Below are 144,179 nucleotides of genomic sequence, written 5' to 3' on the forward strand. Positions count from 1 at the left end.
ATAGGCAAAAAAGTTATCTAATCTCCTTGTCTTCATTTCTTCTCCTTTCACACACTTCACAGCCTCTTGTAATATAGCATTTGACTTCATCTCTCAGATGAAACTTCTGCTTCAAAATCAGTATTTTTCATTGCCAGAATCAAGGGCTTTTTCTTTTCAATGTTCTGCAAGGATATCACTGTAGCATTTGAAACTGTTGGCCCCATAACCAATTGCCTTTGTAAGCATCTCAGTATAAACATGTCCTAAACAGAGGTCATTCTATTCCCACCAACCATAATCCCCTTTGACCTTCCTTCTATCTGTTGAGAGTTTTCCTCTCCTTCTAGTGGCCTAGGTTTGTAAACTTGGTGTCATCATTGACCATTTATTCTTACTTACATCACACAACCAATTTTTGTCTTTTCTCCCTCCATAGTATATGCCACATCTATGTTCTTTCTTTTCTCATGGCTACCATTATAGTCCTGGTCCCAATCATGTCCTGTTGGGTCTATTAAAACAACTTCTTATTTCATCTCCCCACTTCCAGACTTTCTTCTCTCCAATGAGTCTTCCATGCAGGCTGCCAAAAGTGATATTCCTAGATTGCATATTTGGCCAAGTCACTGGCTGCTCAATAATTGCCAGTAGTTCCCTAATGCTACTAGGATCTAGCACAGACTCATCTGGCTTTCAAAGCCCTTCATCACCAATCTACCTTTCTAGGTTTTTAAATAGATTGGGTTTTTGGGTACCATTTTCCATCCAGTCAAACTAGTCTCTTTGGTGTTCATTATATAAGAGATTCCACTGGTACCAACTGTCCTCTGTGCCAGAAATTCAGTCTCTCTTCATTTCATTTTGGAATGAATGAATTCACAAAAAAGTATTTGTTAAGCTCTTACCACGGGAAAGTACCATGGATACAAACACAAAAGAGAGATAATCACTGCTCTATGTGACAAAGCCTAAAGGAGTAGGGACTAGCAAGAGTGCATTGGCCTGGAAAGCCACAGAAATAGTGACTGTAACTAAATAAGAGTTGATTGACCCATCCTTTCCAAAATCAATGGCCATATTGATTTGATTACTTAGTTTCTAGAGAATGAGGAGGAGAGTGATAGGTGGGAATGAAAAGAGAACATGGAAGTGGTCCCACACATACAGTGACATAGCAGAAAGATGACTAGATTGAAGCACATTCGGGGATCTGCAGCTAGTGATATAATGGACTCTTATCAATAAGTATAACACAGTCCTAGGGTGGGAATCCCTAGGAATCCCTATCAAAACTCTCGTGCCAACTACCACTTGAAGCTTTTCCTGACTCCCCACCCCCTTCACAGTGGCTAGTGTCTCTCCCATAATTATCTTATTTTTATTTTGTCTACACTTATTCTATACACTCTCTATCCTTTCCCTACAGAATATAGTATAAACTCCTTGAAGGCAGGGATTTTTCATCTTTGCTTTTTTTCTCCACAGAACCTAGCTCAGTGTCTGGCAATCAAAGGTGCTTAATAAATAAATGTTTGGGGACTGATCAGAACACTGATACCTTCTTTAGGAAGGTATTTGGAAGCTCAATAGCTAAAAAATAGATGAAGTAATGAGGAATAGTGAGAGAAAATGGGAAGCTCCCATTCCCATAATTGTAGGCCTTCCTGTTAGAAATGGCCCACATTAGTAATTGGTTTATGGTGCCACATTCATTTCTTGTTTAGTCATGTCTGACTCTTCATGACTATATGGTTCATGGGATTTTCTTGACAAAGATATTGGGATAGTTTGCCATTTTCTTCTCTAGCAAATTAAGACAAACAAAAGTTAAGTGACTTGTACAAGATCACACAGCTAGAAAGTATCTGAGACCAGATTTCAACTCAGGTTTTCCTGACTCCAGTCTAAGACCCATCAAGCTGCCTCCATGAGCTTCATAGACATAGGTAAAATAACCTGATTTTTTTTTTTTAAATTTGTAGGTCAACCCCCCTACAAAGTGGTGTTAGAAAGGAATAGAGCAATAGGTCATCTTCAATGCTATGACATGAGACAAACAAACAGGTTGCAAATAATAGAATGAGGAAATAGATATTTTTTATCTGACTCTAGAAAGAGCCTGTTTTCTGAATTCAACAAAGAGAGGTAGGTAAACCAGAGATAAATCGGCAAGAAGTTTTCAAATCAAAGATCATCAGAATGGAGGAAATATCATGTTAGAAGCAGCAGAGTAGAAATCCAGGATTGGGGAAAGATGGTTGGAGGCTTTGTCTCAGTTTCCATGACCACAGCTGTCAGATATTCCAGACTACCCAGTATATACCACTGACTAATCCATCATTAAGCTGACAGGGCCTGAAGGAAAACTTTGGCAAGCATAAACCAGAGTCTAGGATAGCTGAGGAAGAAAATTTTCCAAAGAATATAAGAGACAAAACTGAAGAGATATTAGGGTCATTTTGGGGAAGTCTGCACCTAAGCTTATCTTTCTGTGGGTATTAGCAAAATGATGACTTGGTGCAAACTTCCTTTTTGAAGGTCTGCTTTTTTTTATATCAGGGTTACGTGTGTGTCGACTCTGACTTGCTCTGATGTCCTGGTCCATGATCACAACTAACTCCATATTGGGCACCCTCACTTCACTTACACAGTCATATATTAATGGGACATTGGAGTTCTTGTAGAGGCAGCTGCTACAATTTGGTTAGGAGAGGAGATAAAATGTGCGTGTGTGTGTGTGTATTTGTGTGTGTGTGTGTGTGTGTGTGTGTGTGTGCAGTGTTTGTTTCAGGATAGAGATACCCATTACAAGGCCCTAAGTTTTCACACTTGAACCTTTCAAACTTGGGCAATTTTCTAGAATTCTAGGTCAATCAGGGCAGAGTGCTAGACTTGGAATTGGAAAGTCGAGTATTCAAATTTTTCCTCAAACGTTTACTAGCTATGCCTTACTAGTGTTTCGGAAAGTCACTTAACTTCCCAGTGACTCAAGTTTTCTCATCTGTAAAATGAGAGACATTGAATTCAGTGGACTACCGTGTCTCTTACATTTCTAAATCTATGATCTTATGAAAATATTCTGGAAGGCTGAGATGTTTGCAAACTTTTTATACTTCAGTAAATCCCTCAATGTAAGATTAGAAACCAAAGAAGGATTTGAGGACAATACATAGAAGGAGAGACTTGTGGAAAAAAGGATCTTAGAGGAGTTAGGCCTGATTCTCCTTTGACAGTCCACAGAAGTAGAAATTTTTACTGTTTATGAGATTATATACTATGAATTTACAGCATCCTTTTATTTTGTTATTGTGTTTCTACTCCCAATATTCTCATATCCCACTAATGAAGATACCGATAGTGTGTAGTACCAGATATTTAAAAAAATAAAAGAAGCAATTAAAATAAAACTTCACTCCTTACTTAACCCAAGTAGTATTATAGGGTTTTTCTCTACAAATTCAGGCTAAGAGAGTGTTTGTATCATTTTCTACAACTGTTAAGTGTTTGGAAAATTCCTCAAAGTAGCAGAAAGGTTGGTTGGTTCTTGGCCTTCATTATCGAAGGAGACCAAAATGACATGACTATGTTTGAGACAAAATTCAGTTTCTCTAACTGTGGTTGATCAGCCCAAAATGAGCTCAGAATGCTCTACCACAGGTCAGGCACAAATAATCCATGTGAACACCTGGGGAGGGTATTCTAAACTTACATATGTCACATTTCCTTGAGCTGCTTCAATCCCCCAATCAAGCCCCCTTCACTCTATGAAGGCACACTCTGCTGTGTGGTCCTGTGCCAGGGTCTCCCATGCAGTACAATCAATTATAAAGTTCTTAAGAGAGACTTTCAGGGTATCCATTATCGCTTCTTCTGATCCCTTTGTGAGCAATTGCCCTGTGAGATCTCCATAGTTTTTGGGCAAGTGTACATCTGGCATTCTAACAACATGTCCAGTTCATTGTAGTTGCATTTTCTGTAGTAATGTTGAAATGCTTGACAGTTTAGCTTGAGAAAGGACCTCAGTGTCTGCTATTTTCTCCTGGCAGGTGACCTTCAGAATCTTCCTAAGACAATTTAAATGGAAGTGATTCAGTTTCCTGACATGTCACTTGGTAGACTGTCCAGATTTCACAGGCATTCAGCAATAAGGTCAGCATAATGGTTCTGTAGACCTTCAGTTTGTAGTCAGTCTAATACCTCTTCTCTCTCTCTCTCATTTTCTTTCAGTTTTCCAAATACAGAGCTAGCTCTGGCAATGTGAGTATCAACCTCGTTATCAATGTGTACCTCTTTGGAAAGGACACTGCCAAGGTAAGTGAACTTGTCCACAGTACTTAAAACTTCTTCATTTGCTGTAATGGATTGTTCCACATATGGATCATGTAAGTGCTGGCTGATAGAGCACCTGTGTTTTGTTGGTATTAATTGTTAGGCAAAATGAGCACAAGCAGCAGAGAATCCATCTATACCTTGTTGCATCTCAGCTTCAGAGGCTTCATTGAGCACAATCATCTGCAAATACCAACACTCTCTCCACTTCGATCTTGTTTTGTAGCTTTTTCCAGTTGACAAATTTGCCATCAGTGGTAGCTGACCTTGAGGCTATGTTCATCATCAGTGAAGGTGTTTGATAGCATGGCTGAAAACATCATGCTAAAAAGCATGGTAACAAGGACACATCCTTGCAGACAGGTATCGGTACCAAGAAAAACCATTGCAGGTGGAGAAGAGAGTCGTATCTTAGGCCTTGTTGGCAGAAAAATAGCAGTGGCTTTTCATGAATCCCGTGGAGTCACACCACCTAATAGAATAGGCTACATTTACTACAGACCAGTTGGGTGGGTCCCCTATTATTTAAAAACCTATAAAAAGGGTGCAGATATATATTCCTTGAAGTTCTGAGAGACTGGCCCTTAGTAATACTCAAAAAAGTTATTATTTATTAATTAGTACATTTGTCCCCTTTTTTCCCAGGTAAAGGTAAGTTTTTTTCCCTAAAAAAATGAATGGGAGTGGCAGTGGAGAATAAAGAGGAATGGAGTATAAGACCCTAGAGCTGAGGTTGTTGACCTGACATCCATGGTATCCAAAGGGGGTTATTGGATAGAGTTCAGGTAAACTGTGAATTTTAATAGCAAAAAATTATATTTTTCATTTTAATTAATTTTTAGCTGAAGCTAGCAGTTCTTTAAATTTGGAATGAAAGAAAAACCATTATGAGAAAAAAGCCATTAGACTTCACCAAACATCAAAAGGGGGTCCATGACACAAAAGAGGTTAAGAGTCTCTGCTTAGGAGGTATCTAGGGAGTGTAGTGAATAGCATGCTGAATGTGGAGCTATGAAGACTGGAGAAGAACCAAGTTTGACTCTTGCCTTAATCATTTACTAGTTGTATGATGCTAGGCAAGTTACTTAATAAAAATAGCTGACCTTTATGTGATGCTTTAAAGTTTGCAAAGCATTTTACAGCTCTCTCATTTTATCTTCAAAACAGCCATGGGAAGTAGGGACTATTATTTTTCCCATTTTACAGACAAGGGAAGTGAAGCAAACAGAGGTGAAGTGACTTACCCTCTATTACACAGTTAGCAAGGATCTAAGATAGGTTTTGAAAACCTAGGTCATATTGATTTCTGTGCCTGGGCTCCTTTACCTAATTGCTTTATCTTTACTTGTCTTAGTTTCCTCATTTGTAACTATTTAAAAGGTTGCTCTGAGAATCAAATTAGATTATGTATGTGAAATGTTTCACTATGACTAAGAAATGTTTGTTGACTGACTGATTGTATGTGAGGACTTCTGTAACTATACATCCACTTCACTGAGAGACCCAGGAAATCTCTAAAATTGTATCATGACAGGATTCTCCTTGCCAAACATTGACTGGGGCCCCAAGAGTTCCAGAAGCATGCCAAGGATTTTCTCCAAGGGTTCTGTGTCAATCACAGAGGGAGTTTTACAACAAAATTTCTTAATAGTCTCATTTTCCAGTTTAAATTCCCAGTCCCGATTGGAGGAAAGCACAATCTGTAGGCTGCTGCATTGGAGTCTGCTCCTGTTTGCAAATTCCTCTTCTGTGAGGTTAGCAAGCAAGCTGGCTAAACTATGCCAAAGGCTGCTCTATAAAATGCAGAGCAGCCTTCTGGGGCTGGGGGATGGGGCTGGGACTGTGGATGGGGCTGGGGAAAGGATCACCCAGCTCCATCTGAACTTCATCCTAGGGACCTTAAAGAATGGTGTCAGGTCTTTGTTTATCATTAAGGGCTTGAGCTTGGTCCCGCACAGTTGGGTGACATTTGACCTTGAAACCTTGCTCTAAAAAAGTCATTTCTTCCCCTTGCCTGCTTTGCAGTTATCTGTGCCTCAATGAACACTTTATCATGGTAACTCTCAAGGAATGTGCAGAATGATTCTAGGAGCTTGAATGCCACAGCAGTTTCAAGTATCCTGGGCTGCTGTCAATTGGTCACTATTACTCCCTTCTAGAGTAATGTTACAGTCCATATACTGCAGGAGCACTACTCATAAGTTGACAGTGATTACCAGTTTGCTTCCAGGGGCAATTCAAGGTGCATGAGTTCATCAAGGAAGCACTTCATATCCCAGGTCTCTGCTACCTGAACTTTATTTTTTTCCTGAGATTTTTTTTTCCAAAACACCACAAAGAAATGCCAGGAAACTGAATGCATTCACATTTTAGATTCAGGGAACCTACTGTAGCTTTTCAATCCAATTATCTGAATGTTATTTAAATACATGCAATATTTTAGAATCCTAATTTATGAATGTTCTCTCTCTAGAAAAAACATTTCCACCCCTCTCCCCACACCCCCTCCTGGAGAACTTTGGAAGAGAGATTCTTTAAATTCTTCTGACTTTCTCTAATAGGTACTCAATACATGCTCAGTGATTAGTGAGTTATTTTATTTTTTAAATTCTTGGATTCTTATTCTAGTTAACATGTATTTCTACCTCCCCATATATTTATTGCTGGAGGATATCACATTGAGCAAGTAGGATAGTAGGAACGTTAAATGATGACCTATGGCCATTTTATTCCAAACCAACTTCATTTACCTACTTGTATAATCTGAATTTTCAGGGTAAAGAAGATGGGCTGGGGAGACAGTCAAAAGAATGTGTGTTGAGGAAGGGAGGAGGAGGACGTCTTCAGGCGGATAGGGAGTATATTCTACTGTCATCAATAGGTGTAGTTCTCTTGGTATTCATCTGTTCTCTTAGTGTGACTGGGTTAGTGAAAATTCTACACAATAAAAGAAAGTGCCAAACCAGCTAGCCCAGATTTCTCCTTTCTCTTCCTTATCAGGTTCTTTCCAAAAATCAAGTTGGAAAAGTAGAATGGCCAATAATTGAGCTAAATTAGTGAACTAGAGGTTTGATTATAAGGGTTTGATGGTGGAGTGGTTAAAGTTGTAGCAGGAGGAAAGCACAGAGTGAAGTTAGAAAGATATAGGGTTTGAAATCTATCTTTGACAGCTATGTGACCCTGGGCAAGTCTCATTAACTTTTAGTTTCCTCATCTGTAAAATGGAGACAATAAAACAAATAAAACAATTCACAGGGTTGTAAGAATCAAAAGAATGAATGTGAAAGATGAAAGAATTCTGGTTATTTCAATGACAAATTGTGACTCCAAAATACTGATGATGAAGCAGATTACATAAATCCTAATGACCTATCAGAAGCTATTAATTGGTCAAAAATATTTGATGTAGCTATACTCTCATAGTATATATGACTATAGGTGGAGATACTCATATCTCTATTCTAAATAGAAAGACCTAGCATTTATTATCTTGTATCCTGATTGGGGATGAAATATTAGATTACAAATTTAGAATTAGAAAGGAAGTTCTAGGTAATTTAGTCCTACCACCTAATATTATAAGTGACAAAAATCCAGAGTGACTAGATGAATTACTTAAATTCATATTGGTTAAGTGGCAAAATCAGGATTAGAAGCCAGGTCCTCTGATTAAAATCTGGCACTGTAACCTTAGAATCATGTTGCTTTTGAATTGCAGAAGAAATTGTCATATTCTAGGATTGGGATCCTAGAATATTTTAGGGACTAACCCTCAGGGAAACCCTTTGAATTGGCTTTCAGCAGAAAATCCTTCAACTTCTTAAATCATCAGCATATGCAAATGAGCCTTATGAGGATCTGATTTTTGTGTCCCTCAGTATTTGGAGTATTTTCCCCCTTCTCTGAGAAATTGATCCAATTTGTGACAGAAAGATACTTTTTTTTATTACTATCGGTGGGCATTATCTATATTATTTCTGCATATTAAAGCCTTACCTTGTCCTTTGAAAAATTCGCAGTGCTAGGATTCTTAGACACTACTCTCTAGGAGAATCAATGGTAATCTGAGAATTAGGTAGAATTGGTAACTTGAGCCAGGAAAGGTTTGATCACTCATTGGCTTTCTTGTGACAATCAGCTCATCCTTGCAAATTAATTGAGATCCAGAGGAGTCCTCCAGAGAAAAGGAAATCAGTGGGAAACCCAGCAGGTGCTAGATTTGAAGAAGATAGTCTTATTTGGGCCATGGGGAGGAGCAGCTAAAATGTAGAAAAACCACCAGTCATCTAGGCCACAGAGGTCTCTAGGGGGACCAGGCCCAACTGTTAGCCAGGGGGACTAGATGAAAGGACAGAAATTAATCACAAGGTCAGAATTAGTCTTTAACAAATGGCTTTTTAATTTGCTTTAGGCAAACTAACTAGATTATAGAGAATAGGTCAAGGGCAACCTAGGACTTCCATACATAGAGACCTTTCCAGAGAGTAAAGGAAGTGTCTATGAGATTAGTGTAATACACTGAAGCCCAAGGGAGGAATCCTGGAGGTGAGAAAGATTCATTCAGAATGACAAGAGTAGATTTCTGAAATCCTGAAGGTACAGAAATCTCAAGAAACATAAAAGTAGAGTAGTTTAATGTTAGGACAGAATGATCTGGATTCCAGGTGAGGAACTTGGGAGAAAGGATGAAAAAAATATCTTCTTAAACTAGGGTTTTATCTAAGAGTTAAATCTAGGGGGAAAAATATTCTAGAACAGAATGGAGAATTCCTGCAGTCTTATGAACTTGAATTTGAATCCTTGATTCAGACTTGGCCTAGCATCCAACTCCTGAAAAGACTGAAGTGGTTGACTTCAGAGGCAAGAATTCAAATGAAAAACCAGTGAAAAGAGGATTTAAACAATCCAGGCCTGCCTGCTTAAGTTTTTATTTAAGATTAAGTCAACCAAGACTTTATACACTTGTTTTAACTTGGTCACATTTTCTCTCTTTTATTTATGGTTTTAAAGTGATATGTTTACCTGTGATTATATTCACAAGAAAAGTAGAGTGTTATGGTGACATAGTGGAGAGAATTTATTGGACTTAGAGTTGGAAAGACCGGAAGATGAATGTTGTCTTGGATACTTACTAGCTATATGATCCCAAACAAGTCACTAAACCTCTCTCAGCTTGTTTCATCATCTATAAAATGGGAGCAACAATAATAGCAGCTATCTCATAGGATTGTTGTGAAGATCAAATGAGGTAGTATGTTCTGTAAACTTGAAACGACTGAATATGTGTTAGTTGCTGTTAAGTCCCATCTCCATGTGAATTGGGTCATTAATTTCTCAATGTTCTAAGTTATTCCATATTCTACTTATTGTATATATAAGCTACCTCCCCTTTGGTAAAAGTGTATTTTATACACTAATTCTTAGACACTGCTCCCTAGGAGACTCATGAGTCTTTAAAGGCAATCTGAGTATTAGGTAGAATTAGCAAGCTGAGCCAGGAAAGGTCTGATTAGTCATTGAACTCCTTGGAAATAATCAGCTGAGTTCTGTATGAGATGTCCTTCATAGATAAAGAAATTAATGGGAAGCCCGGCAGGTGATGATGCTAGTTTTGAAGAGGTCATCTTATTTGGGCCATAAGGAAAAACTATGGGACCTGTGACTCCAAGATGCAGAGAAGTTACTTGGCTGGGTAGTGGTTATTTCAATAAATCAATGAAATTACAAGTTTGTTGCCTATCCTTTTCCTGCACAAATGTATCAACAATCTGATTTTCCACTATTGCAGAGATATTGATAGCAAGCTTGGGTTAAAATACCATTTCAGGTATTAGCTATTGACTCTGGGGAAGTCATTGAACCTTTCTACACTTTTGTTTCCTCACCTATAAACTAGGGGGTTAGCCTCTATGGTTGATTTTAGATTTAAATCTATGATCCTATTAAACATCTGTTTTAGAGTTTTAGAGAAGTACAAAAGGTTCCTTAAATGAATTATCCAGGCACACAGCTAGGCAATAACACAGATTGGATTTCAATTGAGATATTCCCAACTCTTGGTGCTATCTCCTACTCAATAGCTACATTTATAGTTACTAGTAGTAAAAATCCTTAGTAAACTCAGAGTTGCATGCTCATTTCAAAACTATAAGGGAAAAGGAAAAGTTGGTCTACTCTTTACATTTTACAGTAGATCTAGGTGAGAAAAAAACAAGAAGGGGGAACAGCTGAACAAACAATTTCAACAAATGGACATTTGTTAGGAGTCATACGAGGGAGACCTCGTATTCTCTTCAAGAATACACATAAAACATCACTAATGAACTTGAAGGCAATTTGGATTTTAATGGTTTAGAGCAAAATGGAGAATGGGATCACTTTCAACATGATTTGCTCCTGCACACCGAAATTCAGTTTTCATTGCAATTTCATTCACATCCTCAATTGGAAATAATATGAAGAACACACTTTTCCCCTCTCTATACCTAAGTATATGGAATTGTTTGGTTAGGATAACTCACTGACTTAAGAAAAAAAAAAACAAACCAAAGTGACTTCCTTGAGTCATAAGAATCTAAGTGCTATTGGAGTGTGATTGGCTTTTGAATGATGGAAGTGTATTTCTTTAATATGTTTAATGAAGCCTGGTTTCCTCATTGAAGGTTCTGTGTCCTGGAAGATGAATTTCAGCTTCTAGTTTACCCAGAAGTGGTAGGAAAGAATGTGAGAAAGGTTTGGTGTTGAGTCATAGTAATGAGATGTTTCCTGTCTATGTTTTCTTTTTTCCTCATCTGGAAGGTTGGTCAGCAAACAATTCATAACAAAAACAAAACCCACGACCATTATAAAATAAATTCAGGCTATTATCCAGTATAGAGAAAACATTTTTTAATCTATAACACTTATCTGGTTACATTCCATCATTCCATTCCAATTCTATTATAGAATCCCTATGCTGCATTTCAAGCTCTTTCCTCGATATACAGTGTTAAAGATCATGTAGTTGACAAGAAAATTGGACCTTTAAAAATCTTTAAACTGGATGAAAAGTTGGAAAGATGTTAAAGTGGAGAAATACATGATTAATCATTTTTTGGAGTATTTTTCCCCTCTTCTACATTACCTATGAGAATAAAAAAAAAAAGAATTTGAAAAGATCTTCAAGAAAAACAAAGGTTTCAACCACATATTAGTGCTATAAGAATTTCTTTCAGTTAATAATAGTTCTACAGTATTTAAATATAAAAGTGTGATTATTATGAACAGATTACTTCCCCCTTCTACCCCAAATGAGGAAGTATATAAAAAAGATAGAAAAACCCCCACAGACGGTTCTTGGTAAGTAGATTTTAATTTGTATCTACACTGTGTTCTTCTCACTTCATTAGGCTTAGAATTTGTGACTGAACAGCAGTGTTTGGGCAGCCTGCTGCCTAGTTGGAGATGTCAGAAGCAATTACGCTCTCAGATTTAAGATTTTATTATCACACATATCCTGTCTTTAGCTATCTGAGTGGACAGCCCAATCAAGGATGAGAAGTATTTCATCATATCTTTCCAGTTGTTGTGCAACTTTATTAGCATCTCATTTTTAATATCTCTTTGTACAATGTGTACATATTTGAAACTGTAGCTAAATGGAATCAGTCAAGTGTTTGAATTTTACATCTTTCTTTAATTTCCTTACTCTTTCATTGGAATAAAGGAGACATGTTAAACAACACGATAAAGAATCTTCAAAAACCAACATGTGGGATTTCCTTGATGCATCTCAAAAGAGAAGTCAATGAAATGTCCAAGAGGTAGGTTATGTAGGATAGCTATGAACTTCATTACACCAGATGTTATTATCTTTTTCCATGACTTCTTAGAAAGAAGTATATTTTTTTTGGGGGGGGGTTGGTATGTGGAATAGTCTCACCAGAGTATGGAAAATTTTTTCTTGACTTCCTCCTAGATTTTCATTTTTAAAATTGCTACTGGAAGAGAACCTGAGAAATGAAGTTATTTGATATTTTTGAGGACGAGATCCTGACCCCGCCCCCAACACATGGAGAAGACATTGAAGAACTCCAGTGACAGGAACATTTCCATTTTAGGACAGTTTTAATTGTTGGGAAATTTGTTCTTATATTAAGCCAACTTCTCCTACTAGTTTTCCCCTTGGGATCATGACAGTTTTTGCTGGAGAGAATTTTTTTCTTCCTATGATCTTATTTTCTTAACTAAATATCCTTTAACTGACACTCATATAGCATAATTTCTAAGTTTTGATTACTATATTTTTAAGCAAGGCAAATGGGGTTAAGTGGCTTACCCAAGGCCACACAGCTAGGTAATTATTAAGTGTCTGAGACCAGATTTGAACGCCGGTACTCCTGACTCCAAGGCCGGTGCTTTATCCACTATGCCACCTAGCCGCCCCTTGATTGCTATTTCTTAAACACACTTCAATTTCTTGATGTTATTGCTAACATGTGGTGGCTAGAAGTGAAGGTGATATTCTAAATGGAGTTTTAACAAGATGGAGTTCAGTGATATAATTTTCTCCATTATTCTTCATTTTTCTTATTAAGATCACCAAAATGTAAAAAAAAAAACAAGTAGGCCCTCATTCTAATTAGGCTACCCCTATGACCCTAGATAATGATAGAGTTCTGAGGGGGTTACACATATCATCTCGCCAATTAGGATATATTCCTTAGACTATAAGTAGTTTAATTGTATATGGTTGCTCTGTAATGTTTACCATTTTAGGTTCCTTTTGACTCCCATGTTTGGGCTTAAAATTTTCTATGCAGATCTGGTCTTTTCAGCAGGATTGCTTTAAAGTCTTCTGGTTCATTTTTCCCCTTGTAGGATTGTACTCAGTTTTGTTGCATAAGCTATTTTTAGTTGTAAGTCTATATACTTTGCCTTCTGGAATATTATATTCCAAGTTCTCTGCTCCTTTATAGTGATGGCTGCTAAATTGTCTGTAATCCTGATTGTGACTCCTTGGTCCTTTCTGACTGCTTACATTCATTTCTTTGAATGAATGACGTATTTATTAAGTAACTCATATATAAAGTACTGTCCTAAGAACTAGAGATACAAATAGAACATGAACACTTTCCTTGCTGTCTCAAGGGGCTAATTTTCTAATAGGGAAAGACAAAACAAATATGAGTAGCAGCTGCAAGTCAAATGGAAAGTTCAAATGGAAAGTTCTCATGTTCCTTAAGGTTCAGCAACAAAGTAGATGGGAACGACTCTTTAATGTCATTTCTACTTATCAAATCATATTAATTTCTAATGTTGGACTATCTGATATGATATGGTCAAAGACTTTAGCAACAAGAACTACCCCGCCCCCAAGTAGTTGTGTTGGTGGCACTTGAAGGATCAATTATCAGACTTTATCAGCACAGAGGCTTCCTCCCAGGATAATAACATGGACTCTGGAATGGAAGAATTACTATTCCCAAAGGTCTTGGGTTAGGTCTTGGGTTATCTTCATCAGAATCTGAGGGAAATGGAGGTTGAGTTGTAATTTGCTATCTAGAAAACCTGGATTTTGGATAAAATATTCTTAAGGGTTTTATTTTGAGCATTTTAAAAAAAAACTGACCCTATGAATTCCTTCTATTCCCATTTAACTCTGTGGTTCCAAAAATCTTTGAACATTTTCCTTTAATTTTTTGTAATATGATATCTGAGGTCTTTTTTTAATCATTGTTTTTCAGAGAGTCCAGTTATTCTTACATTATCTCTTTTCACTATCTTTTCCATTATCTCCTTCCCAAGTCAGTTGTCTTTGCTATGTTTTATTATATTTTCTTATTTAAAAAAATTAACATTTTATTTTTTTCTTATAGAGTCAATATTTCTTCTTTTGTCTATTCTAATTTTCAGGGAGTTTTTAAGTTTTGTGTCAAATTTTAATTCTCTTTATAATATTTCTTCCATAGCTCTTATTTCTTTTTCAAATTTTTCCTCTGTATCTTTATAATTATTATACTACTACTAATATTTATTAAAATATATTTATATTATATACATATTTAAATGTGTACATACATATAAATATATGTATCATACAAAGGCAAGAGTTTAAAAGAATGTGACATACATACATTTCCAGTGATCTATTTTAACTTGTTCCCGAGCCATGTTTTTCTTTGAGGGTTTGCTTGTAGATGTTTTGGAGTCACTCTTTTCTAGATTTAAGACTTGAACATCACTATCATCAAAATAGCTTCTTTTAAAAAAGTGGGAGGTTTGTTTTTTTGTTTCTTTGGTCATTCTTCCAGTCTGCTTCCTAACTTTGGACTTCATGTTAGTGCTGAACTCTGTATACTTCTGGAAGCTATGTCTGGACTGACCCTATATCTTTCACGTTCCTGTAACTAGGTGCCACAGTATATAGAGTATTAGACTTAGAATCAGAAAGAACTGAGTTCAAATCCAGCCTGAAACACCTGCCACCTATAAAACTCTGGACAAGTTACTTAGCATATAAATACTTCAGTTTCATCATGGGGAGGGGAGAAATAATATATAGCATCTACCTCCCAGGATTATTGGGAAAATAAAATGAGATATTTGTGAAATGTTTTGCAAAGTACAAAATGCTAGATAAATGCCAGCTATTGAGGGCTGGCTCATTCCTGAATCTCTGGAACAACTAACTCAGTCTGGTGACCTGAGAGTTTTCTTATGCTCCCAATATGGTCTGATCTCGGTCTGATTGCAACCCTTTTGGCCTGATCTCTGCAAGTTCTTGACCTTTGGGCTTATTCCAGTTATAGTTTGCAAAGAACGCTTCTGGAATCAGTTTCTATTAGACAATTATAATGCTTGGTTAGTTCACAGTGATAATATTTCATGTTATTTTTGAACTGGGATTCTGGCCTTTGTTATTCTGCAAAAGGCTTCATATTGGCTTGGTGCTTGAACTCAGACCCCTGATCTGCTCCTGGAGTCAGTCATGTAGCTTTGGCTAGTTTCTGAACTTACTCTTTGCTCAGTACACAACCTAGAACTTATGGCCACTCTTTACCTTGAACACATCTTTCTTCAGTCAGCCCTGAAGATTTTTGGAACAGAACTACAGAATTACTAATTAGTATCTATTCCTGCATCTTGCACAAGTTTAGATCCTTTTATGCTGGATTTAGAACTTCTTCTTGCTCTGTGTTTCATCTTTCTTTGTGTTGGAATGTTCCAGATAGCCATTTCCTAACTAGACCCCCTTGCCCAGGATCCATAACCTCTTTTATTATCTCTCTTTGCCAATCTGTTCTGTAAAAATGATTCACTCTGAGTTTTATTTTATTTACTTTCAATTAATGAATTAATGAATTTTGATTTTCAAATTCAGACTATGCCTGATGGATTTTTTTTTTAGATTTGGTTGGAAAAGTAGTGGGGTAGAACTTAATTTTTTATCATTCTGCTGCTCTTCCATCTTGCTTTACCTCCTTTGAAAAAAAAATCAGGGATAATTACTGTCAGGACATCCCATCATATTTATGAGTTCTTTCAAGATCTGCTATGCAATTTTTCCATGTCCAGTGACTTTAATTAATTAAGATATTTAGGTACTATCTTATTATTTTCCTATCTTTGCTTTCAATTTCTTGGTAACTATATTTTGTTGTGGTTTTCTCAGACTGATGTTTATTTGTGGTAGGACTTTCTCTGAAGGATCTGAGATCTTATAGATTGTAGGTATTTCTTTCAATATTACAGATCACAGTGTATCTTTCACTGTCTATTCTCTAAGACTCATCTTTATCTTTCCACAAATTTGCAATTGCTGTTTGGGTGCCCCTTCTTATTGCTTCTTTGGATAATGTAGAATTCTATGACTCAAAGTCTATTTCTTGGAAAAATATTGGTGTTGGAAAAATACTAGCCTTTGTTTCTAAACCAGTTTATAGTCATTAAAACAACTTTGCAATTTCCCAATTATATTTGCCAAATACATTTGCCTTTTTGCTTCTGTTCAATATTGGGTACATTTTCCATTTGTTGTGTTTGCTCCAGATATATATATATATATATATATATATATATATATATATATATATATACACACAAAAGTGGGTGAAATTTATAAGTTGTTTTTCCAATTTTTTAATCATAGTATGGGATTAAGAATTTTTCATCCACTTTTTTCCCATGTGGATAGTAAAAAGAAATTGCTTTGAGCAATTATATATCTCATTTAGAAGTTTCTGCAATGTTCTGGAGCTTGATTCAATTAATACAATGTATTTGTCTAAAAGGAATAAATGGAGGACTTCATCATTTTTAGAAAATTCCTCTTTGATAACAAATTGGCAGGGAAAAGAAGGAACAATTAGAGTTAAATAGATTTGCCTTTTTCTATCATCTATTATTTTGATATGTCCACCTAAAAACATCCTCTACATTCTTCAATCTTCCTTTTACCTAGAGCATACCTTTAAAAAGTCCCTTTAGAGCTTTTGTGATAAAATGTGGCATGATAGTAAGGATCATTGATAATCTGGGTGATCAGTAGGAATGGTGGCTAAGCCAAGATCAGACATTTGTCTACCTGACTCTTACTCAATATGTACTCAATCACTGAGTGAATATTGACCACAATATTATTTTACGGGATGACTAATTTTGACCAACTAATTTTTGTCTATGAAAAGAGTACTATAAAAATGGATAATTTAGTTCTGGAAATGGATGCTAGGTGGACAGCCCACAAAGCTTTTTCTTGGGTATGTGATGAAGCCAACAAATATTTACCTAAAGGTCAAAGATAATAACATTTCTGTTGTACAGGGTAGGAGAATGGGTTTTGATGTTAACTACTATTTTCTGATTATGTTAATTAAAGATGGATTCCTTATGTAGCAAAACTACTCAAGCTTCTGTACCAAGGATCTACTTTCTCTAGCATGAAACCCAAGGAGTTAATTGATTAAATCCTAGCCAAGAAGGAATTTTAGACTTGTTAGATATTCAAGGGCCAGTAGAGGGCATTAATATCCCCATTGGGTTGAAATTTCAGTATCCTGAATGGAAAAGAGGATTGATGTAATGGTTTTTTTCAGTCTTGAATGGAAAAGAACACCGACCTTGAGCAAAATCAAGAGCCTAATCCTCAGCATTATAAACAAAGATGTTGCAAAGAGGCAAATTTTGTCTCTGTTTAGGGAAAATTCCAAACAATTAAAGTTTTCTTCAAATGGGATGAACAGCTTTGGGTGGTAGTAAGTTTTTTTTCTTTTTTTTGAGGTCTTGCAGCCTATTTGTCCAGGAATGTTGAAGTGGGGATTCTTTCTCAGGTATGGTTGGACTAGTCAGCCTTTGAAGTGCCTTCCAGCTTTGAGATTCTGTAATTCTGTGATGTAGTTAAGGTGGAGGAGACAGGAAACGTGGGAGAGTGAGTCACCTGCATTAAGGGAAGGCAGGGATAGAGTACTTGGTCTGTGAGTTGTGATGTTAGGAAGGAGTGGGTTGAAGGGTGGTAAATAAAACCAAGTAGGGTGACTCAAGCCTGGGGTAGGAATTTTGCCTCACTTAAAAACAAATGGGAAAATAGAGTGGTCAGATTTCAAAGGCTTAGGTGAATTAATTGCTTAGTTTTCTTCAAAGCACAGTTTAGGTGCCAATCTCATTCATTTGGCCTTTCCTGATCAACTATTGTTAGTATTCTCTCCTTTCTGAAATAAAATCATACTATTTTATATGTAAGTTGCATTTACTTGCATACTCATCACTCCAAAGTAGAATGTAAACTTCTTGAGAGGAGGGTCTCTTTCATCTGTATTTTTATATTTCTAGTACCTTGTATAGAGTGGATACTTAGTGAACATTTATAAAACTGTTCCTAATTGCCAACTGAGCAGAGGTGCCTGAGTTCACCAAATATCTTGGCAGCCACACCTCTCTATCCAGCATGTGACTCAGGACAATTTGCTGTCTGATCTTTTCATTTCTATAACAAAAAATAAAGTAACATGGTCTCATAAAAACATAGTTAAGTTTGTCTCTGAAGACTAAGCAAAATAAAACAGGGGAAAAGAGTGCCGTCTTTCCCAGAAATTTCACATTGTTTGAAATCAAAAAAAGCCTCAAATTCATTAAAATAACGTATATGTCAAAAATAAAATTTTATTTATTTTGATTATATTAATCAAAATACGATTTGATTTTTTAATGGATGGGGTTCTGGAAAAAAGGAGTGGAAGCAAATAGAAAGTGAGAAAATTGTTACTTAAATAATTCATGATTAAAATAATTTCAGTTGGCCTTTAGTTCTCTTAACTGAATAAATCTGGACTGAATTTAAACTGAGTGAGAAAGTAAAACCTTTTAGAAACTCTTGGGACCCGAGATGAGTATAAGTCTTATTTAATTTAAGAATTGGGCAATGGCATGAAAAATAGTACTTAAAGTTAGAAGATCAGGATTTGAAACCTGCTGTCCCTTATTAACCAGGGAAATCATTATACTTCTCTTGATATTCCTTTTGCATTTGTATGAGAAATGAAGGGATTTTTTTCAAATTACTTCTAGACTATAATATTTTAAAATATTCTTTAATCTGGATCCTTCCATTCAAAGGTTTGCTGTGGGTCTTAGATGAATTTACCACCCATGCTAGGTCAACCTTACAACTCAGAGCTATGTTTTATAAAAGTTTTCTAGGTAACAACTGAAAAAATATATATACATATATGTATATACACATATGTGTGTGTGTATGTATGCATGTATACTCTTTGGGCAGGTAACTTTTGAGACTTAGGGTCTCTAGGACTGCTAGCTTCTATTTCTCAGGTTATTGTGATACCTTTGGTTTGAAGCTAACAGAATGTTTGGGTTCTTTTTAATTTCAGGGATCATGGAGAGATAATTCCAATCAATGAACTAAGCATGATTCTACTTTTCTCTACCACTAAAGTAATTTTCAAGATATAGAGGTGATCTAGATCTTCAAAGGTTATGTTAGTAGGGTGAGAAAAAAAAGTTTGCCTGGAAATAAAGATTAATAAGTTATTTCTAGAAAGGTGGTAATTAAAACTTTAGACAATTTCTATCTAGGAGGTAACTGAGGACTTTGTTGTAGTCACATATTTTATTTCCCAAATATATAGGAAGCAAAGGGGAATGGATAGAGTATATGGTATGAAGCTAGGAAGATTCATCTTCATGAGTTCAAATATGTCTTTAGACACTTAATAGCTGTTTGACTTGTCACTTGCCTCTGTTTGCCTTAGTTTCTTCATTTGCAAAATGAGTTAGAGAATGAAATGGCAAAGTACTCAAATATTCTCAAATCCAAATGGGATCACAAAAAGTAGAAAATGACTAATCAACAATAACAAAATGGGAAGAAAATGAGAGGTGGCTTGTTTTAGTGAGATGAATGCTAGATTTAGGAAGATTTGGATTTAAATCCTATTTCTAACCCTGAATGATTTTGTGTGCCCTGGGCAAATTACTCAACCCCCTCAATCTTTCAGGTTGAACTCTAAGACTGTTATATGAAAGTTTTCCAGTCTGCATTGGTGCTTTCCACAATGAGAACTTAATATACCATTTATTGGCACCAAAAAAGGAAAAAAAACCTAGCATAATTCAAAGTTTATTTCATTATACTGATGAATCAGGAGCACCATTTTTTGAAATACATAAGATGCTGTTTGAACCCTTCTTCAAAGCTAATTTAACCTTATGGACCTAAAATGAAAGAGAAAGATCCCCTGGCACCTTTAAAAAGAAAAAAAAGAACAAGAGACCTCGATGAACAAAATGACCTTGATGTTCCAACCCACATTAACTGCACAGTATTTTGTAAAACTCATCCTGAGATCTAAGGTGTTCTGTGAACTCTTGCTGAGCAGTTAATGACTTAGTATTTGCCTACCAAATCCATCCCCTTCTAGTGCGTGACTCATTGCTTTGGGGGGCATAAAGCTGAACTACCAAAAACCAATTTTAGTTCTAAATATAATTTTGACTCTTTGGGAAATAATATATAGTGTGCATCATTCAAATCTCAGTGTTACTGGGTGGATAAAAATAGTTGGAATTAGGTTATTGTTTCTGCATCAGGCCATGTGATTTCAGCTGTATTTTAGATTCTGGCATATGATGATCTTATAAATGAAGGTCATTCAAATATTCTATATATGAGGGCATATATATACAGATACACAGTGATGTCTCAGAAAATCATCGAGCTAAAGTAAGAATGACTACTTATTGTATATTGTGTTGTGTATGGTTTTGAGTTGTGTAGTTTTCTGGTATTTAGATCTCACTTAAGACTAAACTAAAAGAAAAAAGAAAGGTAATAAAGAATAATCTCTGATAGTCTTAGATTTGTCATTGCCCTAAACTAGAAAGCCAAATTCACAGTGTTATTTTGCCAGTTGTTTGTGTAGATTGCAAGGTTTGGTTTGGGAATTTTTCTTTCCACTGGACATGAAGCAGTTTTTTATGTACCCTATGTCCATTTTCTTTTCCCCAGTTCACATAAATATTGGTGTCATCTTCAATTGGAAGTAGGAGAAAAGAAAGCTGAATAAGAAAGCTGGCTCCAATAGCCATCAGCTGTAATACCAATTCCACTGATATCTATCAAGATTAGCTACTTTTTCAGTACATAAAATCCATTTATGCAAAAGGAAAATCAAATAAACTCTCATTTTAAAAAATCTCTAGTGCTTTTCCCATTTCCATCATGGAAAAATGACTTCCCACCACTGCCAGTCAACTTATAGTATTTTTCTAATAACTCATATGAGTAATCCATCAGTTTGCAAAATAAATAATCTTTTCATAAAATTGTTTAGCCGCTTGCTTTCTCCTTTGGTTTTGGAAACCTATTGACTTTGAGAATTTCATTTAAAATAGAGATATATAATATTCAAACCATGATAATTTGTGCATTTTTGGGGGGTCATTTTAAAGCTGTTTTTGACACTTATGCAATCATAGTGATAGTAAATAGATTCTTCTCAGTTAAGATAGGTGGATCAGTCTGAGTTATTTAAATTGACATACATTGGTAAGGCATCAACTTAGAGAGGTGATGGTATTTCTCTTCTGGGTAGGGAGGACTTTTAGCTACCTGGAATTCTCTGTCCCCCTCCCCTCCACCCCTCACTATTTGCTCCTGGCCCTTCCCTCCCCCGTCCTAAGCACCAGAACTCCAGATCTATATATGTAGTCTATTATAAAGCTATTGTAGTTAAGAAACTCCACCCCTATCCAAAGTTTGTTTCTGCCCTAACAATGTTCCCTTTGCTTTGGCACCTTTCCTTCTCTTTTGACCTTTCAATAGTAACTCAACCCCCCTTTTTACTTCCCCCAGTTGGATATTATATTCCAGTTTTCTGGATAATTGACTTTACTGCTCTGTGACTTCTAAGGCAGGAAACCAATGGAGCTTAGCCTGAGCCCACTTCCCTCTATATAAAACACCTTGTTGCCCTTATCCTTTAGAGTTGTCTTTATCCCTGTGCTACCCTGATGATGCAGGAGTCTCAGGAAACTTGGTATAATAATAAGTTTTATCATTGGAATAGCCTGTATTAAGCACATCATGACCTATTGTCTAGGACTGAAGATCACAGTGCAGAAAATTTCCTGGTAACACACTAGGTTCTCTCCTTTCCTGGTCTTTTCCCATTCTACTCTGGAATTGTTGTCTTGGTCCTAGTGTGGAGAGTTGGTGCTTCCAGATTAGTTTTGGAGGATTTAGTTTGGGGGAGAGTATGATGTTGCCCTAGTAACCCTCTTTGTGGCCAGTTATTAGTAGTAGCCAGTTGCTCCTGCCTCTGCCTCAGTTCTGGGCATGACCAGTTTAGTAGGACCTATATTTTCTGAATTGCCTCAATTGACTAATTCTTCTGCTCTTTTAAGTTCTAGCAAAGGTCCTAACATTTGCTACCAGAAGTGGAAGTATACACACACATGCATACACACACATACACACACACACATACATATACACTATAATATATTATATTATGTAATATGTTATACAATATTATATATATATATACTTATACACACATACACACTCATATATATATATACTAACACATAAAAATGCCTACACACACACACACACACACACACACGCATACCCCACACACATAAACAATTGTTCAAGATAGCTGTGTTTAGCCAAGGACAGACACTGTCTTCTCTACTTTTTGTCTGCCCAAATTGAAACTCTACTCCCTGTTTTGTTTTAGGAATTCTTCATTGCCTTAAAGCCCAAAGTGCATGTTTCTGGGGACCTTTCACCTTCATTTCTGGAGGTAGATCAATAAACACTTTGGCATACAATTTGAAGTTCCACAGACCCATTTTCCCCTCAGCTTCTTTTTTACTATTTGAATGGAGTTTCTTGGTTTTCAGATGATTATATATTCTAAATTAGCATTTCCCATCATTACCGTGTATCTCAGCTCCACAAAGAAAACAAAGGTTTACTGGTCTCACCAATTTCTGACATCTGTTGGTTTCCCTGTCAACTGTTTTGCTCTGATTAAGTAAAGAACTCGAAAAGATAGAACAACATTGCTTGTAAAGAAAGATATAGTGGGACTACCTAACCACATATATAAAGTTCAAGTTCAAGCCAGATATCTAAGGATACTTAAAGAATTGGCAAATGTGATTGCTAAACTGTCAATAAGCTTTGAAATACAAGAGAAAAGAAGAACCACATTGGAAAAGGGAAAATGATCTTTCAGTTTTCCACATGGGCAGAAATGGAAGCTGTGAACTAGAAACTAGTGAATTTGATTTTGTGGTTGGAAAGCTATTGAATATATGATTAAAAGATTAATCTATGAACTTTTAGAAAAGAAAGAGATCACAAGAAACCAATAGAACTTCTCCAAGAGCAGTTCATATAGAACTAACCTAATATCATTATCTCATGAAACTGTTAAACTTAAAGATGATTTAGAATACTATAGATATTTTCCAAGTTTCTAGCAAAATATTTCAAAATGGTATACAGTGGAAAAATAAATACTCAAGTCAGAGGACCCAGGTTCAAATTTCCTCTTTGATTTTGATAAGTCACTATTTCTGCAAGTCTCTATTTCCTCATCTCTAAAATGAGTAGGTGGAATAGATGAACTATGACATCCTTCCAGATTTATATCTATTATCTTAAGGCTTGTATGCTGCTTAGAGAATAGATGAAAGAATGTGGACTGGATAACAGCGTAATTAGGTGAATTAAGAATGAGTTGAATATCCTAGGCCAGAATAGTCATTAATAGTTCAATGTTTCCCATGCCCAGAAGTTGTTTGTAGTAACTTGAGAGACACAAGTGGCAAAGGTAAAACAGATGCTCACCCATGTGGAATAAGATGGGAATTTTGGGACAATACCAGCTTTTGGGGGTTACCTTAAAAGAAACCCAACATTTGAGAGTCCTAGAGACTGATTTTTAGAAAGGAAAGGAAATTTCATAGGAAACACATAGTTTCTTGAGTGGCATAGTTCTCTGACATTGCCTTATAACTAACCTCAAACTTATAAGTTTGTGGACTAGATCTGTTAGTCAGAGAAAAGAAATGGCATGAATAGTGTGCCTCCTAGAGAGAAAAGAACATTGCTTACATAGTCCCCACAGTGGGATGAAGAGTAAGAGATTAAAAACCTTGATGTAAGGGAGCAAAAGCCAAGATGCTTTCTCCCTGCTATTAATATGAGTTCTTTAATAGTGCTGGTCTGATGTTGGAGTCAAGAGACACTGTATCCCACTGATTAGACCAATATGAGCTTGGAAGGCTCACTGTAGGTTGGACACAAATAGTACATATAAATATTTGGAGTAGAGATGTTTCTAAATTTACATATCTCTTAAAACCATTCTCCATTTGATTCATAAATATGAATCAAATGGAGAATGGTTTTTTGAGGTATCCCTCAAATGCCTCCCTTATGAGGAATCAATGCATTTATCTTGCCAAACAGTCAAAAGTGAATTTCCCTTAGGGGAAATTCAAAGCCTTCAGAGGATATATGTATGGAGGTAAAGAATATATTTATTAGTCTTTGTGTTTCCTCCATTTGTTTGTAGATGGTTATGAATTCTTTGCATTTTTATGGGGCGAAAAAAGTATCCAATACCCATATTTTAAATTTTCCTTGGTATGTGAAAGTGACTCTTCTCATATCTGTTGAGATCTAGCCATGAATTATATTCTAATATTTCCTTAAATAAACTCCTGGTAAAACCAATACATGAAAAAGAGTGATTTTTTTAATATCAGTACTAAAAATCGAACCTAGTCTCCTTAAGCTCAGAGTTATAAAGATCCTAGCCTAGAACATAATTTACACCTTGGACATATGCCTGAGTATGAAAGAGTTGCTACCATAACATGAGTCTATCTTTCCAAAAGTCTGAATCAATCAATTCATTTGGAAGTCAACCTTCATCATTGAAACTCATTCTTAAGGAGAGGTACCAAAGGGTGGGTCCTAACTGACCAATTAATCTTGGACATAACACTAGGTTTTTAAGACTTAATCAGATGGCATTAGCTTTATTGACAAGTTACCAATGAAAAAGTTCCTCATTTTATAAGGAGATGTAATTAAAAGATCTATTTTCTCCTCTAAGTAAGATCACCAAGTTCCAAAAAGAAGCTCATCATTTTTTTTAAAGGTTTTTGCAAGGCAATGGGGTTAAGTGGCTTGCCCAAGGACACATGGCTAGGTAATTATTAAGTGTCTGAGACCGGATTCGAACCCAGGTACTCCTGACTCCACTGTGCCACCCCAAAGTTCATCACCTTATAAATTAACATCTGATTACCAAAATTTTCATCTTTCACAAGTTATGACAAACTCATAAAGTTCCTTGGGGAAGTTGCTTCTCAAACTCTGAAAATGAAATAGAGAAATGCTTATAAAATTGGTAGATGATGTAACATTGAGAGGAATAGTTAACTCAGTAGATAGATGAATGAGTTAGGATTCAGCAAGATCTTAACTGACCAATATTGTACCAAATCTGAGATGAATTTAATAGAGATCAATCTAAAGTCTTATGCTTAAGTTCTCAAAAATAATTTTTCATGTACAAAGAATGGGGAGGTATGCCTAGAGAGTAGTTAATTTGCCTTAGAATATGGAGATTTAATGAACTGAAAACTCAATATTAATAAGCAGTATGATAGACCAAAAGCTAATGCAGTCTAAGATATTGAATGGCATATTATCTCAGACTAGAGGTAGTCTTTCTGTACCTTACTTTGATCAGAAACATCTGGAGGATTAAGAGTTCTTGATGTCACATTTTAGAGAGGTTATTGGAAAAAGTATTTTCTAGGACAGAGTAACCAGTATGATAAAGGTTCTCTGGATTATACCATAAGTGGATAAGTTGAAAGATCTGGGAATTATTAACTTGGAGAAGAAAAGACCTGAATTGGAAAATATGATAGCCCTTTTCAAATACTTAAAAACCCTTCAAAACTATGAGCAGTCATTAGTAGTTACGAAGTAGCAAATTTACATTTGATAAATGGAGGGGAAAATCTTAGCACTGTCCAAAAGTGGAATGAGTTTCCTCAAGTGGTATTAGGTTACTTGTTACTGGAAATCTTCAGGAAAAGGCAAGATAACCATATATAGAATGTATCATAGGAAGAAGGTATATTTTTTTTCAAGCATGGGCTGCCTAATACTTGGTGTCAGGTCCTTCCTAACTCTGAGATTCTATGATTTTTATGATTACTCTAAGAAAAAGAAATAGAAGCAAGATTTTTTTATTCTTTTTCATTTCCCATTTTTTTGGAGCCAACATTTTGTTTAAATTATTTAGGTTGTAACTGTTATAATCTCAATGTATTTTCATCTTTACAATTTATTTTAACTTATTAGAGCTCTGAATTTTCCTAGGATCTATCAATAATCTCATTGCATTAGACATTTCCTCTTGAAATGATGGCTATGTCTGTAATACATCTCCAACTATTATTTATAATATGATTTTAGCCTTGTTCTTCCAGTAGAATACTAACTTATTGGTTGTTGGATGGTGATTGCATTTTAGGAGTAATTCAGTATTTCAAATGGATTTTTGATCTCATTGATGGGGTTATATCTTCCCTTCATGCAGATTGCAACTCATCCAATTTTCCTTACCTTGTATAATTCTAGTTTAAGTCTCCTGCCCACAGGCAGTTTACTTAACAATTTTTCTCTAGATTTTTAAAAATACTACTGCATTAGGTTAACAAAGGAGAATTCAAATTATCAATCTGTTATTCCTTATTTTAGCCACACTAGTGACTGCCTTTTCTGATCATGCATTTTTAATATAATTTAGGCCATTTTTTTGCATACAATTAACTATTAATAATGTATTGCAGATTATTTAGGTCTACTTTTCATTTCTCAATTATCCTTTTAGGTGACTTACAATTTTGATTATCAGAAATTGTGACACTCTGTTATTCATGATCATTTAACATCATTGGTAGAAGACTTCATTGAATCTGTGATCTCATAATTATGTACACTCCTTCCATTGATGCTTATCACAGCCCCTGTGAGTTTACTCATAGTATGAATCTCATCCAAGTCGTTCCAGAAGTTTGCCGCAGGGATCCATCTAATAGTCTAGCAACTTTCTTTGAATTCACCTGGTATGATGCTACAATAGAGCATGTTATCTAACTCTTGGTTATTGTTTGAACTGGACTATCTTTTATTTTGGACGTAAAATTCTTTTATGACAATCTTTATGCTACAAATGTTTTTTGCATGTATTTTTTAAGATGTTGTAGCTTATTTATGTGTACTATGCAACTTTCTATGCTTTCTAGGTGATCCTCATTTTTTCAGAGATCAGAATATTACAAGGCTTATAGTCTTGCATTTTTTTCAACACAAGCCTATTGGTGTTAGGGAAAAAAATGAGCAATTACAATTTTGAGGTCATTAACAAAATTGCATCATTTCCCATAGGCAATCTAGGATTCTCTCTTAGTCTTGTTCAATTTTTTTTTTACAAAAAACATTTTATTGATATCTTTTGCTTTTCATTTTCTAAATTACCTCATAAACTTTCCCTTCCTTTCTTCATAACAAATGATTTTAAAAAAAGTTGAAAAAAACTAGCAAAACTCATCAATATAGTTCCTCCTTATATGCAATTTCCATATTCAGAGACCCTCTACCTCTGTTAATGAGTATGTATGTGGGGGTTATCTTCTCCTAACTCTTCTTTGGGGTCATGCTTATTCTTTGCAGTTTTGAAACATTCAGTTTTTTTTGCAAGGTAATGAGGTCAAGTTATTTACCCAAGGTCACATAGCTAGGTAATTACTAAGGGTCTGAGATGAATTTGAACTCAGGTCTTCCTGATTCCAGGGCCAGTGCTCTGTCCATTGCACCACCCAGCTGCCCGAAACATTTAGTTTTGATTGTTTTGTTATTCTATTTACAAAATTGTGATTGTTGTTTTTCTTTTTAAATCCTATTTACTTCATTTTACATTAGTTTCATGACTTTCTGTAGCTATATATTTGTATGTATTCTGTAGCCATCATATTTGCTATTTATTATTAAAGAGTAATACTCATATACTGTAGTTTGTTTAGCCTTTCCCCAAAAATGGGCATCTACTTTTCTTATAATTCTTTACTTTCTCAAAAATTGTTCTTATAAATAGTTTAGTATATATTGGACTTCTCATTCAATTCTGAGTCAAACTCACTGTCCATTTGAAATGCCTGCCATAAAAATACAAGCACCTATACATTTTGGGGTATACATATTATTTTTTATGTGTTTATGTATATATATATATATATATATATGTATATACATATCAATAGACAGTCCAATTAAGTGGATAATAAATAAACTTAATCTACGTATTCTCTATTTATAGCTAGTTAAACTTTTTTGAGTAAATATGGATATAATTTAGGAGACACTGTAATATTTTATGACTGGATGCAATTAGCACAATGTCCTCCATAGAGAGGTACATCTGAAAGTCCACAACATGCACAGGGAAACTCTCTTCTATTTGAACTCTGTGCTGGCATCATCAACAATAGTGGCTAATATTTTCAATGTGCACCTACCCCCCCTTTCTTATACTTCACAATAATCTTAATAATTAAAGCATTGTCAAAGTTATTTCTCTAATTTTATTTGCTTAATTAAGGAATCCTTTATGATCTTAATATTATGAATGAAAATTAAGAATGTCAAGTTTATAGATTAAGAGCTATGTAATTCTTATTACCCTCTAATATATAGCTTTACTATATATATACATATATATATATATATATAATCTATTTTCTTTTAATTTAAAAGTTCTATTATTTACCATTGTGTCAGAATTTTCTTTTAAGGATATAGAGAAGTTGAATCCAGTTATAGCTGCATACAGTGCAAGTCTAGGTATGTGATTCATTGATCTTTAAGTGTGGGAACTGTTATCTTATGCACTTTTTAAAAATACTTGCAGTGCCTTACATAGTCACTCAAATGTTTTTTGAGTGAATGAACAAATCTGAGGACAGAGGTAGATAAAAATATCTAAATAATTTAACATTCATTTTAGTTATGGTATAGTGGACTATGTTATTTGGTCAAATTGAATATATTTGATTTGTCTTTGTTTCCCAATATGATAGAAACTGATCCATCTGCAAAGGATAACAGTGTGCTGAGCTGATGTAAATTCCTCATGTAAAAGAGACTGGAAAACTGCTTCTAAGAGAGTCATGATGTGAAATGGAAGTGCTTGAAGAGACAGTGAAGCATTAATAACAGACATTCTGTAACTGGTTCAAATCTGTGAGCCACATGGTTAGCTTTTTTAAAAAAATGAGTATGCTGGAACTGTGTTATCTTAAAAAAAAACAAAACTTCACTCTGATGATTAGAGTTCTCTGCTGATGGCATCCAGGGAGAGACAATAAGTGTAATAGGGATTCCTTGAGGCCCTTCTGCCTTCTGAGGACACGCCCTGTGAATACAAGCTATATTATTTACCTCCTTTGCCATTTGTATGATTCTATATTAGATGAAGGGAGAACAATATCCAGCATCTCACTGTCTAGATTTTGTGGTCAGTTACATGTTGATGCTCTGAAGCAGAAGGAGTGACCTGCCGACATGATCTTCAAAACATAGTCCCTTTGTGCTGAGACAAGGACTCATTTGGCCTTTGGATGTGTATATGGAGGAACAGTGCCATATAGGAAATAAACTAAGAGCAAATTCAATCTCCTCAGAGAGCATAGTAGAATAGGAAAAAGTGTATCCTGAAATACAGGGCAAAAATATTTGCTCTTTCTATATTTTTGAAATATCTTTGTAAAAGTCAACTGATAGAGTAGTCAATTAATTAGTGTTCATCAATATCTATCAGTAGGAGGAATATATCTGAGGTGGGATCAAATTCATGACAATAGAGAAGGTATACACTAAACTCCTCAGGGTACCTCTGGAATAATAAATAAGGGGGAGAAAACAGAAGTCAGATTCTGTTGAAGTGACTCAGAGCATACCCACTATGTCAGTTTTGTTGACTTGATAGTATCAGCAATATCCATCAGACATGAGGTAACTGGTAGTACTGAATGGCATACCCGTCTTTAGAAAAGAACATTGTGATTATAATCTAGCTGACTTGTGTCTTATTTATTGATCACTGTCTATTCAGTTTTGTCTCTTTTATCTGGAAACTTAAGTGTCGTCTCTGGTAGAGGGGTAGAAATAAATCTAACGGCAAACACCATTTGAGTTGTGGCATTAGTGATTTCTTTAAAACGATGCAATCAAAAGTTATCTTTTGCTTTGTTGGTAAGTCCCATGTATTATTTGACATTTTAGATTATGAATATGGCAGAGTCCTCTAATCTATCTTGCCAGCTGTTGCTTACAGGTAGTTTAATCTCATTGTATCAATGAAAGCTTTTGCTTACTCTACCCATTCTCTAATAAATCCATATCAAACATCTTTACAGTTTTAGAAAAGGAGATTATAATGGGAAAAAAATGAGAGTAATTCAGAACACTCAGTGAGTAACCCTTTTTTAAACAGTTAATAGGACAATCCAAAGAAAATCAAACCTTCAAAGGGACAATGGACTTCATCAAAAGAAAATTTGTCACTGAATGGCATTTAATGGCCACTCAAAAGCCTGAAGTTCCTTTAACAACATAAGGATAAATATCAAGCTAATTAGAAGAATGAACATATAGTGAATTGCAAAGATTTAGTAGGCATTATATCATAGATTCATTGGTTCATTTTGTTTGAAAGGGAAAAGATGATGAAAAATTTTGTAGGTCAAATCTCATTACAATAAATTCCATTGCAATAGACAATGTTTATCTAGAAGTGAAGCACAGTGAAATATTCAGCTCTGTAGAAGACACCAACTATAGTGAAATGTCAAAGTGATGAGAATTAATTGCAACATATTCCCTTTAAAATGTGTGAATGGGCAAAAAGAGGGAGCTTCAATGTAGGCAAATTAAGGGTAATATATTTGGGGCATACCAACCTTAACTAGTAGTTAAGGCATTGCTATAAACACTATGTCCTATAGTCAAGAGCTATCTTGACTCCTATATTATTTATGGATAACTGACTACTTACTTTTGACTTTTTTGGGTGGGGGATAGGGTCTTGAGGGTCTTGATTTGCTATGATAGACATGTGATTAATATCTTTATTTATTTTACCTCCACAAAATCTCACTTTAGAGACTCATCATGTTTTGGAAATGATTCTACCTCCATAAAAGAATACACCAGCAAGAAAAAGACTTAGACAGGTCCTGCCATGCTGGAAGGTGCTTAAACATGGCCCTGGTAATGAACTATATCTGCTTTTTGAGAACCAACTTGCTAAGTAAAGAGGGTTGTATCACTTGGATCTTTGGTATGGAATTCATTGGTCATGGTAATACATGAAACCAAGAAAAATGCAAAATGGTTCTCAGTTCTATATGGCCTATGTCTGTTTATGCTGTGATATTACAGAGAATATTAAAAAAAGATATGAATTTTTAACTGGTTATAAACACAGATTTATATGTTAGTACTCTAAATGTCCAATAACCAATGAATAGACATACTACTGAAGTTGCTGAATACAGCTAATTTTGCTATGCCTACTTCAAAAAAATGTATCCATAAGATGGGCAATGTCTAAGAAAAATGGAAAAATGGAAAAATCTTACTTTTCCTCACATCTGGGTTCATGATTCTTCTTCTTTTTGCATCACCAGTGTGACAGGATAAAAAAATCTATATTTTTGGCCTCTTCTTTTGCCTTATTCAATTTTTTTTTTCTGAGATGACAATGTTGGAACCTGAGAAAGAGGAAGTAGTATCATGAGCAAACATGATTGGGATTTTGGAGCAGCTGGGACCAAATCAGGCCATTAGAATTAGAACCATGATTAGGGTTGAATAGCTTCAACTGAGACAAGGCAGCTACTCTGACTTCTATTTTTCTATAGGCTAGAGAGTTAATGAAAATGATGCATTATGTTTTCCAATTAATACATGAATACAGGCAAAAGGGATTTACAAAGATAATGACTATCACCTTGTGGAATAGTGTTTTTTAAAAATCATTCTACTTTGCTTTTGCAAAACCATGGTATATATTTGCACCAGAAATACTGTAGTTTTGATCAGTGTACAGCTGTAAAAAGATTAATAGTGACCAAGAAAAGTCATTTAAAATTATTAGGGAAATTGATGGAATTCCACATGAAATATATGTATATATATATATATATATATATATATATGTATATATTTAAATCTAGGTCCTTGAGTATGACAAAAACAAAATCTCAGAAGTCCACAAAATCAAGAAATATATGATGGGGGTAAACACATCTTTTTGTCATAGCCTGGGATAATAGAATAAAGGGTGAACATCTATTCAAGGAAATAGTGTTAGGAATAAGAAAATACACTGGGTAAGATGCAGTGCTATTTGTAAGCTTTAGAGGTTCTGAAAAATGAATATATAAATAAATCTAAGAAAAGTTTAGATCATTTATAAATACAAAATCCATTTTGCATGATTAAGGCAAGTTTAATGATATTTGGGGTCTACGTCTACTTTTCTAACATTTTGAGACAAATGTTATTAATGATGATTAACTTGTCCTTTGTATCATTGTAGTAATAAAAATACAGAATGAAGCATCTATTAAGCTCTTACTAGATACTAGACAATATACTCTGCTAAACACTTTAAATCACTTAAAGCAGAAGACATTCTTTATATTCTGACAAAGAATCCATTAGAGTAAAAGGATATTTAGGTGCCCAGCTGGTTCAAACTGGAAATGATATTTTTCTTTTTGGATTTGACCTCACTGATTTGAGAAACTCCTAGTTAGGAAATTCCCTCCATTAAAGTAGATTTGTACCTGTTTTACAATCTTGGAAATTGTCTGCATTACTAAGAAATTAAATGACTCTCCTAGAGTGCTATATATAGCCAGTGTCCCATAGATAGGGCTTAAAATTACATCACTCTGACTCCCATGTCTGCTCTCAGTCCACTTCTCTTTAAAGGTAGGGACATCAGAGACCATCTAATCCATTTCTCTCAATTTATAGTTATGGAAACTGAAGCTCAGATTAAAATATCTTGCCCAAAATAACACGGAAAATGAATGACCAATTGAGGATTAAAACGTATATCTACTAGACTCTGTTCATTGCTTTTCAGGATTGGCAGTTTAGGTGACCCAGTAGATAGAGTACTGATTTTGAGTCAAGAAGACTCATGTTCCTAAATTCAAATCTAGTGTCAAATGTTTGCTAGTTGTGTGATTCTGGTTAAGTTGCTTCACCCTGTTTGCCTCAGTTTCCTCAACTGTAAGATGAGTTGGAGTTGGAAATGGTAAACCACTCCAGTATCTTTGCCGTGAAAACCCCAAATTGGGTCATGAAGAGCCAGACATAACTGACAAATCACTGGACATGTTCCAGTGCCTTTTAAATCTTATAATTCATGGTTGTGAATCTAAATTCCTCTCACCTGTACTTGATTGTACATGTAGCACTGATTACCCTGGCCCTCTCCAGCTGAAGACCAGATATGATAACATTTTACTTTTCTTCCAGTGTTCCATAGCACCCTCAAGGAGGATTGGGGAGAGGTAATCTAGGTTTTTAGCAAATGATTCCAGTGTCCATGTATGATGTTCACACAAGTATAGGAGGTGTCCCCTACAATAAAGATTCATTAAACCACTAATAGTCAAATTAAGTTTTATTAAAGGTCTATATTTTTTATCTTGTAGTATTATATTTACTTTTCTGGAAAAGTCATTCTTAGCTGTAAGTTAATATCCTTTACCTTCTGGAAATTCCAAGTCCTCTGTACTTTTATGATGTTGATTGCTAAAGCAAGTGTGATTCTAACTGATTATTTACTACATTAATTTTTTTCTTTCTGGTTATTTGCAACATTTTTTCTTTGATACAGGGGCTCTGATAAGTTAATTTTTTTTTAAAAAGGAATATTAAGGTAATGTAGACATTATCTTTAACATGTAAAGCATAATCCTGCTGAATCTGGAGCCAGGAAGATCTGAGTTCAACTCTGGCTTTGAATATTTAACAAATATGTAATCTTGGGCAAATCACTTAACCTCTGTTTGCCTTAGTTTCCTTAACTATAAGATAAAGATAATAATAACACTTACTCCCCAGGGTTGTTGTGAACAATAAATGAGAAAATATTTGTAAAACACTAAAATCAATTTTCTGGCATATACAGCCCCTAAATAAATGCTATTACTAATTACTACTTGTTATTTTTACATTGTACCATATCTGTGTCTGGGAAGGGGACAGATTTTAGGATTATAGTTTAGTTCAATTCCTCTACAGCTAGTTTCAGTTCCTTCAGTTCACTCCCTTCTCAATATTGAGTCCCAGGGTCTCTGGGTCTCTGGACTTCTCTGCTAGGTTGATTTGGTGTACAGCTCTATTTAGAATTCTAGTTCTAAGGTCACCCCGACTTCAACCCCTGAAACTAAAAATGAAAAAGGAAATAAAAACAATATAAATATCCCTAGTCCCATTTCTCAGAGTTTAAGTAAAAGAGAGGGCAAACAGAGGAGGAAGTCCCTTCCCTCTCACCTGTTTAATTCATGGGTCCCATGGACCATGATCTTCATTCTTTGGGAGAAGCAAGAAAGAGGATGAGTCAGAAAAAAATGGCAGAAAGAAATTGAAGGGCTCATTCTCCTTAATTTTATAGACAGATTGTTCTATTTATGCAGCCAAATGAGACTGCCCACCATGTGGTAGAAGATGTAGTAATCCTCCATTTTAAATAATCTGAACATGCTCAGGTAAATCCTTTCAGGGGTCCTACCATTTTTAGGTGATCTGGACATGCTCAAAAGGTGAGCCCTGTTACATAAAATATTTTATTTTATTTTGAAATCATATAAAATATATTTCCAAATTAACAACATTACAAAAAAATGCAAGAAAAATAAAGTCAGAAAATTGCATTTCAATTTACACTTAGAATTCATCAGTTCTCTCTGGAAGTATATAACGTTTTTCATCATTATTCCTTTCAAATTGTGTTGGATCATTATGCTGCTCAGAGTAGCCAATCTTTCATAATCGATCACCATGCTGTTACTCTACAAAAAGATATCCTGGTTCTTCTCATTTCACTTTGCAGTTCATATAGGCCTTGCCACTTTATTTTCTGAAACCACCTGCCTTATCATTTCTTATAGCGCAATAATATTCTATCATAATTATATGCCACAACTTGTTCAGTCATTCTTCAATCCATGAAATGTTGGAAATAAGAGGGTTTGCTCAAGAAAAACAAAACAACATAAGCAATGTAACATATTCATCTTCAAGTTATACAAGAAGGGTTTTTCTTATTTTCTCCCCTTCTATCACAGACTACCTATGGATTTTTCTTCTGTGGGGTTTTTAAAGTCATTCTCTAATAAGGCAGGCTTTACCTTAAAAATCTCTGGTGATTCAGCCTTCAGTCCTTGCTCTTTAGGAGTGACCATCCAAGGTATGTTGGGAAATATGATTCCCAACAAAAATTATTTCAATTAAAATGCCTGAGTCATGAGATCATTTTGACATTCCTAGCAGAAGTTGTTGAAATGGGTTGTGACTGATCTACATGCTAAAACCTTGACTCTATTTTCTATTACTTAAAGGTGTGGTTATGATCACTCCTTCTATTTCCAGGACATGCTGGCATGTTGGCAATCATTTGAATTGTCAGATATCCAAAAACTTCCAAGTATTCAAAATTTATCTCAATGTCATTGACTTGGAAATTGCACAAGCCCTTCATTGCATCTAAAATTTGTAGTGCTTCTTGGACTGGGCAGACTACAAAAGATTCTTTTGATTTTGCCAAATTTAATGAATGGCAAAAATAATCATAGATCATATTTATAAATCTTTATAGAGTTTACAAAATGCTTTACAAATTATTTAATTTAAAATCTTAAAAAGATGTTGTGATACATATTATTCAAATGAAGAAACAGGATCAGGGAGGGTAAGTTACCTAGGTTCATATGTCTGGTAAATGACAAAGCTGTGACTTTGAATTAAAATCTAGTGCTATTTTGATTACAATGGATTGACACAATGGATTACAGATCATTGATTAAAGAATCATAGATTCAAAGCTATATGAGATCTCAGAGATCATCTAATGCGACTCTTTTTTTTTATGGATGAGAAAAATGAGATCCTGGAAAATTGAACATTGTTCAATGTTTCTGTTTTTTACTGTCCAGAAGGAAAAACATGGTTGTATAAATAAATTAAAAACTACTTGAAATTGCCAAGTAGGCTCAACTTTGTAATTAATATATAATTATAAGATTGATTTTAAAATAGTTATAGTGTCAATACATTTTCTATGTGGAAAATAAGTGAGAGTTCACTAATGGATTAATAACTTTAAAAAAACCCTTTTACTTTCATTATAATTCTAGAAGAATGATGCCAGAATTAGATGATTTCATCTAGGGAAAAAATTTTTAAACCTTATTTTTTATGACTGGATAGTGTGGCATATTTAATTGGAAAGAGAAATGAACTTGGTATCGGTTCTACAGGAATTTAGTTTCTTTATCTGTAAAACGAAAAAGTTGGACCAGATAGTCTTTAAAATCCTTGTGAACTTTAGATCCATGATAATAGGATGTTTTATAAGTTGTCATAGGTGAATAGTCTACCTTAAATGATCTTATGCATTAAACATTAGCATTTGGAGCAGACTTGAAATTTTGTTTGAGTTATGTTTGGGTGGAGTGGTTCCCAAGAAATATTTTAGGTAACTTTAACATTTCTTTTAAGGGAAGTTAAATTGTGGGAATAGATTGGTATTGTGAATAGTCATCCTTCTTTAGGACAGAAATTAAAATAACTATTAATAGGGTTTCTGACTAGATTTGCAACAGACATTGGAGGAATTTGATACCGTAAGATCCTTCTTGAGAGAAGGGATGTAGGGAATTCACTACTTCATACATATTGAGAACATGGATACTGGTAAATTTATAAATTTTCATACTAGAACCTGATATGTGACTATAGAAGTGATTGATTGAATAAAATCAAGCTATGATGTTTCCCTAACATGGGAAGTGAATGTTTTTTATACCTACCTTATCAGAGAGTTTGTGGAACTTGACACAATGACTGATGCCAATCTTGGCAGTGTCAATTTGAAAAGAGATAATTTGATGAAAAAAATGACCATTAAGATTAGGCATAATTCCAGGTAAATTGGGTGTTGAGAGAGAAACCCCAGATAGATATTTGAATCCTAGCCCACTTCTGGTAGTGACTTGAGTCCTACAGTCAAGTGCCATAGAATTCTGTGCCAAAAGGACCTTCTGATAGACACAACTCCTTTTAGGAGCTATGTGTGAGCTGTGGAGGGCAGACTTTGGCCAGCTACATTTGGCTAGAGGTCTCATGTTACTACTAGTAATGGGCTTGTATTCAAATATCTGTCTAGGTACTTGAAGTCAATGGAAATGGCCTGTGAGTAACAGAGAACAGAGTTTGGCATTGCGTAGCTAAGAGAGGAGCGAATGCTTAAATACTTGTTCTGCTTATGAATCTGTAGTTCAAATGTTTGCTAGTCATCCAACTGCATCCTGGAGTCTGGCAAATATCATTCCAGAGGCTCTTTTGTATCTGTTTTTTTTAAAGTTTTCTTGACCTTTTTTTTATTCAGGTATGCATTTCAAACATCCAGGGTTTGCATCCCACCCCCCCCCCCCCTCGTGTTTATCTGAGTGAAATGTTTTTTTCTTTCATCATGTCACTGCTTGATTTTTTAAAAGAGGTGACCTTGGTAGGTCCAGTATCAATTCAGCAGGGTAACTCTAATGCTGTTGTGACCTGAAAAATTTTCTTAAAAGCTTTAAAATTTTGTGCAGTAGATATGCAGTAGAACAGTCCATACTGTTTTATCTTATTAGAAAGTTACAATAAAGCATAATTAAGAGTGAATTTTCACTTTTGAAAAACCTTAAACATATAGATTTATTTTTTAAATGGTGAAATGTTTAGATTATATAAAAGACTGAAATTCAACTAGATTGTAAGACTTGTACCTCACATTGCATCTATCTTAGTCATGACTTGCAGACATGGAAAAAAGTTAGTCTTTATTTACTTTTTCAAAATTTTTCCTGTCTATTTTTAGATGACCAGATCCATGTTCCAGCTAGTCCATTTTGTTTTGTAAGGTGGCCTCATCTTTATTGCAAACTCCAGTGTGTTCCCAGTCTCATCTTCACTCCACCTGTTCATTTGACATTGTTGACCAAATAGTAGTGACTTTGGGTGACTGGGCTTGGCTGATTTGGATCTGGCAGCTGGTAAGGGGTTTTATTACTTGTCCTCTGAGTCATTCCTTCCCTCACTCATTTTTATTTTTGCCAAGACTTTCATAAACAAGACATCCTTTGCTTTATAAGTCAGTGGTCACATAATTGTAAGCCTTTTACGTGACTCAGTTACCGTTATGTGGTTTTAATTTATTATTTTTCTTTTGGGGGGTATGTGAGGTAGGATTTAGCATCAGAAATAAATGTGTTTTCTTTGGTACAAAATCTCTATATCAGGCATCATCGCAGTGAATGATAAACAATTAAAGATGATATCATTTTCTTTTCCTGGAGGATTATCAGTCAGAGATTGAATGGTTTTTGCTTCATTTTGTTGAAGAGGAGATTAATGCAGGAGGTAGGAAATATACTAGATGACCACTGAAGTATCTGAACTGTGAAGATGTTATGATGGTTGGAAGATATTTCTATCAAGAACTCTACTGAAAGGAAAATCTTTTGAATTGGATTATTTCCTTCAAACATTTTAAAAACCTCAATGACTTTCTGATATATGTATTTCTATATTCATTCAACATTCAACAAATGTATACTGGAATTCTGGCTTTCACTAAAAGGGGAAAACAAGCAAAATTGCTTAATTACTTGCAGAAACAATCTTTTTGAAGGTCTGAGAAGTGGATGTATAGAATTTCTTTGTGATTTTTTTGTATCTTATTGAAATGTAGTATTAAGCATTTTTGTGATGAGCTCAATTTTCTTGCCTTCTCAAGTGGGAGAGAGAGGAAGAGAATTTGGAACTAAAAATAAAGAAAAATTGAATTTAAAATAAATTTTCAAAAAGGAAACAGTAATAAAGTAGTATTAATAGTCCAAGATGAAGAGCTAATTCCCAGGACATCCTTAATCTGTGAATACTTATGTTAAAATGAATTTTCCATGGCAAATCTAAAAGGATCTAATGGAAAGAGGACTGGTCTGGGAGACAGTTGCATTTTCTTGATTATTAGGAGGACCTGGGTTAAATATATGTCGTATGATAATTTCATCTTTTTGAGTATCACTCTTGTTTATTTGGAGGGTAAGGGGGAGGCACTTGATTTTCCTTAGGCCTCTAAACAGCTTTAAAACCTTAGTGCTCGGGGTGGCTAGGTGTCGCAGTGGATAAGGCACGGGCCTTGGAGTCAGGAGTACCTGGATTCAAATCCGGTCTCAGACACTTAATAATTACCTAACTGTGTGGCCTTGGGCAAGCCACTTAACCCCATTTGCCTTGCAAAAAAAAAAAACAAACTAAAAACAAAAACATTAGTCCTCGGGGTGGCTAGATGGCACAGTGGATAGAGCACCAGCCCTGGAGTCAGGAGTACCTGAATTCAAATCTGGCCTCAGATGCTTAATAATTACCTAGCTGTGTGGCCTTGGGCAATACACTTAACCCCATAGCCTTGCAAAAACTAAAAAGAACCCAAAACTTAATGCTCAACTGGACAACTTTTTACAGTAAAAACCTGCTATAATGAAGTTATATCATGGTGTAAATCATACCTTATTACCAGACTTATCAGGAATTACTCTAGCTCAGAACATAATAAGAATTTTCTTTCAGTGGCTATGGAAGTACCTTCTTTTTTGGGCACAAATATGTCAATAATTTAGTATAACATGAATCTATGGCAGTGAATGAATGGGCTAGAGTCAATCAAGTTAGGATAAAATACAGAGAGAAGCGATAAGTTTCTTAAAGAAAGAATTGAGCCACTTTTTGACATTGAGTTAAAGTTCTTCCATATTGGTAAGTATATTTTTCAGGAACCCAAATCCTGACAGTTTGATTTTAACTAAGATATATCATAATTGGTTAAGACCCAGGAAATGGGATAATTTTCTATTCATAGCATAAACTACCTCGAAGTAATTTCTCTTTCTTCAGATCACTTGCTAATTGACATGTTTCCTGAGTGGCACTGTGATGATTACTTCATGCTTCATCATTAGAAACTTGAAGTTAAAATTACAGATAGTCAGGTTCTCCCTGTCAGTGTAGCTATAAGGAAGCTAGGGAGTGTCCTGAGAAGCGACAGCTGTGTGCTTTTAGCAGTTGGAAGTCTCAATAAAAATTTTGATAGTAGATCCAATCCTTCAATTTGGAATTGATGAAATTGGGGAAAATATTGAATCCAGAAAGGATTTTATTTTATCATTCAAACAGAATAATTAAATTAAAGTAAATAGAAGTGGAGACCTACTTCCTCTTGCTAGTCAAGGTGATTTGTAGGCTGTAGTTCTGCAATTCTTACCTGTCCTAGAAATCCTGAGGAGTTTCTGTTTTGTTCCTTTGTGCCCTTCCCTATCTTTCTCTAAATATGCTGCTCTCTTCAGACACTGGGATCTATTATCACATCTCTATTTTTCAGAGTAGAAGACAGTAGATAATACTGGATCCCAGTGTATTATTAACCAACCCATGCCATGGTGGATGTAGTTCTGGTTGAGTTTATAGGAGAAACAGGGGCCAGGACTCAAAGAAGGGAAGAAGAGAAACTATATATATATATATATATATATATACATATATATATATATACATATATATATATATATGTACATATATATATATGTATATATATATATATATATGTGTATATATGGCATTGATATGGGGACTCTATATCGCACACACAATCCTTACATTTATCCTGTACTTTGAAGCCCAATGTGGTTTCCCCACTGTGGTTCTCTCTTCTTCCCCAATCTCATCCTTGCTGGGTTGGACAATAAACAGCAAAATTCTCACTGTGGTTTCTCTGGTGGTATAGATTTTTATACTTCTCAACTAGATTGATTTAATCCAATTTCATAATTATTAAGCATCCACAGTGTGTTGTCCCCTGAGGATACCAAGTCAAAATTTCCTTCAAGGAGCTCATCTTATATTTGGGGATGGGAAAGGGATTTTAGAAATATGTACACAAATTAAGTGTAACCTGAACCAAGGCTTCTTTCCACCTATTTTATTTTGTGGTTTTAAGGACTAGGTCTGATTCTGGAGTTTGACCCCTTAGAGAGTTATTAGATATCTCTATTTGGTTTGTTTTACTGCCTGGAGTAACTCCAGAAAAAATCTTTAATTTATTTATGGTATAGTTTGGATTTATGTTCTCCCAAATGAAGGTAACAGGATCTCTAGCTCATATACAAACACTCAAGATATCAACACAGGTATTGGGTATGGGAGCACAGAAAGTAGCTAAATTTGAGGTTTGCATCAGGGTAACAACTTGACATCCCAGTGAGTCCTTCTTTCTCATATTTTTGCACAGTCCACTCAATAGTCCTATATCATTTCGCATAGGTGTTTCAGTAGAATTCTCATCTAACATGGGGAAGCAGAAATTTAATTATAGGACCAAGCAAATGCTCTACCCCTCCTCTTTTTTTTTCAGTCAATTTGGTAAGATGAATAATTCAGGTCAGAACACTTGAATTTAAATACTGGTTCTGATACTGGACAAGTCATTTAATGTCTGTTTTCTCATCTATAAATGAGAGGATTAAACTTGATGATTTCTAAGTTTTCTTCCATCTCTAGATTTATAAGTCTGTAAGCTTTATTTACATCACTTACATTATATTTACATTACTTAGTGGTATTTAAGCATTCAATCAAACCTACTTTGTTGATGTAACTTGCTGGTTTGCTTTCCAAGTTGCATGCTGTCTAGGTATTAGGTAGATGATTATCTTTTTCTAAGATAACATGGTATCAGGAAATTTTGTTATTTCTGTTGAAGAATTGTTCTTGATTTTTTATGCCACAGTATCATTTCTGTGAGGAATCATGATATACTATAGGAGAGGTAGGAGATTCATTTATCTGCATGAGATGGAAAATACAAATTCCATACAATTAAGGTCTGACTAAGTCAAAAATGTTCTATGATATAACCTTTGTGAACCTCTGAAGAAGAGGATTCAATTAAACCTGGGAACTCTTCAATTTGAGATTGTGCAATGATATCTACTTTTGGGCTGTTGTTAGAAGACATATGTCAGCTTCTACCATATGCTTTCTTCATTTCAAAATATCACATTTTCCTGGATATTACAATCTCTTTGGTTCTGAAAGTTCACTCTCAGGATTACATCTTTAAGACCACTGTAATTCCTAAAATGCCTTTGCACCAAGGCAGTCATTTTAGTATCTTGTGGTGGCAGACAGGCTTTTCATTCTCTAAGACCTACTCTGAAACATGTTGGTCTGTCTTTTTAAGGTAAAAATCAACTCAAAGAGAATGAATAGATCTATTATGTTATTTTTTAATACTGAGAGAGGAAGGTCTTCCCCCAAGAATATGCCTTCCTAAGCTTTGGTTTCTGTCTTTTTAATTCCTCCATTATAATAACTCCCTTACTCCATCTTCCTTTCCTTTCTCTGTTCTCTCAGTTACATGTTTATTTTTGTATCTGCACTCTCCTGTGATGCTATGTAGGAGAGAGATAGGACATTGTATTAACTGCACAATGGGAAGGTAATTCAGACTAGAAGTTCAAGAGAAATAGGTTGAGAGATTCAAGTGTGAAATTGTGAATGACAGACAGTAAATCTCTTTGGGTTGGATGCCACCCTCCCAAATACATTGATTCCCAGTACCCACTACCTTAGAGATAACTAAGACCAGACATCCTCAGGTGATATTGTTATATCCTCAGTTAAACTTTATCTTACTCCCAAGTAGAAGAGCACATTTTCTCTAGTATGTTCTATTGTCTTCCCCAACCTTGATAACTTTTTCAATTTTATGTTTATTGCTTACTTTGATAATGAGAGTTAGTAGTTATTTGAAATTTATGTTATTTGGCTAACATAAATATAATACTGTAGTCTGCAAGGCACTTAACAAATATCATCTCATTTTATCCTCACAACATTCTGAATTGGTGGATGATATCATTATCTCCACTTTATAGACAAGGAAACTCAAGGAGTCATAAGTTAAATGATTTACCAAGGATTACCCAACTGATAAGTGACTTTGGTAGCATTTGATAGCATTTGGTCTCTTCAATTCAGGTGGAGCAATTTATTCATTATACAAACTAGCCACCTCTTTTATTTATTTAATTTTGTTATTTATTTAATTTGTATAACCAGTATTTGGAATGAGGAAGCTAAGCTGGGAAGAATAAATTATCTGGAAGCAACTAGGTGGTACAATGGATAGCACTCCAGCCCTGGAGTCAGGAGGACTTGAGTTCAAAACCAGCCTTAGACACTTAATAATTACTTGTGTGACTTTGAGCAAGTGATTTAATTCCATTGCCTTGCAAAAACCAGCAAGATATAATCTGTAAACCCTTCACTGAGAGTGATTTGGGGAAATTGAATTTATTTTGAACAATTTATTATAAATCTAGTGTAGAGATTTGATTTATGGTTGATGGAATTCTAACCCAAAACCCTTCTCAGAAATAGGAAAATGCAAAGATTGCCCAGTCAGTGGTTCTAGATTCTACCTACCTTACTTCAAGTAGGATGCTGGTGGTCCTGATACAGATCTCCTCCTAATGTCCCCAAATGTGGAAGCCACAGTGTCCCTTAGAGATAGAGGGGGTCAAATAACAGATAAGATTTCAGTCCTTGTCCTATAAATATTAGATACAAGTATCTACATATATTATATGTGGGGATTCAACTGGGATTTTTGTATTTCTATATACCAGTAACTTCCTTGTCTTTTACTATTTCCTTTTCCCCTTCCATTTTACTTTCTATCATAAAATAGTAAAATCACATTCTCACTTAGGCCCTGAATTACTTTTTATTTCTTCTATGATACTTGAAGATGATGGGATTTTGAGGGATGAATCTATTCTCTCATTCTTGGATTATAAAGATCTTTATTTAGTCCTTTTAAGTTGCTGAAATGTGTTTACCTTTCTAGATTTCCTATGTGTTTTGAAGAGTCTATGTATCTCTGCTTTTTTTCAATAGTATTGCTTGAAAGTCATGATCCTATTGATTTACTTATTTTTATTTATTTTTGCAAGGCAATGGGGTTAAGTGACTTGCCTAAATTCATACAGTTAGTTAATTATTAAATGTCTGAGGCCGAATTTGAACTAAGGTCCTCCTGAATCCACTGATGGGGCTCTGTCCACTGCACCATCTAGCTACCCCCATACCATCTAGCTACCCCCTCATGATTCTATTGAGAATGTAAGAGGCTAAACTTCTTGATGGCATCATTTGAAAGAGAGAAAACCAGGGGAGGAATAGAAGAAGTAAAGGGAGGAATATTGGAGAAAAATTCCAAGAATATTATATGGATAGAGAGGAAATCTCTCTATCTATCTATGTATGCTCACTGTTGCTTTCTCTTTCCCTGTACTTAGGAATCCAAGAATAAAACCTGGAAGCTTAAGAATTAATGATGAAGTGGTTTTTAAATTATTTGTAAGAAGATCTCCATGTGAGACATAGTGGGGCTAGGAGATTGAAGAGTGAGATTATGGGACCCTGGGCTGATGGACCCAGATTGGATGTTGGTATGATGATTGTTTTTCTTTTATCCTGAAATTTTTATAGTGGGGGTATTGGGAAGATTTATTCCCCACTCCTGAATAATTTGATTTTACTTAATTAAAGATGTTGAAGAATTGGAGGCTTTATGGGAACATTACAAGGGTTCATCAGCTTCCAAAGGGCCTCTTTGGATATGATTTTATTTTTTGGGAAAATAGAACTGTAAAACAACTCAATGACAAGAGACTGATGCTACTGCTGGAAGTGGATATGGTTGCTCTATTTCCTGAGTGGCACAAGGCTACTCATAGATTTAATATTGTTTTTTAAATTCTTATTTATTGTTAAAAATGTATTACAAACTGTTATTGAATTGTACCTTTTCTTTTGGGTCATGTGAAATGGGAAAGAGATAAAAATCTTAATGGGAGACAAGGCACAAGCTACATTTGCAGATTTTCTAGGAATTCTGGGTAGAGTCAAAATAGCAAGCTAATATTATATTTTTGAAATATTTTGTGTAAGTGATTATACATCTTAATCCTTAGACTGTGCTGAGAGAAACTTGGGTCAAGGTAGCACAAATAGTTCTATATTTAGGAAAAAAAAACCTGAAGCAGCTGGAGCTTCAATATCAGTCCTTTATGTGTACAGGATTCTGACCGACCTCCTTCCTACACCCAGGGTCCTCCCTAATAGAAATGAGTCATTTTCTAAATTTACATAGGCAAAGATACTCAAAGAAGGAAAAATGAGAAGGAAGACCAGGAAAAGTTACATCTAATAGAAAAAGGAACATTTGAAGCTAGAAGTAGAATATATTTTTTATTCACATAAGTAATCAAAGAAAGTAAGAGTATTGAATAAGGATCAGGCCCGATGCCTCCGGAAAATAATATACCACACTGATTCTTTCTTGAACCAATATCCCACAGAATGAGATCTATTGTACAAAATAAAATCTCCAAAATTCAAACAAAAACTTGCAAATAAAAAAGAGGAAAGAAATAGTATCATATTTACTGTGTTTGTACTAAGAGCAAAATTACATAAAAAGGCTAAATCATTTTTCTTTCAAGATGTTCTACTTAAAATATTTTGAAAGAGAAAAGAAATGAGGAAATTTATGATTACTTATATGAAAAAATACTACAAATGAATATAGATTAATTTAAGAAGATAATTTGAGATAGAAAACTAGAAGATTATGAACCCCACTGAAATAATCTTAGAGATGGTAGAGTAACAAAAGAAAATTAAAATAAATAATTGAAGAAAAATGAGGAAGAATAATAAATTTAAATTAACTCAAAAAAACAGTTTATAGGACAAGGAAGTAGAAAAGAGTGAGAAGTGCTTATAAGTGGAAATATTGATCAAATTAATGAAAGCAAAGTTATAGAAATCAAATGATCTCCTAAAAATGGGAAAGGGGAAATCAATACAAAAGAATTAAATAGAGAAAACATAGACCTAAAAATTATAAACTTAAATGTGAATTGATTAAATTTCTCAAAAGAAGAAAAGGATAAAATGGCAAAAGGATTAAGAAGAGAAAGTTCAATTTTTGCTTTAAATATATTTAAAAGTAAATTCTGCACAGTATATAAAGGAAAGGTTAGATGTTTAATATTAATCAAGTGACTCCAAAAATCCCTAGAAGCTACAATAATATAATTGAATAGAAACAAAATAAAAATCCATGATTTCAAAAGAAATAAAAGGGAAAATAATATTATATTTAAAGCTATCTTAGAAAATAAAAAATAGAATTATTAAATGAATCTGCACCCAATATTGTGTCTAAATTATAAAATAAAGAACAAATAAATTTCAAAAATGTATCAGTAGTAACTTTATTAATATAGGTGTTTTATGTTGCTCTTTCAGAGATATATAAATTTAAGAGAAAAAAATCAAAACAGGAAAACAGAATAGACTTGTCTAACTAATATTGGGAAAAAAGTATGACATTTTCAGAATTTAAATATTAATGAGTATATACATTTATTAGTACTATAGAAAACTTGATCTTATTTTAGGATACAAAGAAATCATAAATAAAACTTAAGCATCCAGGAACATTGAATATATACTTTATTACTCATAAAGCAATAAAACTAGTAATCATTATGGAAACACAAGCAAAATATGTAAATCTCAATAAAGACTAAATAATGTCATCCCAAATGTAAAGAATATATCATAAATATGATAAATAGCTTTGCTTTTCCAGTGATTATAAGGATTTAGCATATATACTTTCCTCTACTAATATTTGGCATAATTCTACAAATAATCCCAATAATACAAATAAGATAAATTAAAAGTGTGCATATTTGAAAAAGGTAGCTAGAGTACATAGCGGATAGAGTGGCTTAGTGAAGAAGACCTGAGTTCAAATTTCATTTCAGATTTACTAAATATGTGACTCCTGGCAAGTCACTTTACCTGTTTATCTTAATACCCTGAGGAAAAATGACAAACAACTCTGGTAACTTTGACCAGAAAATCTCACAGACTCTATATAATCCATGGAGTCATGAAAAGTTGGGCATAATTGAATGACTAAATAACAACAAATGAACACTGAAAGAAAAAGATTCCAATTTGTAAATATTGTAATGGTTTATTTAGAAACCCTTAGAGTGTCAGTAAACAAACTCATTTAGTTAGTTAATAGTTTCAGTGAGGTAATAGGATATAAAATGATCCCAACAAGTAAACCTCCCAAGACACTTTGAACTTATATAAAATCAATTACAGAATTTTTTACAAAAAATAAAAGAAGGCAAATAATCAAAGAGATTTGTTGTCACAGACTATAAAAATAAGTTTTTTTTTCCAAAGGAAGTAAACTTTTGGCAAAAATTAGATTCAAATTATACTATTTACTATAATATAAAAGTTTACATCATTACAAAAACAGGGAGAAAATGGAAGGTGATATTTTTCACAACCATAAATTTGTGGAAAGGCAAGAAGAGTTGATCATATAAATAAAATAGAAAACTTCAATTGCATAGAATAAAATTTTTTGAAAGAATAAAATGAATTGCACCTTGGAAAAGATAAACTATTTGGGAAAAATATTACATTAAATATCTCTGTAAGAAATCTGATTTCAAAGTTATGTAGAGAATTGACTGAAATGTATAATTCAAAGTTCAGTTTAAATGATATGAATAGCTTTCAGAGGAATGAGTACAAATGATCAACAATTATATGAAAGATTGCTCCAAACCATGTGAAAAGTACATATAAAAACAGCCTTAAGCTTTTGCCTCCCACTTATCAAATTTCAAGGATGATTAAAAACTAGAAATAATTACTTCTGGAGTGGTTTTTGGCAAGACAGCCACATTAATAGTTAGAATTATGAATTCTGTGAGAAAAATCACTAATATAGCCTTATCTGTTAACTTAGCACTTTTACTATAAGACACATACTCCAAAGGAGTCACTGACAGAAAGGAAAGTATTACAGATAATGAAATAATAATAGTATTTCTCTTTGCAGCAGTCAAAACATGAAATAAAATGTATGTCTATTGGTTGTTAAATGGCTGAACAAATAATGCCATGCATGGAGTATTATCACACCATAGGAGATGGTATATATTGGCAGTGAACAGAACATTGCACTTGGAGTCAGGAAGGCATATGTAACTTTATGCAAGTCATTTACTTTAGAGGTTTTTATTTTGCAAAGTAGATAGATCATGGAATTTGATCTATGGAAGATTTGAATGCAAATTCTGCTTCAGACTTAGCTATGTGATCTTGGGTAAATCAATTAGATTTTTTTTTGTCTTAGTTGCTTCATATGTTAATTAGGTGTAAAAATCATCACATGGTTGTTGTGAGGATCAAATGAGGTAACATATGTAAGGTGATTTTTGAACTTTAAGCTACATGTTATAATTGCTAATCTTTGCTGTAGTTTATTCATCTTTAAAATGGGGGAAATGGCTGTTGTGAAGAAAAAGTAAGATCATATTTGTAAGGTGCTTTGAAAACCCTAAAGGGTTATATAGATGCTTTTTATTATTATTCTTAATTCAAACTTTTATGAATTACAAGTGAAGAAAATTCAATCAAATCATGATTATGAAAGACCCAACACAGGCACTTCTTTCTGTCCCTTAGTTTGATCCTCAAGTTCTAGTGTCTACAATTTGCCTTGTTTTTATTAGTGTGTATTTAATGTATGTATGTATGTATATATAAACTTATCCCATACATAAACTATATCTATATCTATGTCAATCTTTATGTATAGTTTATATTGTATTCCCCAATAGAAGTTATGTAGAGGACAGGAACTTTTACATTTATCTTATCTCCAGTGTCTTGGACAATACCTAGAACAGAGCATTAAATAGTGATGACTGATTGATGAAAAAATTGCAAAGAACAACTACAGTCCATGTGAATTCTTTAGAAAGCATACTTTTTATTTCCCCTCTCAGGAAAGATGTGGATACTGTGATGAGGGATGTATTAAACACTGTAAGTTTGCTTTATTAAAACTATATTTTCATTGTCAAATAGAAGGGTTTGTTTTGTATATTAATAAAGTTGGGAGAATTAAGTAATAGGGTTTTGGAGCAAAAACAATAACAAATTTTAAAAATATTTAATAGTATAAAATTTGAACAAGAAGTAATGGATAACAATTAGAAGAGATATTCAAGACAGCTCTCTTGAATAATTGCCTAACAGGATAAATGCCATAGGAGTAACTTTTAGCTCTTCAGAGTCCAGATTCTGAGATAATATGTATAAAGAGGCTAAGGTATACATTTTATGTGACCACATTCTTTGATTTTATTTCAGCAAGATATTGCATTCCCAATCCCCGCCCAGAAAAATGAACTAATCATCTAACTTTTATTCATTCCTTACTACCCTGAATTGGAAACTGTGCAAGGGATTAACCTTTTCTTTTTAATAGTTAATATGAAAATAAACTTGGAGTTAAGCAGAGTCAGGAAATAGAATATAACTTACTCTCCAAAATAAAACAATTCTCTTTGGTATGAAACAATGTAGCAGCTTCTCTTTGTAATTATTGTTCTATATTCTACATGATGAGTTAATAGCAGTTTGAAAGAGGTCAGCTCCTCACATTGGTTATGAATGATAGCTGGGGAATTATGACTCAAAGATATATTGGAACTTAATTATTTAGTGTGCCTGTTTCTCCCCTTTAGTGCTTGCCTCACAGGAGTGTTGAGAGGAAAGTGCTTTGTAAACAACAAAATATTAAATGAATATGACTTAGTGGTTATAATATTAATAATTTTGTATATGAGAAGTCTTGCCTATGGAAGGAGAAATTTATTTCTCTTTGCCCTCCCCTTTCTTCCTTGTGGTAATTGTTGCTCTTGATCAAGGAGGATCGAAATGACATAACTATATTAGAGTCAAGGTATAGGGTATCCTACTGTGACTGATTAGACCAAGATAAGCTCAGAAGTCTTTACCACAGACCCAAATAGGCCATATGAGTATTTAGAGTGGAGTTGTCTCTATATTTGTGCATTTCATATTTCTTTTGAGCTGTTGCATTGTGCTTTTTTATAGAGCACAGCAGCCTTCTTTGATGTGGGCATGCCATATTGGACTTGTGCCACTATTTCCCATGTCTTACAACTGATCCCAAAGTTCTTCAGCAAGACCTTAAGAACATCTTTGTATTGCTTCTTCTGACCTCCATATGAGCACTTGGATAAAGCACAATCTTGTATGAGTTTTCTATAAAATAGTTGTTTAGGCAAACTTTGTCATTCAAACAACATGGCCAATCTATTGGAGTTATATTCTCTGTAATAGAGTTTGAATGCTTGGTTGTTCAGCTTGAGAAAGGACCTCAGGGTTGGTACCTTAACTTACCAAGTGATTTTCAGAATCTTCTTAGTCAATTCAAATGCAATTGATTCAATTCCCTGGTATGCCAATGGTAAACTATCCACTTTTCACAGGCATAGAAACATGAGGTCAGCACACTAGCTCTGTAGATCTTCAGTTTTGAAGCAGCCTAATATCTCCTCTCTTTCACACTTTCCTTCAGCTTCCCAAATATTGAGGTAGCTCTGGCAATGGATCAACCTCATCATCTATGTATATATTCCTAGAAAGTTTTCTGCCAAAGCAAGTGAATTTATCTACAGAATTTAAATTTCTCCATTTGCTATAACCAATGGTTCCACATATGGATGGCATCTTGCTGACTGGTGGAGAACTTCTGTCTTCTTGGTGTTAATTTTCAGGCCAAAATTAGCACAAGTAGCAGGGAACTGATTTGTACTCTAATGCATTTCAGTCATAGAAGCTACACTGAGTGCACAATCTGTGAGCAAGTCATGCGCTCAAACTTTTAAACTTGTATTAGCTTTAAAATAGATGGGGAATGATGTCTGCTACCTATGGTTGTTTTTATACTGTGATTGCACTTTTATAGAATGCTTGATGGCATCACTATTCTTTACATACATTATTTCTTCATTTTATATTCATTAGCACTGCAAGATAAATTATTAGCATCCCCCTTTTGTGGATGAAAAAAAATCCTATCCAAAAGAAGTTAAAAGTTGTTCATAATCTCACTAGTATAAGAACTATAATTTAAATCTAGATCTGACTTCAAATTCAGTATTCTTATAACTATACCAAAATACTTCATGATATAATTTGCTATACAATTCAACAGTCTTTTCATTTCATCTTGATATAAGAAATATCTCCTTACAATTAGACTATCCAGACTTAATTGAAATGAATTAGTGGTTTGTTGTTGTTTTAATTAGTCATTTAAGTCATTCTGACTCTATTACTGCATTTGGGGTTTCCTTGGCAAATATACTGGAGTGGTTTACCAGTCCCTTCTGTAGCTCATTTTATAAAGAGGAAAATGAGGTAAACAAGGTTAAGTTACTTGTTCAGGGTCACACAGCTAGTAAGTATCTCAGTCTGGATTTGAACTCAGGAAGGTGAGTCTTTCCAATTCCAACCTTAGTGTTTTATCCAATATGCCCCTTAGCTGCTCATTTGGTAGTTAGTGATTCTTTATTCCTGGAAGTAATCCTGGATTGTCCGAATGATGACTCCCAACTCAAAATAAATGTGATTTCTACTTTAAAAAAAAAGTATTTGGGCAGCTTGGTGGCTCAGTGGATAGAGCACCAGCCCTTTAATCAGGAGTACCTGAATTCAAATCTGGCCTCAAACACTGAATAATTATCTAGCTGTGTGGCCTTGGGCAAGTCACTTAACCCTGTTTTGTCTTGCAAAAACCTAAAAAAAAAGTATTTAAGGTTCCTTTCCTCTCTGATTTTGTGGCATATTTTTAAAGCTGTTCCATTAGTAAGAATGCCAAACTTTGCAGGCAAAGTTGTCAGAGTTAAAGGTTTCATGGAACATGACCAAAAGGAATCCATTTATGATTCTGACAATGGAAGGCAAGCTCCATTTTGTCTTTCATGGTTAATTTAAAAGAAGTTATTTTCTTATTTAGAAAATGCATTCTTTTTAGAGAAACTTGACTAAAATGTCAATTAAGTGCTTATTGATATTCATAATCCACATTGTTGACAATGACAATGATATTACTCTTCCTGGATGGATCTAAGGTGGCAAATTGATATCCTGACAAGGGTATTTATTCTGGAGTCGGAAGGTCTTAGCTCAGATCTCAGCTCTGTCATTTACTACTTACTGACATTAGACATTTGATCTCTATGGGCCTTAGTTTCCTCATTTGTAAAAAGAGGGGTTGGATTAAATGACCTTAAAGGTTTCTTCTATCTGAAAACATGTGATTTATTTCTCTGCATAAATAATGTATATGAGTAGAATTATATTTCTTCTCCTAAAATTAGTATATTATCTTCAATTTTTGTTTATTCAAACATCTAAGTTCTGACATAATTTTATTGCAATCTAAGACTTTAATTTTATCGTCCATTAACTTCCTTCACATACTCAAACTCTACTTTGCAATACTCTTTCTTTTTCTTCCTGTTAGCCCCTCCTACCCTACTCCTATCTGTGTTAATTTTGCCCATCATTTGATGGGCAATTCAGTGCCATTTTCTTCATGATCTCCTCAAATCCTCTTCCTAATCAGGCATTGAGTGTGTACTCCTCATAAAATCAATCGACCAGCAAATATTTATTAAGCATGAAATATGAGCAAGAAACTATGCAAATTCATGGATATACAGTAGCAGAATCTCTGCCCTCTAGAAGCTTACATTTGAAAGTAGAAAACAATTACATATGAGCATATAAAGATTATATATAAAATGATTACAACATGGGTTTGGTAGGAGGTCCCCCAGCATTTGGAGGGACCAGGACAGGCTTTGAGAAGAAGGTAGTGCTAGAAATATTGGGAAAATATCAGTAGATTAGGCTACTAGACTAGTGATTTCTTGAATACATGAATATGAGTTTTTACATGTTTTTGCTATTCCTGGATAATTAAAGTATGTAAAAACTCATGACTTAAATAGATGTGGTTATTTTTCATTATGCAAAAAAGAATATTTGTCAAATAATGCATCAGGATCTTAGATATTAAACTCAACTGAGAAGCATAATGATAGCCATTTCAATTCAGTCCAAGAAAATGTGTCATATGGAACAAGGAATTAGTAAGTGGTACAAACAAAGAGAAATCACTCCTAGTTAAATAGAATATTGTAAATAATGGATTTTATTCAAACAAGCAAGGGCTTGAATTACTATAAAGCAAATATAAATTATTCATACAGTTTAATATTTTATTGTATCCTCCCTAAACATTTATATTAGAAGAGCAATGAGGTGGGTTCCATAGAATTAAAGTAGACCAATAAGACCCTCAACTTACAGATCTTCCCTGTAAGATATGCTGTCCACCATTTGCATGAATGTCATTAAGTGATGAGGATAGAAGGAGCAGACTTTGTGATCCTTTAGAAAATGTATAGCTACTAAAATCAGCATGGTGAAGTGCTTTGACATTGCAAAGTTAGTACAGTGGCATTAAAAGGATGAGAGATCTTTAATCAACCAATTAACATATGTTCACCAGTCTCACTTTTTCCTCCGGAGCCATCTGGGGTCAATGACCAGATATGAATCAGAAGGACTGGAGATAGCTGAGTTAAGTGACTTGCCCAAGATCACACAGCTAGTTAAGTATCAAGATTCAAACTTCCATTCTCCTGAGTCCAAAGCCACTGCTCTATCTACTGTGCCACCTAGCTGACCATATGTGTGAATATATATATATGTACATATATATGTACATATATATATATACATACATATATACAGGTATATATACACACATCTATATATATGTATACATACATATGTATACATATATATATATATATATATATATAAATAAAATATGTGTGTGTATGTATTTGAAAAACCTTACATATAATAGGTACTTTCTGGATATATATTAATTAGTTGATTAAAACTCTCTAATGTGTCATCTCTCTAATGTCATTATAAACTATTCTACTTACAGCAGTCAATAAATATAATAATCTTGTATTTGATAAGGGTAAAGATTTAAGATTTGGGGATAAGAATTGATTATTTGGTAAAAATTGTTGGGAAAACTGGAAAGCATTAGGGTAGAAAGTGGGCAGAGATTACTATCTTATGCCACTCATCAATATACGATCAAAATGAATACATAACCTAGATGTAAAGAGAAAATTTCCAAGAAAATTAGAAAAATATGAAACATATTACTTATTAGACTTATGGGTAGGAGAACACATTGTGAATAAACAAGAGATAGCAAGGTTAGTTGTAAAATGTATAATTTTTATTATATTAAATTAAAATTATCAGAAGTCTCATGTTTCATTTATACAAAGAACTTTGCCAAATCTTTAATAAGATGATTCATTCTCCAACTGATAAATCGTCAAAGGATAAGAACAAGTAGTTTTCCAAAGAAGAAATCAGAGCAATTTAGAATCAAATGGAAAAAATGCTCTAAATCATTGTTTTGATAAATGCAAATTACAATAACCTTGAAATACCATTTTATACCTACACAATTGTTTAAAAAGAAAGAAAATAAAATTGACAAATGTTGGAGGGGATGTGGAAAAATTTTAACACTAATTTCTTGTCCAGCCATTCTAGAAAATAATCTGGACACTTCCAGCCAGGATGACGGAGAGAAGGCAGGTACTAAGTTAAGTGCTCCTGGTGTCCCCTCAAAAATAACATGAAAGAAACCTCTTAAGAGTCTGTCTTAGGGGACTGTGGGTGAACTGGGAGTGGAGACCAGTTCAGGGTCAGTAGTGGGGGAAGCCAGAGGACCGACTTTAGCCACAGAGACTTTGGTGAGAGGCAGGTCTAAGAACGAACTTTACTAAGGAGGTCTTTGGCCGGGGGGGAGCGGGGGTGGTCTGCATACCTGGAAGTGGTCCAGCTCAGTGGGGGACCTGGGCTCCATACTTTTAACAGAGCATTCTTCCAGGAACAAATGGTAGCTGCCTCCCCCTCCCCTCAAACCCCAGCCTCAGGTGTGGACTTCAGAGCCCACTCAGCTGAAAGGGAGATTGGCTTCCAGCCCATTGTTCAAGGTCAACTCAAATCCTGCTGACCCTCCTCACTCCCTCCAGGATTGGGAGATGGTTTCAATTACTCCAGAGAAAGAAACCAGTATTCCCTGATGGCCAGCCCTTGAAATCACTAAGCCAAGTGAACAAAGCCTCTAGGGATTTCAAAAGCAAAAAGCTGAGAGCCAGCCTCTCCCCCAACACAAGATCCTAGAAAAATGAAGAAAAACCAGCAAAAAAGGGAAACCCATGGAGAAATACTTAGAAAAATCAGATTATAACTCAGAGAGAGATCTAGCACTTGAAGAGAATATGAATTGGTCTCCAGCTGAGAAAGAGTTCCTTGATGAAATCAGGAAGGAGTTTAAAAATCAATTGGAAAAGTTGGGAAAAGAAACTCAAGAAAAAACTGACATCTCACAACAAGAAATAAACTCTTTGGAAAATACAATTGGACAAAAAAAATGAGAATAATTCTCTCAGATCCTCAACTGGGCAAATGCAAAAGGAAAATAATTCTCTCAAAACTAAACTTAGGCAAATGGAAAACTCTTTCAAAAATAGAATCAACCAATTAGAAAAGGAGTTGCAAAAGACAAATGAAGAAAATTCTTCTCTTAAAAAGAGATTGGAATCTGTGGAAACTAATGACTTCATGACACAACCAGATTCTGTGTTCTGTTAAAGAAATCTAAAAGACTGAAAACATAAAAGAAAATGTAAAAAAACCTCATCAGCAAAACTGCTGACCTCAATAACAGATCAAGAAGGGACAACCTGAGAATTATAAGGACTTCATCAAAACACTGAAGAGAAAAAAAAGCCTGAATATTACAGGCTTTAGTAATGGAAAATTACCCCGATATCATGGAATAAGAGGGCAAAATAGTTATTGAAAGAATACATTGATCCCATCCAGAAAGAGATCCTAAAATGAAAACACCAAGAAATGTTGTGGCCAAATTCCAGAACTATCAGATAAAAGAGAAAATTCTGCAAGTAGCCAGAAAGAAACAATTTAAATACCAAGGAGCCACAGTAAGGATTACATAGGACCTGGCTGCATCAACAGCAAGGGATCAAAGGGCCTGGTATGAGATATTCTGAAGAGCAAGGGAGCTTGGAATGCTACTAAGAATCGACTATCCAGTAAAGCTGATCCTTCTCTTCCATGGGAAAAGATGGACATTTATGAAATGGGAGACTTCCAACATTTCCTGATGAAAAGACCTCAGCTAAATAGAAAATTTGGTCATCAAACAGGAGGCTCAAGAGACTCATGGAAAGGTAAAAAAATAAAAAGGTAAAGAAAAAAACTGCTATCCAATAAGATGAAACTGGCTATAGCCCCACTTGGGAGAAAGATTCTCATAACTCTTGAGAAGTGTAACTTTATTAGAGAGAATATGCTCAGCCAGCAGTGATGGACACTTATGACTTCTCCGTGAGACTGCTATCCAATAAGATGAAATTGGCTATATCTCTACCTTGGAGAAAGAATTGTAATTCTGTTAGAGAGAATGTACTTAGCCAGAAGTGATGGACACACATGACTTTTATGTGATTCAGATAGAACAGTACCTTCTTAAAAGTGGGGACAGTAAGGAGATGGGAAGATGGAGGAGGTTGAATGGAGTAAATCACATTACATTAAGAGGTACAAAAGACCTATTGCAATAAAGGGGAAGAAAAGAGGAAGTTAGAACCACCTGAATCTTCTTCTCATCAGACTTGACTCAAAGTTAACTTACATACACTCATTTAAGTTAAGAAACTTATTTTACCTTTCAAGTATTAAAAGGGGAAAAGCGGAGTGGGGCACAGGAAGGGGGAGAAAAGGGGGAACTAACAGAAGGAAGGAAAGGAGGAAGGGGAAAAGAGAAAGTGGAAAGAAAGGAGAGGGGAGTTTATATAGGAGGGCAAACACACTGAAGTAGGCAATATTCAGAAACCAAATACTGGGGAGTATGGATAAAGGGGACAAAGGGGAAAATAGAAACAGAGGGACTATAGCATGGAGGGTAATAAAGAGTTAGTAATTAGAGCTTGGAATGTGAATGGGATGAACTCTCCCTTAAAACCTAAGTGAATAGCAGGATTCTACAATATGCTGCTTACAAGAAACTCATCTGAAGCAGAGAGATACATACAGAGTAAAAGTAAAAAGTTGGAGCAAAATATATTTTGCTTCCTCTGAAGTGCAAAAAGCAGGGGTTGCAATCTTTTTCTCAGACAAAGCAGCTGAAAAAATAGCACTAAAAGAGATAAAGAAGGAAACTATATCTTCCTAAAAGGTACCATAGGCAATAAGGTAATTTTAATATTAAATATTTATGCACCCAATGATATAGCATCCAAATTCTTAGACAGGAATAGGAGAAGTTGAAAGATCAACAGGAAGGCATAGACAGCAAAACTCTACATGTGGGAGACCTCAACCTCTCACTCTCAGATTTAGATAAATATAAATCATAAAATAAACAAGAAGGATGTTAAGGAGGTGAATATATTGTTAGAAAACTTAGATATGATAGACTTATGGAAGAAACAGAATGGGATTAGAAAGGAATATACTTTTTTCCTGCAGTACATGGCACTTACACAAAAATTGACCATGTACTAGGACATAAAAACCTAATGATCAATTGCAGAAAGGCAGAAATAATGAATACATCTTTCTCAGATCATAATACAGTAAAAATCATATGCAATATTGGGTCAGGGAGATATAGGCCCCAAACTAATTGGAAACTAAATAACCTCATTTTAAAGAATGAGTGGATCAAACAACAAATTAAAGAAAGAATTAATTATTTCATCCTAGATAATGACAAAATGAGGCAACATACCAAAACCTATGGGATACTCTCAAGGCGGCTGTTAGGGGATATATTTATATCTTTAAATGCCTATATGAATAAATTAGAGAAAGAAGAAATCAATGAACTAAATATGAAACTAAAAAAATTAGAGAAATAACAAATTAAAACCCCCAAAATTAAATACTAAATTAGAAATTCTAAAAATTAAAGGAGAAATTAATAAAATCAAAAGCAAGAAAACTATTGAACTTATATATAAAACCAAGAATTGGTTTTATGAAAAACCCCAATAAAATTGATAAACCTCTGGTCAATTTGATTAAAAAAATAAAGAAAAAACCAAATTGCTGGTATCATAAATGAAAAAGGTGAACTCACCACCAGTGAGGAAGAAATTAAAGTAATAATTCAGAATTATTTTGCCCAACTCTATGCCAATAAATTTGACAATCTAAGTGAAATGAACAAATATTTACAAAAATATAAGTTGCCCAGATTAAATGAAGAGGACATTAATTGCCTAAATAACCCTATCTGAGAAAAAGAAATTCAACAAGCCATTATTGAACTCCCTAAGGAAAAAAAGTCTTTAGGGCCAGATGGATTCACAAGTGAATTCTATCAAACATTTAAGGAATAATTCGTTCCAATTCTATATAAACTCTTTGGGAAACTAGATGAAGATGGAACTCTAATTCTATGACACCAATATGGCGCTGATACCTAAACCAGGAAGAGTTAAAACAGAGAAAGAAAATAATAGATCCATCTCCCTGATGAATATAGATGTAAATTTTTAAAATTTTTTTTATTTTTTTATTTTTTTAGGATTTTTCAAATCAATGGGGTTAAGTGGCTTACTGAATGCCACACAGTTAGGTAATTAGTAAGTGTCTGAGGTCGGATTTGAACTCAGGTACTCCTGACTCTAGGGCTAGTGCCCTATCCACTGTATCACCTGGCTGCCCCTAGATGCAAAAATCTTAAATAAAATCTTAGCAAAATGATTACAACAAGTTATCACTAGGGTAATACAATATGATCAACAGGATTTATCCCAGGAATGCAGGGTTGGTTCAATATTAGGAAAAATATTGGTATAATTAATTATATCAATAACAGCATCAATAGATGCTGAAAAAGCTTTTGACAAAATACAGCACCCATTCCTACTAAGCACACTACAGAGTATAGGGATAAATGGATTGTTCCTTAGAATAATAAGCAGTATCTATCTGAAGCCATCAACAAGCATTATATGCAATGGGGATAGGCTAGAGGCATTCCCAATAAGATTGGGGTGAAACAGGGATGCCTATTATCACTACTACTGTTCAATATTTTATTAGAAATGTTGGTTTCAGCAATAAGAGAAGAAAAAGAAATTGAAGGAATTAGAATTGGGAAGGAAGAGACAAAACTCTCACTCTTTGCAGATAACATGATGGTATAGCTAGAGAATTCCCCCAAATCATCTGACAATCTACTAGAAATAATTAACAACTTTAGCAGTCACAGGATATAAAATAAATCCTCATAATTGCTCAGCATTTCTGTATATGACTAGCAAGATACAGCAGAAAGAGCTCGAAAGTGAAATCACATTCAAAGTAACCTCAGGCAATATAAAATACCTGGGAGTCTACCTGCCAAAGCAGACTCAAAAACTTTTCAAAAACAATTACAAAACACTTCTCACACAAATAAAATCAGAGTTAAGTAACTAGGCAAACATCAACTGCTCATGGATAGGTCTAGCTAATATAATAAAAATGATAATTCTACCAAAACTAAACCAATTGTTTAGTGCCCTACCAATCAAAATTCCAAAAAGTTACTTTAATGAGTTAGAAAAAATTGCAAGTAAATTCATATGGAGAAATAAAAAATCAAGAATTTCCATGGATTCAATGAAAAAAAGTGCAAAAGAAGGTGGTTTAGTCTTACCAGATCTAAAATTATATTTTAAAGCATCAGTCATTAAAACTGTTTGGTTTTGGCTAAGAAATAGAGTGGTGGATCAGTGGAATAGACTAAGTTCAATAGCAGGAAATGATTATAATAAACACAATATATTTATATTTATTTTATTATTTATAATTATAGTTATATATTAATATTTATAATTACATAATATAATAATAATAAATGATTATAATAATCTGCTGTTCGATAAACCCAAAGAGTCCTGCTATTGGGATAAAAACTCTCTCTCTTTGATAAAAACTGTTGGGAAAATTGGAAGTTAGTATGGCAGAAACTTAGATTAGAACACCACTTCATACTCTATACCAAGATAAGAACAAAATGGATACAGGATTTAGACATAAAAACAATATTACAAGTGAACCAGAAGATCAAAGAGTAGTTTACCTGTCAGATCTGTGAAAAGGGAAGCAGTTTATGATCAAGGAAAAGATGGAGAACAGCATTAAAAACAAACTGGACAATTTTGATTACATTAAATTAAAAAGCTTTTGCATAGACAAAATCACAGTAACCAAGGCCAAAAGAAATTTAGTAAATTGGGAAACAATTTTTACAATTAATTAGCATTTCTGTCAAAGGACTCATTTCTAAAATATACAGAGAACTCAGTCAAATTTTCAAAATAACAAGCCATTCTCCAATTGACAAATGGTCCAAGGGTATGCAAAGGCAATTTACAGATGAGGAAATCAAAGTGATCCATAATCATATGAAAAATTGCTTGAAATCACTACTTATTAGAGAAATGCAAATTAAAGCATCTCTCTGCAGTACCACCTCACAACTCTTGGGCCAATATGACCAGAAAGGACAATGATCAATGTTGGAAGGGTTGTGGGAAATCTGGGACCCTAATACATTGTTGGTGGAGTTGTGAACTCATCCAATCTTTCTGGAGAGCAACATGGAATTATGTCCAATGGGCAATAAAAATAGACCCACTAATGAATCTTTATCCTGAAGAGATTATGAAATAGGGTATAGACATCACTTGTACAAAAATATTCATAGCATCCCTGTTTGTGTTGGCAAGGAATTGGAAATTAAGTGAATGTCCTTCTATTGGGGAATGGCTTAATAAACTGTGGTATATGTATGTCTTGGAACACTATTGTTCTATTAGAAACCAGGAGGAATTGGAATTCACAGAAGCATGGGAAGATTTGCATGAACTGATGCTGAGTGAGGTGAGCAGAACCAGAAAAATTTTGTACATCCTAACAGCAACATGGGGGTGATGATCTACTTTGATGGACTTGCTCATTCCATCAGTGCAACAATCAGGGGCAATTTGGGGCTATCTGTGATGGAGAATACCATCTGTATCCAGAGGAAAAAAAATGTGCAGTTTGAACAAAGACCAAAGAGTACTACCTTCAATTTCTGGAAAAAAATTATCTTATTATGTAATTTTGCTATTTTTTATATTTTATTTTTCTTCTTCAAGGATATGATTTCTCTCTCATCACATTCAACTTAGATCAATATATACCATGGAAACCATATAAAGACTAACAGACTACCTTCTGTGGGTGGTGGGCGGGGGAGGGAAGCAAGAATAAGGGAAAAATTGTAAAACTCATAATAAATAAAATCTTTCTTCAAAAAAAGAAAGTAATCTTGAATACTCAAAGAAACAACAGATGACCTATACCCTTTGACCCAGCAACGTAACTATTTTTGACTATTTTCAAAGAAAAATATGAAAGAAGAAAAAATATTCTAAAATGTTTATAGCAATTCTCTTTGTTGTGAGAAAGAATTGGAAATTTTAGGTATGCCATCAATTGGAAGATTACTGAACAAGTTATAGAATATGTTTGTGATGAAATGCTACTGTGCTATAAGAAAAAAATGAGCTCAATGATTTTAGAAAATATGAAAAGACTTGCACAAAATAATGAAGAGTGAAGTGAGCAGACCCAAGAGAACACTGTATACAGTCACAGAAATATTATTTTAAGAATGACTTTGAATGAATAAGTTATTTGATTAATATAAATACCCAAATTAACTATAAAGGACATATGAAGAAAAATGTAATCTGTATCCATTTAAAGAACAGATAAATATATGTATAGAAAAATTTTATCTAATGTGTGCATGCACCTATTAATGTCTAATATAGCCATCCTTAGGATAGGAAGTGAGGGAGAGAAGGGCAAAAAAAAGAAATTTACATGATAATTCTATTGCATATTTGAAAGGAATAGCAAATTGGGCATAGTGGATTTATAGTTTTGCACATAATTGTTCTTTTTAATTATTGTAATATGCTATAAAATGCTTGTTTTATTCCATAAATTAAGAATAAAATTTAAAAAATTAATTTAAAAAAGTAGTCTATTAACTTTGCAATGTTGAAACATTTCACCATGTCCCTACTATATCCTCACTGCATTCTTATTTTTAAAGACAAAAGAAGGGGCAGAATATTAAATGAGGATAGGTTTGGAACGACATCAGTGTTTAGCAGAAAGAGCAATAGATGTCAGGAGACCTGAGTTCTAGTCCTATCTTTATAACTTGACAAACTAAGATCCTGAGCAAAGAATTTTAACCTTTATCAGTCTCAGTCTTCTTATTTAGGAAAATTGGTGAAATGAGGTCTGCCTTACACAGTCACGTGAAGACAAACAAAATAATGTATATAAAGGTACTCAGAACCACAATGCATAATATAAATATAAATTTGGATAATTTAATATATCTATTCATAAATAATATGAATTCCAATAATTATATCATAAGCAATATTGCATGCTAATATGATTACATTGATAAATGATTATAATGTTAGGTTAATATAAGCTAAAGATGTTTATTTACTACAATTGGAAAGTTAGGCCAGGGCAGACCTGTTTTTCATGGAAAACCTCCTCACTGACAGAATCTTTACCATTTGTTCAATGTTAGTTCTTATAAGGTCTAGAAATAGTACATATTTATGCAATCCAATGCATACCTTACAGATATTCTCTTTATTAGCATAGATCATATTTTATAGAGCACAAGCTTGTATGTAGAATGTCTAGGCTTGTTCCCAGGGTCTCTATATGCCTTTGAAGGATTCTCTGCCTTCTTTGACCCTGATTTAATCTATTTGTAATATGATTCAAATTTGACTGCAGGATTGGGGTGCTAATTTTTTTTAAATAGGAACAGATAATGAGGGTAGGAGATGAAATGTAGATCCCCATGTAAATAAAAATGCTTTGAAATATGGAATCTCATCTTCTCATGATGAATTTTATTTCCAAAGATAATTTTTTTATGACAGCATTAAGGCAAATAATGCCAATATAATCTATTGGATTTGTAGAGAAGAACTGTGGACTGTATAATCTTGTGCAAAAGAAATCATTAAGCCATTTGTCACCTTAGAAATATGTATTTTATCTTTGATGGTCAATGAATAGGTAATTTCACTAATATGGGAGTTCCTTCTAATTGCAACCTATCCATGTCCTCTCAAAAATTTTCCACAGGGGTAGCTAGGCGGCACAGTGAATAGAGAACTGGTCCTGAAGCCAGAAGGACTTGAGTTCAAATCCAGCCTCAGACACTTAATAATTACCTAGCTGTGTAACTTTGGGTAAGTCACTTAATCCCACTGCCTTGCAAAAACCAAAAAAAAAAAAATTCCACAGAAGATCAATTCATCACATTGGAGATCTTTTTTTTCCCTCTGGGTAGCAGAGAAGCACTAATATTTTATTGCCTCATGACATTCCTTTTATTCTTTTCTTTATTGCTATGCTTTTCATAGAAGCTAAACTGCATCTTCTCTATTATCTGTTAGTCCTTGCTCTCTCTACATGAATAGCCCACTTCCTTTTCGAATTTTATATTTTCTGGATTATAACTTTTATGATGTTTCTTGTGAAAAAAATTACTTTGATTATAAGGTTGCAACCTATTTATGCTTACTATCTAGGTTTGTTTCCATTACTTATACTAATAAGTGAGGCCACTGAAGATTAGGAAGAAAGTGAATAATCAATGAGGGAAGTTCTCAGAGAGATAGAAGGGTTTGGGATTAAGAGCAAAGAGGAGGGGATGAGGGAGTGGGCTTATTGGGGAATAGTGGATATGTTTGAGTTGCAGGGATAGAACACCAGCCCTGGAGTCAAGAGGACCTGAGTTCAAATTCGGCCTCAGACACTGAATAATTACTTAGCTGTGTGACCTTTGACAAGTCACTTAACTCTACTGCATTGAAGAAGCAAAAACAAACAAACAAAACATAAAAGAGTTAATGGCAAATAACTTCAATGATCTTTGTAAAGTAGGAAGCCAAACTCATTTGTTGAGAAAGTAGTTTTTCTTTTATGTGAAAATATAAGAAAGGGACAAGCAAACTCCTGCAAATGATTTATATTTCCTCCTTTGTATTACCTAACAACTGTTTTGTGTATGTATATACATACATACATATATGTATATATATATGTGTATAAATGTATGTGTATACATATATATGTATAAATGCATATGTGTTTGTGTATGTGTACCTATTTATTTGCACGTTGCCTGTTCCATGAAAATGTATGGACCTTGAAGGTCAGAACTTAGCACTTACAGCACAGCATAGTGCTTGGCATACTTAATAAATACTTGGTGATTAATTGACTGACTGATTTTGGAGCCTAGTTATTTGTTTCTTTTTAAGACCTTTCCAAGATTTATGCATCAAATAGGCTTTTTCAGTGTACTTTCCATTCAACAAAGTAGACATTCTTCATCCGACTAAATTCTTCATTCATTTGAAATTTCCTGTATGTCTAATCTCCTCTGATTTACCATGGATCTTACTGAGAAACCCCTAAAGTATTTTGCTACTAGTAAGATATCACCCTCAAACTGGAGTCTTCCTAGTCCCTTCTCTTTTCTTTTTTAAAAATTTTTTTTATGGTTTTTTTTTTTTTTTTTGCTAGGTAATGGGGTTAAGTGGTTTGCCCAAGGCCACACAGCAAGGTAATTATTAAGTGTCTGAGGTTGCATTTGAACTCAGGTTCTCCTGATGCCAGGGTTGGTGCTCTATCCACTGCACCACCTAGCTGCCCCCCCCTTTCTCTTATTTTCAAATGAATTGAATGCCTTTGGAAGAAGTCAGTTTATTGTATTGACTTGGATCCGTGCTTTCATGATATCTAATCTCAACTTGTCTTTTACTGCTCCTTGGAAATATTTTTATTTTTGTTGATTTACTACAATAGAAACACAACCATATCTTCTCTCCTTAAGTCCCTGACTCCACTTTTGTCCCCATTAATCTCATCAGATTTTCAAAATTTCTACTTTACTGAGGAGATGGAGACTACTGGTCATAATCTGAAAATCATCTGTATAATAATTTCTGGCTTTGCATTCTCAGCACTGAGGATAGTGCCTGGTATAATTATAAATTCTTATTGAATTGAAGTGAGCTGCTCAGAATGGATGAGATAATTAAGATGAAAAGGGTAAAGAGAAAAGATTTAGGGCAGAACTTGGTGGTGATACACTTATCATCACTTAGTCAGGTGTTACCTTTTATGTAAAAGGTGATATCTGAGCTGCGCTCCTCCTTAGGTTGAAGGAAGGGAGGGAATGCTTTTAAAGGCATGGAGGTACATGTCTGTGCAAAGACACAGAAATTGGCTATTTATCAAGCATGCTAGTTTTTCTAGAACATATTGATAGAAAGAAAATAATGTGAAAAACCTATAAATAGGTAGGCTTCAGGCAGATATAAGGGTTTTAAATGCCAAGTTAAGGGGTTTACGTTTAATAATAGAGAAATTAGAGAATGATTGAAGAATGTTTTAACTGCTATGTGGAATATGTATTGAAAAGGATGAACAGAAATTTAACAGAAACAGGGAATTTTGAGGAATGACAAATTAATGGAAGAAATAATTAGTTCACTTTGAGTTTAGTGAAATTTGAGAAGCCTAAAAGACATTCAAGTAGAGATATCCAACAGGCAGTTGCTCATGAAGGACTAGAGGTCAGGAAAAAGATGACAACTGAATATATGGATTTCCACTCATCAGTTTTAAGAGAACTGATAGGAACTGATCAGATCCTTAAAAGGGAGAGCATATATAGAGAAAAGAACATAATCTATTCAGAGTTTTAGGGAGGTAGTGTCAAACATATGACCCACAACAATCCTGAGTGTGGCCTAAACCAGATTAAACTGCAATTGAGGGGGGGGCAGGTAGGTGGTGCAGTAGATAAGAGTACCAGCCCTGGATTCAGGAGGATCTAAGTTCAAATCTGGCCTCAGACTTAGCTGTGTAACCTTGGGCAAGTAATTTAACTCCATTGCCTTGCAAAAACAAAGAAAAAACCCACAAAAGTGTAATTGCATTTTTCTAAGTCAAAATGTGACCTGCACAGATATTTATGTATTGTTCAGTAACTCTTGTTTCTACTTGAGTTTGACAACCACTGTTTTAGTGGATACCTTCCCCCCTCAAGTTGGGGGAGACCTTGGATGACAATTGCCCAAGGAGCAAAAGAGACTGTGAAAGAGCAGTCATTAAGGTATGAAAAGAACTAGATGAAGAGAGTATCATGAAACCAGAGGAAAATCCAACAATGTGTACAGAAGGAAGAAGGACAACTATAGCAGTAACTATAGAAAAATCAAGAAAAATGAGCAATGAAAAAAAGCAACTATCTGAGTTAGAAATTCAAAGATTTTTTATGGCAAATGATAGTTAGGAAATGGATGCAATGATTATAATTGGCTTTATGGGTTTTGCTGGAAAAACTAAGAAAGATATGGTGTATTATTTGAAGAAATAGCAGCAACATATATTAGTTAAAGCAATGAGAAGAAGATTTAGATGTAGAATTCTTGCTTTCTAGGCTGGTTTACTCATCCTATTTATATACATACTAAAATAATGGAAGATCTGAGGTTCCCAGGGTATAGGGGATATCTCTCATTTCTCCCTGGCCTGCTCTTTTGCTCTCTCCCTCCCATCTCTCAGACATTCCTGATACTTGCCATTGTAGCTTCTGAGCCTTACCTGGTGTGCTCCCCAGTTACACAAAATTAGTAACTAACATGAGGCTGTCAAATCTTAAACCTAGAACATTTATTAAACACTAATACAAAATTAATAATAACAATAGTATTTATTTTATAGAAGGTAAGAGTTTGAACAATTGTAACATTCATTCAGTAGAAGAGCAGAGCAAAAATCATCATAATATAGAAGTCCATATATAAACTAAGTTGCCCTCTTCAAACAATGAACAATTTCTTTTGAGAATGGGCACATGCAAGGTACCTGGCAGAAAGGCAAATGAGTGGAAAAATTCTCATGTTTGTATGTGTGTGTGTGTGTGTGTGTGTGAAGAGGTAAAGAAGCAGGTCAATCTACACCATATGAAGCCATTTTTCTGCTATATGCTTTTCTTCTGTATCTCATAATTCTGCTATTGGACAAATATAAAACCAGTGAAAATGAAAAAATTTTCTTTTTTTCTTTTCTTTTCTTTCCTTTCCTTTTCTTTTCTTTTCCTTTTCATTCTCTCTCTCTTTTTTTTTTTTTAGTTCATAGCCACCCTTAATAGGGCACTGAGAAATGTTATGCTCTTTTTGGAGAAATATATAAACATCACACTTTTTTAGAAACAAATTTCCCTATGACAAAATACTTTAATATTCTTAGATCCACAAATATGAAGTAATCATTCTTTGTCCTGGTGGCTCCAAGCCAAGCCTGCTTCCTACAGCAAAGTACATGCAAAGTCCTTATTTCCCTTCCTTCTTATATTAGAGTAGATAATAGAAAATAATAGGTGCTCAAAGATGTTTCCCCTACTTCATGCTAAAAATGGCATTAGAGAGCAATAAGCTCAAACAGTTTAAAATATGGCAGCAAGATTATCTTTATTCCAATCAGAACAGCAGCTAAAGGGCTTCTTCACTTGACCTAGCCTTTATTTAGACAATCACCAGGGAGGAGAGTGCTTTCTTATTTCAGCATTCCTGAGATCCATCACTTCCTTGACTTCCTCCTCTCATGCGACCTGATTGGCCACAGCTTCTCTGGGACAGCTTCCTGACCTAAATAGTTATTTGATTTAATATATACATAAATATATAGATAGATAGATAGATAGATAGATAGACAGACAGATAGATATAGTTATAGCCTTTGAAGCTTTAAAGCAGTCACATATGAATGAACTGATTTAACATAATTCTTGCAGTCATCATTACCTTAGTCCTTGCTTTGACTTAAGACAGGTGCATACCATACATTCACCTGAAGAGCAGTTTTCCATCTGGTCCTCAGAATAATTCACATATCTCCTAAACATCGTATCTGAGAGAATGCATTTATTCCCAAATTGATTTTAGGTTTTCTTTACATGTGTTCTTTTTCTGTCCTTTCAGAAGGCTATTTACATCAAATAAGCTAGTACCTTATAAAGGATTGAGCATTAGCAGGATTAGAACTATACCTGAAAAGTGGGACAAAACATTTCATTTGGGGAGTGACTTATTGAACTGTTAACTTATCATGTCTGGATTGTGAAGAGAGACGAATGATGTTGGAACAAAGGTGAAATAAAAAAACAAACAATTTAAGACCAGTCATGCACAATTAAGATATATAGCTTATTTACAAGAAGTGAAACAGTAGGAAAGGTGTAGGGCCATAGAATCATGCTTAAAGAGATAAATTTCAGTGTTCAAGATAATAGAAGTTGTGCAATTTTGAATCCTGTGGAAATCTAGGGTATGTTTAATCTGTAGAGGTGTCCAAGTTAAAGAGAACTAAAGCAGATTAGCAATTAGCTAATAATTGGAGATAATTGAAGGGTTATCATTATAAATATTCAAGTCACCAAATGAAGGTTAGTCATTGGAAAGGATAAACAAACTTGTGATTCGGGTGTTGAATCCATTTAATGAAGAATAGAGAGTCATCTGGACACCAGTAAAAAGTAGCACCAAAAATATGGAACAGGTTAAATCCTTTAATGTGGACTTGAGAAGAGAAGAAGTTGCTGATTAGTGGAGACAGAGAAGGTAGAATTGGCGGTAGAAACCTTTTAGTCTTTTGTTGGGAGTGGATGAGAGTGTCCAGTACTGGAAAAGGTGTCAAGGGATATGTTATGGTGCCTTTCATAGAAAGCTTGGTTTATCCTGAATTCCAGAAGATGAAATCAATATTAAGAGAAGGAAATTTAGAATAATGGAAAGTGTAGTACAATAGAAAATATGGGGGCAGCTAGGTGGCGCAGTGGATAAAGCACTGACCCTGGAGTCAGGAGTACCTGGGTTCAAATCTGGTCTCAGACACTTAATAATTATCTAGCTGCGTGGCCTTGGGCAAGCCACTTAACCCCATTTGCCTTGCAAAAACCTAAAAAAAAATATGCTAGATTTGGAGTTTTAGGACTTGGATTCCAATCCTGTCTCTGCTATTTACTATTGATGTGATGTTGGGTTAGTCATTTAGCCTCTATTGGCCTCAGTTCCTCATCTTTTAACTGGGAGATTGGAACAAGTGGTTTGTAAACTTAATAATAAAAATGGGAGATTTAAGAAGGTTCAGGGTGGGAAGAGGTGAATAGAACTAGGAAGGGGTAAGGCTAAAGTGGATAGGACTGAGAGGATAGGAGCAGTACACTGGGGTTTTCTCTTACATAGTTTTGGGGAAGAGGTAGGGATGTGCTGGCCATAGGTCAGGGAGAATCCCAAATAGGGAAAAACTTGTAGATGAAAAAGGCTCTAGAATTCTAATTAAAATTTTAGTGTGGAGGTGATCCTGCAGATAAGGCATTTCCCCACCCCTTCCCCCATTGAAATTCCTTAGTTAATTGCAAGGGTTGGGAATGGGATTGAGTTTAGGTTTATTTTAGCTAGGAGGAGGATATTGAGATAAAGGAGGATTCTGTCTAACTTCCATGTCTAGCTGGAACACCCACAGGTAACCATAACATGTTTATATCTCATCCACATCAGTAAAACTGATTTCCATCTATTAAGACTCTGCAATAGATAGATTTGATGTATCCTAAATTTGAGAATAATTCACACTTGTTTCTTAATAGAAGGCTTACAAAGTGCTTTCCTTAAAACAACTCTCTGAAAATGTCATATCAGCATCATCAATTCCATTGTGCAGTTGAAGAAACTGAGGGCTGAGGATGACAAAGTAGCTTGGTCAAAGAGGTTTTAGAGCCATAATTCTGACCCAAATATCCTGACTGCAGATTCCAATTTTTTTTGGTTTGCTTGTCTGTTTGTTTTTGTTTTATGATATTCTCTTACTCTTTCACCCTGCCTCTATCTCTGTCTGTTTCTTTCCCCCTTCTCTCTTTTTCAATTACTTCTCAACATACTGATGGTAAAGCAAGCTGCTGAGGTAGTAAAAGACAGCACATGTTGTAAATCTCCCCCACCCCCCAAAAGGGAGGTTAATTTATGACCCATGTCTATAGTGGTCTGATGTATAGCACAGTCCAAATAACAGTTTCCTCCTTAGAAATTCACTTCAGTCAGTATCCTTCTCAGCCTCATGTAATAACCAGATTCTGTTTCATAAATATGGATATTTTTCTTGGCCTAATGGGCTCTTTATTGTTTAGAGGTCTTGGTCTAAGTCTGAGCATAGAAAGAGCTTACTAGGTAGGGAAATTGGAATAAAATAATAGACTCTGCTTTCCCCTATTTGACGAATTTTTGGAAAGGGTTGATGAATTAGTCAGGACTTATAAGAGCACCACTTGGAAGATAGGTAATAAAATCAATGATGATGTCAGGAGATTTGCCAAAAGCTGAGATACCTAAAACTTTTCTGGCATTTTGAATCATCCTACTTCTATAGGAGTAGGTGTGAAACACAGCCACAAGCAGAGCAGGTAATGACTTAAGAGTGATGAGGAATCCATATATATCTATATCTATCTATCTCTATCTCTATCTCTATCTCTATCTCTATCTCTATCTCTATCTCTATCTCTATCTCTATCTCTATCTCTCTCTATCTCTATCTATCTCTATCTCTATCTCTATCTCTATCTCTATCTCTATCTATCTAATCTATATTAGATGAGAAGGGAATAAAGAGGGCCTGTACCTTTGAGGAAGGCCTTTTACTGTAGAAATACTTGTAAGTCATAGCCTTCTTTGAAACTCTTAGTTTTCAAGAACTAAAGGAACCTAAAAGTGAGAAATTGGAATATTGATTGATTTCTTCTGAGATGAAACTCCTTCAAATCTCTAAATGTTTCTCTTAAACTTATGTTGACACACAGGTCCCTTTCAAAAGAGGCAATGAGAAAGTACTACTAGAGTACTCAAACACAGGAAAAATTTTTAGTAGGTACAGATGCCAAAATTCAGGGATGGAAGACTGAAAGGGGAAAAACAGAAACAAAACATCTCTCCAGATGGAAGACACAAGGAGACAGGTTCTGCAAATGATTTGGTTTTACTCTTTAGTTTGGTTCTTCCAAAATCTGATTTCCAAAGCAAATCAATCCACCTTGGATTGGAAAAAAACACATATCATCTTCCCAGCTGACAATTACAAATATCTCCCAATCCACATTTGAAAAGTTAGTGTCTAGGTTATGGAAATATAGATACCCCCTTCCTGCAGCAATATTTGTATTGATAGACTCTCTTTCGAAGATTAATTCTCAATGTCATCATTCATGAATTATAGGGGATAGAAAGCAGAAACAGGAAGAGAGACATTGAATGATCTGTTACATTTTATCATGCTCTCTCTGAAATTTTTGAAGTTCAAAGTTTTTCACCAATCAGATTATATCAATTGAACATAATCAGATTGAGGAAATGAGATGACATGTGGCTTTATCCTTTAGCTGACAAATTTTAAAAGAACATGTACTAACAGAAGGAGGGACATATAAGAAAAGCATGGCTGGGTGCTATAAGAATAGTGTTAGGAAAGCTAAAGCTCAGAATGAGTTGAGTGATGTAAAAGCTTCAAAGGGAAATAAAAAGGACTTTTTCTCTTTCTTTTTTTTTTCTGAGTGGGAAGCAAGAAGAATAAGGAAGGGATATGGCCATTGCTTCAAGTGAATGATGTAACAAATACCAGAGAATGCAGGACTACTTATCTTTGCTTCCATCATTGCCATCAGACTGATGAAAAGGGTAGAACAAATGCAGGTTAGAAGGAACAAAAACCCAAGAATGGTAAGAACATAAAAATAGAGTACCAATGGCTTTAAATGAATTCAACTCTCTAGGTCCAGGCAAATTACATATCAGCATACTGAAATAGATTGCAGATGTGATTGTAGAACCTTTGAGATAATATGAAGAATAGGAGAAATGCCATAAGATTGAAGCTTGGCAAATGTATCATTTTTTGAAAAAAAAAGAAAAGGGCTGATTGTGAAGTTGACGGGAGAGTGAACTTGGCATGGATCCTGGGCAAAATCTTAGAAGGTACAATTAAGTCGATGTTAGTACTGAGGAAAGAAAGAAGTGACCATTTGGAGTTAGAATAGGTTCACCAAATATAAGTTATGTGAAATTAAGCTCGTTGACTTTTTTGGTTAATATCACTACTAAACTAATTGATTTCCTAAGATCACTTCAGTTTGTCAACATTTGTCTTTAAAATTTCATACTCATAGCTTTTCACAGTCCTTCAGAAATAGCCACATCAAGGCAGAGTAGAAAGAGACTTTGATATTAGTAGCACATCCAATTAGACTTCTATCAGACAATGATTAAATGATGTACCAGTGGTCTACATACACCTTGCTTCCTGAGGTTGCTGGAGAATGTTTTCTTGATTGGCAAATCAATACATCTCCATTTCATTCAGACTTTAGGTAAATTCTTTTATAATATCTTTGCAACTATGATGAAACAGGTGGTTTGAATGATAGCTAGTCAGTTCATAGTTAATTGAATAATGTTTTGATACTCAGTACAACATACAACTATTAAATACCTGCCATGTTCACAGAATTATGAAATTTGAGAAATGGAAGACACTTTAGTAAGTGTCTAGTTTAATATATAACTTAGTAAGAATTTTCAGGACAAGTAGTTGGTCAGTGTTCATCTGTCATATCTTATCTTTATCATGGCTTAAGTGATTAGTTCAAAGTTCTGTGCTACAGAATATAAAGGTAAAAACTGTCCTTGTCTTCCTAGAACTTTGATTCTATGACACAACTCAAAACAAGAATGAAAAGCTAATTTCTTAAGTGACATTTTAAAGGATTTTGGTGGGCTAAAGAAATGTACAGAAATTAATGAAAAGAAAGCTTATTGAAAGGAATTTTATAACTTTGGGTACTGACTTCAGGAAAGTTCATAAAGGAGATATGGCTAATCAATAATTCATGTGAAAAAACATGCCTCTTAAATGATTGCAAATTTAAAATGACTAAACAGTATGATTCACTTAAGCTATCCAAAAAGCCAGTGCAATTTTAGGCAGCATTAATAGCAATGAAATGTCTAGACAAAGGAAGTAAACTTGCAACGACAGTTAATGCTTTACCAGGAGCCCTTGCTATTACATATATCCTCTTGAAGAATTACTCTTCCAAATCCTAGTATCTTTAGACATTGGAAAATATCATACTTTTATAGCTTTCACGAAAATAAATTAATACAGATATCCTTGAAAAAAAAGCACCATATCTATTAAACTCACAGAGCTTAAATATACATTGATAACTTTGGGGCAATATCTCAGAAGACAAAAATGCTGACCTGTCAATATAACTGCTACACTCAAGGAATCTTTACACTGACAAAGAAATCTTTAAAATTCATTCATCCATCAAACACTGCAACAGCATTGCCATTAATTACAACTTTTTGTTCAGGTTGGATAAATGCTTAGAAGCTCCTAAAGATGGCTCCTTATATCCATTTTGGAATTAAAAAGCAACAATAACTCTATCAGAGTTTTTAACCGCACACAATTTTCTGCTACATCATTGATATGAAAATTGCTCCAAATAATATAGATTGTAAGCCATCCATAATTATTCATTAAATGTGACTTTTTCTATGACTTTCCAGAAATTCAGCTCTTGTCCATTTTCTCTCAGTAGGGCTATGCAACAAATCTTTCTAATTTTCCTTTGCATTTGAGAGGATAATGGAACCTATACAATGTCAGCTCCTTGATTACAGGGAGTATTTTCATTTTGGACTTTTTTTCCCCCCAGCATCTAATATATTACCTGACCAATAATTAGCATTTCAGGTTAAAGCCCACAATTACAGTGGAAACTGTGGTGGGTTGGGAGTTATAGGACCTAGGACTCTTGGCTCTGTTACTACCTGTATGACCTTGGGTTAGGCAATTTATATTTTTTTCAGCCTCAGTTTTCTCATCTGAAAAATGGGAGAATTAGATTATATAAAATCTGAGATCCTTTCTTGCCCTAAATCTATGACCCTGTGATTTTTCTATGGTCATTGAATTAAACTGAATTTAATTGCCTATAATGACTGTGCTAAGGTCTTTGTCCCCTAAGCAGTCATACAACCAGCTCATTCTGACTGTATAGAGAGTAGAATGGGAGATACTTTCCTGGAGAAGTGATAGATAGGCTGAATCCTCTTGTTTTCTGCCTACCATTTCTAACCTTGAAAAAAAAAACAACCACCATGGACAGATAGCTTCCAAAGGTCATGCTCCACCCTTTCTCTTTGATTCTATTTATTATTCTCTAGCTTCTCCTTCTCAGTCACTGAAACCCCTTATATTATTCAAGTATGTTAAACTAAGCTTCAGAAAATGTCTCTTGTCATTGCAGAGTATCCTAGATGGCTGCCTATAGGTAAGCTATGGATCTCCAAAAAGGCTATCAGAAAAGTTAAGACTCTATGCCCTATTTCTGTATCTTCAGAGAACTTGTGCTGTGGTTGAATCGAGATGGATTTTAGGGTCCTATAGCCATTTTCAATGCTATAAAAATTACTGGAACTCCTACCATTGATGACCCTATTCCTAAATAAGGTTAAGGCAGTATGTACCAGGGACCAAATATATAATAAAAAGCTATGCTGGTTTCTTAAGCTATCCCAGGATTAAGAAGGAACATTAATTCTATCAGAGTGTTTAACTATACAAAATGATCTATTTTATCATGGATATAAATATTCCTTTCAATAAAACAAATTGTACCCCATCAATACCTACCCATTTTATGTGATTCTTCTTAGAAACTGGATTCTGGGCTATTTCCTCCCAGTGCTCTGGGAAACATACTATTTGAAATATATTAGAGAACAAGATCTAAGCTGTTTTTCATGTCTCTGCTGTCATTCACACACTTTGGGGATAGATTATTCAGATTATATATTGGGAATAGAATTATTTACTTATAGGGATAGATGATACCTATGTAGATTTAAAGGTGGAAGAGAAAATATGGTTTGTTCAAGCCCATCATTCTGTAGAAGAGGAAACCAAGGTCTCAAGAGAGAAAATCAACTTTTTCAAGTTTAAATAAATAGTGTCAGAACTGGGATTTGAACTTTATTTCATTTATGCAAAATCCAGTGTTCTGTTCACTAAACAGGTAAGTAATTCTATATTTTAGTGTCTTTGTTCTCTTTAATGTCTTTCCTCCTCCCCACTCCCTTCCCCTCCTGTCATAAGAATAGTTTGGTCTATGTTATTAGCATCCAAGTCTGATAGCTTTACCATTCTTGATGGTGGAAAAGCCAGATAAAAATCATCTTTTTTCATCTTTTTTTTTTTCTGGTTTTAACCTCTTTTTGAACTTCATCCATAAATGCCCTTGGATGACTTTGCTTAGTTGGGTCTCTTGCCAAGTTTTCTTTTAAACAGGCTTTGCTTTTTATTGATTCTATTTTATGTGGCAATATTGTTCATAATATTTCACCACATTTCTCCTTAAGATTTTACAAACCCATTTATATTCTAAACTGGATTGCATGTCTCTACTTGAAAAGTAAGTCAAGTATTTCCTGATTAAGACATTTTTAGGCTTTTTTTGTCATGTCATTATTGCAGTTGATTTACATTAGTTAATTTCAATGTGAAATTATTATAATAAATGTCTATGTCATATCTTCAATTCATATCACATTTTTGATCCCTAATAACATGTTTAAATAGATCTGGTTCAGTTTTAAAATTGCATGTCTTACCTATTTTTCATTTTTATTCATTTTCTTTCAACTTTGTATTATTTTTTATCTTTGCTCTAATAAGACTTATTGTGGGTACTAATTCAGTTTGACTCCCATAATAGCAATTAGTCATTTTTACTTAGTTAACATATAATAATTTTAATTACATATGATGTTATTCAGTACTACCCATGTGCAACACCTCCTAATTCTTTCCTTAGAGAAAGATGTATAGGTGTGAGATCTCTGTGTTTGTAACTTCTAGGTGACCTTTATTCCTTATTTGTGATGCATAGATTCAATATAAATTCTATCACTGTCACTGAGCATCATATTATATGTTGATTTAGTTTGTAGGACCTTGTTGAATTCTTTGTAGAAATACTTTACTACCCATATCTTACAAAAGAGTTTTATTCATTAGTGACAATTATTTCCATTATGGACTTTTTGCCAATAGTTATCTTGAATATTGAGATATGAGCTGAATAAGTATCCCATGAAATGACATTTCTTGTTGCCTTGGGACTAAGGATAAAATCAACTGTGCCAACCCTCACCCCAAGTCCTGCTCCCTTTTTTTGATCTCTTGAAGGAGACTGTGAGTCATTCTTCAATTTAGCTGTAATTCTCTTTTGTCCCCTGGTATCATTTATATCCAGAAAGTAAATTTCACTTATTATATATATATATATATATATATATATATATATATATATATATATATATATATATATATATATATGTATCTCCACTCATTGGTCATTAAAGAGGGTCTCACATTTAAAGTTCCAACAATCATGATGGTGTCTATAAATTGTCTAAAAACTGTGTAATTCTTAGTACCTTTATTCCTCTTTCTATCACTCTGTTACTGTGACTGCAGACTCAGAAGAGAATGCCTGGGATTAGGAACTATTTTTGCATTTTTTCTTGTTTCATGGACAAAGAGTTCTTTACTAAACAGTCAAGCTACTGGAAATGAACCTTTCTTTGTTCTTAGAAAGCAGATTTTACCTGTAATATGCAAGCATATTAAAAGCATTTCTAGAAGGACATGATTTGTTAGAGACTGGGCTCTGATGATTTGGACTCTTAGAGCCTATAGTTACTTCTTTGTTGTTTGACTCATTCTAGTAGAATTTCTGTCTAAAATTAAAGAAAATTATTTGTACCAAATGACAAACTAGAGTTTGAATGTACTTTAAAAATATTTTATTTGTTTTCCAAATATATACAATAATAGATTCTACCTATCATTTTTTGTAATGTTTTGAATTTTACAATTTTCCTTCCTTTCTTCTCTCCCTACCCCACAGAAGGCAGTCTGATAATCTTTACATTATTTCCTTGCTATACATCCATCAAAATTGAATGTGTTGAGAGAAAAAATGTATCCTTGAGGAAAAAATAAAATATTAGAGAGCAAAATTATATAATACATAAGACAACTTTTTTTAAAAAAATTGAAGATAGTGGTTTTTGGTCTTTGTTTTAACTCCACAGTTCTTTCTCTGGACACAGATAGTATTTTCCATCAGTGATACCCTAAAATTGTTGCTTGATTATTGCACTGATGGAATGAGCAAGTCCATTAGGTTGATCATCAGCCCCATGTTGCTGTTAGGGTATACAATGTTCTTTTGGCTCTGCTCATCTTGCTCAGCATCAGTTCATGCAAGTCTTTCCCAGATTCTCTGAGATCCCATCGTTCCTGGTTTCTGATATAACAATAGTGTTCCATAATGTACATATACCACAATTTTTTCAGCCATTCCCCGATTAATGGACATTCACTCAATTTCCAATTTTTTTCTACCATAAACAGAGCTGCTATGAATATTTTTGTAGAAGGGATGTATTTATGCTTTTTTCATGATTTCTTCAGGGTAGAGACCCAGTAATAATATTGCTGGATAAAAGAGTATGTGCATTTTTATTGTCCTTTGGGCAATTCCAAATTGCTTTCCAGAAAGGTTGGATTAGTTCACAACTCCACCAACAATGCATTGGTGTCCCAGATTTCCCACATCCTTCCAACATTGCTCATTGTCATTTCTGGCCATATTGGCCAATCTGAGAGGTGTGAGGTGGTACCTCAGAGATGCTTTAATTTAACAAGTAAAGATTTGGAGCAATTTTTCATATGAATATGGATAGCTTTTATTTCTTCATCTGTAAATTGCCTTTGCATATCCTTTGACCATTTGCCAATTGGGGAATTTTTTTTTCTATAAATTTGACTAAGTTCTCTATACATTTTAGAAATGAATCCTTTTTCAGAATTACTAGTTGTAAAAACTGTTTCCCAATTTACTAATTTCTTTTGTTCTTGGTTACAGTAATTTTGTTTGTGCAAAAGCTTTTTAACTTAATTAGTCAAAATTATCTAGCTTGATTTAATGATCTTCTCCATCTCTTCCTTGGTCATAAACTGTTTCCCTTTCCATAGATCTGATAGGTAAACTATTACTTGATCTCTTAGTTTGCTTATAATATTGTCTTTTATGTCTAAATCCTCCACCCGTATTGATCTTATCTTGGTATACAATGTGAAATGTTGGTCTATTCCAAGTTTCTGCCATACTGACTTCTAATTTTCCCAAAGGTTTTTTTTTTTAATCAAAGAGAGAGTTATTATCCTGGAAACTTGGCTCTTTGGATTAATCAAACAGATTACTGTAAACCTTCCCTGCTGTCTCTTTTGTACCTAGTCTAATCCACTGACCCACTACTCTATTTCTTAACCAGTATTGGACAGGTTTGATGACTGGTGCTTAATATTATAATTTTAGATCTGGTAAGGCTAAGTCACCTTCTTTTGCACTTTTTTTCATTAAATGCCTTGATATTCTTGACTTTTTGTTTCTCCATATGAATTCAGTTACATTTTTTTTCTAGTTCATTAAAGTAATATTTTTGGAAGTTTGATTGGTAAGTTGTTTAATTTAGGTAGAATTGGCATTTTTATTATATTAGCCCAGCCTATCCTTGAGCAGTTGATAGTTTCCCAGTCATTTAAGTCTGATTTTATTGTGTGAAAAGTGTTTTATAGTTGTTTTCATATAGTTTCATATTCTACCTTGGCAGGCAGACTCCTAAGTATTCTATATTGTCTGACATTACTTTAAATGGGATTTCTCTTTCTAGCTCTTGCTGCTCTATCTTGCTAGTAATTTATAGAAATGCTGAAGATTTATGTGGGTTTATTTTATATCCTGTGAATTTCTAAAGTTTCTAATTGTTTCTAGTAGTTTTTTAGATGATTTTTTTTGGATTCTCTTAAGTATATCATTATGTCATCTACTAAGAATGAGAGTTTTGTTTCTTCCTTCCCAATTCTAATTCCTTCAAATTCTTTTTCTTCTCTTATTGCTGAAGTTAACATTTCTAATACAATATTTAATAGAAGTGGTGATAACAGGCATCCTTGTTTCACCTCTGATCTTATTGGAAATGCCTCTAGATTATCCCCATTGCATATAATGCTTGTTGATGGTTCCAGATAGATATTGCTTATTATTCTAATGTACAATCAATTTATTAATATACTCTCTAGTGTTTTTTTAAAGTAGGAATGGGTGCTTTTTCAGCACCTATTGAGATATAGTCATTTATGCTAACAGTTTTCCTAATATGGAACCAACCCTGCATTCCTGGGATAAATCCTACTTGGTCATAATGAATTATCCTAGGGATAATTTGCTGTAGTAGCTTTGCTAATATGTTATTTAAGATTTTTACATCCATATTCATTAGGGAAATTGGTCTATAATTTTCTTTCTCTGTTTTGACTCTTCCTGGTTTAGGTATCAGCACTAAATTGGTGTCATAGAAGGAGTTAGGCATAGTTTCCTTTTCACCTATTTTTAGCAAAGAGTTTATATAGAATTGGAGCTAATTTTTCCTTAAAGTGTTTGATGGAATTCACTTGTGAATTCACCTGGCCCTGGAGGTTTTTTCTTAGGGAGCTCAATGATGGTTTGTTGAATTTCTTTTTTCTGAGATAGGGTTATTTAGATATTTAATTTCCTCTTCATTTAACCTGGGCAACTTATATTTTTGTAAATATTCATCCATTTCACTTATATTATGAAATTTATTGGCATACAGTTGGGCAAAATAATTCCAAATTATTACTTTAATTTCCTTCTCATTGGTGGTGAGTTCACTTTTTTCATTTGTTATTAGTAATTTGGTTTTCTTCTTTCTTTTTTAAATCAAATTAACCAAATTAAACCAAATTAACCAAACTTTTGTTGTATATGGTACTTTTCTTCCTGTCTTTCACCTCCTTGCATCAGATACCTAGTCATGTTATTTCTGTCATAATGTGTATGAATATATTACATAACATTTATTTTTCCAGCAATTTCCAAACAGTTTCACCAATTCTCTCTCTTATATATCTAGATTTTTATATGTTGGGCTTGAATGTAATGGAACATATTCACATACCCCTTCTGTCCCTCTCCATTATAAATAATTCTTCAACAAAAACCATATACAACAAAGGTTTATCAATGTTATTGTTTTTTTTTCATAACCAACTCTTGGTTTTATTTATTAGTTCCATGGTTTTCTTGCTTTTGATTCTATTAATTTCTCCTTTAATTTTTATAATTTCTAATTTAGTATTTAATTGGGATTTTTAAATTTGTTCTTTTTCAAATTTTTTTAGTTGCATGCTTACTTCATTGATTTCTTCTTTCTCTATTTTATTCATGTAAGAATTTAAAGATATGATATATACCCTAATAACTGCCTTGGCTGTATCCCATAAGTTTTGGTATGTGATCCACTCATTTTTTATGAGGTTATTTAGTTTCTAATTAATTTTAGGTCTATCTTTCCATAGTCCATTATTGCACATGATTTTAAGTTTTGTTTAAAAGATTCTTGTTGTCTCATTAAGTCATTAGTTTCCATAAGTTCCAATTTGTTTTTAGAGAAGAATTTTCTTCATTTACCTTTTACAACTCCTTTTCTAATTGGTCAATTCTATTTTTGAAGGAGTTTTCCATTTGCACAAATGTATTTTTCAAGTGTTTTTTTTCTTGTTGCAGGATGTCAATTTTCTCTTGCATTTCTTTTCCCAATTTTGCCAGTTGAGTTTTAAATTCCTTCTTCATCTTTTCTTTTTTTTTTCTTTTCTTTAGGTTTTTGCAAGGCAATTGGGCTTAAGTGGCTTGCCCAAGGCCACACAACTAGGTAATTATTAAGTTTTGGAGCTGGATTTGAACTCAGGTACTCCTGACTCCAGGGCAGGTGCTTTATCCACTGTGCCACCTAGCTGTCCCCTTCCTGATCTTTTCTAGGAAGTCTGTCTGGGCAGGAGACCAAATCATATAATGCTTAGAAGTTTTAACTCTCTCTGAGTTAGCACCTTTGTCTTTGAGGTATCTTTTGATGAAGTGCCCTTTTTGATGGCTTTTCTTCATTTTCCTAGGTTCTTGTGTTGGGAGAGGAACCTTTGCAGCTAAGCCTAGAGGCTTAGTTTACTAGGTTTAGTAACTCTAAGTGGGTCAGCCAGTAGGGGATTCTAGACACTTTCTCTGGAGTGTCTTTGACCTTGATTTATGGCCCATTCCCTAGGCCTGGTGTGGGAGGAGTAAGAGGGTCTGAATTATCCTTGAACAATGTATGCTGGGCCCTGGGGCTATATAGTTTAATATCACTATTCACTCAGTACTGAGAGAGATCTGCTGCTTACACCTGAGCCTGGGCTGGGTGGGTGGGTGGGTAGGGGAGGGAGGAAAATTCAATTGGAAATAGGGAAAATCCATTGAAAATAAAGGGCTTGTGCCCTGGTCTTCCACACCAGCTTAGTTGACCAGATAGAATGGAGCCACTGCATTGGAGCTCTTGTGCCTGTTGAGCTGGGTTCTCCAGCCCACTGCTCACACAGCCTAAGCTTCTGTGGCTGTTCTCAGGTTAGTTCTGGGCCTTACCCCATCAACCCAGTGCTGCCTCTCTGCTCTATGTCCCTGGATCATCCACACTCCCCTGAGACAGACCTTATTGCTTGATTTTCTTCTCCTAGGTTCTTTTCCTGGGCATTATAGATATAAATTCTGTTAAGAGGCTTGATTCAGGCTTTCCAGGAAAAAGCCAGGAGACCTTACTACAATGCCTGGCTTCTCTCTGCCATCTTAGCCAGAAGTCTCTAGAGTTTGAATGTACTTGAATTTTTTCTAGCTTACATTATTCATTATCTGTCTATCTATCTATCTATCTATCTATCTATCTATCTATCTATCTATCTATCTATCTATATGAACTGGGGATTAGAGAAGTGACATGATTTGCCTAACATCACATAATTATTTTGAAGTAAAGATTTCTCTGTCTTCAAACTATTAAACAGAATCCCTTTACCTTGTGATGTTTTTTCTTTCAGGGCAAGAATACCTCCTACCTTAAATCTAAATATTTATTATGACATCTGACATGGGCAGTAAATGATATTTTTTCAGAATTATTTTAAAGAATTATTTATAATGGAGAGGGACAGAAGGGGTATGTGAATATGTTCCATTACATTCAAGCCCAACATATAAAAATCTAGATATATAAGAGAGAGAATTGGTGAAACTGTTTGGAAATTGCTGGAAAAATAAATGTTATGTAATATATTCATACACATTGTGACAGAAATAACATGACTAGGTATCTGATGAAAGGAGGTGAAAGACAGGAAGAAAAGTACCATATACAACAAAATATAGCAAAGAACTAGAAACAAAGGTGATAGTCACTGATTGAGGAATGACTAAATAAATTAAGCCATAAGAATATTATTATAACAAAAAATGATGAACATGAAAATTTTAGATCATTAATAATTATATGAATTAAGACAACATGAAATAAGATGAATCAGGAACACAATATACACACTGACTACAAAATGCAAATTGAAAGAACTGAAACTGCTTATCATCTATTTATTACTACCAAACTCTGTCTTACAAAACAGCTGAGAAAAATCTCTCTCTCTCCCCCACTTTCTTTGCAGGTATAGATTATGTATGTAGATTATTTTATATGCGTGTGTGTGTGTGTGTGTGTGTGTGTGTGTGTGCATATGTATACTTATTTACCATTCTGGTTCATTTTGCTTAAGCAACTTATATTTGAAAATGAATGCAAAATAAAATCAAATGAGACCAATTAAAAAGCCTTTGATATAATGGACTTTTACATTCTTGTAGGGAGATATCATAAACATAAATAATAATAATACATTAATACATTAATATTTTGATGGATTTGTGAATTTAGATTTGATGATCCCTTCCATAGTGGTAGAATTCAAATAAATTAACAACAGTTTGCCAAATTCAATATAAAATTAGGTATTGATTCTGCTGAATTGTGCATACCAGCTGAATCCCACCACTGCTTCTACTGATATAGATCATAGCTTACCTATGTCTTATAATTCTGTGTGATTGTTATCTTTGCCCTTCTATATATTCTCTAAACAGAATAAACTCAACATAGTGGAGGCCTACACTTAGTTGTTTTAATATTTCCTAGATACCTATTGCCACACTGAGGTGTTAATATATTATCCTTTATTCTTGTTACTCTCCTTTTTCTGGATTTACAGAGAGCATACTTTATACCACTTCTTTCCTAGAAGACATCTTAGGCAACAGGATATTGAATGTTTTTTATTGCTCTTTGAGTTATTTGTAATTTTGATGGTATTAAGAGAGTGATACCTCATGATTCACAGTCATGCAATATTCTGAAGAGTATACTCATGTTAAAAACATATACTTTTTTCAGTGGTGATAAGATTGAGATGATTAAAAATCATAACTTGAAAAAACATTTTCCCAAATAATTTATCCTATTTTAACTTACTATTCAAGTCTAGATTCAAATCATTTTCTATTTGCAATGCCCAATGAAGACTTATGTACTGATCTATTAACTTAAGTTTCAACAGCAATTCTTTATCCACTTGATTTTTCCTGGGTAAGTTATTAGGCCCATCTAACTTTTGTAAATAATAGGCTTGATATATTTAGCAAAAAATTATTTACATCTTGAAGACCTTACTGTCTATAAAGAATCTTCTTTAGATTTGATTCAGTGCAATACTTTATAATAGTCTCTCATTTGGTAGACATAGCATTCATTTGATATCTTTTTGAGATTTAAAATCAAGATTGTTGAACAATTTATTTCTGTGATTTTATCCATCAATTCATCTTATATGATCTTCAAACATACATGAGAAATAACTTGTTTGTATAGAATCTTCAAAGTGCTATACCAAGCAAATGCTTTTTTGGGGGTAAAAAGCAAATAATAACAAGGATAGCAGAATATAAATAAGGAGAAGCAATGTGGCAGAGTTGCCTAAAAACACCAGGGAAACCTGGGTACAGGTCTCTTCTCTTATACATATTGTCTCTAGGACCTTGGGCCTGGACCACTCAGTGCTTGAGACTAGAGTCATGGGAAGCTGTGAGTCACATAGCATTCAAGTTAAATTCAAACCAGAGTATAATTTAATTGGGAAATATTGAATAGAATAAATCAAAGCAAAGCAAAGAAATAAAAATATATAACAAAGGATATTATATTTTAAATCTGCCAATATGTGTCTGGCCGAGATATTAATGTACTGATTAGAGGTCCTCTTTTCTATTAAGTTTGACAGAAATGCTATAAAAAAAATTTTATATGTTTAAATTTCAGAGAAAGTGCCAGACTTCATCGGTAGAGTTTTTGTATCAATGAAACCACAGATTGATTCCTTATCTCTAATATAAGTGAATTCAGGATAAGGATATTAGAGAGGTACAAAAATATTTTGTGAAATCTAGTGGGATGGGGTATAGTGACTGTGTTGAGCTTTCAAAGAGAAGTAAGAATTAAACAGGTGGTGGGGAAGAAGGTTTCATATGTCCTTTGTTCTTGAAGAGTGCTATGATAAAATTTAAACATTTTTTTTATCCTCCTCAGTCAGAGAATTGGGTAATTTTTCACCCAAAAGGAACCTGATATTTGGGTGCCTTTCCTGAACCCCATTTCCTCTCATCTTCAATATAGTTTGAGGACAGTTAAATGACATAGTGAATAGAGCACCAGCCTTGGAATCAGAAGGACCCGAGTTCAAATGTGACCTCAGGAAAAGAAAAAAATGGCATGTAGTCCCAAGCCCCTGGTTTACATTCCTATAAAAAGAAAAATTGTGGAAAATGTTTATCTTAAAAATACTAGAATCATACAGTTTATAGATCATTTATTAATATTTACTTAGTGTAGTAATTTTGGCACTCTAAAACCTTGTCTAGTTACAGTTACCAACTAGGGTACAAATAACCAAAGAAGTTCCAAAATTGACATTTTTTTTAAATGAAACCAGAAGACAGAAGCATAGTGTAGCCAAGTAGAATGTTGACATGTTCTTCAAGAGGCCAAAAAAAGTTGGTAGTGTTAATTTATCACATATTCAAAGATAACAAGAAGCATCATTTCTTGTGATATTTGGTCATCTTATATTGCAAAGCTTATGATAAAAATTTGCAAAAATGCTACCATGAAAATATTTGTACCTTATGTACCAACATCTGCAAAGCATTTTTCAGAGCACGAAGAGTTCATTTTATAAAATATCAAAACAAATCAAAACAACAAAAACATCAAACACTTGAAAAGATCCTAAAAGTTAAAACAGTGTAAACTATGAAACTTGATGACTTTAGAGCAAAATTAGTACAGGTGAAGATGATGAAAAAATATTTTGGAAAATATAGATAAGGATGAGAAATGAGATGAGTTTATAGATTACACAGAAGTTTCATGTTTATACTCAAAAACTTTCTTTGAGAAAAATAATTGGAAATCACTAGTCATTAAAAACACCGAATAACATAAAAAAACAACCTTACTGAATAAACTAAAGGAATCTAAAAATTAACTCCATAAAAATTTAATTAAACATATAAAAAAGATTAAAGATTAAGACAACTCTAACTTGACCCCTATAAACTAGCCATTGACATTGACAAATCAGAAACAGATGAATATTTGAACAAAAATTCAAAAATGTGTTATATTTTAATATATAATCATGATTTGTTAAATCAACTATCTTCAGTCAGGCCAACAACTAGTGAAAGCAATGATAAAAATTAAGACTAAATCTAGACGCTATTTTTACCAAATTAGAAAAAAGTTATTACTTGAAATTAAAATTCTAAATGGACTTATTTAAGCAAGGGATGAATTACAAAATGTGGATAGTGAATTGAGAAAAGGACATAGATTATATTAATTTCATATAAAGGCTATGTAAATAAAATCCTTTTACCAGGAAACTAAAAGAACATGAATACCACATGTCATTTTTCAGTCAAGTGCAAGCTGTTGACTTACCTTCTAAGTGAAGAGATATTGGAGAATACTGGCTTAGAATATAAACTTGATACAATTCTATTGAGAAGAAAGTAGGAGATAATGACCTGCATAACCTCATTAAAGCATGGGATGTAGTAAAGAGAAAAAAAAGTTGAGGGATCCAATTAAAATTATCTTTAGGAAATTTAAGAATCAAAATATAAGGATAACAAATAGATCAAAGATGGAAAACTTGCAAAAAAGATTTTTGTTAAATTTATCATTATCATGGAGAGTAGATTTGCCATGTTTGAATAATAATATCTTAATCAAAAATATGTTTATAGAGGAAATATAAAAAGCAATGATGAAAATAACAATGGAAAAAGTACTGATATGAAATTGGTTAGTTGGTTGTTTGGTTCTTGTCCTTTGTTATGGAAGAAGACCAAAATGACATCACTATGTTTGAAATGAATTACAGTGTGTCCAACTGTGGCTGATCAGACCAATATGAGTTCAAGATGTTCTACCAAAGGTCAGGCACAAATAATCTATGTGAACACCTAAGATGGTTACTCTAAACTTACATATCTCATATTTTCTTTGAGCTACTTCAATTCTGCCTTGCTCTCAGAGCACAACATTCCTTCTGATGATATCATACCATGCTGGGCAGCCTTGTGCCAGTGTTTACCATGCTGTACAATCAATTCTAGAGTTCTTAAGAGAGACATTCAGGGCATTCTGGCATCATTTCTTCTGACTCCCTTGTGAGCACTTGCCCTGTGTGAGTTTTCCATAAAATAGTCTTTTGGGAAAGCATTCATTCATCTGGCATGACTGGTTGGCAGTTTTACTGGAGAAAGGACCTCAATGTTTGGTATCTTCTGCTGAGTAATCTTCAGAATTTTCTTAAAACAATTCAAATGGAAACAATTCAGTTTCCTATCATGGTGCTGGTAGACTATCCAGGTTTCACAGATATGCAGCAATGAAGCCAGCACAATAGCTCTGTATTCCTTCAGTTTTGTAGTTAGTCTAATACATCATCTCTCCCATATTTTCTTTTGGTACCTCCCAAATACTGAGCTAGCTCTAGCAGTGTGTCAACCTCATTACCAATGTGTACCTTCTTGGAAAGTAAACTGCCAAAGTAAGTGAGCTTATTCACAATATTGAAAACTTCTCCATTTGCTGTTATCTATGATTTCACCCATGGGTGGTGTGGTGCTGACTGATGGAGCACCTGTCTTTTCTTGGTATTAATTAATAGGCCACAGCACAAACAGCAGAGAATCACTCCATCCTTTGTTTCATCTCAACTTCAGAGGCCACATGGAGTGTTCAATTATCTGCGACTAGAAATCATGCACTAACAATCCCTCTACTTTGATCTTGGCTTGTAAGTTTTTTCAAGTTGAAGAATTTATCATCAGTGTGGTCTCAGCTCAGGTAACTGAGACAATGTAGATTTTACACAAAAGTTTTCCATGATGGTAGTGACAGAATTTTGAGGACATTGAGATAAATTTTCAAGGTATATAAGATTATATAAACACTGAAAAAATCTTGAATAATTTTTACCTACCCCCCATTGACAAGTATACATTTGTCATAATGTAATATTTTTATTATGATAATATGCACACATTAAGGGCTTTTCAATGGGGATATTAATGGAAATTTACAGACTTTTACAAGTAATCACCCACAGTATTGTGGAATACAACTTTACTATAATTTGATTGAAAGGTGTAGAGGTTACAAAATCTCATTGTGTTTATGGTTGGTTGAATGAAAATGATTCAGGAAAGCAAACTATTGTCTTAAAAACTTCCATCTTAAAAACTTCCATCCAACAAAGTGTCTCACAAGCATTTGTCAAAATTATATGATTTCTTTAAAAATATAACAACAAATATAATCTTGTTCCACTGGTCTCTGATCAGAGATTGATAGATAGAGCTATCCTTGAGAGAAGTGTTAACACTGTCTTGGGGAAGAACCATTGTGGCACTGAAAATTCTCCTAAACATTATCCTTAATCACTCAAAAATTGGTTTGATTTAATTATCCATATGGTAAAAATCATTTGGATCAAGAGTGCCTATTGTTGCAGTTGAATGGACTGCAAATGGACAATGATACAAAAAACACCAGGAAGAATAGAATGGGTTGCCTTGCCTTTGGAAAGTTGCTAATTACTTTTAATGATCTAAGGCTACTCTCCAAACAAAGGGCCATCCTGTGAAAGCCAACATCCTTTTTTCCTTTATTATATTACTTTGAGCCATGGAACAACAAAGTATCAGAAAAATTAAAATTAAAAATCACCTACATCTAAAGACACATTGTGTTGTGAGGCAGGCTGAAATGCATTAAAAATAACATTACAAAGGGAAAGTAGTCTGGAGAATATCATCAAAAATTCATTACATAAAAAGATGAGAATTTGGACAAGAGCAAAGGAGAATTAATAGATTTTCTTTAATTTCATTAATATTCTCTCAATGCTAAAAGAAAACAAGAAAGCCATTGAGTAGACCCCCTGTAAACTTATGGAAGGATATGGATCAGAGGTATAGAATGAATCGGATGGTTTGTGATCTTTATCCAATCTGTCTTTGACATCACATATGCCTTTAACTTTCTCTTTTCCTCCCTCCCTTTCTCTGAATACCTCCAACCTATTGTTTAATCTTGTCATTTCTACCAATACAATTATTTCTAAGACTACTGCAATAGCCTCTTATTTGGTCTTCCTGCCTCAATTCCCTTGTCTCTTCAATTTATTCTTCACGTAGCTAGTTGCCAAAGCAATTTTCCTTAAGTGCACATCTGACAATGTCATCCCCCTCTTCAATAAGCCATGATGGCTTTCCATAGCCTCTAGGATCAAATGTAAATGCCTCTTTTTAGATTTTAAAATCCTTTATAACCTCAGCCCATTCTACCATTCCAACATTATTTTATATTACTTCCCTTAAGATACTTTGCATTCCAGTCAAACTGACCTTCAGTCATTCAGCAACAAGCATCTATTAAGTGTTTATTATATTCTTCCTACATAACACTTTATATTTTGTCTCTTCATCACTGCTTTGTCTTTCCTCCCTACAGCCCCTCATTTTAGCCTTTTAGAATCCCTTATTTCTTTTGGAGCTTTATTTTTTTTTCCTATATATAAGTCTTTTCTGCTCCACTTCTCAGCTGCTAATGTCCTCTTCTAATTGAAATTCACTTTGTGTTTATTTTGTTTACTCTTATAAACAATTATTTCTGTATATGTAGTAGAATGTCACCTCCTCAAGGCAGGGAATTTTTCTCCTTTTGTGACAAGATTCACACATAGTAGGAAGTTTTTAAATCTTTGTTTATTGATTGAAGATTCAATGTATATAATTGCAACTCCAGTTGAATATTTGAGTTTGAGATGCTTTTTTGGGATATTAAGTTGGAGATGTCCAGTAAGCAATGGTAAAAGCAGGTTTGGGGCTCTGAAGAGAGATATGGATTTGAAATCCATCTGCATAGAAGTAGTTAAAGTTATTTGAATGAATGATTTTATCAAAGGAGGAGAATGGGAAGAAAGAAAAGAAGGTTAAGGACAGGTCTTGGTGAATACCCACATCAAGGGTAGCATAAAAAGATGAGTCTGCAGTGCAGAAAACAAAGTGGTGCTAGAGAAAGGAGAACCTGAAGAGTTCTAAAATCTCTGTGGCCAAAAAGCAGTTCTTTGCACCTCAAAAACTTCAGAATGGTGAAGAAAATCTCTACTGAAAAGTTATTTGAATTTGGTGATTAAGAGGTCAGAGAATTTCAAAAGTCTGTGGAAAGAAGCCAGATGGCAAAAATTTTTAGGGAGCTATTACATAATAAAAGAATTGAGCTTCTCAGTATAGACACTTTTGAAAAGAAGTTTAGAAGTGAAGAGGAAAGAAATAGGATAGTGAGCAGGCAGTTTAGAATCATCAAAGGAATAAAGGAATCTATTTTTTCCCCTTAAGGATTGAAAAGAGATCTGAGAATGCTTGTAAGTAAACAGTTAAGACCACAATAGAGAAAGAGAGATTGGAACTATATATGAAAGTAATTAATTATTATTACCAAATCTGAAAGAGATGGAAGAGAATGGAAACAGGGACAAAAATAATAACAAAAATAATAATAAGCCTTAGCAGGGAATAGGGATATCCTTTCTTCTGAGAGGTGATGATGTTGAGAATTTAGGAAATGGAGAACAGAAGCTGATAACATTCACATTAGGTGTGTTTACATAATTTGCTATAATTATGGGGTTATTTAGAATATATTTGGGACACAAGATTAGAAGATAGAATTGTATTGTTTTATACGCAGATTTTTCAGGATCATATTGATTGTATAAAATGTAATATAGCTGTATGAAGAACCTAAATTTTTCTTGGAAGTACTACTTTATTTCCTAAAGTAATCCTATAGTTTTGTACAAAAGAACAACTTATTAATTTATCTATTCAAATGGTCATAAAATGACACATCATTTAAAATTTTGTATTTTTCCTTGAATTTAATATAAAAAATTGGTGAAGCTCATTTGATTCACATGGGATTCAGGAGGCAATATGTTCAATATACAGAATTGTGGGAATGTAGAACTATAAAGGGACATTCTGGTCTCATTATCTGTCTTCTGATTGATGGGGGAAACTAAGACAAAGAGAAGATAAGTGATTTGCTAATAGCCTATTCAGGCCTAGAACCCAGTTTCCTGATTCCTAGACCTGTGGTCTTTCTATTATACTTTGCTTCTTCTAAAACTATTTAGTCCTGAGGCAGTTAGGTGGCACAGTGGATAGAGCAACCGCCCTGGAGTCAGAAGGACCTGAGTTCAAATCCAGCCTCAGACACTTAAGAATTACCTAGCTGTATGACTTTGGGGAAGTCACTTAACCCTTGAAAAAAAAACCCTACTTAGTCTTTAACAAAACTGAGTCATAGACTTCCAGGCAGAGCCAAAATGGTGGCTTGAAGCTAACAAGCTTCTGGGGCCTTTCCCTACCAAAGGTAAATGAAGCCTCTACTCTGAAACTCACATTACAGATCCTAACAAGAAAAAGAGAAGATTCATAAAAGTTTTCAACTGCAGAGATCATGAAGGATCTTCAGGGAAGGTCTATCTCTTGGGGAGAAAAGGGGAAGAAAAGTCCAGAAGGCAGGAAGTGGGGAAAGCCAGCAGGAGGTTTTTAGCCACAGTGTAATCCAGGTCCAGGCAGCTTAATAATAACAGAAGTTCTGGCAGCTGGATAGCAAGCCAGCAGGGAGGATCCCAACCTCAAACAAAGTCTGAACCCTGAAAACAAAAGACAGGACTGGGTCGGGAACAATCCTCTGTTAAATCAGAACATGGACTAAAGGAAAGGGAATAAGAAAACACCTCTGCAAAAGGCAAGGCCTGGATGGGTTAGGCAAGAATCTTGACCAACAACAAGCCAGGGATTAAACCCCAGTCCAAGCAAAATAAATGCTTGGATCTATAATCCATATACCCAGGAGCAGAACTACAACAACAAAGATAAGCAAAAAAGCTAAAAGAGCACTCACTATAGAAAAATATTTCACAGATAAAGATGACAGCAATGCCATGTCTGAAGAAGAAAGCAGTGAAAAATTACTCACGGAAGTCTCAAAACATATATAAATTGGTCTCAAATACAAAAGCTCATCGAAGAGCTTAAAAAAGAATTTAAAAACCAAAGAAGAGAGAAAGAAGAAAAAATGGAAAAAAAGAAATGAAAGTCATGCAGGAAAATTGTAAAATATTCATCAAAGAATTCAACACCCTTAATAAGGAAACTCAATAGGTAATTGAAGAAAATAAAATCCTAAAAATTAGAATTGAACAGCTTGAAACCAATGAATCTACAAAACTACAGGATTCCATCAAACAAATTCCAAAGACTGAAAATTGAAGAAAATGTGACCTTCTAGGGAAAATGAATGACCTGGAAAACAGATCCAAAAGAGACAATCTACAAACCATTGAACTACTGGAAAGTCTGGACCGACATAAGAACCTGGGAGAAATTATTCAAGAAATTATAAAGGAAAACTGCCTCAATCTACTGGAACAAGGTAACAATATAATAATTGAAAGAATCCAAAGAACCTCTCCAGAAAGAGACCCCAGGCTAAAAACTCCAAGAACTGTAATAGCCAAATTTCCGGACCCTCAAATAAAAGAGAATATTGCAAACAGAAAAAAGAAAATAATTCAAATAAAAAGGGAACACAATCAGACTAACATAGGACTGGTCAGCCTCAACATTGAAGGATCAGAAAAACTGGAATACATATTTCAGAGAGCTAAGGACCTGGGATCACAACCCAGAATGTATTACCATGTAAAATTCAGCATATATTGTCAGGGGAAAAGATGGATGTTCCATGAAATAGAGGATTTCCAGAATTTCCTGACACAAAGACCAGAAATGAACAGAGAATTAATTCACCAAATACATGACTGAAGAGTTATATAAAAAGTAAATGAAAATGGGGACTGAAAAAACAAAAAAAAAACCATCTCTTTTAATCAAATGTTGGTCTCTAAAAGGGAAGGATATGACAATTTTAACTCATTAAAACTCTATATCACTAAGGATAATTAGATGGGAGAATAAAATGGAAGAGAATGGACCTAAAGGATATGGGTTTAATTGAGTCTTGTCTCTCAGTTGAAGAGATCCAAGATCATATCACTATGTCTGAGACAAAAAGCCCTGAAAAAAAAAAGCAGAAGAGTTAATTCTCACTTAAGTATCTCAGCATACCTTGATTCACTTTAATCACAAGGTACTTGTCTAATGAGGACATCATAAGCTGCAAGGACCTGAGTCACTGTCTCTGTTACTTACAATCATTTGTTAGTTTCTCTGGTGAGACCTCCAGAGTCTTCTAGTACTTACAGATCTTTAAGCATTATAAGCTGTGAAGACCTGAGACAATCTCTCTATTACTTACAATCATTTGAAAAGTTCTCAGTGAGATCTCCAGAGCCTCCCAGTACTTAGAAATCTTCATTATTCTTTCATTTAATTAGAGTAGGTTTTGAATTAACCTGTGCTTCACTTAACAAGTTGTTAAGTACCTTGGGTGGGGAGGGGGATAAAGTGAGAGAGACAATAGGCCTTGGACCACTTAACCTGGTGTTAAGTACCCTTGGTGGTGAGATGGGGGAGGTAAAGTATGAAAGAAAATGAGCCTGAAGGGAGGGATAGAAATAGTTCAAGAAATGATATTGCTTTAGATGATACTATGGCTTGTGAGGAGGACTGTGTGTACTTGAAAGGGGGGGTAAGGTTAACAAAATGATTATAATTATAATTTGATGCAATTTGGGTCAATGCTGTTTATCAAGCAATCAAGTAAACAATACATGATGATATCTTGATCACAATAGGAGCTTATTAAGCAAATAGCTGAACTGTTATTGATGATACTTGATTAATAATATTAGAGCACCAAGGGTAGAGACACAAAGATTTATAATTTTTTTAAAGATAATTTTAAAGAGAAAGGAGGGATAATATGAATACTAGGTAAATTCTATTCAATAAATTTAGCCCAGTGAGGAAATAAGATACATTCTCACTTGGGTTTAAAAATCCAACTTAATCTGGGGGGGAGACTGGGAAGGGAAATTTAAATTTTTAAAAGAAAACTCAAAGGGGAAAGTTAGTAAAATTTTGGTGAGGAGAAATAAGAAAAGGAAAGAGATAAATATAAATGGAGAATTAGTAATCTTAAGTATAAATGTGAATGGGATGAATTGAAATGAAATGCTTAGCAGAATGGATTAAAAACCAAATCCTACAATATGTTGTTTACAAGAAACACATTTGAAGCAGAGAGATATATACAGGATATAGGTAAAAGGTTGAAGCAAAATATATTATGCCTTTTATGACAGCAATATGGTACTGATATCTAAATCAGGAAAAGGGTTGAACTCAGTTGAGGTAAAAAAAATCTGGGATAGTGATTCTAATCTCAGACAAAGTAAAAGCAAAAATCAATCTCATTAAAAGGATAAGGAAGGAAACTACATCTTCTTAACAGGCATCATTAGAAATGAAGCTATATCATTACTAAACATATATGCACCTAGTGGTATAATATCCAGATTTCTAGAGGGAAAGCTGAGTGAATTACAAGGAGAAATAAACAGCAAAACTTTAATAATTGGAGACCTCAATCTCCCTCTCTCAGAACTAGATTAATCTAAGAACAAAATAAACAAGAAGGAAGTTAAGAAGGTGAATGAAAGTTTAGAAAACTTAGATATGATTGAGCTCTGGAGAAAACTTAATGGGGATAGAAAAATATACTTTTTTCTCTATAGTACAAGGAACCTTCATCAAAATTAATCATGTACTAAGGCACAAAAAACTAAAATCAAATTTAGAAAGGCAGAAATAATAAATACACACTTTTCAGACCATGATACAATAAAAATTACATGTAATAAAGGGTCAAGGAAAGATAAACCAAGAACTAATTGGTAATTAAATAACTTTATCTTAAATAATGGGTAGATAAAAGAGCAAATAATAATAATAATCACTAATTATATCCAAGAAAATGATAATAATGAGACATCATACCAAAATTTATGGGATGCAGCCAAAGCAGTTTTGAGAGGAAACTTTATATCTTTCAATGACTATATGAGTAAAATAAATAAAGAGGAGATCAATGAATTGGGTATGCAACCAAAAAATGCTAGAAAAAGAACAAATTAATTATCCCCAATTAAATATTGAATTAAATTCTGAAAATCAAGGGAGGGGATTAATAAAATGGAAAGCAAGAAAACTACTGATCTCCCAAATAAAACTAAGAGTTGGTTTTTATGAAAAAGCCATTAAAATAGACAAATCGCTGGCTATTCTGATTAAGAAAAAGAAAGAAGATAACCAAATTACCAGTATCAAAAATGAAAAGGGTTGAACTAACCACCAATGAGGAGTAAATTAAAGAGATAATTCGGAGCTACTTTGCCAAACTATATGCCAATAAATTGGACAATTTGAGTGAAATGGATGAATATTTACAAAAACATAAACTACCCAGATTTATAGAAGAGGAATTAAATTAATTAAATAGCCCCATTTCAGAAAAAGAAATTGAAGAAATCATCAATAAACTCCCTAAGAAAAAGTCTCCAGGTCTGGATGGATTTACAAGTCAATTCTAGCAAAATTTTAAGTAACAATTAGTTCCTATTCTATAGAAACTATTTAAAAAAAATAGGAGTTCTGCCAAATTCCTTTTATGACAGCAATATGGTACTGATATCTAAATCAGGAAGAACCAAAACAGACAAAGAAAATTATAGACCAATCTCCCTAATGAATATTGATGCAAAAAATCTTAAATAAAATTTTAGTAATGAAACTACAGCAAGTCATTATTGGGCAGGCAGCGATGATTCAACATTAGGAAAACACTCAACATAATTAAATATATCAATAGTAAAACCAACAGAAATCATGTGATTTTCTCAATAGATTCTGAAAAAGCCTTTGATAAAATACAAATCCATTCATATTAAAAACACTAGTAAGTTTAGGAATAAATGGAGTTTTCCTTAAAATAATGAATAGTATCTATCTAAGACCATCAACAAATATTATATTTAATGGGAATAAACTCACAGCATTTCCATTAAATTCAGGGATGAAACAAATGGCCCACTATCACCATTACTATTCAATATAGTATTAGAAATGCTAGCAGTTGCAATGAGAAGAAAAAGAAATTGAAGAAATCAGAAATGGCAATGAGGAAGCAAAACTTTCATTCTGCATATCATATGATGGTATACTTAGAGAACCTGAGAAAATCATCTAAAAATCTCTTTGAATCAATTAACCAATCAGCAAAGTAGCAGGATATATATATATATATATATATATATATATATATATATATATATATAACAAACCCACATAAATCAGCAGTTATATTATATATATATATATATATATATATATATATATATATATATATATGAACAACAAAGCCCAAGAACAAGAGATAGAGAAATTCCATTTAAAATAATTGTAGATAACATTAAATATTTGAGAATCTACCTCCCAAGCAAGACAAACCCAGAAACTGTATGAACATAATTATAAAACTCTCTTCACACAAATAAAGTCAGATCTAAATAATTGGAAAAATGTCAAATGCTCATTGTTAGGTCAAGGTAATATAATAAAAAATGACAATTCTATCCAAATTAAATTAGTTATTCAGTGTCATACTAATCAAACTACCAAATAACTACTTTACCAAGCTAGGAAAAATAGTAACAGAATTCATCTGGAGCAACAAAAAGGCAAGAATAGCAAGGGAACTGATGAAAAAAAAAATGTAAAAGAAGGTCGCCTAGCATTACCAGTACTATAAAGCAGCAGTCATCAAAACTGCCTGCTAATGGTTAAGAAATAGAATAATGGATCAGTGATTTAGTATACATTCAAAAGAAAATGCAGTAAACGACTACAGCAATCTACTATTTCACAAACACAAAGAAATCAGCCTCTGGGATAAGAACTCAGTATTTGACAAAAATTGTTGGGAAAACTGGAAAATAGTATAGCAAAAACTAGGCATAGATCCACATCTCACACCCTATACCAAAATAAGGTCATAATGGGTACAGGATTTAGACATAAAGAGTGATTCATAGTTAAATTAATATACCAAAATTTATCCTATCTATCTGATCTATGGAAAAGGGAGACATTTATGACCAAACCAAGAATTAGAGCTGATTAAAAACTGCAAAATGAATGATTTTGACTATATAAAATTAGTACTAATAAAATCAAGCAGAAAGTTGGGAAACAATCTTCACAACCAGGAGTTCTGATAAAGGTCTCATTTCTAAAATATATAGAGAATTGCATAAAATTTATAAGGTCACAAGACATTCCCCCAATTGATAAATGGTCAAAGGATATGAATAGAATCACTATTGATTAGAGAAATGCAAATTAAAACACCTATGAGTTATCATATCACACCTATTAGATTAGCCTAGATGAGAAAAAGGGAAGATGATCAATGTGGAGAGGCTATGGGAGATTGAGACATTGATGCTTTGCTAGTGGATTTGTGAATGGATCCAACCTTTCTGGAAAGCAATATGGAACTATGCCCAAAGAGCAATAAAACTGTTCATACCCTTTGACCCAGCAATTCCAATTCTAGGAATATATCCAGAAGAAATTGTAAAAAATGGGAAAAATCCTACATGTTCCAAAACATTCATAGTAGCTCTTTTTGAAGTGGTAAAGAATTGGAAATTGAGGGGATGCCAATCAATTGAGGAATGACTAAACAAGTTATGGTATATGAATTCTATGAAATATTCTTGTTCTATAAGAAACAATAAATGGTTGGACTCTAGAGAAACATGGAATGATTTACGAGATCTGATGTTGAGCCAAGAGAACAATTGATATTATGAGATGATCCTAATGGAAGCAACCCCTCTTGGCAGTCCAAAGATTTAGGACAACCATATTTAACAGAAGAAGAAAAATCAAACTAAAAAAATCAAAGCTGACAAACACCCTACCAAATCTGACTTTATAAAAATTATCTCTTATGTATCTCTTCCTTAATCCTAATTCCTCATGCCAAAATTACTAATTTCTAAATATGTTTAATGAAATATGTATGTAAAATGCTAACCTGACTGTTCCCAAATGAGGGGAGGGGGGTAGGAAGTAAGAGTGGAGGGAAACTTTTTAACTTGAAAATATGCATGTACAAATGAATGAAAATAAATAAATTAGAAAAAAACTGAGTCATAGGGAATTTATCTATATAAATCAGGTACTGATTCAGATTACAATTGTTTGGGATATCCTGGTACACACTTTACTACTGTTTGTAATAAATTATTTCCTGACAATTTTGTTGATAGATTAGAACCTGCCCCCACATAGTTCTTATATTGCTTTACAGAAATGAGCAGATTAGCTGTGTTTAATAGGCTTTTTGTCCTTCACTTATCTTACAGGATGGAGAGGAGAAAAATGGGCTCTTCCAAAGAAGTGTAAATCACTCCCAGATACAGAGAGAAGTCTGTGTTTCTATAATAATCAGTGCTGAGGTATCCTTCTTAAAAATCTTAGAAATTCAATGGAAAGTCTCTTAAAGGCACATAATTTCACTCCTGTCATGTATCTCACTAAGTTTGCTTTTCTAACTTCCCAGAGGACTAGAATACAAAATACCAGAATGTTTTAATGTTTGAAAAGCAAAATAAAACTATAGGGTGAAAGGGTGTGTGTGTGGGGGGGTGGCAATATAGTTCTTTTGAAAAACTGATGTTTCTGGTCATATTAGAACAGAATAATTGATAGCAGCTGCAGATGGTTAGGTTTGGGCATGTACCTCCCCAGGCAATAATTTCTTTGATATTCTCAATGGTATGTGGTGAACTATGAAAGAGTGATATTAAACCACAGTTCCTTCATAGAGAGAAGATAGATAAATAGATAGATAGATAGATAGATAGATAGATGGATGGATAGATAGATAGATAGAAACTTGAGCTGATCCTACATCTCAGTAAATTTTTCCAACTCCTTTTAGAACTTTAACATTACATTAATTTGTTTGTATCTAATGGTCAAGTGAATCTTTTTCATCCTTTGCATTTCCTTCATTCATTCTTTGCTTCCTTGCTGTGTGGCATTACAGGGCAGAGGAAAGCAGGCAGAAAACAGTGTATACCCTGACAGTATCGATCTCATTTGTAAAAAGATTTCATGAAACAGAAAATGGTAAGCCTCACTGGTAAGAAAAGAAAGCTTTGAAGGGTAAATTGAATCTAAATTTCTATTGACAAAATTCAATAGATAAAGAGAAATAATTTTGTTTTCTTGCTCCCTATAGGTTTTTGTAATAGCAGCAGCAGCAGCAGCAGCAGCAGCAGCAGCAGCAGCAGCAGCAGCAGCAGCAGCAGCAGCAGCAGCACTTGTCTTAATAGTAGCCATCATCATTGTTGTAGTAGATAGTAGTACTACTAGTAGTAATGCCACTATGATGATGACAAAGGATGACTACTATTACTGGCTGGGCAGCTGAGTGACTCAGTGGTTAGATTTTGGGCCTGGAGCCATGAAAACTCCTTTTCTTAAGTTAAAATCTGACCTCAGAAACTTACTAGTTATGTGATCCAGGGCAAGTCACTTAGCTCTTGGTTTCCTCAGCAATAAGATGAACTGGAGAAAAAAATGGCAAACCATTCCAGTATCTTTTTTTTAGGTTTTTGCAAGGGAAATGGGGTTCAGTGGCTTGCCCAAGGCCACACAGCTAGGTAATTATTAAATGTTTGAGACCGGATTTGAACCCAGGTACTCCTGACTCCAGGGCTGGTGCTTTATCCACTGCGCCACCTAGCTGCCCCTCCAGTATCTTTTCTAAGAAAATCTCATATTTTCTTATAATAGGCACTATTATAAGAAATGAACAACACTATTATTAGAAATTTTTTATTTAAATTAAATTAAATTTTAAAATTTAAATGTAAAATAACTAAATAAAAATATTTATTTAAAAACTACTTCTAGGGGCAGCTGGGTGGCGCAGTGGATAGAGCACCAGTCCTGAGTTCAAATACTACCTCAGATACTTAATAATTACCTAGTTGTGTGGCCTTGGGTAAGCCACTAAACCCCAATTGACTTTCAAAAAAACCCCTAAAAAACTACTTCTAGCATTTTTATAGAGCTTTAGGTTTGCAAGTTTCAATAAATGTTTATTTACTTTACTCCTCTCACTATGAGAATCAATATCTTATTTGATAATATCATTATCTTATGAGATAACATGTTATCTAATTTGATCTTCATAATAATTTTAGATGTAGAAGCCATTAATATTCCCATTTTCAGATAAGGAAATAATGATAGGAGGTTATAGGACTTGACCAGATTTAGAGAATTAGTGAATATCTGAATTAGGATTTGAATTCAACTCTAACTTAATCTAAGTTCAGTATGTTACCTACTGTGGTATCTAGTCCCCTCTGATACTGGCAATAAGCAAGTAGAAAGGAGAAAAATTTGGTATTGATGTAATAAAGTGAAGGGTCCTGATTATTTTCATATCAATTAGCTAAAAGTTGTGAATGTTGTAATGTGTACAAAACTATTTTTTAAAATTATTTTAATATACCTTTGCTTTAAGAACCTTCTATTAGTCATTGGTTTTCAGCTTAACTATTCTTTTGTACAAGTAGAAACAAAAGGGCATAAAAGGCTATTAAAATAATTATAGAAGCACAAGTTGTAAATTATCTGTTGATTCAGTCTGTCAGCAACTATGTCAATTGCTTCAATGATAAGACTAATAAGATATGGAACTGGTCATAAATGACTTTAGACATCTGGATCAGATATAAATCATCAGACTGGTCAGTGGGATCCATTCTGACGTGCATTCTCTTCATTTGAGGCAGTAGATGTCAGGAAATATTGTGCTTCTCAAATTATGTGGATTTTCCACAATTCTGCTAAGCATGATGGGATGTAAAGAGCAATGTAACAGAATGAAATAATGGAAATTCAGTCTGGCTGTCTCATCAGAGGGAGATAAAGCCAAATTAAACAGAGTATTTACTGTGGCCTGAATTCATTGGCTAAGTGAATTATTTTCAGGTTGATGTGCACATGCAAATAATCATTTAATCAACACTGCTTTCTTAGAAAAATTCTAAAACAGGAGACTACCAAACACCTTTCAGAAGCTCAGATGACTGGATTATATATAGTTCCAGTACCATATTTGCATGTAAACATGTATGTTATTGTTCGGAAAAAAAATCAATGTTTCATTCATACAAAATTCCCTAGGGCCAAAAAACCCCCCAAAAGTACAGGTAGCTTGTTAGACTACATGTCTAATCATCCCCAGACATGGAGTCAGCAGGATAGTACTCATGCCTGATCCAACATATCTGATTCATTCAGTAGTTCCCCTGATTGTGCAAAAATTATCATTTGGTTACAATTTAGTAAAACTAGTATAATTATCTTACCTCTTTTAATCCACTGAGAATAATAAACCATTTCAGCATTAAACTATTCTTCTTTCTTTTATCTCCTAGGTTTATCTCATCACATTTTTTTTCTTTAAACATTTGGGAATTAACTTCCTCCTTAACAAAACAAGAAATTGTACTTTTGGAATTATAGTAATATCTTTTTTATATAGCATTATAGGTGCTTGAAGGGATCTACCTAAGTGAATTTTTCAAAGAGCAAAATTTAGCCCTTTAGACACCCAAACTTTTAAAAAGAACGCTGTCCTTTGCAGGGAATCTTTCCAAAATTCATTACATGCATCTCTGTTTTTAAACAATTTAAGTTTTTACAAAATTATTACTAAAAATATTCATGATAGCATTAGAAACATGATTTATTATATTAAGCTTTCTGGTATATATGATATTTTTAGATATTATTGAGCTACAAAGAGATATTTTCCCCTTCACTATATAAAGTTAAATTACTGCATTTTATGAGATCTGTCAGGTTGTGAAGTATTGTTTTTTTTGGGGGGGGGTTATTTCCCTAATTGTAAAGGTTTCAGTCATTCTGTTGTTTCCCACTATTTTCTCGCTGCTTCTATGAACCTCACAGGTTCACCCTTCTATGATTTCCTTGCCATTCCCATGGAATGCTGATGCTTATCTTTCCCCCATCCTATTTTACAGCTCCCTTTTAAGTTTTTCTTCATTCATTAGAATGTAAACTTCTTAAAGAAAGGGATTGCCTAGTGTTCTACTTGGATTTATATGCCCAATGTTTAAAACAGTTGCTGGTGTATAATAAGTACTTGATAAAAGCTTGCTGATTTGTTGTTTCTGCTTCTGATAATCTATTGATTACTCATCATTAAGTCGTTTAAAAAGAACTGTATAAAAATCATTCTATGTATATAGTAATGATGAGGTACTATTACCCATGTAGATCACATATGTTTATATGGATGTCTAGTTGTGGCTCACATGGAGGCAAGGATACATATCTCTACTATTTTCTCTCCCTATCCTTTTCCAAGAGAGACTTTGATTCTTGTCATGAAGGGAAACAGGAGGTTAGGGAGAGGCTAGCCCATCTGCTTTCCTCAGAGAGAGATTGTACTGGGCTAGAACTACATCTGTTTGTTTCCATAATTATTATTAGTCTAGAAGTTGTGATTTAAGTTCAAGATAACTTCTTGATCACTGTTTTTGATGGGTAAAAAGGGCTCCATGCTCTATATTCAAGGCTTGAACTCATTCATACCTGATTCCAGTTCTATAATGACCATTTATAACAAATAAGGTCAAATTATCCAAGTCAGTAAGAAAATAGAAATCAGAGGAAGTACAAAAAAAAAAAATATATATATATATATTACATATGACATTTTATTTTATATATTATATAAAGGTTCTTTGATGACAGAGTATCTTCACTTTTATAATTGTATCCCCAGATAGAATAATAATAATAATAGTGTGAAATAATTATTAATATAACATACATTCATATATACAGATAATATAATTTGAAGCAGTTCTCCCATTTGAAATGATTCAATTAAGAGGGAGGGATTCCCAGATACTCTCCAAGGGGAAATTTCCTTAAAGTCTCTAAGCATAATAAGCTAGGAGTTAGGACATGATCAATTTTCTACATGTTGAGTTTTTCCCTGACTCTTTTCCCCCTTCATGCATCTAAAGAGGTTGGAATTACCTATCTTCTCTCTCAAAGCTGGAAGCTAAAAGAGTAGAGTCTCCCTTTCTCTCTAGCTCTCACCAATTCTGCTCACTCCTTAGGCAGATTTGGGACATTGACTAATCAATCTCCCCATTGAATCAAGAATTTCTGAGTAGCATAAGAGTAGAAAATTAATTTTCAAGGGGCTTGGATGGTTTGCCCACAGAATAAAATTGATATTCATTGTGATAATGATTTGGCAAGAATTTGATGCAACTTTGAAACTATTTAGCATATGGACTTTGTAATAACGATATATATCGAAGAAATTTTTTGACCTTGAAGAATAGGATAAAAACTATCTACATTAACCTAGACACAATACAAGACAGCAGATATGAATCATATATGAAGTAAAGTAAAAGTGAAGGAGATGTAGAATAATTAATAAAAGGGGTGGCTAGGTGGCACAGTAGGTAGAGCACCAGCCCTGGAGTCAGGAGTACCTGAGTTCAAATGCGGCCTCAGACATTTAATAATTACCTAGCTGTGTGGCCTTGGGCAAGCCACTGAACCCCATTTGCCTTGCAAAAAAAACCTAAAAAAGTTTAAAAAAGAATAATTAAAAAAGAAAATTAATTGGAAGACAATAATGATGATCAGATTTATACATACAAAAAGAATATGAATAAAAAACTGACCTTGAAATTTCGATATAAGGAATGAATACTATATTTGCAGTATTATTAAGCCATGTTAAAATGAAATTCAATATTAGAACATGGAGTAGAAATGGAATGATATAGAATTAATAAAAAAGAAATTGGGAGAATGATAGAGTAGTAGTACTAAATAACAAGAAAGAATTTATGTGGTACAGTGGATAGAGCACTGGCCCTGGAGTCAGGAGGACTTGAGTGCAAATTTAGACTCAGACATTAAATAATTGTCTAGCTTTGTGACCTTAGGCAAATCACTTGACCCCATTGCCATAAATAAAACAAAATTTTTTTTAAAAAAAGAAAAAATTTGAATGTAAATTCATGAAACCAAGATGGAAGCCTAAGAAAGCATTTGTGTAATCAAGAAGAAAAAAATACATGATTATTGTGGTAGAATACTATGAACCAATCAGACTACATTCCTAATATAATATAGGAAATCAACATAAATATTTTGTATTAATATGAGTCTTTAACTATCTAGATATGTACTAGAAATTTCAGTCTAATAAATATAGTGTTGTTAATAAATTCTTGTCTCAATAATCTCATTTTGTAATAGGTAGGAAAAGGGATGGGAGAAAGAGCTATCATTTGTTTAATTTTGATAGATAAGAAAATGCTGGTAAATTGAAAAATAGAGGAAACTTTGGAGAAAGTTATCATGTTAGTAGTCAGAATAGAAAAGAAAGTAACTTTAACCACTCTGACATTTTCCTAAATTTTAGGAAAGCAAATCATTGTATGAAATTCAGAGAAAGTAATAGACATAATTTCAAGGTCAGAGGTAAGAAAAATGTGTGATAGCTCAAGACAGATGGAAGTTTACAAAAATAAAATTGTGACAATAGAATTACAATATAATTAAAGCTTTATCTCAGTGAGGTAGAAAAGGGAGACACACACCTAAATATTCTAATGTGGTGGAACAAGGAACTCTATGTAAGCTAATATATTTGTAAGGAATGTACTAAAAAAGGAAGGAAAGGAAGGTTAATAACATAAGGAATGAATGGCTCAGTTGAAGTTTGTTCAAAAATCCTAAGAAAATTTTAAAAATTACTTTTAAATGTATATTTACAGAAAGCAGAATAAAGATAAAGGACAGGTGCTTTAATGTTTAGAGAGGACAGAAAGAAAACTTATTAAGCATTTTGATTATGTTTCTCCACCAAGGAAAAGAATTTTTAGCCTGGAGAAGACAGCACAAATATTTTAAAGAGGAAATTGAAGATGGATGTCAAGATAAGTAAAGATAGGTAAGAATATTAGAAGAAAGGATCTGTTGATTTGATTGAGTTCAAGTCTACAATCTCACATGAATTACATCTCATAATATTGATAGAACATGAAGATTAACTTTTGATTAATGTGTAATCATGGAGAATGGAAAAGACATTAAAAGTCAGAAGATGGGCAAATATATTAATTTTCAATGAGGTGGGAAAAGGGTTCCAGAGACCAGAAGCTTAACAATGAGTTATGGAAAAATTAGAGAGGATTATTAAATACATGATTTTGTGTTCCCTTTGAAAGTGAAATTAGGTACTAGCGGGCAGCTAGGTAGCATAATGGATAGAATACCAGCTCTGGCGTTAAGAGGACCTGAGTTCAAATTCGGTTTCAGACATTTAATACTTACTTAGCTGTGTGATCTTGGGCAAGTCACTTAACCTCATTGCCTTGCAAAAACAATAAAAGAAAGAAATTAGGTAATAGCATTAGGTAATTAGGTAATACCATTTCTCTCTTCTATTGTGTTTATTGAATGATTGAAACAAAGTTGTCTTCTACTACTCCTTTGTTGCCTAGATCAGAGATTGCCCTTAATTAAAGGATTAAAATGATTTAGCCATTTCAACTCTGGAATTTTCAATCCCATTAGTTTCTTCCACCCCCACTGCTTTGATTGGTGAATGTCTCAGATAATCCACTATTTTTAAGTCAGCCAACAACCATGCTTTACTTTGCTCCCTTAGCCATATTGTCACCAGCTGTCTGCAACCTCTTGCATGTTCTCTATTCCTCCTTCCCAACTTTCCAGTTACGGATCCATAATGGAACCAGTACTTGGATTGCTATTGGAATGAAGTATCAGTGTACTCCCTTGAGGCTCTTGCAGTCTGTATTTTTTCAAATGAAGCAACTCTCCCTGGGTATCATTCCTCCATGTGTTAGTTATCTCTCCCTTTAAGGTTCTTTGATAGCAGAGTATGTCTTCATTTTTCTATATTACCCCCAGAGCTTAGCACCATGCTTGAGAGCACTAAATAATATTTTGACTCCTCCGTTTCTTCATTATTTATTCATTTATAAGTTTGAAATGATTGATATTTGAGGTAATTAAATCCTTATTCCTCAAAATTCTGTAATGAGAGGGGCAGCTAGGTGGTGCAGTGGATAGAGCACCAGCCCTGGAGTCAGGAGTACCTGGGTTCAAATCTGGTCTCAGACACTTAATAATTACCTAGCCGTGTGGCCTTGGGCAAGCCTCTTAACCCTATTGCCTTGCAAAAACTAAAAAAAAAAAATCTGTAATGAGTACTACAACTTTCCCCTCAGGTGTTCCTTGGCACTCTGAAAAGCCAAATGCTACTTTCTATATTCATGCTTCCTTCTTCTTCTTTTATTTTTGCAAGGCAATAGGGTTAAGTGATTTTTCCCAAGGTCACACAAGTAGTTAATTATTATGTTTATGAGGTTGGCTTTGAATTCAGATCCTCCTGACTTCAGGCCTGTTGCTCTATCCACTGCACCACCTAGCTGCCCCATGCTTCCTTTCTATACTTAACTTTGTTCCCAAGTAATTTTATCCTAACATCATTAACCTGATCAATTCATACTTGTTGAAGACTGGTGCTGCACACTTCTTAAGGTCCATGACATAAGTCTATTATAAAAGTAACTTTTCTAATCCTGTGGAATTTTAAATTTCCTTTGGAATAGGTTCTTTTTGTTGAAATCCAGAGTCTCCATTTCATAAGAATTCATTATATATATATATTTTATTTGAGGGTAGAGTTTGGATTAGTTGGCCTCTATGTTTTCTTGTAGCTTGAATATTCTATGATTATATGAATCTATTTAAGCAGAGCCTAGTTGATCACCTACCAGTAATACTTTGGGTAGGCTTCTAAAGAGGATGGGATCATTGACTTAGATCTACCTCTATTTCTACTATTCCTTGATTCTCTTTCTATAATGGAAAGAAACCATTTATTTTTTTTTAGTTCTGAGTTCTTCTGTTCTTGACTGGTCAAGGTAGTCAAAATTTGATTTTACTGATAGATTTATACTATAACATTTTTTTTCATTCACTCTAATGTAAGGGAATGTCTGCCTATTTATTTCTCTCCCCTCTTCTTCTACCATCCATTCTTCTCTTTACCTACTTACCTCTTCATCCATCCATCTCTTTATGAAATCAATTTTTGATGTAATCTATCATTGATCTAATCTTTCTATATTATTTATCTTTGATCTGAATATGTGATTTTTTTTATTGGCCTGAAGAATTCCAAGGATGGAAAATCCTCACTAATGTAGATTGATAACCCATGTGGTATTTATTGTTCCCAGGGAGATACCTAGAGGCCTAGAGGCACTGAGTGGTTAAGTGCATGCCTACATATATCTATCTATCTATCTATCTATCTATAAATATATTCTATAAGGCAAAGATTTATATAATCATCATATATTCAAGTGTATGTTATAGTTTGAAAAAATTGGCAATTGAGAAATGGAATCTATGAGTCAAAACAAATATAAGGAAAATTTCATTTTAACATTTGCTTTATGGATGCACTTTACTATTCCTTAGATAGAATAAGTCTCATAATGTTCATCTGTTATTATACTACTTTACCTACAGAAAATAAAAGAATGAAGTCACAATAGTATGATTGGCAGAGGGGGGAAAACCAATACATTTTCAGAATGGATAATTCTGCATTTAGAAGGAGTTTAAATTCATAAACTTTTTTGATTGAATTCATTAATTTGTTAAATGTTTTCTCTCTATTTTAGTGTCAATATTGATCAAATAAGAAATTCAATTTTTGCATTTCTCGTTTATTCACACTTAATACAACCCATTGTTTTGTAAGAGAGCTCTCTTATGGCTAAATTATTATAAAGTCTTCAAGTCCCATTGTTGATCTAATCCCTTATTTAGTGGATTTCAAATAAACTTGAATTTGAATTGTGTTTAAAATACAGAGTACATTTTTAATGAGAGAATCTTCTTTATATTTTCTGTCATGTTTTACAAATGTAGATCTTAGAGCATTGCCTAAGAAAAATAAATATGGATTTGCATGTCTTTCTTCCATCATTTTCAGAATGATTCTTCCAGAAACTTTCCTAGATATTTCATTGAATTGTATGCTGTTGGTCACTGAAATTTTGTAGATTGTTGTGCTGACTCAGGGGGACAGGAGTGAAGTGGGAATGGGGGACACAGACAAGACACAAATACACAACAATGTAGAGACAAGGACAGAAACAAAGCTAGAGAAAGCAGGCCACATTTTCTTTACATCTGTACCTGTTTAATGATGCATAGAGGTATTTTTGGTGATTTAGGGAGAAAATTTAAATTTCAGTTGCTTACAGTATGAATAACTACATTTTTTGTGACCTTTGTTTATTTTTTTTTACTAATAACTTGGTGGAAACTGCCACTATTCACACTTTAATAAGCAGATTAGATTTAATCTGATCTGTACCCGGTCCACATTTGTTCTTTGTCCTTGCATATAGTAGGTTTTTTCTACCTCTTCTTCACTACAAATGGAAAACAGTAAATACAGAGATTATTTGTTCTGCCTTTTGCCCTTTCTCTGTGAGTTATGTAATAGTTTATCTAACTGGGTAGAATTATATATATATATATATATATATATATATATATATATGTATATGTATGTATATGTATGTATACACACACACACACACACACACACACACACACACACACACATTTGGCTCCTAGGAGAGCTTCCAGTCATGTGTACCTTGTTATTACTATCAAGTCGATTGACTTCTACAGTAAGCTTATAAAAGAAAGAATACTATGGTATCTCTCTGCTCATTCCCTGACTCACTAGCACAATTAACTTCTTAGGATATAGAAAAGGAATCATAATCATGAAAAGATATTTCCTGAACTATGCTACATATATATATATATATATATATATATATATATATATATATATATATATATATAAATTCTCAATTTACTTATAAATATTATTAGTGAATCTGACTAAATGTTACCACATGTTGGGGCAGGCTAGTATCAAGATATACTTGTAACAATAAATGAGGTTTATTACTTTTCCCAACCTTAGTTATTTTTACTTTATGCTTGAATAGAATGAAAATCCTTTGTCTCTATAAAGAGCTCCTGTAGTTAAAAGCAAACATTTAAACTGTGCCAATTCTGAGTATTTTTGTGCCCCGATAAAGGATATTTTATTCTACTCCTCCTTGAAGATTTCAAATGTGGAAGCAGAAAGGGTCAATAATTAGTATAGGCAGTAGCAGTTCCCAGAGTAGAATCCAGTTCTTGAATACCTAGTACAGTATGACGGGGAGACACTGGCACAGGAATGTCCCATCATGATGTGTCCTCATCAGTGAACATATTGTGCTCTATGTACAAAGCAGAATTGAAGTATCTCAAAAGAACTATAAGATGAGCAAATTTAGAGAATCTACTCCAAATATTCATAAGGACTATTTGCACCCAGCCTGTTACAGAGCATTCTTGTTTGATCATATTGGCCTGATCAGCCATTCCTATGCATTGTAACCTGACTCTAATAGTGATGTCATTTTGGTCTTCTTTAAGAATGAAGGATATCAACTAACCAACTAATGTAGTATAAGATTGAAGAATTTGGGCATAGCTTTTCCTTGTTTATGTCAGTTAAAAGTAGATAAAAGTCTTTTGATCTATTATTTTGTATTTTATTTTTCCCATTGTACATCCAAAATCTAGTTCCAACATTCACTTTTAAAACTTCGAGTTATGAATTCTCTCCCTCCCCCCCTCATATCTTCATTGAGATAGCAAATTATCTGACATAGGTTAAAAATGTGTAGTCATGAAAAACATAACCACAGTAGTCATGTTGTAAAAGTAAATATACCTGCATTCCCCCAAAATAAAGATCTTAAGAAAAATAAAGTTAAAAAAAGTATGCTTCAATCTGTTTTCAGAAACTATCATCTCTGTCTTTGGAATAGATGGTATCTTTTATTATAAGGCCTTCAGATTTCGTCAGACATCACATCATGACTAATAAAAGGTAAGTCATTCACAGCAGATCCTCCAACCACATTGCATTTCCCATTTTATCTGCTCATGTAACTTTTTTTACTGAGAGCATCCTGTTCATCATTTCTTATAACAGAGTAGTATTTCATCTTAATCACATACTGCAATATGTTCAGCCATTCCCCAATTGAAGGGCATCCCCTCAATTTCTAGCTACCTGCCACCAGGAAAGTGCTGCTATGAATATCCTTATACATATGGGTCCTTTTCCTTCCTGTTTTTCATCTCTTCTGGAATATAGACCTAGTAGGTCAAAAAGCACATTTCATGTATGATTTTATAACCCTTTAGTCATAGTTCCAAATTACTTTATAGACTTGTTCAATCATTTAACAGCTCCTTCAACAATGCACCAATCTAATTTTCCTTACATCACTTCCAATATTTGTTTTCTTTTTCTGTCCCATTAGTAAATCCAATAAGTATAAGGTAGTACCTCAGAGCTCTTCCAAACTACATTTCTCCTATCAAAAGTGAGTTAGGATATTTTAAAAAATGATTTAAAGGGAGGAAGTTGGGGGAATCAGTAGATAGAGCAGTGGCCCTAGAGTCTTATGATTTACCTTTCCTGTTAACCTTTTTATGCTTCACTTGAGTCTTGTATTTGAAGATCATATCTTCCATTCTGCTCTGGTCATTTCATCACGAAAGGTTGAAGGTCTCCTATTTTATTGAATGTCCATCTTTTCCCCTTGAAAGTATATGTTCAGGAGGCGGAGCCAAGATGGCGACCTGAGGGATCGAGTCTTAGGAGCTCTCTGATAAAAACTCCTAAACTAAGGACTCTAACTAAACTTTCAAGAGACAGAACCCACAAAGGGACCCAGTGAGGCAGTTCTCCTACTCAAGGTAACCTGGAAAAGAGCAGAAAGGCTCTGCTCCCTGGGGTTGGAGGGGCACCCGCCAGAGCCAAAGAACTTCAGCCTCCAGGAGGCAGCCCCAGGGCGCTGGGAGCCGCAGCTCACAGCATCGGGGGAGTCTCTTGAGCTGCACCCCGGGGAGCACTGGGCACAAAGTGGGGGAACAGCAGGGGACCTCTGCCAGAGCGAGCATGTGGAGCCCAGCCCTCAGGGCACACAAGGAGCAGCATGGTCTTTCGGCAGCCTAGACCCGGAAACAGAAGCTGGCAGAGCCGGTAAGCAGGAGCCCACAGGGCATGAGCCCATTGAGCTGAGGGAGGGGAGTGAAGAGAGAGAGACTGCAGAGCTCTGTCCTCTGCCCCTGGAACAGGAATCTGGGGCTCTGGCCACATTCAGATCCTGATCCCAGTCTAGCCCCCCCCATAGAAAAACAGGGCCCCCCCACCTCAACCCCGTGGCAGAGGGGGTTGCTTATGGTCACTCACAGACCAGGAGGGAGGACAGAGCCTCACATGCTGAGACCCTTGTGAGAGTGTCCCAAAAGCTCAGGAAGCACCCCAAAAAACAGGCTTAGGCTGGGAAAATGAACAAGCAAAGAAGCAAGAGGAAGACCATTGAGAAATACATTGCAAATGAGCCCAAGAAGGATCAAAATACTCAGTCTGAAGATGAGGAAGCACAAGCTCCTACATCTAAAGACTCCAAGAAAAAACAGAAATTGGGCTCAGGCTATGATAGAGCTCAAAAAAGACTTTGAAAATCAAATAAGGGAGTTGGAAGAAAAACTGGGAAAAGAAAGGAGAGAGATGCAGGAAAAACATGAAAATGAAGTCAGCAGCTTAGTCAAGGAAATCCAAAAAAATGCTGAAGAAAATAGCATGCTAAAAACCAGCTTAGGTCAAATGGATAAAACAGTTCAAAAAGTTATTGAGGAGAAGAATGCCTTAAAAAGCAAAATTGGCCAGATGGAAAAAGAGATAAGAAAACTCTCTGAGGGGAACAAATCCTTCAGACAAAGAATAGAATTCAGGGAGATTGATGAATTTACCAGAAATCAGGAATCAATACTTCAAAACCAAAAAAAAAAAGAAAAATTAGAAGAAAATGTGAAATATCTCATTGAAAAAACAACTGATATGGAAAACAGACTTAGGAAAGATAATTTGAAAATTATTGGAATACCTGAAAGTCATGATCAGGAAAAGAGCCTTGACATCATTTTCAAAGAATTACTACAGGAAAATTTCCCTGATGTTCTAGAAGCAAAGGGCAAAAATAGAAATGGAGAGAATCCACCGATCCCCCCCGAGAAAGAGATCCCAAAAAACCAACCCCTAGGAATATTATAGCCAAGTTCCAGAACTCCCAAGTCAAAGAGAAAATATTACAAGCAGACAGAAGGACACAGTTCAAATATCATGTTGCTGTAGTCAGGATCACACAGGACTTAGCAGCAACTACATTGGAAGCTCGTAGGGCTTGGAATACATTATACTGGAAGGAAAAAGAGCTTAGAATGCAGCCAAGAATGAACTACCCAGCAAGGCTGAATGTCCTCTTCCAGGGAAAAAGATGGACTTTCAATGAACCAGGGGAATTTCAAAGGTTCCTTTTGGAATGGCGAGAGCTGAACAGAAGGTTTGATCTTCAGATACAGGACTTAGGTAAAGCATGGAGATTGGAGGAGAGGGGGGAAATATGAGGGACTTAATGAGGATGAACTGCATGTATAGAAAAATGATACTGATAATACTCATATGAACCATCTCAGTTAATAGAGCAGGTAGAGGGAGCTTTTATAGTTGAAGCACAGGAGAAAGCTGAATTTGAAGATAAAATATGGTGTAAAAATGGAGTCAATAGGAAAAAAAAGGAAATGGAATGGGAGAAAGAAAAAGGAGTGGGGGAATAGTCCAAGATATTTCACATAATAAGATTTTTTTTATTACAATGAGCTATTGCAATGATATGGAAGGGGGAGGCAAAGGGGAATGAGGGAACCTTTTCTCTCATCAGAGATGGCTAGGAGAGGAAACCCCAAATATACTCAATGGGGTATAGACAACTGGAGTAAGAAGGAGGGGGGAGCAGGGGGAAGGGATGGGGATGTGAATAAAGGAGGAGAGGATGGACCATGGGGGGACAGTGGTGAGATATAACACATTTTCTTTTTTACTTCTTGCAAGGGGCTGGGATTGGATGGCCTGCCCAGGACCATAGGGCCAAGTGTATTCTGGGCCTAAGGGGTGGTATGGGGGCTCAGGGCTTCTTGGCCCCAGTACCAGGGATCTGTCTGCTGCACCACTCAGTGACCCTACAGCAGAGTCAGAGTGAAAGGAGAGAGAAAATATAGTACATGGTAGTGGAGTAATAAAAAAGGAGGGAGTTGTGATCAGCAATGGCAATGTTGGAAAAATATGGAAGTAACTTTTGTGATGGACTTATCATAAAGAATGTGATCCACCCACGACAGAGTTGATGGTGTTGGAACAAAGACTGAGGAACATTTTTTTGTTATTATTATTTGGGGGAGGGTGCAGGGCAAGTGGGGCTGGGTGGCCTGCCTGGGGCCACATAGAAGGGTGATCTTTGGGTGTCTGGGGCCGGATTCAGATCCAGGTGCTCCTGGCTCAAGGGCCAATGCTCTGTCTGCCACCCAGCCACCCCTACTATTATTACTATTTTATTTTATTTTGGGTCTTTTGTTTTTCCTTCTTTTTGGTTTTTGCAGGGCAGTGGGGATTGGGTGGCTTGCATGTCAAATGGCTGGGTGATTATTGGGTTTATGAGGCTGGATATGGACTCGGGTGCTCATGGCTCCAGGGCTGGTGCTTCGTCCATTGCATCACCTGGCCATACCTCCAATTATTACTATTATTTTTTTCAATTTTAATTTTTTTCTCTCCCCTTTACATTTTTGCCCAAGCAAGTCTATCTATATTCATGGGGGGAGGGGTATTTTGTTTACTTGTAAACAAGTATTTTTTATTAATGTAAAAAAAAAACATTTATACAAAATGAGAACAAAAAAATTTTAGAAAAAGAAAGTATATGTTCAGTTTTACTGGCTAGTTAAGTCTTTATTATAATCCAAGGTCTTTTACCTTCTTCAATATTATACTCCAAGCCCTTCGATCCCTAAATTTAGAACCTGCTAAAATTTGTTTTATCCAGACTGTGGCTCCAAGATATTTGAATTGTTTATTTCTGGCTGCTTGTAATATTTTCTCCTTGACTTGGGAGATCTGAAATTTGGCTATAATATTCCTGACATTTTTTGCTTTGGGATCTCTCTCAGGATGTGATAAGTGCATTTTTTTTTAATTTATATTTTACCCTCTGGTTCTAGAATATCAAGGCAGTTTTATTTGAAAACTTCTTGAAAGATGATGTTTAGGCTCTTTTTTTGTTCATGGCTTTCAGGTAGTCCAATTTTTTAAATTATCTCTACTGGATCTGTTTTCTAGATCAGTAGTTTTTTCAATGCGATATTTCACATTTTCTTCTAGTTTTAATTCTTTTAGTTTTGTTTTATTATTTCTTGATTTCTCATAAAGGCATTGGCTTCCCTTTGTTCCATTCTATATTTTAAGGAATTATTTTCTTCAGTGAATTTTGTATCTCCTTTTCATTAAACAAATTCTAATTTTTAAGGCATTCTTCTCCTCATTGGCATTTTGTGCCTCTTTTCCATTTGACCCAGTCTGATTTTTAAGATGTTATTTTTTTTCAGTATTTTTTTGTATCTCCACCTAATTGTTGATTCTGTTTTCATAATTTCCTGCATCACTCGCATTTCTCCTCCCATTTTTTCTTTTACCTCCCTTACTTGATTTTCAAAATTCTTTCTGAGTTCCTTCATGACCTGAGACCAATTCATATTTTTCTTGGAGGCTTTGGAGGTAGAATCTTTGACTTTGTTATCTTCTCCTGAGTGTGTATTTTGATCTGTCTATGATTGATTTTTTTCTTCTATTATTTCATCATTTCCCCAGCCTATGACTTAATTTTAATCCTTTTTTTTTAAAAGGTAGGACTCTGTATGCATGGTGGAGGATGTACTGCCCCAAGTCTTTGAATGTTTTTGCAACTTTTTTCAGAGACATTTGTAGGGACCTGCAAATTTTCAATTCTTCTTAAGTCTTGTGAGAGGTTATTAACACTCTTCTGTCCTGTACTCTGGTCTGTGGGTGACCACCAATACTTCTTTCTGCTCTGGAGCTGTGAGGAGGGTTCTATCTTCACTGGGCAGTAAACTCTGTTGTGCTTCTATTCCTCTTTCTGGGACTGGAGCCTCATACAGCAACCCAGAAGTATAGAAAATACTACAGAATCCTACCTTGGAGTCCTACATTTTCTTTTCAACCCCCCTTACTGTCCTTGGACTGAGAGCTCCAGAAACTGTTGGTGCTTATTCAGAAGCTCCAGAGACCTGCTCCTAGTCTGCTGGGGTCTGGTCTGCACTGCTGAAACCTGCATTGGATTGTGCTCCTCTCTCCTTGGTATGGTAGAGTTTTCCTGTTGCTCTTCCAAGCTGTCCTTTGTAATCTCTAGCCTGAGAGGTCTGGAAACCAGCATCACTGCCACTGACCCAGTTGCCTCAGGCTCTGTTCCTGGATTGCTGGGACTGGTCCCCACTATACTAAAAGTCCTTTCTCCCCCCCGCCCCCGCAGTGCACCAGACCTTTCCTGAAAGACTTCCAAGTTGTCTTGGGTAGAAAAATTGTTTCACTCAGTATTTTTGTGGGTTTTGTCACTCTAGAATTTGTTTAAAGTCATTATTTAAAGGTATTTGGAATTGTTTGGGGGGAGAACTCAGGTGAGTTTCTGTCTTTACTGTGCCATCTTGGCTCTGCTTCCTCTTGACCTTTTAAATTCAAAATTTCTCTAAAGTATGAATATGCCTCTTTGGATTTAGAATCTTATCACACTTAAAACAAAGTATGCTTGTTTGGATTTCTTTTTGAAGGATATTAGTAAGCATCCTGAGGAAAAGGGTGGACTGCTAGGTGCCCCAGTGGATTGAGTGCAGGCCTGGAGTCAAGAAAACTTATCTTTCTGAGTTTAAATATGGCCTCAGATACTTGTTACTTATGTGACCCTGGGCAACTCACTTAACCCTGTTTGCCTTAGTTCTTCATCTGCAAAATGAGCTGGGGAAGTAAATGACAAATCATTTGTATCTTTGCCAAGAAAACCCCAAATTGGGTCACAAAGAGTCAGATACAAGTGAAAAAATGACTGAACTGTTTTGTTTACTCTTCTTGGTAGACAGAAAATTTGAAGGTTTTAATGAAGCAAAAAAAAAGTACCAAGTTCAACTTTTACAGTGAGTTTGTACCATATTTGAACTGGGAACTCCCCAATGATGAATTGAGAATCTCTGGAAAAATTGTTCTACTTTAGATGAAACTCAGTTAAGGTCTATGCCATCAAAGTTATACTATTAAGAAACATGACAATTGTTTTAAGATATCGGATTTTTTATACTTTGCTGACATATTAATAGAGATCTCCTAATCCAGCTTCCTCAATACATAGATGAGGAAACTCAGGCCCAGGGAAATGCTTAGCCTTGGTCAGATGTCTGTTAAATAGTAGAGATGAGGAGAAAATCCCTAAAGTCCAATGCTTTCCTCCCCTTTATCTTTGGAAATTGATGTGCTTTGGTTGTTTGAGTTTATCAGCCATTTAAAAGAATATTTATCTATTGCAAACTTTACTTTCACAAATCCTTCCCTGAATTCTCTATAAGAAAGCTTTCTTAGACAAACACCTTTGTATTTTTTAAACTGGTCAATACTTATAAAGCACCTAATGTGTGTATTATCTTGTGCTAAGTTCTAGGGATACAAAGACAAAAATGAAAAGAAAAGATATGAATAATTCATTTGGCATATTCTTTTGTTGTAGGGTATTATGACTGTTTTCTCATCAACCAGACAATAAACCCTTTGAAGTCAGAGTCTATTTTTTTTTCTATTTTAAAGCTCACACATATCTAAGTCAGGTAGTGAATAAACATTTACAAACAATCTTCAGCTTTTGCAGGGTCAATGTTCTTTGAAAACAGAATGAAAGCCAAAAATGTGAAAGTTGATACATCGAACCTATGGCATTAGGTTCCTTAGATCACCAAATATTATAAGCTTTCACCAGAGATTGCTGAAAATACTTTTCTGCATACAATACTTTATAACCATGAAATAATTTCTACAATGTAGCACACAAAATAAAACTGGTAACATGAAAAAAATTTTCTTGTTAGTAATTTCTTAGAATTTTTGTGTTAACAACTCAATACAAAAATATTGTTTCAGACAATATTCACTTTTTAAATAATCCACAAAATCTATGAATACTAGTATAAATGCTAAAATTAAAAAAAATAACCTGATTCTTTCCTTTCTCTGTATTAGATGGCAGTTTGAAGGCATTGTACTTGATACTTAAAAAATCTGCAAAACAAGGGAGAGGTCTTTTGGACTTTAATCTCTACTGTCAGAAGACTCAAAGACTGGTGAGATCTCAATGTCACCTCTCAGGCAGATCTTTCATGGGTGGTAGTTGGCATTGGAGAGAGTGAAGTTCAAATCAACTTGAAGTACTTTCCTCCGTTTTGCAAGTTATAATGAATTTATTCATTAACATCACACTCATAGACAACAGTTTCTACAGACAGTTCAGTATAAAAATTTATCTGACACTTTTATTTTGTTATTAAGCCATATCACTGACTTTGCGTGCTTATGCTTAGAGTCCAAACTTTTACAACTCTTATTGGGCATAAGTACAATACAAAATGAGTTTTAAAGGCAAAAAAAAAAAAAAAACTGCACAGGAAGCTGTTTACTCTATAGGGCAAAGAACACCAGTGAAGCACCTGGTGGAATACCATCCACTTCACATCTTGTCTCTTATTTTTTCTCTACCATGTATAGCCATAAATATGTACAACTGCCAACAGAAAAGTGAAAATGAGGTTACTAGTGAAATCATTTGAATGCATGAAGTCACAAAAGTTAAACATGTGAATGTTAAGGGCTGACTATATTAAGTATTGACTATATGTCATATTCTCTTCTATGTAATGGAAACACACATAGTTGAAAATGTGTCTTTTCTCAAGAAATTCACAGTCCAGTGATGAAGCTTGAAGTCTAATGGGGGAATTCATCAACAAAACCTTAATGCTGGATTAATTGATTGGTCTTATGAAAGCACCATACAATTCAAATTAAAGGGAAAAAAACTATGTATATACATTACCATTTATCTGTAAGAAAACTGAAAAAATCTGCTTTTTTATGTACAGATGTTTCACAACATCTGTGATATCATTCCTTTTAGTTTTCTATTGAAAAAACTTCTCAGAAATTGAGATGAAATCATATCTACATTCAAGAATTAGGCATTCTAATGCAATACATATCCGTGATAAAGCATATATGTACATAGGAAGGCATTCAAACAAGCCAATCAAATACTGTAAATAAAAAGATGTTCAATAAATATTAGTTCATTGGATAATAGATGTAGAACTATAAGAGATATCTGAGGCAATTCTGAATCCTCTTATTTGCAAAAAAAGAAACTAATGTCCAGAGATTGATTTGTACAAGGCACAGCAGTATTAAGTATCAGAAGCAAGCTTTGAATACAAGCTCTCTGACTCTATCATTACAGTTTCTTTTCTACAACACATGATTTCTCTCATACTGAATTATATAAATATAATGCAGAGAGATAAATGCCAGCTATGGATTGGCAGACATGGTTAAACTTTGAGTAGGAGAAACTAAGGTCAAAACCTTTTAAAGAAGTAAAAATTCACATAAGGAGACTTTTGGATCATTCATTCAGAATTTGTAAGATGCTTCATAAACTCTTTTTATATTCTGAAAAATACATTTTCTACAATATATGCTATAATGATATGCTTAATTTATTTCAGACTCATGTGGAAAATGCATTACAAATATACTTTAAGAATATGACTACAATAATAACAATCTAAAAGGTAGCTGAATCTAGCAATAATCTGACAAATATTAATGAAAGTTTGTTAAAGCAACATTGATATAAAGCATGTAGAAAAAAGCAAGAAAATAGAGAAACCTTGCATTTTTGCAATTTATATCCATTGGAGTTTAGCTAAGCATTTATTTGGTGAGTTATATGAGGTAATCTTTTACTTGTCTCTTTTTTTTAAATTGTGAGGGAGGAATTTCTTTTCACAGTTCTTTAATATTAATATTATTTTGTCCCTTTACATGCTTTGAGCACCAGAATTGCATTGTGTTTTCAATACAGCTTTAGGCAAATTGTGTATAGGTATGTTCCCTGCCTGATAGACTTACAAATTAAATGAGACAAGCAAAGCACAAAGAGGCAAAGCATAAAGGGAACATGGTGATTTAATGCGTAGAGAGATAGAGGTGGCAGGAGGAATCTAGGATTTATGTTTATGTTCTGCCAAATTTTCTTTTAAAATATTCATTCAGTATCATTATTGCAAATGACAGGAATGGCAATGATGGTGATGAGAGGTGTGACTCTACCATTGGTCATGACCATGGGAGTATATGGTTTTGGAAACTTCCCATAAGCAGGCAGTATATATGTTATTTTTTCAAAATACATGTAAAAACAATGTTCAAACTTTTACTTTTTAAAATTTTGAGTTCCAAATTCTTTCTCTCTCTCTCCCTTTGCTCACTGAGAAGGGAAGCATTTTGATGCAGATTACATAGTACAATAATGCAAACTATGTCCATACAAGCCATGATGCCTAAAAACAGAAAAAAAAAAACCACAGCTACCTCCCTCACAAACCCCAAGAAAAGCAAAGAAAGCTATATATATATATATATATATATATATATATATATATATATATATATATATATGTATACATACACACACACACACACACACACACACACACACACACACACATATATATATACTTTGATCTATATAAGGACTACATCAGTTCTTTCTGTGGAGGCAGTCAATATTGATTTTGGAATTGTTTTGGATCATTATATTGCTGAGAATTAGTTATTCACAGTTGATCTTAGTGAAATATTGCTGTTTCCTATTTATAATGTTCTCCTGGTTCTGTTCACTTCACTTTGCATCAGTTCATGTAAGTCTTTTTATATTTTTCTGAAAATATTATGTTAATAATTTTTGGATTTTTTTTTGCTAGGCAATGGGGTTAAGTGGCTTGCCCAAGGCCACACAGCTAGGTAATTATTAAGTGTCTGAGGCTGGATTTGAACTCAGATACTCCTGACTCCAGGGCCGGTGCTCTATCCACTGCACCACCTAGCCACCCCATATGTTAATAATTTTTAAAGCACAATAATATTCCATCATAATTATATACCACAACTTGTTCAGCCATTTCCCAATTGACAACCCCTGAATTTTTGAAAAAACAAAAGGGCTGCTGTAAATATTTTTGTACAAAGTGAGCCTTTGGTCTTTTCTTTGATCTCTTTGGGATATAGAACTAGTAGTAGTGTTGCTGAGGCAAAAAAGGGACACAGTTTTATAGCCCTTGGGGCATAGTTCCAAATTGTTCTCCAGAATGACTGGATTAATTTACAACTCCATCCACAATGCAATAGTCCTAATTTTCCACATCCCTATCTACATTCATAATTTTCTTTTTTCTGTCATATTAGCTAATCTGATAGGTATGAGATGGTACCTCAGATTTGTTTTAATTTGCATTTCTCTACTCAATAGTGATTTAGAGCATTTTTCATATGACTATCAAGAGCTTTGAGTGCTACAAGCAGAAAATTTTTGAGACACAATCAACATTCCAGAGTTGTGAGGGCCTAGCAAAGATCACTATTTTAGTGGTATTAGGGAATTTGAAAATATGTATACTCTCTGCCTTCATGTTGCAGAACAATTTAGGTGAAATCTGAAAGAGAAGAATGAGTTGTATGAAGGATTGTTGTAGGAAGAAAGACCAAAAGGAACAGCAGGTATTTGTGCCAAGACAGAAAAAAAAAAGTGGAAGAGTTTCTGAATAGCACATGGAACGCAGCAATAGGAAGTCTATTCCCTAAGAACAAGGTGTTTAAAATTGTTGAACTAGTGCAATGCAAGGATTTTAACTGGAATAAGAAGAATGGGGAAGTATTCTCATAGGGAAAAGTCACTATTACCTTCCAAGGTAAAGCAGATAATCTTTATTTCTATGTCAATCAAGCAAGTATCCTCTTTTTTATGCTGAATTTCCAACAGCTACAAACAACTTCCAATGTTTGTTCTATTTTATTCAGTTAGAAGTCTCTGAAGTTGATGCCATCCAATGAGAACCCCTTAGGCATTCTCAGCAGGGTATACTATTTGAGATCAATTAAGGAAGAAAGGAACACAGAGACTAAACTGGAAAGGCAAAAAAAAGTCCTTGAGCTTTGTGGAATTTCTGGAGGAATACTGTGGAATCAGAGCACTGATTGTGTCTAGTGCTGATTACAAATACCAAGGAGCTTCCAGAGAAACAGTAGGGATAGTTGGTAAAAGGAAAGAATAAGCTGCAGCAGCTCTAAGTGAAATATTTTCTGGTTTGGAACTCAGGACAGACCTGACTTTTATCCCAGTTGTGAAACCTTAAACCATTCAACTTGAGGGCATATAGAGTGGTAGATTTGAAAGCTGGCAGACCTGAATTCAAATCTTATCTCTGACATTTAATAGTTGTTTGACCCTAGACAAGACATTTAGTCAATCTCAGTCTCAAATGTCTTCATCTATAAAATGTAGATAATAAGAGTTTCTATCTCCCAGGATTGTTGTGAGGTCAAATGAGATAACTTATGGAAAGTGCTTTATAAAATTTAGTGTTCCATAAATGCTAGCCACATATATTATGTTTATAGATAAAAACCTCTTTGAGTTTTGTGTCCTCATCTATAATACGAAAGCACTTTTTGGACATTAAAATGCTTCAGAAGCATGAATTATTGTTTATGGTTATTATAACATCCTTTTTTACATGTGTTTAAGAATCATATTAAATTTAACCTTTGCAACTATATTCTTTTATAAGACAAGAATAGGGTTTAAAGATGAGTGTAGTTAACATTTAAATAGAATTTTAAGCTTTTGAAGGCATTTTACATAATTATTCCATTTGATCCTGTCAACAAATTCGTGAAGCAAGTGTTATTTATTATTGTTCCCATTTTTCAAATTAGGAAAGAGAGTAAGCATTATTAAATTACTTTGTCAAAGTGAAAGAGCTAGTAAGTATCCAAGGCAAGATTCAAATTCAGGTCTTTCCTGACTTCAAGTCCTATGCCAGAACCATTCTGCTCCTTAGCTTCTCTTATGACAGAAGAGAGCTTATTCTGAAATATCTATTACTCTATTGCTAAATCATAGTTTCAATGGATACCCTAAGTTGTCTACTGGATATGTTGCTTTGAGGTAGGGCATGGATGGAGCCACAAGAAATCACATATTAAAATTTAAAATGTAAGCAACTCTGTGGTAGCAAAGAATTGGAAATCGAGTGAATGTCCATCAACTGGGGAATGGCTGAACAAATTATGGTATATGTATGTTATGGAACACTATTGTTCTATTAGAAACCAGGAGGGATGGGAATTCAAGAAGCCTGGAAAGACTTGCATGAACTGATACTGAGCAAGATGAGCAGAACCAGAAGAACATTGTACACTGAAACAGCAGCATGGGGGTGATGATCAACCTTAATGGACTTGCTTATTTCATCAGTGCAATAATTAGGGACAATTTTAGTGTATCTGCTATGGAGAATACCATCTGTATCCAAAGAAAGAACTGTGGGGTTTAAATAAAGATCAAACACTATTACCTATAATTTAAAAAAGTTGTCTTATGTACTACATAATTTTGCTATCTCTTATTTCATTTTTTTTCTTCAAGGATATGATTTTTTCTTTCAACACATTCACATTTGATTAATGTATAGCACTGAAATAATGTAAAGATTATCAGACTGCCTTCTGTGGGGGGGTGGGGGGAGGAAAGGGAAAAATTATAAAATTTAAAACATTACAAAAAGTGATAGGTAGAAGCTACTATTGTGTATAATTGGAAAACAAATAAATCATTTATATTAAAAAAAGTAAGATGCACCCTGATACTCATCCAGAAAAATCCTGGGAAAATTTAGTTCCATCTGCTGGTTCTCCAATAGGACTAATCATTAGTTAAATTATGAAGCAAGCAAAGTTTATCCTGGGAAGTCCACCACAACCTTTTCAGTGCTAATTCCTTTAGCTCTGTTGCCTTTCTGAGAAGCACCGAGCAAAGTCATCTTTTCCTGTAGTTATTTCAGGACCCACTCAGTGATGCCTATCTGTCTACAGAAGGGCTGTACTCCAATCTTTTTTGAAAAATCTTGGCATTCTCTCAGGGTCTGACTTCTTCCAAGTGACACTGTTGGTAGTGGTGTTATTCAGTACTCATGAGTTTAGCAATTTGGATATTGATGATGTAGTACACAATAGTCTGTGCCTGACTATTCCCTGTGACTATTATCTAGGTCCTTTGATAAACTTTCCATAGAGATCTACCCAGAATGTTAGTAGACATCCTTACTTTCTCATGATTTTGGGATAATACCAATGGGAACATTCTATTAATCTGTCATACTTCACTTACAGCATATGACCAGATTAAATCATTTTCCTCTGATATGCTTTACTCTTGTTTATCTTTGAAGTTCAATATCATAGGTTATGTATTGCAGTCTACTCACAATTATCATACAACTCTCTATTCTCTGTGTGATATTGATTTTCACTATTTAAGTGAATGATGTCTTGCGTGTCTGTGTTTGTGTGTATGTGTGTGTGTGTGTGTGTGTGTGGTTACAGTTGATTAAAATATGGATTCTGTTTCTGACAAAAACTTGATGTCATTGAAGGAACATTGTTATTTTCTGAAAGTAATAAGTCTTTTTCTTCCTCTTATTTAATTCTGGACCCAGTGGTCCATTTGTATTATTTACTTAGATATATAAACTGATAGAAAAGTTCTAGAATCTGTCTATGCAACTAAATCAGATTTTCTTTGCAGTATTCCAGGATTTAATGCAATCAACACAATGTTATCTAGTAACAGGATCATCTGGAGGACTTCACAATTCAAAGAAAATTCCTTCTCTACTTAAAAATCAATTTACGAATTCTTCCTTCAACTTTTGGCAAGCATGTGTGTCCTGGTTTATCTGATATTTGAAATAAGAAGATTGAGCAAGATAATTTTTGTTGCTTTTCTCTTTTATGTAATCTACAATAATTTTTATTTATAGAGGAGAGATGATTTGGAAAAGAGCCTTTAAAAATGGCATTTTGCTCAATTGAGTCAAACTTCTTATATAATTAACAAACTAAGCACAATGGGATCTTGTTTTTTGTAGATTTTTGATTCATTTTGTGATAGCAAACATGTTGTCCACTGGACCATTGTTTGTTCAACAATCATTAGGTCACACCTCTTAAATAATCACCTTTAAATTCTAATCTTTAGTATGGTCAAATGTAAAGCCAGGAAGTTACCAACCTTTCTTCTCCTTTCTGGGGAATAAATAGTAAGAAAGCTTGGGACAAAAGGTTGTCATTCAATTAAAATATTGGATCAAGCCAATTATGAAAAATATGATTTGCCTATTTATCAGACTAGTAGAAGATCAATGTCTTGTTGGATGGGTATACAGACAATGCAGAAAAAATAACTGACCATTGACCAAATGTGAAATTATATATAATGTTCTAGGGATTTTTAACAATTTTTCATACCTGATATGAAGTATATAGGAAAGAACTGGATAAGAGACTATATGATGAACCTTCTGAAAGACCTCTCCTGGATAACTGTGAATCATATGCTTCAGGAGACTTGATTTCAATTCTGTCTCTTGTTAATTGCTTTGGTGGATGATACTTAACAACTTTGATTCTTTTTCTTAATCTAAATAATTAGACTAATAGTAAGTTACATAATCAAGGTGCTTTGCTTTTTTAAAAAAAATACTCTTCTACCTCTCTCTCTCTCTCTCTCTCTCTCTCTCTCTCTCTCTCTCTCTATATATATATATATATATATATATATATATATATATATATATTTTACAGGAATATTGAATAGAATGTACCTATAAAAAGAAAAGTATTATTATTTCTAGAATTACTTATTCAAAATGCCAGGATAGAAACTATGTTGTGTGGAGTAGGGGTATAGGTATAGGTATAGGAAATTTGTATTTATTTTGAGAAGACTAGGAGAGTCTGAGAATCTCTTCTCCTGGGATGAAGCACTCCTTCCAAACTGAAACTAATCTATGGAAGGGAGAACATATTTATTATGACATTCATCTTAGTGCTCATCATCATATTCTAGGATTTGGGGACTCATACAACCCAATCCTATTCTGTTTGGTATAAATTATTCAAATTAAACTGTGCCTTCTCCTATCCCTAAACTCCATTAAATTATCCAGGGACCAGAGCAGAGTCCATCAGGAAAGTAGAACTGGTAAAAAGAAACAGGGTTCAGGGGAAAATGCTGTATTTATAGTTATATATCCTGGGTTTGAATGAAGGTTCTTCCATAAACTGTTCATATAATCTTGGGCTCTCTCTGAGCCTCATCTATAAAAATGAAGAAGTTGGTTAGGTACTCATCTTAAAAAAATTAAAGCATTGGATTAGATGAACTCTGAATCTCTAATCTGAGTGTAGGAAAAATGAGTAAATCAATCAAATCATACTTTTTCACCCAACCTAAATTATGTCATGCCCAATACATTTATCAGGTAAGGACACATCTGGATTGTTCACCAGATGTGAACAAGGTCCAGACACCTCCTTTGGTTCAAAAGAAAGCCTTTTATGATTGACTGAGGGATTTACTCACACTCTCTGGGGCCTGCATAAAACCAGGTGCTTAGAACTGAACAGAAATGAGCATCTGGCAGAGTGAAGAGAATGCCTCCCAGAGAGGATATCTGAAGTTGCTAAGTGGTGGCTATAGTGGTGGTGGTGGGTTATGAGAACACAAGTGACCCAGCTTTGGTTTTCTATCCCATACATGTTGGCTAGAAGAACTTTGTGATCTTCAAAGGGTCTAGAGGCTTCATATTTCTTTGTCTGATACAGCAGTATCATTCCTTGATCAGAAGATAAGGGCAGGTTGGATGCAACGAGAGATTTAAATTCAAGGTTCTATCAGGAGTCTAGAACAAAAGTTGCATCATATCTAACAATATTATTCAGACTCCAGAAAAAAGTACCACCATGAGCCTTCAGTTACCCCTTTACTACCTGTGCTTGCCAAATATAAATCCTTTTTTCTCTGGACTTTGTATATACTTAAGGGAGAGGATTCTAGACCAAATGTTTTACCATATCATCATACTAAATGTCCCTTTTTAAAAGCTGGATAATGTCTACTTAGTTGTTATCAACTGATGATTGTGGGAGGAAACTCATTGGTGAGAGTTTATGGGGAATGTAATTTTAAAAAAGATACATGTCATTCCTCAGAGCTATTCCTTTAGATCCCTGAGTGAAAAGTAGCTATGTTCTGGGAACCAACTTCTCAGTTCAGAAAGGAGTTGGGATAGTTGTCTCAGGAGAAATCACTACATTAGGCTAAGACTAACTACTTTTTCATTTGAGAGATCAGAAATTTCAGAGCTCTCTCCCCAGGGTTCTATCTCAAGCTTCATGGGACTCTTTTGACTTTCCTAGGAAAACTTCTTTATGTTGTAATTAGGGAGAGAAGAGGTATATCTATCACTAAATTAACTTTTGGTAAAGTTTTGCTAGGTAGACACAGCTATGCCTGGGGGCAAAATAAGTGGGAGTGAATAGGTTGAATGAGTTATTTCTGAGAGGACTAAGCAAGGCAGTGGCCTTAAAATATTTATTTTGGGTTGAGAAATTCCCTAGTTGACTGTAAAAAATATTTTTGGAGGATTGGAAAAACCATTAGCCCTATTAGTTAGGAAATTTTTAATGTGATATATCCAGAAGTATTTAAAGAATAGAGGGAGTTTATTTTCAAGGTGCAATTACCTCCATGAACTCTTTAAGTCTCTTATTAAATTTTTTCCAGCCCCATTCAATCAGTGAATGACCTATGGGAAAAGAAGCAAAGGTCCTCATTGTCATCAAATTCTCAGGGGCTTTGTACAAACCCCATAGATCCTTTACTTCCATTGCCATTTGATTGCATTATTATTTATTTCAACATTAAAGAAATATTTCTGCTTTTAAATCCTTAGCCGATCAAACTTACAATGAGTTATTTTAAAACACATTCCAAATATTTTATTTCGCCCAGTTTCATGTTGACAGGTACAATAGTCCCATCTTAGCTTCTGTTCACACAAGAACACATTTTGAAACCCAATTAATAAAAGGTGGAGTTATGCAAGCTTTGCAGGGCCCAGCACCTGCTGAGCAAACTGTCAAGTGTTTGCCACGGTGCTTTAGAGCTGTATTATGGCAAAATGAAAAAAAAAATAGGCATGGGAATGAAATTAAAAACCCACAATGAAAGAGTTGATTAAGAAAATTAAGCCATTTAGAGCAGACCTATGCATGTGCCTCCTGGAGGAAACCTTTGGAGGCTGCTTAGGAACAGAGATGTTTAAAACATTTGTCCTCGATGGCAATGACTGCTTAATTTTGACCCACAAAGGACCCCTTTGGCAGCCATCTACATTTTTCAGACCCCCCCTTTCATTTTTATTCATAAGTCTCCTCTTTCCCAGTGACCCTGACATAGTCAGTGCTGGGAAAAGGGCCTAGAAACCAGTGGCATAGCCTCACTTAAGCCAGAGTAAAACACTAGGGGTCTATAGAAATATTCTCCTTGGGAGTGGAGGGTAAGGAACAGAGGCTGAGCCCTAAATCTCACTTAACCAGCCTTATAATTTCTATACCCCTCCCCTTTTTGAGGAGAGGAGGTACTGATTGAAGGGGGAGGGAAAATTTTGACTTCATTTTCTGTCCTACACAAATTCTTCTGATCAATTATTTTGAGTTCCCTGAATTCTGTAATTCTGTTCTATGGTATTTGAATAAGCATATATTGTCTTATATAATTCTTTTTTGAGTTGGTTTATTTACATATTTTCCTCTTTGTTTTTCAGTTAGACATTGTGTACCTTAAGCCTGTCATGTTGTTGTTTCTTTTTCTTCTTCTTCTTCTTCTTCTTCTTCTTCTTCTTCTTCTTCTTCTTCTTTCTTCTTCTTCTTCTTCTCCTCCTCCTCCTTCTCCTTCTTCTTCTCCTTCTTTTCCTTCTCTTTCTTCTCCTTCTTCTTCTCCTTTTTCTTCTTCTCCTCCTCCTTCTCCTTCTCCTTCTTCTTCTCCTTCTTTTCCTTCTCTTTCTTCTCCTTCTTCTTCTCCTTTTTCTTCTTCTCCTCCTTCTCCTTCTTTTCTTCTTCTTCTCCTCCTTCTCCTTCTTTTCTTCTTCTTCTTCTCCTCCTTCTTTTCTTATTTTCTTCTTCTTCTTCTTCTCCTTCTTTTCTTCTTCTTTTTTTCTTCCTCTTTTTCTTCCTTCTTCTTCTCCTCCTCTTCCTCCTTGCCCCTCTCCTCCTCCTTCTCGTCCTCCTCCTCCTTCTTCTCTTCTTCCTTCTCCTTTTCTCCTCCTCCACCTCCTCCTCCTCCTTCTTCTTCATTCAAATAATATTCAATAGTGAACTGTGGATATTTCACACATGATTGTTAGTTGACAAGGCAATAGATTGAGCATGCTAATTTGTTGGGAAGTTCTAATGGACCCAATGAGTCTTAGAAAGAAATTGAAAGACCATTTTGGCCCTACAGAATATTTGCAATAGGATTTAGCCATGGCTTGCATTAAGCAAGTTCAAGAATTACATGATACATATTTTTTTAAAAAACATTTATTAAAATATGATTTCAAATTTCTAAAATGTTTTATGGCTAAAATTGCTTTCACTCATATTTTCAATCAAATATAGTAGATATAGGAATTGAACCTGAGATTTCAGGTTCAGTTTATTTGAGTGAAATACCAGGAGAGGAAATTTCATGAACCCATGTAGGTTGGAACTTTTTTTACAACTTGGTCTGGAGTAATGTAAAGCCCATAGAAGTTAAATGACTTAGTGTCACAGAGTCCTCCTGGAACTATTTCAGGTACTATGCAAAGCATTAGAGATACAAAAATATGGTACCCATCCTTAAGGATTTTTAAAAATCATGTAAAAATGTGTACATATATGCTATAAACATTTCAAATGAAATTAATTTCAAGTGAAAGGCTCTGGCAGTGGAGGGGATCTGGTGGGAGTTAGGTCTCCTGCAGCAAATGGGATTAGGACTGTCTTAATGGAAGCCTGGGAAACCATGAGGTGGAAGTGAAGATAGAATGAATTCCTGGCATAAGGTACAATACTGAGAACACAGAGATAAGAGTAAAATTCCCTGTCTTCAAAGAGATAATAGTCTAGTAATTACTCATGTAATTCACAAATGTTTCATTCTTAAACACTTTTTTCATCCTTTATTTCTTCTTAATATCTACTACAATAGCCACTATACACTCCAAACAAAATCATCCCAGTGTTGGGTTCTTGCATCAACCACACCAACACAATCTCTATGAAGTTTTTTTCTAGGGGAAGGAAGAGAGTAAATTTTGAGGGGGGAAGGTAGGAATGATAGGAAATAGACTGTCACATTAATTATCTGTTCCCTCCTTTACTGTCCCCCACAACTTTTCTGATTATTAACCTGATGGACATGTTAATTGAATGAATGACTGAAGATGGATGAAAAAAACTATTAAACATATATTATATGCTAGATCCTGTGCTAGGCACTAGTAACACAAAAACAAAAACAATGACAGTTTCTACCTTCTCAAAGCTGGCATTCCAATGTTGGAAATAACACAAAAGGGATTGTAGCCAGAGAGGGGTGCTTTGGAACAAAAATTTGTAAGGATAGCTAGTGAAGCCTTAGGGGAATAGGTTGAGTTCCAAAAACAATGATAAAAAATGAAAATGACATAGTTTAACAAATAGGAAATGATTGGTTATTCATATAGTAATTTTAGAAACAATTTTCCTTAGTCAGATATCAACTAGTTAGAGCAAAAGTTGGAGTTATCAAATTAGAAGAAAAAGATAAAAGATGAGAAGACATGGCATTGTATTCTTGCAGTTCTAACCCAAGCTGTATGAACAAGCTGTTGACTTTAAAAAAAATTGATTTTGTGAAATTAAAGACATTGAATCTACTATCAACTTTTTTCAAAGAAATTTTTAATGAACAAAAATCTATTTTCCCTCTCTTTCCCTCTGCCTCCATTAAAAACAACAACAATTTTGTAGCAAGTAGGCCTAGTTAAGTAAAATAAATTTCAACACTTGACTTGTCCAATAAATATATGTTTCAGTCTGTTATCTATTACTTCTCTGAAAGTAGATAATATGTTTCATCATTACACCTTTAGAATTATGGTTAGTCAGTCTGTTGATCAGAATTTGTAAGCTTTTCAAAGTTGCTTTATAATGTTATTTTTATTATACTACAATTTTAGTTTTGCTTACCTCATTATACATTAGATCAAATATTATCTGAAACTTTGCATATTGTCATTACTTTTGCCATAATAATATTCAATTTCATCCATAAAAATTAACTTTTTAAGATATTCCCCAATTGATAGGTAACCCATTAGTTTCTAGGGCTTTGCTATCACAAAAAAACTGCTATAAATATTTACACACATTTGAGTCCTTTTTATCTTTCTTTTATCTCTTCAGGTTATCGACTGACTAGTGGTATCACTGGATCAGAGGGTATGTTCAATTTAGAAAATTTTTGGACGTAGTTCTAAGTTTTTTTTCCAGAATGTCTAGGCAAATATAATGCTTTTCAGAAAAGTTTAATGCAAAGCAATTACCAAAACATACAAGCTCAAGAGAATCTATAGACTGCCTCAGGCAGCAAATTTTTAAAAATTTTCTTACCAAATAGAAAGTCATGACAGTAAGGGTCAACATTGTTTTTGAATTTAAGTTCATCTGCAAAACTTTCTAGTTGAAAATGGTTGGACTATTTATGATCACCATCACTTTGTAAAACAGTAAAAAACAAACAGACAAACAACAACAAACAGAATAGGAGAAAACAAGCCTAATGACAGCTTGGTAAAAAGATCTATCTAAACCAGATCATCTAAAATGCTTGCCAAGTTACATGAGCCAGGAGAATTTAAAATGACTATAAGTTATCAAACCATAATCTCTATAAGTCATTTAGTTTACAAAAATGATATTCAAATAATGTAATAGAAGTTTGATACTGAACACATCTTGAGATGAATGAAAGTTATATTGTTGAGGTCTGAAGACAAGACCACATTGGAAATCTCTGAACTGTATTCAAGAAAAAGATAAAGGAGATGATGCTGTGATTGAAAGTGTTGAATCTTTTGGTTTGTATGGGTCTAAAAATGAGACAGAGGCAAATACAAGAAAAATTGATGAAGAATATCTTTTTTGGAGTTTCCCTAAATAGATGGAATAAGATTTAAGAATTATACAAAAGATAATCTGAGCTGAAAAACCACAACAATTTCTACAAGCAAGAAGGGTAGAAAATTTTATCCCAGAACATAAAAAAATAGTAAATGAAGAATAAAGAAGAGTCTGACAATCAACAGTCTTTAAAAGAAGTCCAATGGAAGGAGTTTTGTTGCTCATATTTTGTGATAATTAGAACCTCTCATAAGCTACAAATCACTCACCTCAGAAGTCGTGCTTTGTGGACCATATAGACAAGTCTATGGTAGAAGGGCATATTGAGAATGTAGAAGAACTACGTAATAGTTTAGTTACCAGAGAATTTGGTGAAAAAAATTGCCAGTGCTATTGATTGTCACAATGTTGTAAAAGTAAAACAAAAGATGCTGAAACATTAAGGAAGGCTCAAATATAGAAACAATTCGCACATGGTCTTGAAAAAGAGGTAGCAAACCCAAAGTGTATGTGTGTTCTGTGTGTGTGTGTGTGTGTGTGTGTGTGTGTGTGTGTACATAATGTATTTATAGGTGCTTATTTATATTTACATAAAAATTTGAGTTGCTTTGGGTGAAAACAATTTGTCATCTGATGACTTTGATTTTATCAATAAACTTCTCCAAACATGGCTAACTTGGTAATCTGAACCAAAATATTCTGTTAAGAAGCCTGTCCTCTATGCTTTTCCAGCTTATTAGGACCTGCAAGAACTCATATTCCATTGGAATAGTCTTCAAGAACTCAGGGTCACCTTCTCTAATAAGGTGTCATTTGGATTTTATTTGAGAAATATATATTTATATGCAATATGAATTACTCTTCTTTTCTACTATTTAATGGATATTTAACAAATGAGATACATGTTTGTGTTTGTTCATGGAAAATATCCTCATGGATTAAAATAATATACTTATTTGATGGTAAATTGATCATAAGTGGGTCTAAGAGAAAATAACCAGGCAAGTCACGAAACCCTCTATTTCAATAAAAAATTGGTAAAATGTTCTTTTGAGGATACTGGGTTTTTTTTCTTTAGGTACTTAGTAAAAGTCAATAGCTAAATTTAAATCACTTTGATGATGGCAAATGCCATACACATATTTTTTAAATAAAATTTATTTTTAGTTTAAATTCTACTTGAGAATATCTATCTATCTATCTACTTTCATTATTTCTTTTTAGCTCTGATTATTTGAATTCTAATATACTTCTTGGGTAGCATATTGTAAAGTTTGCAATATATGTATATTAACTGGATAATTATTTTAATAATTTATTAGGACATGTTTTAAACTTTCTAAATATATGGTTTTGATTATTTACAATCTTTGATATCTTTGCATGTAATATTCTTTATTATATTAGAGCAATATAAAAAGAGTAGATACCTTGGAAAATAAACCTACCTGGTATGATAGAGTATGTGAAAATATGCTAGCATTGCAGAATTTAAAGCAAACTTTAAGTGATCCTGTAGTAAACATGTAAGCACAAGGTTGTTTACTTCTTGACATAGAAGTTTTCAAATGAAGAGATCATATAACTATTTCAGCTGTCAGCAAAGGCAGAAAAGAGCTTGTCTCCACTGTCATCCACAATTGCTTCTTCCTGACACTGAATAATCTCAATTCCTTTGTCAATTTTCCCCCTCTTTTTACATGGTTCTGACTTAAACTTCTCTATATTATGCATAGTTCATGCTATGAAAAAAACAAATGCAAAATGCAAACATAAATATAAATGCAAAGCAAACATATATACACAATATTCATGGAGATTATGGACAGAGGTTCTTTCATTCAAGAAAATCCAATAATAAAAATTTGAATTTTTAAAAGGTAAATCAAATTTGGTATTTTAAAGTGCCTGGTATTCATTTTGCCTGGTAAATAGTAAGTGCTCAATAAATGCTTGTTCTCCTCCTTTCCCCTCAAGACATATGTATATCTAAAAAGATTTTAAATTCAAAGCAATTTGACATAGAAGAATTTTATAGCTAAATTATAAACTAAGACTCAGAGGCATGAAATAAATTGTTTAAGTCCACATACAAATCAGTTATATCCATGATTATAATCCAGCTCTCCCCGACCAGTTAAATGCTCTTCATATTATACTCTAGTTTCTAATAAATGTGATTTGGTTTGCATACGTTTTCTGAAACAACGAGACTGTATGATATACTTCTAATATTAAGGGCATTAAGTATGTTTTCATTTTTAATAGGTATATTTAATGTTGCTTTTTATGTTTGGGAAAAGGGAGCTAGCTACTGCTGTTTGAAATCATAGAAATCTCATTTAAGAAATGACTCATTGATGAAATGTGATTTCAGGATGTCTTATTCCCAGTTATATGATTCATCTTACATAAGAATTTGCTTTTAATAACTGAAAAATAAACCAGGTAGTTCTGAATATTTTTAGATAAAATTCAGAGGACAGCTAATGGACAAAAAAATGAAACTTTTCCTTTTTTTAAAGGTGACCTATTTTCCAGTAGTGATGAAAATGAACTTAAACAAAGTTGTAAAACCTCAGCAACACATTTCTTGAGTGAAAAAGAGGTAATGGTATTTAAGAAACTCAGATCAGGAAAAATGACTAGATCCAATCAAATGTATACAGAACAAATCGATCTTGGAGGTTAAGAAAAACATTTAAATTCTATCAAGAAATTCTTGATAAGTGCTGGGATTACAAAGAAAGACAAAAAACATAGTCCATATCCTTAAGGAGCTCACATCAAGTGTGTGTTGTATGTGTGTGTGTGTGTGTGTATGTGTGTGTCTGTGTGTCTGTTTGTGTGTGTGTGTAAGTTTATGTACAATTTTTATATACAGTTATATGATATGCAGACAGATACATAGAGAGATAGACACACACATAATTTTACAAAACCCTCTGATAATGTTTATATTCTACAATAGCTATTCTATATCACATCTAATCTATTTCTATTACTATTTAGGTAAGGATACTCATGCTGCACCTGTATTTTCCTATGAAGATTAGATTCCAGTTAATATTATGTAATTAGAAATGTTCAAATGGGTGTGAACATCAGTGAGGACAAGGTGCAATTTGTGTATGTGTATGCAGGTATGTAATATACTGTCATACAACCATAATCCTCTACTTCTGCAATGAAGGAAAATAAGCAAATTTTCCCAATTATTCTTCAAAGCAAAAGTTGGTTATTATAATTACAGTGTTTGTTTAAATTGTATTGTTCTTTCCATTTTGGTGGTTATAAACACACACACATACACACATATACAACATGTATTTGTTTATTGTTTTCCTGTTTCTTTTTACTTCACATGGTATAAATTAAAGAGTTTTGTTCTTGGAGAAAGAAGACCTGAGTTAAAAATCTAAATGCTTCAACTTTCTTAGCTATATTTGTTACCTTAGGCAAGTTGCTATCTTTTTCTTTAACCCTTAGTTTTTCCAAATGAAAATGATGGTGGTGAAGTAGATGACATGGAAAATTCCTTTTATCTTTCAATAATATGATGCTATGATCCTAATATAATTGTTTTTGTTTTGCTATGCTTCTCTGAATTCATAATATTCATTGTTTCTTAGATTATAGTAGTATTTTGGGCAGTGGATAGAGAACCAGCCCTTGGAATCAGGAGGACCTGAGTTCATATCTGACCTCAGATACTTGATATTTAAAATCTGCAGGATCTTGGATAAATCACTTAACCCTGATTTCCTCATATCCAGGGCCATCTTCAGTCATCCTGATTCATATGTGATCACTGGACCCAGATGATTTCAGAGGAGAAAGTGAGGCTAATGATTTACCTTACTCAAATTCAATTCACATGCTTGTCATGGTACAACCTCCTTGATGTCATGGTCTTCTAGAATGAAAGACAAACATTGTCATCTTCATCACAATTTTGGAAATATAGCTTTGAATTCACATGGGAATTTGGGATTTCATAATTATTAAATTTTTAAATACATGGTAAAAATTTCCCTCAAGGGACCTTGAAAATTATTTGGATTCTATATTCTATTCCTCTAGCCACCATTCCACAAACTGAGAATGGACAACACTGCTTCTCAAATTTATATAACATCCACTAAAACAGAAAACTGTATAAGTGTATGTATATTTGTGTGTTTATGTATGTATGTATGTATCATTCTTTAAAAGTTTCAATATCTAACATCTCTGGGAAGAGAAAAAGCTGAGTCATTTGACTTGGGAATTTTCTCTTTCAGGTTTGACTTGTCTCCTTATGTCAAAGGTATTTAGTTAAGAAGAACAAACATAATGTCCTCAGGAAAATAAAAGTAAGATATGACTTTGTGGAGATAAATGTGATGGAGATTTCATGCTTTTCATTTGTGAAAGTCTATATTTATGGAAGCATACAGAGGATGGAAGGATTTGAATATTTTATACTGTTTTTATTAATGTTTCTAGGAATCTACTACTCTCTTATTGCATCTGTTAGTCAGGAAAAGGGGTTCAGTATAAAATAGAGATAGATGGGCAGATCGATGGCAGAGAAGATTGGTCCTGAAGTCAGGAAGAATCATCTTCCTGAATTCAAATCTAGACTCAGGCATTTACTAGCTGTGTGATCCTGGAAAAGTCACTTAAACTGTATTTACTTCAGTTCCTCATCTGTGAAATTAGCTAGAGAAAGATATGGCAAATAACTCCAGCATCTTTTCCAAGAAAATTCCAAGGTGGGGCACAAAGAGACAAACATGACCAAAACAATCGAAAAATAACAACAAAATAACATAGAGATGAATTTTGTGTGAGCCAAGGAGAATGGCTTTATCAACTGTTAAATGGAGGGAACCCCCCCCATAACTAAATGAAATTTAGTATTCAAAGATAGTAGAAATGATAATAGTAGATAGTAGAAAAAATAATTTTCATAAAACTAGAAATGTCATGATAAATAGTATAATATTTTCCAGGCCTATGTCATTCTCTAACTCCTGCTCATTGGATATTAACCTGGAATAGGCCACAGTGCTCTTCTTTTAAAACTAATGCATGAGCTTTTAGATTTATGAAAGCAGCTGCATTTAAGTTTGAGTGAATAACGATAATATTTCTGTCCAACATATTTCATAAGATCATCTGAATTAGAAGTAGAAAAGGCATCTTATGTCATGCTCAAGTTTAGGGTTTATCTTTCTTCTGGCTTCATTTTCCCAGGTCTGGCTTTAGAGAGGCAAGGAAAAATCACCCTCAGTCAAGAAAATATATAAAGTCATTGATTCAGAAGACTGTAAATATAAATCTAAAGAAAAAAGGAAATACAAGGAAATGCATTCTATAGAATCATAATCATTTTCTTTTGTTTCCAATTTGATTCAACTCAACAAGTATTTATTGATTGAATGCTATTTTCTCAATACAGTACTGGGTAAAAAGTGTGTGTGTGTGTGTGTGTGTGTGTGTGTGTGTGTGTATGTTTGTATGTGTGTGCACATGAATTTGTATATGTCTGTGAGTATAGAAAAACAAGTATGAGAAAATGAAATATGGACAGTGGTTCCTGACTTCAATGAGGTAAATAACTATTTGAGAAGAAGCTAAAAACATGAGTAGGTAAAATCAGGTAGACTGATAGCCCTGTGTCTTGATGATAATTATGTGTTAATTCCCAGTTTCCCCTTCAATATTTTCTGCTGTATCATTAAACATCCTGTAGGTGTCTTCCTAATTTTTTTGAAAATATTTTGTCTTTTTAAAGTTACAGTTTTATGTAAAATGATACCATAAGAAATGGAAAGGAAACAATTAAAAATAAGCAAGAAATAGAAATGGTAGCCACGGACAAAGAGATATGAGGTAGATGGCTAAATCTAATCTCAGTGCTTTATAGAATGGTAAAACAAGATTTTAAAAAAGGAGCCAGTGGGACTGGATTCTTTTGGAGATATCCTACAATTCTGAGATGTAAGTGTTGAAAAATATGTGAATGTTGCCAAGGGACAAAACTGCAAATTTGTGAGTCATCTACATAAAGATGAAGGTCATTGTAATAAGAGAGTATATAGGAAGATTAGATACTACAAGAAAGAAATGTGCAGAACACTCATCTTAAATGGATTAGTAAGGAATCAAAGGAGTAGTTAGAGAAGGTGGAGGAGATTTGAGAGAATTTGGGAGAATGTCTCAGAACCCTAAGAGCGAGAATATACCTAAATAAGTTAACGATATTGTATGCTTCAGAGTAAAGAAACATGAAGATCAAATACAGATAAATAGATTTTGTGACTATGAGGTCACTAGTAACCTTTGCAAGAATTGTTTTAGCATGGTTTTCAGAAAAGCATCCTTTAGAATCCTTTAGAAGGGAGTGTCATAGTAAGGATTTGACCTTTAACTTAAAATCTAGAGTGTTTTGTCCTCCATGTTGCCTCTCCATTAATGGTTAGGAAGTGGAAGACTGATATATATATATATATATATATATATATATATATATACATATATGTATATATATATATGTATATATACAATATAAAAATAACTTTAGATGTGAAAGGAAAGAAAAAATGGGAAAGATGACTAGATGAGACAGAAAATTCAATGGAAGTTAGGAGTTTTGGGTTTCTTTCTTTTCTTTTCTTGTTTAAATTTTAAGAAAACCTAAATATATTTTTAAATAGGAAAGAGGTAGCTAGTGGGACATGAAATATTAAAATTCATAAAAGAGAAAGAATGTTTTTAAGAGTCAAGTCCCAGATGACATAGGAGGAAATGGGATCAATAGATGTGCAAAAGAATTCATTTTATCAAGAGGTTGATTTGGATTTACTGAGACAGGAGAGAAAGAAAATAGATTGGCTAATGATATTGAGATGTTTTAAGAAGGGAGGAGCACTGAAAGAGATCCCATCAGAGGGTCTCAATATTTTTATTTTTATTTGGGGGGGGTAAGGCAATGGGGTTAAGTGGCTTGCTCAAGGTCACACAGCTAGGTAAACATCAAGCATCTGAGGTTGAATTTGAACTTAGTTCTTCTTGACTGCAGGGCTAGTGCTCTATCCATTATGCCGCCAAGTGGCCCCTAGTCTCAATATTTTTCAGTGAAGTAGGAGTACAAGTCATCTTCTGGCAGCATTTACTTCATTTTAGTACATATTGTGTTGTTTTACATTATATGTCTTTGCATATATTTGAAATATTTCCAGTAGATTATAAAATCTATGAGAAGGAAGGCACTATATATATTTTCTTTGTAATACTCATAGGGTCTAGAAAATGATTTTATTTCTATATGCTTTAAAAATGATGAATTTTCTGATCTATTGGATAAATGTCAGTTTGGTCAATGTCCTTGCATTATCTAAATTTTTGGTGCCCTTTTCCAATACTTTGAACATTGTTATTTTTTGACAGCCTTCTAATTCTTCCTTGTCCCTTTCAGTATTTCAGAGCCAAGTTACTTCAGTGTTTTATGGTTAATGAGAAAAGAAATAGTTCTACATATAAGATTTTTGAATCTTAAAATCAATCACACAGAAGTTTAGAAATTGAAGGGAACTTTGTCGTTATAAAATTAAAGTTGAAAGTGCCATCAGACATCAGTTAATTGAAGTCCATGACTGATTAGAGGCCCAGAAAAGTTGAGATTTCTCCAGAGTTATATAAATAGTAAATGGTTGAGCAGGGACTTGAACCCAGATTCTGTGAATACAAAACCAGTTGCATTGTATGACACTAACTTGTACCACCCTTTCATTTCACAGATAAGGAAAGTGAAGCTTAAAGATATTTTATGGTTTTCCTAAAATACACAGAATTCATTAGTGGTATATTGAGAATCAGAACTCAAATTTCCAATCTAGTATTTTCAAGGTTTCTACTATTCGTTTTGCTATGTTAAACCATGATACTTCTGCTTATCTTTGCATTGCTTTTTAGGATAAAATCTTTCATTTTTCATAGTTTATCATAATAGTTTTTTTTCAAACCTAGGATTAGATACCCTCTCAATTTCACACATTGCTCAAAAGCACATTTGGCTTAGTTTGGGGTATTATTTTGCATTAGGCTCAGGAAGAAGCTTTTTTTCCCCCTGAGAATTGAGTAGAAAGCAGAAAATTGGGAACAGGATGATAAAATGGAATTGAATTGTTTCTTCTGAGTCAAATGTTGATAGCCTTACTTCATTATATTCTTTAAAATGAATTCCTGGAACATTGGTGATCAGGTACAGTCTTACTATGTTAGGGATTTTAACTACAATGAGCATTGTTAAAGTACTTTAAATAGTTTGATAAAGTAGGAAATTAGGATAATTCTTAGGATTTAGCTAAATGGCAGAATGGATAGTGTGCTGTACTTGAAGTTAAAAGAAAATCTGAATTTAATTCCTCCCTAAAATCCTTACTAGAACTAATCACTTCAGCTCTCTGAATCTAAACTTTTCCATCTGAAAGATGATCTCTAAAGTTCCTATCAGTATTCAATCTATGATCCTAAAACTTTGACAGTTTTGGATTAGAGAACTGGATGGGATTTCAAGAATCATCTAATCCAACTCAGCTAATTTTGTTAATCCTCAGCATCCCAAGAATTATAATGTATTTGAAAAATGGTTGTCATTACTTGAAGATTTACAGTGAAAGAGAACTTGTCACCCTATATTTTTTTGGACAACTAAGTTTTTAATTTAATTTAATTTTTTAATGACTCCAAACATTTTTTTCCCCAAAGATAGCTTTCAATGTTCATTCTTTTTTTTTTTTTTAAGTTTTTTGCAAGGCAAATGGGGTTAAGTTGCTTGCCCAAGGCCGCACAGCTAGGTAATTATTGTCTGAGACTGGATTTGAACCCAGGTACTCCTGACTCCAAGGCCGGTGCTTTATCCACTATGCCACCTAGCCACCCCTCAATGTTCATTCTTCTTGAAGATTTTAAGTTCCTCTATCACTCTCCCTTTCCACCTCCCTTCCCATGGTAACAAACATGTTGATATATATTGTACGTTGATATACACTGTACAATTATGTTTTACATATTTCCATATTAGATATGTTGTGAAAAGAAGAATTAGAATGAAAGGAAAAAACATTAAAAGAAAGTAAAAACATAAAAGAAATATTAAAAAGTGAACATAATATGCTTAACTCTACATTCAGAATCCATAGTTTTTTCTCTGGATGTGGATGATACTTTCTTTAACCTATCTCTCAGGATTGTCCTTGAACTACTGAGAGGAATTGTGTCCATTATAATTGAGTATCTCTCAATGTTCTGAACACAACAAGCTCACCTCACTCAGCAACAGTACATGCAAGTGTTTTTGATTTTAGGTCACTCATGATTTCTTTCAAAACAATAGTACTCCATAACATTTAAATACCATAGGTTGTTCAATTGATGTCTCCAATTGATGGGGACAACTCTGATTATTAACAAATTTGTTTTTTATATTGACTTGAAATGCAACTTATTTCTTCCATATTGTTAATTCTAGTTTTTCTGCCCATTAGATCTTGCAAAGCAATTCTAATTTCTCTTCCATCTGGCAAATACTAAAATATTTGAAGAGAACTATATGTCACATCCTCTCTTTCCACTAAGTCCAATCCACCTCATCTTTCCTGGCTAAGTATTCCCTAGTCAACTATGGTTTGAAATGGTTTTCAGTACTTAAAAGTCCTTTGAGATTTGGGCAGGACTTTAATACAATGGCATTAAATAAGAATTAATAATAGGCTATTGTGTACTAGTTCCTTTTCATCACAAAAGGAAATAGTCTGCCACTTACTCAATCAACATATCTTCATGACGGGCCTACTGTGTAGGTACTATGAAGATTAGAAGTTTAAGATATGTACCCATTTTTGAGAAACATTAGTTCTGAGGTTTATGAGTCTAGCATAAGACATGGGGCAAAATCAAGTGTTATGTTCTAGACCACACATTGGGAATCTATGACTTATGGGCCAACTCTGAGAATTTTCTCTGGGGATTATCAGGAAATAACTTATGAATGAAGTGGTCTTAAATTGAGTCTTAAAGGAAAGGTATAATTTGTTTAGTGGAGAGGAGGAAACAGCATGGGCCATGGCATAGAAGCAAGGATGATCATAGTATGATTAGAGAACAATAAGGAAATAAATCTGATTTAAATAGAGAGTTTGTCATCAAGTAAGACATGGTTCAGTGGAGTGAAAAGAATATTAAGACTATAAGTAAAAAAGCCTGACTTCTATTCCCAGACCTGGAATTAATTACCTGTAGGACCTTAGGAAAGCTACTCAAGCCTAATTTTTCTCATCCATAAAGTGGATGGGTAAGGTCATTTCTAGACAGAGAGAGAGAGAGAGTATTCCATGGTCTAGATTACAAAATACATAGGAAGGATAGGCAAGAATTGATTATAGAGGGAAAGCAAGGGAGAGTAATTTGGAGCTTACAGGCAATAGTATGTAATTAAAGGACATTCCTGAGCATAGAAATGATATGAAATCAGTCTGGCAACAATATCCTGAATGGATTGAATTGAGAAAGATTGGAGGCAGGCAACTTAATTAGGAGGATTTTGCAATAATATAGTCTAATAATGCAGACTTGAAAACATGAATACATATACTGGTTTTATGTAGCAGATATGGTGAATGAGGAACATATACGAAGGAAAAATAGGACTTAGAGATAGAGTGGCTATAGGAACCCAGTGGGAAGAATAAGTTTAATATCATTCTAAGTTTTTGTGCTTGGGAATATATGATTTCATTGGAAGATGAAACAAAGAATTCACATTAATTATGTATTTATTATATGCCACTCACTATGTTTGATATTTTATAAGTTTTATCTCAATTAATTTTCACAAAAATCCAATTCTGTTATAAGTGCTATTCTTTTCTGTCATTTTATGGTTGAGGAAATTGAGACAGTCAGAAATTAAATGTCTTGCCTAGGGCCACATGTTAGTAAGCATCTGAGATCAGATTCTAACTCAGATATTTCTGACACCAGAATTAATGTTCTATTAGAGTACATGCTCCTGAAACTTTTCCTTACATAACTTTAAATGAAGTCTCTTTACAGGCCTTAAAGTTACAAATCCCACCAAAAAAGCACAAAATGAATTCTCAATTCAAGATATCATAGAGGATCTTCAGTAAAATTCTGTCTCTTAAAAATGAAGGGGAAATACAACGCAGCACAACTGAGAGAGTGGGAAATTCAGGGGGAGACACTTAGACACATCCCAGTTCAGGTCCCAACTCTGTAAAAACTCAATTTGAAAGCAGGCCAGTAGTCTGAGCCCTGAGAATGCTGAGGCAACAGACAGGACTAGATTGGGAAGAACCACAGAATAGACAAAGCTTGGACAAAAAGGAGGAAACTAAGATCTACATAGGCAACCCCTGGGCTACATAGACAACATCTTGGAAAGCAATAATCCAGGGACCAGATCCTGATCCCAGCATAAAAATTCTTAGTATTGTACTCCCTGTACCCCAGGGATAAAGTTCAATCATCAAAATGAGCAAAATAATCCCAAAAGAAAGCTGACCATGGAAAGCTACTATTCAGATAGGGTTGATAAAAATGCCATGTCAGAAGAAAAAAGCTGTGACAAATTACCTATATGTGAAGTCTCAAAAGAGTTTATGAATTGACCTCAAATCCAAAACTTCATGGAAGAGCTTAAAAAATGGTTTTAAAACCAAAGGAGAGAGGAAGAAGAAAAAGGAAAAAAGAAATGAGTGTTATGCAAGAGAATTATGAAAAATTGACTGAAGAAATAAATTCCTTTAAAAATAAAAATGACCAACTGGAAAAAGAATTTAACTCATCAAAAAATAAAATCAATGAATTGGAAAACTGATACAACTCATCAAAAAGTAAAATTAACCAATTGGAAAAGGAAACAAAAGACTAACTGAAGAAAATAAAACCCTCGAATTTAGAATTGGACAAATGGAGACTAATGAGATACCAAGATTCCATCAAGCAAAACCAAAAGGCTGAAAAAAATAGAAGAAAAATAGGGAAAAACAACCAACCTGGATAATAGATTCAGGAGAGATAATTTATGAATTATTGGTCTATCCAAAAGCCTTGATCAAAAAAGAGTGTGGAAAATATCTTTTAGGAAATCATGGAAAACTGCCCTAGTATCTTAGAACAAGAAGACAAAGGAGTCCTTTAAAGAATCCATAGAATACCTCCAGAAAGAGATCCCAGAATAAAAACTCCAATGGAGTTTAAACACCAAGGATGCA

General features: G+C 34.1%; 1 long non-coding RNA gene across 2 annotated transcripts; it reads left to right on the forward strand.

Moving 5' to 3' along the window:
• Positions 1-4,208: 4,208 nt before the first annotated feature.
• On the forward strand, positions 4,209-100,177 carry LOC141488030 (uncharacterized). 2 transcript variants are annotated; one of them, XR_012468569.1, is made up of 4 exons: positions 4,209-4,293; positions 98,723-98,815; positions 99,409-99,491; positions 99,604-100,177. It is a non-coding gene; the product is annotated as an uncharacterized LOC141488030 (long non-coding RNA). The 2 variants fall into 2 exon arrangements; XR_012468568.1 differs by lacking the exon at positions 4,209-4,293 and having other exon boundaries at positions 98,601-98,815.
• The last annotated feature ends 44,002 nt before the right edge of the window (positions 100,178-144,179 follow it).

The sequence above is a fragment of the Macrotis lagotis genome, chromosome 5 (genome assembly GCF_037893015.1).
Source record: "Macrotis lagotis isolate mMagLag1 chromosome 5, bilby.v1.9.chrom.fasta, whole genome shotgun sequence".
Classification (NCBI taxonomy): Eukaryota; Metazoa; Chordata; class Mammalia; order Peramelemorphia; family Peramelidae; genus Macrotis; species Macrotis lagotis.